The sequence below is a fragment of the Hirundo rustica genome, chromosome 19 (assembly GCF_015227805.2).
Source record: "Hirundo rustica isolate bHirRus1 chromosome 19, bHirRus1.pri.v3, whole genome shotgun sequence".
Taxonomy (NCBI): Eukaryota; Metazoa; Chordata; class Aves; order Passeriformes; family Hirundinidae; genus Hirundo; species Hirundo rustica.
The window spans coordinates 10,507,780-10,641,312 of record NC_053468.1 but is presented as its reverse complement, the minus strand read 5'-3'; the positions used below and the strand labels follow the sequence as shown (position 1 = coordinate 10,641,312).

Sequence of the window (133,533 nt, the reverse complement as noted above, 5' to 3'; positions counted from 1 at the left end):
GAGGCCGCCGGGAGCTCAGAGGCATATTTTAAACAAACAATCTGAAAACAAAACAAAAAAAAATCCTAAATTGCGAGTCTCTTCTCTGGCACGTAAATCCAGAAGGATCGGCGAAACAGGCTGCAAGCAACAGGTCGGTCTGGGTGCGCAGGGAGCGTTAGGAACTCCTCGGTCCCGTGGAGATGAGGCACAGGGAGGTCTCCCCGCGGATGTGGAGGCCTCCTGTCTCCCGGCCAAGAGTTAGGAAGATCCACAGGTTGAAAACATCCATCCCAAATACCCTCGAGAGACACCTCACCTTCTTGCTAGCATTTCCCGTACCGTAAGCACAATCTTGAATGTTATCTGCACCAATTGGTATCCTTCCCAGAAATTAGGCAGGCGGTATTCCTTGAATTTATGGTGACAAGAAGGCTTGCTCCAGTACCATTCCCTTCCAAATGGAGTTGATCCCTTCTATCTTCCTCATGCCAGAAGTGCTTCATTCAAGTTTGTAAATGAGCTTTACTTTTCCCTTAGAAATCCATGCTCACAGTCTGACTCCAGGTAGAGTTCTCAAAGATAATTAATAAAACACAGAGCTCCTCTTCATGGCTGGAAGTTCCCCGGAAATAAATAGGCCCTCAAACACTGCCAAAGTTTAGACACGAAGCCCAACAGGTATCAGGCAGAAAGTTACGGCGTATCTGGTTTCTCTCGCACTATTTCTGTGCGCGCCCGAGTTCCGGTATGACCGCTTCCAAGCACACGTTAAGAAGATCCCTACTCAAGGCCCCACAAAATAAAATATAAAGCTCCACGATCTGCCCAAAGGTCACATGAAATGCATCGAAGAGTCTTCATAACTGGGAGAATTAAGGCAGAAAGTGTTTTCGATTTAACTGAAGTTAGTGATCGCACGGCTCTGGAGAGAAAAGGGGATTTACAAGGAAAAAAAAAAAAAAAAAAAGCTTTGCAAACCTGTTAGGCAGTGAGCCTGCTGGAGTCCGCAGGGGCCGAACCGGGAGGGAATGCTGCTGTAAATCCCAGGCAAAAGTTATTTCAAGTAGCTTAACAAAACCATGTGCCTCTGATGATGTCTGGGTTCGGTCGTAAAAAAAAAAAAAAAAAAAAGAACTGGAATTTGTAACAACAACAACAACAAAAAGTATTAAAAGAAAGAGGAAAACTCTCTCGCACACACACGCAGCAGGCAGGTAGGTGCCAGCGGAGCTCCACAGCGCGAAAGAGGATCCAGGGAGATCAAAGGGAGAAAATTACAGCAGAGAGCTCCCGGGGCAGGCATGGCTGAAAGTGAAGTGTCCGCATGTAATCGCCTGACCTGCGCCAGCACCCCCGCGCTCTCCGGGAAGGCTTCCAAAGCGCGGCGTCCCCGCAGCGGAGGCGGGCACCGGCAGCGAGCGCGGAGGGCGAGCAGAGCTGGGACATGGGCAGGGGCGCGGGCGGCGGGGCGGGGGCCGGAGCGCGGCTCCGGTGGCGGCGGAAGGTCCCGGCGGGCGGGCGGCCGAGCCCCGGGCCGGCCGGGCGCTCGTACCTGCGGACACGGGCGGGTGGAGCAGCCGAGCCGCCGCCCCCGGCCGGGCCGCGGGCTCCCCCTCCCGCCGAGCCGCCCGCCTGCAGCGCCCGGGCCCGCGGGGGCGGGGGACACCCGGCCGGGCCCGGACCGCCGCGGCTCCGGGCCGGCCGCGCTGCCTGGCGGGGCGCTGCCCATCGCCCCCGCGCTCGGGCTCGGGGAGGTTCCAGGTCCGGCTGATGTCAGAGGTCTGGAATTCCGCCGCTCGGGCTCCGCGGGGAGGCCGAGGATGCTGCGGGCCGGAGCCGCGCTCTCGGGCCGGAGCGGGGATGCGGAAGGGCGCCGGGGCACACACCGGGGTACACACCGGGGTACACACCGAGATATACACCGGGATACACACCGGGGTACACACCGGGATACACACCGGGATACACACCGGGATATACACCGGGATACACACCGGGGTACACACCGGGGTACACACCGGGATACACACCGGGATACACACCGGGGTACACACCGAGATATACACCGGGATACACACCGGGGTACACACCGGGATACACACCGGGGTACACACCGGGATACACACCGGGGTACACACCGGGATACACACCGGGGTACACACCGGGGCACACACCGGGATACACACCGGGGCACACACCGAGATACACACCGGGGCACACACCGGGATACACACCGGGGCACAAACCGAGATATACACCGGGATACACACCGGGATACACACCAGGGCAGAAACCGAGATACACACCGGGGTACACACCGGGATACACACCGGGGTACACACCGAGATACACACCGGGATACACACCGGGATACACACCGGGGTACACACCGGGATACACACCGGGGTACACACCGGGGTACACACCGGGGTACACACCGGGGTACACACCGGGATACACACCGGGGTACACACCGGGGTACACACCGGGATACACACCGGGATACACACCGGGGTACACACCAGGGCAAAAACCAAGATACACACCGGGGCACACACCGAGATACACGCCGGGGTACACACCGGGATACACACCGGGATACACACCAGGGCACAAACCGAGATATACACCGGGATACACACCGGGATACACACCGGGATACACACCGGGATACACACCAGGGCAGAAACCGAGATACACACCGGGGTACACACCGGGGCACAAACCAAGATACACACCGGGGCACACACCGGGGTACACACCAGGGCACAAACCGAGACACACACCGAGGTACACACCGGGGTACGCACCGGGGCACACACTGAGATATACACCAGGGCACACACCGGGGTACACACCGGGGCACACACTGAGATACACACCAGGGTACACACAGAAGTACACACCAGGGTACACAATGGGGTACACACAGTGGTACACACCGGGGTACACAATGGGGTATGCACCGGGGTACACACCGGGGTACACACCGGGCCTGGACCTGCAGCGGACCGGATCACGCCAGCTGCTCCTGGATAGGGGGCTCCAGGAAAGCGAACTGTCAGCGAGCAGGGTTGTGACACCCCTGGAGTCACTCACGGAAATAAATAAATGATGCAAACAAGAAGTCGGTCCCCTCTTGTAAACTTCTTGTGCTGAGGGTTATTTGTCGTGACAGCCACAAATACTGAAATATAAAGCGTGTTTTCAATACAACACTCTATGGTCCGAAATTTAAAACACAGAGAATATGCAAACCAACACCAATTTCTGTTTTAAAAACATACTGCAGATTCAGTATGTATATAAAATGCCAAGTTATCTAGTTAAATATCCATATACTTATCTAAATATCAATACACCTAGGAAATATCAATATGCCTACAACTATATACATATATGTATATGTAAATCTAACTGTACACATATAACTTCATAATTATACACATATATCCATATAACTATATATAAAAATATAACTATCCTATAACTATAGCTATAAACACATATATAAATATAGCTGTGCACACATATAAATATAACTATATACATAGGGAGCCCAGCTGGCGGCTGCTGCACATTTTCACATGCTCTCTCTTGTTCCTTCCTTTCCAATTCACCCCAACTTGAAAGCCACATCTGCCCGCAGATGGAGATGTAGGAAGGAGCGGGAATGCTGAGTAAATCTGGGCCCTTGTGTGCATCCCCTGGCACACACATGGCGGGTGTGCTCCTATCAGGGACTAAAAAATATAGCTCCAGCTTGAGAATTTGAGGCCTGCAGTTGAAAGAACGGGAATCCTTCTGTTCTTCAAACTTTAAATAAAAAGCAACAACAAAACAAATTATCAGCAAAGTGCTCCCATGCTCCAAGATCTTTACCTTCCCTTCCATGGATACCAGCAGCCCACCGCTGATTACTCTAAAGCCTGGCAGGACCCGCAGGAATGTCCCACATGTGACACACACACCTTCCCCCATGCATGTCGGGCTTGACTGCCTCAGCATTGCCAAGGCTGGTGCCAAGATCCTATGGAAAACTTGAGGTGTGACAGAGAGCACAAACAAGAGGCCCCTTTTTTTTTGTAAATTACCCTAATTCAGGGCAATATGTGGATATTTCCAATGTCTGGTCGAGAAAGTGAACACACACCCCACAGCAGCCCTGGGAATGGCACCCAGGAGAGCTTTCATCTCTCAGCAGACATTCACATCTGAGGCAACTACAGCCCTTGTTCTTTTTCTGTACTGACAAAGACACTTCATTCCTTCCTTAAATGTTTCTAACTGATGGGTGTTATGAGCTGAATTATTAACTAGCACCATTATCTGGAATCTACAAACTCCCCTTTGAAGCAAGCAACAGCTTTTCCAAGTCTACAACCAGCTTCTGGATGAAGAGCTAGGAGGGAAAGAGCTTCCTGCAAGGCTGAAGGTGGCACCAACTTTGGCTCTAAAATGTGTCCAGAGGGCTCCTGGTGCCCTCTTATGTGTCACTAATCTGTGGACATTTAGGTTTCTCTTTTCATTACTAGACTAGAGGATTGTTTGGCCTCAGATGTTCTGCTGCTGGTTTTTCTCATGTGTTCCAGCATAGATATCAGCAGGCTGGTACAACATTTATTTTGTGATTTGAGATTAAATATTTGGACTTCTACATCAACTTCATCAGTTTGGTGGGGTTTTTCCCAGTTACTTCCAAAGTAATCTCATTACTCAGGGTTTCATTTAGAGCACTGTCACCCTCATCAAGCACATCTGTGGACATCAGCTCCGAATTGTGACATCCAGGTTTCTGACAACTCCCAGAACTTCATGTTTTAATTACTAATTTAATTAATATATTTTCCATAGAAGAGGAATAAGTGTAAGCATCTCTGCAGAATTGTTTTGGTAAGAACACTGAGAGGCCGTACAAGTGTAATATTTTAACTGTAACATTTGAAGACTCACACTGCCACCAGTAACTAAACTATTCCTATCTCCCCTTTCTTTACTAGTCTCAAAGTAGTTTTCTTGGCAGTAGTTTTCTTTTCTCTAAAAAAAATTCAAATCTCTTTTTTTACCAAGGGAGAGGAAATTGTTCCCACTAGGTTTTCCAGCTGAATTTGTCCCTTCTAGAGATTCAGTCAGATGCTGAGTTCCTGATTATTCCCAGATCACACTAATGTTCTCCTTTAAAAAGCAAAGAGGAAGGAAGGAAGGAAGGAAGGAAGGAAGGAAGGAAGGAAGGAAGGAAGGAAGGAAGGAAGGAAGGAAGGAAGGAAGGAAGGAAGGAAGGAAGGAAGGAAGGAAGGAAGGAAGGAAGGAAAGGACTAGGAAGGAAGGAAGGAAGGAAGGAAGCGAAGGAAGGAAGGAAGGAAGGAAGGAAGGAAGGAGAAGGAAGGAAGGAGGAAGGAAGGAAGGAAGGAAGGAAGGAAGGAAGGAAGGAAGGAAGGAAGGAAGGAAGGAAGGAAGGAAGGAAGGAAGGAAGGAAGGAAGGAAGGAAGGAAGGAAGGAAGGAAGGATAGGAAGGAAGGAAGGAAGGAAGGAAGGAAGGAAGGAAGGAAGGAAGGAAGGAAGGAAGGAAGGAAGGAAGGAAGGAAGGAAGGAAGGAAGGAAGGAAGGAAGGAAGGAAGGAAGGAAGGAAGGAAGGAAGGAAGGCCAAAGATTACTCAATATTTCCTTGTAATCACTTCAGCATAAAATAACAACTATTCTTCTCCACCCCAAAAGGGCATTTAAGCTGCCTAGATGTGTTACATAAAACATTTGTAACTCAGGATTGAGGGTGCCAGGTTGAAATTTGGGCCCCAAACTCCAAACACCGTCAGCAACACAAAAGAATGCCCAGTAACTGAAGGAGCCAACAGGAAAGATGGAGAGAGGATATTGTTGAGGGAAGGATGGACAGTATGAGGAGAAATGGCTTCCCACTGCCAGACAGCAGGGTTAAATGGGATATTAGGAACTAATCCTTGGCTGGGAGGGTGGGCAGGCCCTGGCACAGGGTGCCCAGAGCAGCTGTGGCTGCCCCTGGATCCCTGGAAGTGTCCAAGGCCAGGCTGGACATTGAGGTTTGGAGCAGCCTGGGACAGTGGAAGGTGTTCCTGCCTTGGCAGGGGTGGGATGAAAGGAGCTTTAAGGCCACTTCCAGCTCAAACCATTCCATGATCCTGTGATGTAGTTCTGGAGCTGCAGCTCAGGAGCTGTCAGAGCTGGCAGTGTTTGGGGCTGGCCAGCACTGCACATGGGCAAGGGGTACTGAGGGAGATCCCACCAGCTCCAGCACCAGCACAGGGATGAGTCCTCTCCTGGAGCCTGTGTTTGATGCCCTGTCAGGGACACCCAGCACGGCCCCACTGCACAGGTCAGTCCAAACCTTGTGTACGGGGACAGCAGGCACAGGTACACAGAGTGCAACTGCAACCTGTCAGGCACCACCAAGTATAGACCAGTGAGGATGCTTTATAGCAATCAAATGTTACTAAATTATATTCCACAGAAAACAGAAACTTAATATCTGTTTATCAGAAACAATCTGACCATTTTTCTAAATTTTCAATGAAAATCTTTGCCTTCATTATCAAATCTCAAAATACTCTTCTATGTCAGATTAAAAAGCTTCCACTTCATCACCATGAATTCACCTGCACTCAGCTACCTGCCAGTAACATTTTCTTCCTCTTCAAGGGTTTGTCCACCTCTACAGGGGGATGACTCCCAAGGATGCTTTTGCCATTACAGAATAGGTCTGAACACTGCTGAAATGTTCTCCTCTGATCACAAGCTGACAGGGCACAGTCACCTCCAATGGCCTTTTTTTTTAGTAGAATTCATATAGATCAAACAACCTTCAAAGCAGAAAGGAGACAAGGAGAAGTTTCAAAACCAGCAAGGTTACCCACTGGAAACCCTGAATCCCATTTTAACAACCAGTGTCTGTCCCGCTCCTTCTTCTGGAGATAAATCAGAGTTAAAGGACACTGGAAAGGTAATTTCTTTTGACAAAGATGAGTCATATAAATATGATGAAGAGAAACTCAGGTATACTTACAATACAGGTTTATTTTGGAGAAGATCTAGGTATGAAGGATTAGTCCTCAGTGCCTGATTATCCTCAGACTTTCTGGCTCAGATAATCATTATTAAAAAGCTAATTCCATAGATGCATTAATGACAACAGGAAGCCACAGGATCACCTACTAGGGGAGTCCTGCTGTGACCCATGCAGATGTGCAGCCTGCAGACGGCCATCGCCTGTGGATGGGGCAAAGGGAGAGGAAAAGCTGCAACTGGGTAAGTTTAGGGGTGAAGTTAAGCAAAGCCTTTCCATTAAAGGCAGGCCACCTTTATATTTTTGTGATCTGGGTTTAAATGTACTTCCTTTCATTTAGTTTTTTTTTCAGCTGTATTTTTTAAACCACAAACAGGTGTTTCACTCTTGCTCCATTGGTTGATTATTGTCTCATGCGAGCAGGAATTCAGGTAAGATCCCAGTTCCCAATTCAACTGTCCAGGGATGGATGAGCTCATCCTGCCAAAACCAAACCAATAATCCCATCCACACTGCAACTTCTTCTTCTCTTCACATGGACCTCAGCTTGCATCTGCTGTAACACAGGTCATCTTCTGGGCTGCAATACAGGATCTCACATGCATTTCAAACTGGAGAAAGTGCCCAAAGTGCAATGTAAACCATTTCAGTTTCTCTAGATAGGACAGACAAGAAAGGGACAGGGGCAGCCGTGAAACAATGAAAAGGGACAAAAGATGGAGAAGTCAGGACTGATGGTTTGCTGGTCACTTGAGCTCAAGGTAAAACGGTCAAATTTAGCCAAAGTGGTGAAAGCGAAGATGGGAATTTCATTGACAACCAGCCCTTTTCAGTGACTGCCATGACTAAACCAAAAGCTTTGGTGTAATTTTCTATCCCAAACATCCATTCTGAGATAAGTTTTGTGATTGTGACTCCCATCACTCTGATCCTTAAGTCCTGGATCAAAAAGAAGTTCATGATGAAAGTGAGAGGACAGAGTGGTGAAAAATAAATATTGGAATATCAGTGGCTGATGACTATTGCCATCCTTACACCAACGTTATCTTAGCCATAGCTAGGCCAAGTTGGATATGGTTGGATAAACTTGGATAAAGACAAAGGTTGATATTTGGAAGGCAGGAAACTGGATGATCAAGCTCGGGTAGGTCAAACCTTTTTCAACACACATAAGCATAACTTGCTTTGCTTGTCCTTTGTGAGGGGGAGAAAAAGAGGATAAGCATTATGCTGTAGTAGAAAAGGAAGCCCTTGCATATTTACTTCAGATCTTTTGATATCTGATAAGCCAAGCCCTCCAAGTAAGGAGCACTTTCCACTGGTATAAAGCATTTAGAGTAAGTCCTGTAGTTCTCTTTAACATGGCACCTTGGAGGTGGGGCCAGTCCCAAAAGTCACCATAGTTTTTTCTCATTCATCAGGTGAAACTCAGGGTTGCAAAAAGCTGTCTGGGAAAAAAAGTGGAGCTATTTCCCAGTTGTTTCATAATAATAAAGAATTTTTTTTTTTTTTTTTTTTTTTTTTTTTTTTTTTTTTTTTTTTGTTCAGGCAAGGACATTCTTCAAAGATAAACATACACTCGTTAACGAAGATAAATTCTGGTGAAGTCAAGCAAAAAACTTTTGAAGAGCAAATGGCTACACTGATGAGGACACCCACTACGCTGCTGCCCTGGAACCTCACTTGAATTACAGAACTGCTTGTTTCATGTTCAGGGCTTCTTTGAAATAGATATTTGTAACACATAATGCTTTCCCTTTCTCAAGTGGATCCATTTTCAAATCTAAGCCTTCATTCAAGAAGTCCAGAAGCCTCCAGTTCTCTCCTGCAGTCTCCCTTGTTCCCTTGGGCTCCCCGTGGAAGGTGCTGCTGCCATGGCAGGGGAGCTGCAGAACCAGCACAGCCACGGAGAGGGCTGGGGGCTGAACAACCCTGTGGTGGGGCTCGAGGATCCAAACACAGACTCCCAGAATCTGTGCTCAGTTTGCGGAGTGCTACGGCTTACTTTGATTAAACATTCCAACAGTCACAGAGTAAAGTAAATTCCAGAAATGTATTCTTATCCAAGGGATTTGAAGACTGATTTCTTTGTTTTCAAAAATGTTTATTCTAATGTATATTAAATATTATATTTATTGTATATATATATTATTTATTTTAGAAAAATTCTAATAAATATTAAAAGTATATATTGGAAAATTGATCTCCATGCATGTAGGAATTCCATAACCACAGCCTTTAGTGTTGTACTGTCAACCTTTTTATTTGGCTGCTTGACTTTATCATCACAGCAAGCCACAGCAAGTGGATTCACACAGGAATGTGGATTTCATAGTGAAATTAAACACTTATTTTATTCTAAAAATCAACTCTGTAGATGAGGCAGTTTTCTGCAGGTATTACTTGGTGATACACAGAGATAATTTAAAAGCAAAGGCATTATTTGCAGGACAGACACTTTATAAACTGCAATTATTCTGAGCAAGAGAGAAATCCTTGATGAAATCAAATTTAACCCAATGTTGATAATCAGTAAACGTAACAAGTATAACCTGAGATGGCAAACAACTCAGATAATTAACTTGCAATGCCTGGTACTTACATGGGATTTTACACGAGATTGCTGCTATGATAACAGAGAAGGTTTTTAATATCTCTGCCTATTGCCATTTTTAATGGGATGTTGCTGTATTTTTGTGCTGTTTGGAGCAACCAATCCGGGAGCTGAACAATACAGAAAGAACTGGTGGCCACCAATCCAAAGCAGCAGATGTAGGAATGACTAACATTACCCAAAAGCTAATTCTGAGCAGCTTTATGAGGAAACCTGGGCATCTTTGAGAACATTTTGCAACCTGTAAACAGAACTCAATCCTGGATACTGCCAAAACCCCTAAATTATATCTATGAATGTCTCACTGCAAGCTCCAAAGTGTGTCTGCAAATCTGAGAAACCAACGAAAGAAACCTTTGAAGAGTTCCAGTGAAGACAAAGTGAGGGAGCAATGGCAAAGGGGAAATTTCTTGTAGCTGGCTGGAACAATTCCAAGTGAAAACAAATGATACTACAGAAAACGAGGGGGAAGGGAAGGGAAGGGAAGGGAAGGGAAGGGAAGGGAAGGGAAGGGAAGGGAAGGGAAGGGAAGGGAAGGGAAGGGAAGGGAAGGGAAGGGAAGGGAAGGGAAGGGAAGGGAAGGGAAGGGAAGGGAAGGGAAGGGAAGGGAAGGGAAGGGAAGGGAAGGAAAGGAAAGGAAAGGAAAGGAAAGGAAAGGAAAGGAAAGGAAAGGAAAGGAAAGGAAAGGAAAGGAAAGGAAAGGAAAGGAAAGGAAAGGAAAGGAAAGGAAAGGTGAAGGGGAAAAGTGCTTGTGGAGTAGGAGATAAGTGTAAGACATCAAATCCAGATCATCTGCTATTAAAAGCTACAAGCAAAAAGTCAAAACCACTGAAGGAAGTGTTTGCTGAGGGCAGAGATATCAAAGGGGAAGGTAGTGATTAATGTCTAAGACTTCAAGATTGAATCAAGTGTCAACAAACCGACCCAGGAGACTTCACTCACATGTTCTCATCCTGCCCTGTTAATTGGAGAGAAGTTTCTAAGCTCTTTTGGCTAAGGTTTGGTTGATCCAGTCCTACCCAGGAGAAATTACCAGCTACAGCCCATTCTCTCACCAGCTGTTATGAAATAGCTGACAGGGAACAATGATCTCCTTTGAGTACTATGGAAACAGGGATGAAAGACATTTTATGGAATAAATCAGTATTTACTGATAAATTACAAAAAAACCAAAAAAAACAAAAACAAACCAAAAAAAAAAAAAAAAAAAAAAACAACAAAAAACCACAGCCCCTTCCTTCTTCCAAACAAGACAGATCAGCCTTAAAATAAATTTGGTTTGTGTCAGAAAGGAGATGTACTTGGGCATACAGAAGCTCTGGATGGACTCTGCATCTCAGCAAGAACATACCAGGGAAGGCACATGGATGGTGGACAGAACACTCTCCTGAAGAACAGTGAAATGGGGCAGGAACTGAGACAGAGGTGTTTAAAATCATGGGCAGTGAGAGGGACATGGATGGAGACCCAAACACGGCAAAGCCAAGTGGAGATTGAATGCAGGAGGCTCAAAAGAGACAGGGGAAGGTGGCTCTGGGCACAACAGCCCCATGGTAAAGTCCTTGGCACAGTCATGCATGTGCCACTGTCTGCATCAGTTGGGACAAATGAATTCATGGAAATGAAATCCACCAAGGGTTATTAAATGCCACTTATGGTTTATTAATTCCCTCAGCCCATATGGAATCACAGAATCATTTGGATTGGAAAAGCCCTCCCAGACCATGGAGTCCCAGCTGTGCCCAATCCCCACTTTGTCCCCAGCTCAGAGCTCTGAATGCCACCTCCAGCCCTTCCGTGGACACCTCCAGGGATGGAGGCTCCCTAGGCAGCCCCCACCAAGGCCTGAGCACCCAGTCACTGAGGAAATACACTCTGTTGGAAATATTTTGGGAATGCATCAGTCCCTACTTGCTGTGTTCCTGCCTCCTTGGGCACTGCTGTCAGAAGAGACAGTGAGCTTTGGAGTGGGACTTTGGTCTGACCAAGACCAGCGTTCCTATCTTCAAAGCAGAGATCTGTGCATTAGAGAATTATTCAGACATGCACTAAATCCTGCTTTCTCAAAACTGGAAAAAAACTGGATTAATTGGATAGAAATAAGCATGTGAAATCTAGCTGGAGGGGTAATAACACTAACACCACATTATTACAGACACCTTCCTCTTGAGACATTATTCTGTGGCTCACAGTGTTTCAGTGAAGAGCAAATCAACCATCACTTTAACTGAAGGCACAAAAGGCTGCAGCTTTACCAGCAACTGTATCCAGCTCCACTCTCTGGCACAGAAGCTGTTAATACTGGGAAAAGCTCCTACTCTTCCATTTCAGAACTGCCACATCCAAACAGCCTGGTGGGAATGGCCCCATGCCAAGCACTGAACTAAGCCCAGCACTTCTGGGGAGAGTTCTCACCAGTCCAATGATGGGGCTGAGCAAGAACCCTGGGCACTTTTCCTGAGGAGGTCTGCACTCAGGAGGGGCTCACATTGGTGCTGAGGGCTTTTCAGGGCTGCCTGCAAGCTCAGGAAACCGGAAAGCCCACAGGTCTAGCCCTGGGGTCCCAGGGACATGGACTTGTTCAAGCAAGTCCAGAGGAGGCACCAGGACGATCAGAGGGATGGAGCAGCTCTGCTGGGCAGAAAGGCTGGAAGAGTCGTGATTGTTCAGCCTGGAGAAGAGAAGGCTTTGGAGTGACCTCACTATAACCTTCCAGTGCCTGAAGGGGCCAACAAGAAAGATGGAGAGAGATTACTTAGAAAAGCCTGGAGTCACAGAACAGGGGATAATGGCTTCCACTGCCAGAGGGCAGGGATAGATGAGATTTTGGGAAGAAATTCTTCCCTGTGAGGGTGGGGAGGCCTTGGCACAGGGTGCCCAGAGAAGCTGTGGCTGCCCCTGGATCCCTGGAGGTGTCCAAGGCCAGGCTGGACAGGGCTTGGAGCCCCCTGGGGTAGTGGAAGGTGTCACTGCCCATGGCAGGGGTGGAATAGGATGAGCTTTAAGGTCCCTTCCAAATCAACCCATTCCATGCTTTTATGGTTCTATGAAATAAATGCAAATCCAACATGACCAGCATCAGGTGTGTTCCAAGCTCAAAGTAGCACGTGCTACATCATTTCTCCAAAGATCTGTTGGAAACTGAAGAAATGCCTGGATCATTTCCAGGCATTGTGGGTAGGAATAGGCATCAAAAGGGGTTATCACCAGCTCAGCTGGGGCAAAGGACACGAGACTGACACTCTCCAGCATCTCCCATCCCACTTGAGCAGACGTTACATGGGAAATACCAAGGAAGAAACATAAGACCATCCTTCCACTGGCAACTTATAAAGTCAGGCCCAAAAGTTATGCTTAAGGGGAGCTCGTTACTCATCTGGGATCAAAAGAACTCAAAGCTGTGCAGGAAATTAGGGAATGCAGCTGTGCCTGCTCCTGCCCAATCAATGAACACTTGGAATGGGTCTGGATACAAAATCTGCAAGCTCTGGTCCTGTATCAGCCAAAGGGCTAAAAAAAAAATCACTGAAATGAAGAAAGTCTCTTCAAGAAGGGAGAGACAGTGTTGTCTGCACTTCATCAGGCAGGAGGGATTAATGCCTTCCTGCCACAGTCCCAGAGGTCTGGCAGCTGTCAACTCTCTACACGCTTGATGAACTAATGGGCTCATCAGAAAGAAATTAATTGTCTTCCAAAGGCATCGGTCTAAGAAAGCTAGAGTGGTTCAAGCTCTGGGAGGTGCCTGTTTCTCTCCACTGACTCTCTGTGCAATCTCTGTGCAAGCCCAGGCGCATCCAACTGACTATTACACATTCAGATGAATCTTAGGCAAGATGAATCCTACAACAAGTTTTACAAGTGCATTACTAATGCAGCTACTCTGCTTTTCTCAAGGGAAAATGTGGTGCTCTTCACGCTGTGTTAAAACAGATGTTTTCAGCTGCTTCTTATTTTAAGAATCTCCTTTTGGCCATGTGAATGTTAAGCCCTGCATACAAAGACAATTATTTATCTTAACAGGAGTGTATCACTCAGAGCACCACAACTGCTCTGAGGTTTCCACTCACCATAAAGGTGATCATGGGCAAAAGAACCCTCGGCCACTGATGCATTTGAAGGCATGACTAGACTTGCGAGGTCAGGTGGCACCAATAACTCCCATTTCTCACACAGCCTCCTCGGCTGATTTTTCGTTATTCTCTGATAATAAAGCTTCACTGCATTTCTCTGATCCAGCCCTACCTCTAGCAAAGGTTCTGCCAATAGTAGAAAACAAACTGAACTAAATCCTTCAAATCATTATGGTCTAAAAGACTCAGGTGGGCATCTTTTCTTTTACTGCTCTCACTGTAACCCAGACAAAACTTCTTGTTGCTGAAGTCAACAAAGAAGTTTGAACACACACACACACACATAAAAAGAAACCTTTTGACAAAGTTCTGCTTTGAATTAATTTACTGGGACTTCATCAGTGACACGAAAAGAAGCAAGAATAAGATTGAAAAATATGTATTTTTAGTCTCCTCATTAGGAAATACATATTTGAAGTATCACTTTGCAAATAAGCTAATCTTGGTGCTATGCCCTTAAGACGCAGGAAAAATGCTTTTATGTGGACCCAAGAAGAAATAAGCTTCCAGCAATCTGTATGTTACAATGTAGAGGAGGAAGGAGAGCATGGAGATTAAGGGAAATACGAAATCAGGGAATTAAAGAATGGTTTGGGTTGGAAAGGATGTTGAAGCCCATCCAGTGCCACCCCTGCCATGGGCAGGGACACCTCCCACTGTCCCAGGCTGCTCCAAGCCCCAGTGTCCAACCTGGCCTTGGGCACTGCCAGGGATCCAGGGGCAGCCACAGCTGCTCTGGGCACCCTGTGCCAGGGCCTGCCCACCCTCACTGGGAAGAACTTTTTTTCTAGTAACTTGCTTCAGCTTCTCTTCTGAGGAATAATATTTCAGTGAGACTGAAAAATTTAACAGAACCATTTTGGACAAAAGTAAAAAACCAAGACTTTTCTGCTTTCTGCTCTTCAGTGCATAAAAAATACAACATAAAGAAGTTAGGCAAGAGAAAAAGTTATGAGCAGAACAAACTGTTCTACACAGTATTTTTGACTTATCTTTCGCTTTCAAAAATAGAACCCAGGAAAACATGAGACTGAGAACTTTTCAACATGTCATCAGTTCTTTATTGCCCTAATTTTGCTTAATTAAAAAAAATATGAATATTAGCCAACAGACTACTTGTGGACAACATTTTTCTCCTCACGCTTTAACTTCAACAAGGGACTGTCTGGAAATCACCAGGGAGTGCTCAAAGTCTGGAGGAAGGACAGGCACACCAAACAGAATCTTTTGGCTTTAATGGTTTCTCTTCCATTTAGACTTTCCACTTTCTATCCAATTCTCACTTGAGATATACACACAACAGAGCATTGCAGAAATCTATGTAAAAGTATCCCTTTAAACTCTCTTTTTGACAAGTAAGTGCAGAAATTCTCTCCGTACCCAACGTGTTGCGTTTGGCTGCAGTGTGGCGGAGGGTGATTCTCCCCTAGGGCCCTGAAATCCCTGGACAGTCGCTTGTTAGCCAGTGTGGCAATGGTAAAATGGTGAAATGAATGAGATGGGCCTCACCTGCCAGTCCGAGGATTGTCCTTATTGAGGTAACACAAACCACGGATCACACAAAGGAGAGGCAGAGGTGAGGACCCCGCAGCAGGGCAGGGCAGTGGGTTTTAAGGGACAGATTAGGGGTGTGGTTTAGGGTGTGGGGCCAATGGGAATGCAGGTGCAAGGCGGGCACTACAATGTAGGAACCAATAAGGGAACACAAGCAGAGGGAAATAACTTAAACCACCAATGGTGCCTCGAAGTAGAAGGGGTTGATAGAGAATGTTCTGGAACAGTGGGTAGGGTCAGTCTTAACTGACAAGCAGGGGGATGGAACAAATGAGGATTGACATACATTCTTCCAGAACAAAGGTGGGAACAAACTTAGGACTAAACCAATATTACAGCAAAAGGGGTTCAGGATAAACCATTGAAATTAAAAGGCAATTGATAATACACAAAGCTATCGAAAATACAATAATAACACACCACAACACTGATGGACCTGAGTCCTGCACTGAGGATATGCAGGGCTGGAGAACAGAAGTGGCGGCGGGCTGAGCCCATTGATGAAGCAGCCAGAGTGGAAACTCCTTTATCTGGAAAATTTTGGGAATCTTCCTGTCTCTGGGATGAGGTTATTATGTAAAAGCATGGAAAGTGCATGCCTTGGTGATAAAAGTGCCCTGAGTCTGCAGTGCTGCAGGAGGTACAGGAGAAAGTGAAACGAGTGTTAGGGAGAGGACTTTTCCCAGGCAGTGAAAGGCAGCATGAGGAGCTGAGGATCCACAAAGTTTTGGGGGAGCAGAACCACTTTTGCTGCAGCACAGCTGGCCCAGAACCAGGCTGCGTCCCCACCCTGAGCACAGGGTGCTTCTGCAGTGGCAGGAGGAAAGTGCCAGCCCGCCTCTGTGCAGTGCTCAGTCTCCTCCAACCTCAGTAACAAGTGCTCAGAAATGCACTTGAAATCCCAGTGTGCAGGAGGCACTAAACCAAAGCAGTCACACCCAAAGTGCTGTGTGTTAAACCTGATAATATGGTAAAAAACCCATGGAAATCACAAAGCCAGGCTTCACCAGAACCCCAGTGCTTCCAGCTCCTGGACAACTTGGGGAAGAGCAATGTCCAAATCCTCCAGGCGACCCTGGAGGAAAGCACTTTGTGTATGACAAGGCATTTTGTCAAGAAAAAAAAGTCAACTTTTTTTTCCCAGTCAGCTCAACTAGTTCAGTTTAGACAAAAATATCCCAAACTTTGCCATTTTGTAATTTCATAGATATTCTCTTTATTTTTCTCTTAGCTTCCTCTCTTGCTGATTATTTCATTAAATTAGCTCATAAGCTGTGACAGTTTGATTCCTACTAGAAGCTATAGTGAATTTGTTCAGACACTGACAGCGACCCAGGATCCCTGTGCTCACTGAATTCCTATAAACACACCTGTATTTATGCCTTTTCCACAGAGATGTCCCATGCCAAGTACAAATTTCAGGATAGTTTACACTAAAATGGTTCATCCAGCAGCCAGGCCTTCTCAGCCTGGAGTTCCCAATCCTCACTTTAAAGGAATTTTTAAAAATAGCCTCACATTTACCTCTTTCTGTCCTCTGACAGGCCAGGTTGGACAGGGCTTGGGGCAACCTGGTCTAGTGGAAGGTGTCCCTACCCATGGCAGAGGGGTGGAATTGGATGGGCTTTAAGGTTCCTTCCATCCCAAACCATTCCATGATTCTATGATGGGAACTAACTCAAGACGGACAGCTTACAGTCATCATTCTGCAAGTTCACATTAAATCATTAAAAATCACTAAATAAATACAACTTGGCCCTGAAAATCTATTAAGAGTTAACATTTAGGACTGATTATTTCCTGCTCAGAAAGAGCAGAAAGTAAGTATTTTTATTTCAATCAGTATTTTTACCATATTTTTAGAGAATGACCAGACATCTGAGAATTCCCTTGTTTAAATTTTGCTTTTGGATAGGGAAATTATGATTGTCTAAACATATCAACAAGACACCATCTAGCCATGCTAGGAAGCCCAGTTGCATGACAGGAGTTGTTCCTGGATGTTTAACAAAGAGTTCCATGTTGCAAGACATTTGGAACAGACTGACACTTAGCAAACAAAAATATCTTTTATCTCTCAAATCACCTCACATTTACAGCAAAGCCAATGCTAAATCATCAGGACAGGGAATTGTCAGCCTGTCAGAACTCGGCTGCACATAAAACCTGATGTTTGCCTTGTTCTGTCTTTCTAGAAACTGAGACTCTGAGGACGAAAGCTCCCTAAAACTGCATCCCATAGAAAGAGAGGCCAAAAAATCAAAAGGCCGTGTCTCAGTGTTTGCTCTACCACTGCCCTGCAGTGCATCAGTCGGAGCAGGCTGCACTGAAGAAGTCTCTAATGACTCATCTTCGTCTTAACAACATTAAATCTTAAATTCTTTCTAACTTGGTGTAGAGGTGAGTTTTTGGCCGTGTCGAATTCTTTGTTTTGTTTTCTTGGTATTACAGGTGAAATCCCACATATAACACAGAAAACACCTCAGGAATCAGATGGCAATTCCTGCTCTTAAACAGTAACCAAAACTAAGGATTGGGATACACTGACCTGTCCTAAAGGTGGATGGTACTGCAGGAAGCAGGGTGAGGGTGTCAGAGCAGCACACGGAACTGTAGGGTACAGGCAGACCGACAGCACATCCACCTTCATGGAAAACATCCCTTTCCCTGCGCCGGGGACCCGAGCAGCCACCAGGGCAGGACCCCCCTCCCTCAGCCCCCCAGCACATCCACCTCCATGGAAAACATCCCTTTCCCTGCCCCGGGGACCCGAGCAGCCACCAGGGCAGGAGCCCCCTCCCTCAGCCCCTCAGCCCTCACAGCGCCGCCATCCCCCTCACGCCACATCGCTCCCACGGCGTGTGTCCGACCGAGGCCCGGGGCTGGCGGCCTGAGGGAGGGCCTGAGGTAAAAAGGCAGGAATGGGAGCTCCAGTCCGATGAGGAGCAGCTGAGGGAGCTGGAAAGGGGCTCAGCCTGGAGAAAAGGAGCCTCAGGGGAAACCTTGTGTCTCTGCACAACTCCCTGCCAGGAGGGGACAGCCGGGGGGGTCGGGCTCTGCTCCCAGGAACAGGGACAGGAGGAGAGGGAACGGCCTCAGCCTGGGCCAGGGGAGGCTCAGGTTGGATATTGAGGAAAATTCCTTCACTGAAGGGATGGTCAACTCCTGGCAGAGCTGCCCAGGGCAGGGGTGGAGTCCCCATCTCTGGAGGGGTTTAACAGCCCTGTGGATGTGGCACTTGGGGAGACACAGGTTAATGATGTCCTTGGCTGTGCTGGAGAACGGTTGGACACAGTGACCTCAGAGAATTTTTCCAACCTTAATTATTCTGTGATTCTAAAGCTGCATGAGCAGCCTAAGCTCGGTGAGACTGAAGCTGTACACTGCTTTGGGCAACTTTTTTTTGTTTCAAATTATGATAATTTTAAATATACTGGAGGCTGTGTGCAGCATCTTTCATCTCCAGACAATTGTTTTATCTAAGGGCACACAGAGATACCCGAGGTCCCATAAACAAATGGCAGCACCCAAAGTTCACTTTCACAAAAGCCCAAGATCTTGGGAGAGAAATGTGTGAGCTAGCACTGAAAATGGATGGGACAGACACTCACACACCCGAGAAAGCCCAGAAATCCTTCCTGCCTGTGTCTCTCACTTTGAACAGTCTCCTGCGCAACACTCATAGGGTTGACAAGGCCACAAGTCACCTTCCTCTTCTTCTTCCTCCACATCGCTGGCGATTTCAGCGTTATCCATTAACGCACCTGAGTAACCCCAGCCAGACCTGGCTTCTCACTACACAGAAATGTGTTTATTTTGTTCAGTGGCTGCTGAGATAGCATGGCACATCACACGCAGGCCCAGTTGTTAATTCACCAAGGATTCCTGGCAGTTGGTGCATGGATAGGGAAGGCTTTGATGTCCCTGTTTGTGCTGGGTTCAGACCCATTTCGGCAGATATCAATTACCTCAGGTCAAACGTGTTAGCAACGATGGCTTTATGTTCCCGTAGTGATAACACTTTCCTCCATGCTTAATAACCAGGAGAGTTCAGTGTCCCTCACTAGGGTGGCCAGGCTGATGTGACACTAGCCATGAATGTCCCAGCAGCTTTTTGCTTAATAAATATTATTTATAAATAATGATTTATCTTTTAACTGTACATGGGGGAATTCTGCTGTGGTATTTTCCCTGCTGGGGACAAGAAACCAACAGGTCCCACCCACATCCCAGCAGTCAGCCTTCCTCTACCTCTCCAGATGACAATGGAACTGGTAGAAATGGAAGTTAATAATAAATGGCCTTTTCTTGTAAAAATGCCAGTCATTACTAATATTGATCAGTGTTGCTGTGGTAGAGCACCCACCTCAGCTAGGACTAGCCCCTCCAGCCAGTGTCCTGCCACAGGCAGTCCCAGTATGACCAACATACTGACCAGACCCCAGCCAGCCACGGGTAACGTGACCGTTTGACCATGGATCAGACTGGAGCGGGCTGGAGCCCTGCCGAGGGTCAGTGCAGTCTCATCCTCGGGTCAGCAGTCAGGCATTCTCTGAGGGTCAACAGCTGCCTGAGGGAATTCCTCAAAGCCAAGCCCTCATCTCACTGGGGCAGTGACTGCACATTCTACAGAGAGGCTATCCCTCTAAACTCTTCATAATTCTCATGTCAGTTGGGTAGTACCAATTCCATTTCACATTGCAAGTCTGTATTCAAGTGTTGGCAGGGCTGTAATTCCACTGATTTGTCTGGTTTCTAGAAAGAATCTCATGGAAATACCTTTGTTTCGGTTTTACAACCTCCAGCAAAAGCAGCCTCCTGAGCTGACCTGTGACTGTGAGGAACAATGATCCATGTTACAGTGTGACAAGCCGTCCTGTTCCCCACATTTCTGACGTGAGGCTTTAGGTATCACCTGTCTGACAGGAACACCTGAGCCGAACTGAGGGAGTAGTTTACCAGGGAGCTGCTGAATTTCAGTATCCCTGGATCTTTGATTTGAGAACAGGCTTTCCAGAAGATTCTCTCTGGCTCCATCACAAACTGACTGACCTGCAGCACCATCCAGCTGATAAAGCACAACTCTCCCACTCACCATCCTGCACACAGGAACTAGCCACACACCTACCTGGAACAGGTGCTAGGAAAATGTCAGTGAGGAGTGAGGGGATCATAGACTCAAGGAATGGTTTGGTTGGAAGGACCTTGAAGCCCATGCAGTGCCACCCCCTGCCATGAGCATGGACACCTTCCACTATCCCAGGCTGCTCCCAGCTCTGTCCAGCTTGGCCTTGGACGCTTCCAGGGATCCAGGGGCAGCCACAGCTCCTCTGGGCACCCTCTCCCAGGGCCTACCCACCCTCACAGGGAATAATTCCTTCCCAATATCCCATCCATCCCTGCCCTCTGGCAGTGGAAGCCATTCCCTGTGTCCTCTCCCTCCATTCCTTGTCCAAAGTCCCTCTCCAGCTCTCCTGCAGATCCTTCAGACACTGGGAGGGGCTCTAAGGTCTCCCTGGAGCCTGATCCAGGTGAACAATCCCAACTCTCTCAGCCTTTCCCCATAGCAGAGAATCCTGCCTAACAATGCTTCCTCAGAAAGAAAACAACTTCTCCTGGAGTCCTAACAGGAGAGGCTGGAAGGCCCTGGTTATCCTGGGAAGGACATGTTGCAGGTTTGTTCGGAAGAGGTCAGAGATGTTCTGTGCCCTAGCTGTGATTCTGATTGTGAGATGAGATATTAAATCCCTAGCACACCTTAATCAAGGGCAAAAGTGGTGAGTGACAGCAGCCTGAAACCCCCTGGGCAAGCAGAACTCCTCACAGAGGAAAGAAGGGGCCAAACCCAGCAGCACTAATATAGAGATTTTATTTTGACTGTATTGAGTTGTACAGCACATTTTGTTTGTCACAATGCCATCAAACTGATTGGAGAGTTTTTGGCCAGTACATTGTGACACTGAAACTCCAAGAGCTAAAAGCAGTTTGGACTAATGGCCTGAATGGGAGGGCCAGCAGTACCTGGTTTCTCATCACTTGCAGTCATTCCAACACGTGCTAAACAGGAGCAAATCCAGCTTCTTCTGACAGGCCAATGGTCACTCTTCCATGTCTGACAATGACTGCAAGGTACAAGGCAGGGGAGAATCTGAAGCAAGGTGCCTTCTCTTCCTAGAGCCATGCTGGTTGTTCCCAGTATGGAAAAGAAGCAGAGTCTAAGTAAGACAGGGTCTTCAGAGGATGAGCTTCACTCACACATCAGGATTTACAAAACCAGAGGCTGACAAGTCAAAGTGCAGGAAAGGGTCCTTATTTAATTCCTTCTGACGGAGATGACGCACCATTACCGAAAGATCTGGGAGATCACAACAGTGGCAAGTCCTTTGCATTGTTAGCAGACCGACGTCCTCACAGGTCCTCCCTGCCACATACCAGTCTCAGCTCCCAAAGTGCAGGATATACTGGAAAACCTACATTTCTGCACAGAAATGCCCCACTTTCAAACTCTTCTGAGTTTGAAACTCCTGACTAGTATCCACAGATGCCTTACAGAGGAGGCAGAATGGATGCTCCCTGAGGGACCTAGGGATTACAAGCCCACTGAAGCCCACTTTATAAACCTTTCTTCCTTTCTAAACCCAGTTTCTTGTCCTTAGGATGAGTTGGGATTCCTGCTCTCCAGTTTAAAGGAGAAGCAGAGAGGCAATTATGAGTTGGCAACTCTGAACTTTGACCGCTGTACAGGAGACAAAAAAAGAAGTCAAATTCAAGAGACATTTCAGGTAGCACTGGGGCAAGTCAGAGAGGTTGTTTCCACCACCAAACAGATGCCACATGTCATGGTTGCTACTGCAGCTTGGCTGTACATCCTAAAGTGAAAAGCACAGATCATAGTGTCTATGTCAGCCAGTGTCCTTCCCCACCCCCATTTTGGTATCGATGCTTCATTCTCCCTTCTTCGGGTTACAATTAAGTGCACAGAAATATATAGCAGCATTTGGACTGAAACCCTCACATACACCAGACAGCACATTCCAGGAGGTAAAACAACACATTATGGCCTATACCTTCAAGGTATCAAGTTTTCAGGATAAAGAGCAGTAGAAAGTGGAGAGCCAAGGGCAGAAAAGGGGAGGAGGAGCAACACAGGAACGAGTTCTGTTTCCATGCCAGGAGAGGATCAGGGTGCCATTCCTGTGTTAGCACCAGGCTGTGACACAACCGCAGACAAAGCAGACGGGCTGAAGAGCAGAAGTGAAAAGCCAGTCCACCATCTCCTCATGGTGCTGGGGGCAGGGACAAAGTCCAATGTGACACCGATCCCAGCGGAGCCTGAAAACGGGCACGATCTGCTTGGCCCTTTTCAGCTGGCATGAATTTCTCTTCAGAGACCAAGAGAAAATCAATTAGTGATGGCTAATGAGTCTTGTTCACCAAGCTGATCGCAAATCACACTCATGGAAAGAGAATCTACGGATCTGCTCCAGGCTGAGGCCCTTCCAATGCCCGTGGGAGCTTGTCCTCTTCCTTCTCACACAGCAGCCTGCCTTTGAAGGAGGAGGTGGTTCTAAACATGCCTTTCTATTGCTCTGGGGGGACTTTGCACAGGCAAGAGCTGTGGAAACATTGCTTTCCAGCCCACAAAAGGAAGAGGTTGTGATCCTCTCTCAGCCCTAGGCCATCAGGGCTACAACACATGGGCCCACCGGCTCCAGGGTGGGGACACAGCAAACTCTCTGATCTGAGCTCCTCTGCTCCAGCCCAGCAGTGAGGCTGCTGCAGACAGTGCATTCCAGCTTGGTGTTCAAGTGTTGCACCACAGGCCTTCACAGTTACCCTGGAGGCAGAGTCACCCTTCAAACCCATGAGAGAAAAGGCTGGGCTTAGACAGGTCCCTTGTCTGGCATTCAGCTGGAAGCTGTGGCAATGGGTTTCTTCATATGTTGGCTCATGATCTCCCTGGCACGAGACACTTGGATATGGTCATAACAGGAGTTACAAACGAGGACAGGGTCATACAACTGCTGATCAGGGATGGGCAGCTTCAGATGGCAGCAGGTAGCACAGAACACATTCCCACAGTTCCTGTCAAGGAGAAAGAAAACCAGTGAGAAGAGAGTTTGGACCACCACAGCAGAACCTGAGCAAGCACAAAGGGTCCAGGTCAGGGCAAAACAACAGCCTGGCTGAGGACTGTAAACATGTTTCTTATACTGTGGTCAGCAGTGCAAGCAAACTGCTGCTGCTGACAGGGTCTCACGGCTCTCCCAGAGAGGGATCAAAGGCCTTGGAAAAATAGAAGTAAGAACCATGTAGAATGGATCTCTGCAGGAAACTGATGAGGCCTGGCATGTAGTGGAAAGACCTAAAACCTTTTCCTGGGAGCTGGAGGGAACAGACCTTGCAAAGGGGCATTTTGTGACACCGGGCTGAGGAGAGAAGGGGCCCAGAACATTGACATTTTTACCTGCAGTGGTGCCTCCGTTTGGCCAGCCAGAACTCACAGTCGCAGTTGAAGCAGTGTGAGGCCATGTGATCTGGGACCCACCGCGTGACCTAGGGCAGACACCAGTCAGCTCCTGTCTGTAACCCCCCAGTGACAGCTCTGGGCAGGCTGGGGGTGGCTTTGGGACACACCTCAGTGAACCTACTCCACCCGAGGCAGCAGCAGCAGCAGAGGATGCGTCAATGACATGGGAGGCAGTTCACTGCCTCACTTGCAGACCACTCTGCTGCTGTACCCACCCAGGTCAGCTGTAAAAACACTCCCTCCCACTGCATCACAGCTCCAAGAAGGGACACACACCTCAGTCTCCTTCTTATCCACAGGCTCCCAGCTTGCTTCCGACAAACAGTCCTCGCTGTGGTCAGAACAGAAATCCTCTGTGTCGCTGCCGTCTGATTCCTTCAGACACGTCTGCAAAACGAGACCAGGTCAGCAATCCCCTCTGCTGCTGGGCACGCACTCAAGGCACGCTCTGCTCTGCACACTCTGTGCTGGTGAGGGGCACCTGGGTGGCTCCCAAGCCCCCAGACACAGGGCAAAGCATCCTGAGTTTGGTCCTCGAACAGCAGAGCTATCTCTGGGCAGCCAAGGACACGACTGACAGAGGAACAATCTTTCCCACCCCCTCCCAAAGGGATGGAGAGCTGTGGGCTGGAGAGGGAGGTGTGCAGGGGTACAGGGACCCAGCATAGGGTGTGAGCGGCCTGTACTCACAAAGTCATCCTCGTAGTCCATGGGGGGCTCGGCTGGAGGGGTGCAAAAGTGGCGAATGTCCAGGCGCAGCTGCAGCTCCCGCACCTGCCGGCGCAGCTGCTCCACCTCCTGCTTGTAGCTGGCCTCGATCTGCCGCAGCCGGTGCTGGATTACGTCCGTGGGGAAGGGCAGCCCGTCATCATCCAAGTAGAGAGGAGGCATGGGAGAAGGACATTTTGGCGGCAGGTGCTTGGGACCAGAGGCTTGTTTCAGGTGGCAGGGCAGCCACAAACGGCTGGGCTTCCCAAAATATGTGTTCGCATGGCCAGCGCAGGCCGAGGGCTTCCCACCTTCCCTGCCAGACCACGGGCCACTGAGGCAGAGGCCTGGGGCCCGCAGGGGTTTGCTGCTCAGCCTCTTGCTGCAGCAGCCAGAGGAGAGAAGGTGTCTGGGTGTGGGCTCCCCATTGGGAAGCGATGTCACCATGCCTTGAAAACTGTCCCAGTTGGACCCCAGGAAGGAGAACTCGCTGCTTTGGCTCTGGGAAATGGGCTTGCGCCACTGCTCCACCAGGAGCCTCCCTGGCCGGCCAGGCTCCTCAAAGGGTGTGCTCTGGCCAGCATCACCTCTGCCCTTGTCTGCATCTGGGCATGGGAATCCCAGGGCAGGGCCTGGGATGTCCTGAGAAGGGGTGCCTGGTGCCAGGGACTCCTGGCTGGGAATGTCTTGGGGAGTGGTGATTGTTTTGGGACAGTTTCCTCGGTTGGACACCATGCCAGCAGCCTTCAAAGGTTCCTGGGAACAGATTTCCAAATGCTTTCCAGAACTGGTAGAAATCTTGTCACCATTTTCCTGTCCGGAAGGATTTGGATCTGGACCTGTGCCATCCAGTTCCTCCATGAGTGTTCCATTTCCCTGTTCCACCTCCACAGGGACATTGCTGGCAGGCACAGCAGCCTGGTTGCCCAGCTGCCAGCTTGGCCCTTGGTGCTCAGCAGAGCTGCTGTCTTGCAGAGGAGGGTTGTCCTCCTTCTCCTCCCTGGGCCGTGCCTCTCCTGTGGCCACTCCAGCACCTTCAGCCCCCTCAGTACAGGCATGCCGTGCTTCCAAGCCCACCCGCACCTCCTGACAGTGGTTGTTCAGGTTGGGGTCACTGGATGTGCGGGTCAGAGGGCTGCTGGAGTCACAGGCTGAGAGCAGGTCATCCATTGATCTTGTCTTTGGCAATCTAGAACCCAAAAGCAAAGTAAATCTCACAATAAACCCCCTGAAACTTCCCTGGTTTCCATCAAGACAGAAGACAGCAGGAAAATATTCCCAATTACATCTCCAGGGGTGGATGGAGAGGGGCAGTGCAGCTGCAGGAGCTGAAATGCACAACACCACAGTGTGGCCTCCTGCCTTTGAGGTGCAGCAGGGACCTCAACTTCCCAGAGTGGCTGGGGCACTGCTATAGAGCTCTTGTTCCCAGGGAACAAGATGAGGAACATCAACAGGAAATAAGGAAGATGAGAACAACAACAGGGAAACTACAAGAAACTACAAGATGGCAGGAAGATCTGAAGCTCTAAGCTCTTACCTGTCCAAGCACCTGCCACTGAAGTCCTGGCTCTGAGATCCAGGGGGCATGTAGATGTCCATGTCCTCCTGTCCCAGAGGATGTGGTGAGGAGGCCGGGAGGTACACGGCTGTCCAGAGGTGCAGGGCGCGCACGTGGCACACAGGATGCAGCACCTGCGACACCACCCGTGTCAGAGCCCAACGCCATGGAAAGCCCTCCAGCCCCCACCCCGTGCCTGCCAGGGGAAAAGCCTGGAAAGCCGGGCCAGGAGCTCTACTGACCTGCTCGGATCCGGGCATATAGAGCAAGTTGTGGAAGTTCTTGTTGCCAGCTCGCAGCAGGGACCACACAGAGCACGTCCGCTTGTAGATGTTGTGCATCTCGCGCTCGCAGGGGCTGTTCCCCAGGAAGGTCCCATAGAGGCAGGAATACGTGTGCTGCACCAGCTTCACCTGTGGCACAGAGGGAGAGCCATGGGGAAAACGGGGCTCTTGTCTATGGGGGACACAGCTTCCCCTCTTCTGGGATGGCTCATGCACTGCCTACCCTGGGTGACCTCACTGCCGTCCTTGCTTCCACACTGGCAGGACAGGGATCACTTAAATTGAAGGGAAAGCAACACTCAACTGATACCAAACCCATCCCTCTAGAACCAAATTACTCTCTAGAGGCCTCTCCTGCAATTTTTGGTAAGACAGAGATTATTTTTTTTTCCCTATTTAATTTTTTTTCAAATGTTTCAGGACCGTATAGCTCTGAGATATGCAAATCAAACCAGTGCTGTTGCTGGCATCTGAATTCCCTGGGCTGGAAAAGGACTGGAGAAGGGATTCAGAAAAACCAGAGTACATAAACCCTCCACCACCCCTTCATGGGAGAACAGTTTTAAACTAAAAGAAACCAGATTTAGATGAAATGTTAGGGACAAACTGTTCCCTGTGAGAGTGGTCTGGCACTGGACCAGGCTGCCCAGAGAAGCTGTGGCTGTCCCATCCCTGAAAGTGACCAAGGCCAGGTTGGACAGAACAATCTGGGGTAGTGAAAGGTGTCCCTGCCCATGGCAGGGAATGGATGGAACGAGCTGGGCTTTAAATTCCCTTCCAACCCAAACCATTCTGGGATTCTGTGATCACATCACATCAGAATCTCCCACGTTCTGCAGACCGCTTCTCTTTCAACTCCAGTACTGTAAAACATCACAACCTTCCCTCTGTCTATGCTCACATGTATGCATAGGTATTTCTTACCAGAAAAGCTTCATTAAATTCAAAGAGGCAGGGAAATTGCTTCAGAAGCTGATGAACAGCGTCCAGCCACTGGAGAAAAACTGGACACTGCTCATTCTGATCTTCCACCTTTTCCTGGTGTCCACAGCGATCCCCAAACTTGTGACCAAAATCCAGCCAGTCCGATTCAACGAGCACCTGGAAGCCCTGTGAATAAAAGAAAAAACAATAGCAGAGACTTTGCAGAGGACACGTGGCAGCACAAAGCAAGCCCCATCCACCAGGTAAGGCTGGGAAGGAAGTTGCTGCAGTGCCTGGTTTGGCAGCAAAGCTCACCAGGGTTGGAGGTTTCCAGACACAAATGAACAGTTGTTATACCTATGCAGTAACTAGCTCAGAGAATTTAGAGTAGGGAAGCAGCTGAACTTTGAGCACAAGGTGGTATTTCCCACAGCACTTCCCCAGGCTGGGCAGAGGAGTGAGGAACAGTTCACCCAAAACAGGCAGGAAGAGAACAGGGAAAACTCAACACCCACCACAGCAGCTCAGAAACACCAGTAAGCTTATTCCCAAATGCAATCCTGCGCCTTTCCACAGGGATTCCAAGACAAAAGCTGCCTTTGAACAGACATGAACGGCAGCAGAGCACAATCCTACCTCCATGGTCCTGTAGTAAGGGTCCAGGAGAATCTTTGCCAGTGCCACAATCTGTGGAGTCCTGTCCCAGCCGTCGGAGCAGTGAACCAGCACCGGACGCCCTTCTCTGTCCACGGCACTGGAGACCAGCACCGCTGCCTTCAGCATGACAGACAGGTGCTGCAGCCACTTGGTGCTCTCCAGGGCTGAAAGCCAGCTGCAAAGGGGAAAAAGGCAAGAAAATGGTTGCTTAGGTCTCCCCTGAAGGAAAAAAAACCCCACATTTTAACTTCCATTTTCTTGGAGTCCTCAGTGAAAATCAGTCTTTCCTAAAACATGTCCCAGAAGAGCCAGGCAGACTGGAAAGAAGGGCAAGGAATCCAACCCCAAATTTAATTTTTCTCAAATACAGCCACGTTTTAGAAACCCCCAGAGGACACACACAACCAAGTGACACTGAGTGCCACAACCCCTTCTGGATTAATGGATCAAAATTAGCAGCATTCAAGCTAAGCACTTTCCCATCCCTTTATCTTCTCAAGTGGAAGCCTGGAACAAAAAAAGGAAAAAGGAGTGAAACCGCCCCCCCCCGCTACTGATGGATATGGCATCAAACTCAGCTAGAGAAAAGTCACTCACTTGCTGGGGTCTGGCACTTGACTGCAGACAGCACGCAGATATTGGAAGCTGTTGCGGATGGAGTGGATGTTGGCCATGCCCATGAACATGACTTCACAGTTGGGGTAATACTCTGATATGAGAGAGAGGAACATTTAGAGAAAGCTACAGCAGCTACAGAACATTTTGAACTGGAAGGGACCCACAAGGGTCATCAAATCCAACTCTGCTGCTTCTGCCTCCACATCCCAGTGCATCCACCCCTCACACGCCACTCCTGGTGTTCATGGAGTCACTATGGCTGGGAAAATCCTCCAAGGTCATTGAGTCCAACCATTTCCCAGCACTGCCAAGGCCACATCTACAGGGCTGTTAAACCCCTCCAGAGATGAGGACTCCCAACACCATCCTGGGCAGCTGTGTCAAGGCCTGACAACCCTTTAATGAAGAAATTTTCCCCTATATCCAACCTAAACCTCCCCTGGCACAGCTTGAGGCCATTTCCACTCATCTTGTGTCTTGTTCCCTGGGAGCAGAGCCCGAACCTCACCTGGCTGCCCCCTCCTGTCAGGGAGTTGTACAGAGCCAGAAGGACCCCCCTGAGCCTCCTTTTCTCCAGGCTGAGCTCCTCTAGCCACTCCTGGTGCTCCAGGCCCTTCCCTAGCTCCATTCCCTCCTCATAGTCTTTCTTGTCCTAAAGGGCACAAAACTGACCCCAGGAATGGAGGTGCCTCAGCAATGGCTAGATAAGGGGCATGGTCACTGCCCTGTGACCACGCTACTGCTGGTACAGCTCAGGAGTCATTGACCTCACCTGGGCACAACTAGGCCCATGTTCAGCTGCTGCCAACCAGCACTCCCAGGTCCTTTTCCACTAGGCAGCTTTCCAGCCACTCTACCCCAGCCTGGAGCATTCCAGTGGGGCTGTTGTGACCCAAATGCAGGACCCAGAACTTGGCCTTATTGAACCTCATCCAGCTGGCCTTGGCCTGTTGATCCAGCCCATCGAGATCCCTGTGTGGGAACATGCTCCCAGAGACCAAGCACCAAAATGCTGCCCCGATCCCCAGCTGTGCCCTAAGAGCCACTGCCAGGCCCAAGAGGAAGATGCTCTGGGATGATCTTGGCCCTCAGTACCTTCGCATTCGCAGCCACCTCCCTTGGCCCTGTTGGCCACGGCTGCCGTGTAGGACCTGGCATCGAGGATCAGCAGCTTTTGAGGCGTTCCCGCATTCTCCACGCCCGAACACGCCGTCAAGGACGAGTCTGCAGGGACACACAGGGACTGAGCTGCTGGCACCTCCCTCTCTCCCTCCACCCCAGTGCCACCGTGAGTACGCCCAGAGAGCCCACCCACACACCCTAGTCACGACACGATGGGGCCCAGGTTCCCCCCCCGGACACTAGGGTAAAGCCCTGCCCTGGGACAGCCCTGGAAGCCCCTCTGTGGTGTCCCCCCGTTCAGGAGGGCTGGTGGGAGCCGGCTCACCAAAGTCGGCGTCGCAGGGCTCGCTGCCGTCGCTGCTCCCAGCGTGCGGCGCGGCGCCCGATGTCCTCACTCCGGGGTTCAAGGCACAGGCTTTGGCAATGGATGTCACCAGGTACTCGTCGTCAGCGTTCCGCCAGCCCCACCAGCTGATCTCGGGCTGGCTACAGCGCACAATCACCGCCCCGTTGCGCACGTGTCTGCAGGGACACAGAGCCTGGCTGAGCCCCCGAGAGCCTGGGATAACGCGGGACACGCTCTCTGTGCGCAGCCACTCCTGAGCCACTCCTGGCTGCAGCTGCTCTATCTACAGCACTGACTCTCTCTTCAAGCAGTGAAAGAGGGTAGGGCATCTCAAATAACCATTTCTCACCACCGCAGCACTGACAGAGAGGCTAAACCAGCATTGTACTTTTATTTACAATAATATAGAATCATTTAGGTTGGAAAAGACCTCCAAGATCCCAAAGTCTAATCTTGGACTTCTATTTATATGTATTAATATATCCTGCAACCTATAAATATATAAAAGAGATATTATTGTATATAGATAGGACTGTATTTATATATTAAATCAGAGAGAAGAACTTTAAATCATTATGGTTGTATTTTGGGAAAGTAATAGTTATGTCACAGACTCGTGGAACGGTTTGGGTTGGAAGGAACGTGGAAGATCCACTCGTTTTGATCCCTCTGGCCATGGGCAGGGACACCTTCCACGTGATTTTAAGGCTGTTCTGGTCTCTTCTTATTTTCCTCCCTTAAATTACGGACCCATTGTTAAACCATTTCATTTATCACCTCTAAGTTGGGAAGATGATCTCCCTTGGCATCAGACCAGGGAGTTTCTGGGTGGAGGCCTGAGCTTGTGTTTATCAACAGCCCCTAAATGTGAATCCTACTCTGGCTGTGCTTACTGACAGCTGGCAGGAGGCTTGAAGTAGGAATCAGTGCATTTCTCACATCAACACACCAGTCAAGTCATTCCCAACTGGCCTGGAAAGGGAAGGGACTGCGAGGTGACAAAGCTGCTGGTGATAAAGAATGACTCAGCGAGTATGAAATTTAGTATTAATAAGTGAAGAGTATTTACAGATGATCAAAGCATAACACCAGCTGTGACATGGAGCAGTTTGGTGCAGATCAGCAGCCAAATCCCAAAGGCCTTGAAGTCACTGAGGAGCTCTCAAAAGCCTCAGCTCAATGCTCAAAAGAAGCATGAAGGTTAAGGATGTGCTAACAGTTATTGGGAAGACAGTAAGACATAAAATATTATGGCTTCACATCTTAACCATCCTAAAATGACACAAACTCCTCTCAAAAAGGATCATGTTGTAGACAAATGAAGCTCCAGAGATGGGTGGCACAGATACAAACAAGGACTGGAATGGTCATGCCATGCTTCAGAAACACAAGTATTTCTTGGACAACAAAGAAAACCAAGAGTGGATTCCCAGCCCTGCTGAACTACTAACGTGGCTCCAACACTTGGTGGCAGGTTCACCAAGGGACAATGAGACAGTCACCCATTCTCCCAAATGGGTGTAGGCAATCTAAGATAGCAGATGCTCCAAAGATGCACCAGGAAAGATCACCTGCGTCCCTATCCTATTTATGTTTCCCCAAGGTGCTGCTCCTGCTGCCTGGTCCTTCTTGGAGATGAGAAGATGAACTGAACAGCCCTGAACCAAACCCACACACCAATCATGCTCAACCATTCCACCACCCCTCCTGCAATATTTATCTGGAGACTCACAGAGTGAAAGAATGGTTTGTGTTTGGAGGGGCATTAAAGCCCATCCCATTCCACCCCCTCTATGGGCATGGAGGCCTTCCACTATCGCAGGCTGCTCCAAGCCCTGTCCAACCTGGCCTTGGACATTTCCAGGGACCCAAGGACAGCCACAGCACAGCCTGGCAGCCGGTGCCAGGGCCTCCCCACCCTCCTAGGGAACAATTCCTTCCTAATATCCCGTCTAAACCTGCCCCCTGTCAGTTTATGTAGCTTTCTTAATGACATCTCACAGATAATAAAGATTTTAAACTGAAGCCTTCCCAAGAAATAATGTTCATGTTTGACCAAGTCAAACCACTGCGGGGACCCTTTAAGTGCTGCTCTGTTTTGCAAGGTAACATGCAAAGCAGTCACTCTCAGGAGATCTATTCCTGCCTTTAGGATCACTCAAGGGTGGATAACAGAGAGCAGCAAAAGGTTTGTTTATAGTAGTAAATGAAACAGAGCTGAAGTGTGGACTTAAGCACCAGCCTGTGATCACCCAAGCCTGTTTGTGAGCCACCCACAGCTCCTGGCCTGTGCCAAGCAGCACTTTCCCAGACAGCGCCTGAGCAGGTTTTTGGGAAAGGCAGGAGCTGTGCCAGGGACTGCTTGCAGCAGGCAGCTTGCAGGGCAGAACAGGGCACGGGGCACCAGCAGCTGTCCCGGGCAAATCGGTCAGTGTCACCAGGGTCGCGCTGAACTCACAAAACTCTTGGTAACACAAACTTCTGAGCACTGAACAACTGCTGGGACCTTCAAGAGACACGGTGACCTGCTAGTAAACAAGGAAACGTGGCAGCACCAGTAAGTGTGAAGCCAGAAGGAACAGAAAGTACAGCAGGTGCCAGCAGAGGAACCAAAACCACAGCTGAGCTTGCAAGGAGCTTCCCAGGGCAGGGGAGCACCGGAGCCTGACTCTGCCTTCCCTGCACATCTCCCCAGAATGAACACAGGAACCATTTAAGGCCTTTTATTACCTGGGAGTTTTCAGGAGGTTTTCCTCAAAGGAGAAGGTTCCTTTCTTGAAACTGGAATGGCAGAAAGTGCCAGAGTGTTTTAACTTATGTGGAGCAAATTATTCTTTAAGGATCCTCGGTTTAGTATTAATGACTCAAGACCCTTTCATGATCCAAAGCTGCAATATGAAGTGCCTCCGTAGTTTATCAGCTGAGTTTTTCCTCACAGATTCTTTATGATTACAAGGCTAGAGCACATCTGATACTGTCAGCACAAGCCATTTAACCCCCAACAATCCTCCACAATGGATTAATACCTGGTTTAGTGGAAAGTAGCAGGGTGGTTGGAAGCAGACGATTCTCAAGGCCCCTTCTAACCCAAACCTTGCCATGATTCAGTGATCTCCTAAGTCCCCTCTCTATTATTTCCTGGACAAGTCAAGGAGCTTGGCTTAAACCACAAGAAAGAGGTTGGAGAGGGTTTACTGAGTCGAGCCTGAAGGTTCCCAACTGAGACGTGTGTGTGTATAAGTGCTTCCATTCCCCAGATCTTTGAGATAAACTCCCGTCTCACTGTGGCAGGATGTGAGAGCCTGAGAAGAAGGCTCAGCTGTGGGGGGAGCAGTGCTTGCTGTCCCCTGGCAGGGGGAGCAGGAGGAGCATTCCTCCTGCCACAGGCCCAAGGTCTCCTCAAGGTGGCTGAGCAGACAGAGCCAGAACTGCCACGCTGTGCCTGTCTGCCGCTCTACTCAGCTAAATAATTGATTGCATCCTTTGCCTTCTTTCAGAAGTAGATTGTGCCTGGAGGCTTCTGCATCTCTCCTGCGCATCTCCGCTGAGGACTGAGATGAAGACCTGAATTTATGCTTTGCTGAATAGCTAAGTTATACTTTTTTAAAGAAATCTGATAATGGGGTACCTTTGGTGTCATGTTTTACAGCTCTGACTGTGACCCAGTGAGATCCACTTTATCCAAAAGCTCTGAGGTCTATCAGAGTCCCTTAGGATGCAGGCACCCATCCATTCTCTCCTGAACTCCGAGTGAGGAGGAGGATCTGAGTGTCAGACTTTTCATTTCCACACAGCACAAGACACAGCAGAAGCAGCCATAACCCTCAAGGACCCTCCTGCTCCAAAGACTTCAATCTGGAGGGCAAAGACTGGAAGATGTACATGAAAATCAGAGACACATGGGCAAGCACTTTCCCCATCTTGTAATATCACTTGTCAGCATCTTCTAATCTGATCCCAGGCTGCAAAGGGTTGCACTCAACTCGTAAATTACTGGGTACCATTATAGAGATATAAAGCAAGGAACAAAATAATTGCTGGAGTAAGAAAAAGACATGGCTTTGCCCTCGGGTGGGGAGGCACAGTGGGACAGGCTCCAGCACCAGGCCATTTTTAGCAAAAAGAATCACAAATACAATTAACTTCTTAGCTGAGTTGGCTACAGGGAGGGAAAGGCTCCATCCGATAAGCTGTGCTCATTCCCACTCTGCTGCAGAACTGAGTTCTAGAAGGAACACACAGTGTTTTTCTACATCCAACAGCAAGCTATGAAGTGTGAAGATGCAGAGTTAAGGTACCTGTAAATTCACTGGTTTTGCTTCCCGACTTTTGTATTTTCCCACACAGCTCTGATATTTTATGGTTTTTTGTATTTGGACTTGGTAACCGCTAACACAGAGTCTACAGCTACAAACCGTAACGTAGATTTTACAACAACGCAACTGCCAGGGTGCCCCTTTCCATCAGCCTCCCGTTAGTTTCAAACACATCAGTCTCCTGGGAGACACATTTAATGAGGAACCAGCCCCTACCCTGCGCAGCCCCGCTCCATTGGCTGCCTGTCTCCTGCATCCCCCTCTAGATTATTTCTGGAAGGCTGGTCAGGGAATATTTAATGGAATTATAGATTATCCTAAACCGGAAGGGACCTACAAGGATCATCCAGTCCAGCCCCTGTCCCTGCACAGACACCCCAACAATCCCACCCTGGGCATCCCTGGGAGCTCCTGGAGCTGTGGCAGCCTCAGGCTGTGCCCTGGGGAGCCTGGGCAGTGCCAGCACCCTCTGGGGAACCTTTCCCAAAATCCAACATAAGCCTGCCTTGACACAGCTCCAGCCCTTCCCTTGGGTCCCTAGTCATCAAAGAGCAGAGATCAGAGCTGCCCCTCATGAGAAGCTACAGACTGGGGCATTCCCAGGTCTGTCCAGCCCTGCACACCCTGCTGAGCACATGGCAACCAGCTGGCTCCTTTTGGCTTGGATTTCTTTTCAAAGTAGCAGCCAGACAAGGACCAACGTGCGGGATGATTTTGAAACTCTGACAGAACTTTAATTTGACCTCATCTCCCGTGGGAGGAAAGTCACCTACACCTTCAAATATAACAAAGCAGCAAAGGACAGTTCTGGAACACCGCTTCTCTCTTCTGGAAAACACCCTGCTGCAGATGGTACTACTGGGAGAAGGAGCCCTGGGAGCACCATGTTTGCAGACAGGAGGCAAAAGGATAAACAGCTGTCCTGCCAACCCTGTCCCAAAGCCCCTGCAGGACTATGAGGACATGGCAGCCGTCACGGGCTTGGGAGAGGGAATTTGGGTTTGCATTTACCTGTACACCACCACAGGGATCCTCTTCCATGACCTGAACGAAGCCACATTCTCCAGCTCCTTGTCAGTGATCCAGACAGGGACCAGCAGCTTCTGGGGATAACTGGAACAAAGCCTGGAGAAGAGAAAGCATGAAAGGCAAGATGAAGACTGAGCAATCAAAAGTCTGCCCCAGAGCAGCTCATATTTCCCCAAACTCAACATGCAGGACTTTGGCTCTTTCTCCTCATTTCTGAGGAGCAGCCTCAAAAAGTGAACCAAAACCTGCTGTAATGAATGAGCTGAGAAAATACAACCTCCTTTTACCTCAGGCCTCACCTCTGGGCTCATACTAAGTACCACAGTACTTCCTGGGATGCCTTTGGAACAACCTCTGGATTTAAGAATTCATGGGGGTTTATGGGAACAGTCAATTATTTACATGGAGTTTTTGTTTTCTTGTAGCAGGTACACACAGAGCTTCTGGTAAAGAATGGCCTATCACTTTCTGCCCAGCAGAACACAACACTACTGCTCAATACATTGTTCAGTGAGGAAGACACACATCTGTGCAGAAATTTAGCAGTGGGGCCTGGGGGTATGCAAATAAAGTTGACAGGAGTGAGATCTAGATCATATCTTGTTTGGTGGGGTGCCAGAAATCAAATTCCTATAGATACCTGAACATGTACCAGCAGTGAGAGAACTCAGAGCAGAGAGCACTGCCAGAGGGCAGAGATAGATGGGGTATTGGGAAGGAATTGTTCCCCGTGTGGGCAGGCCCTGGCACAGGGTGCCCAGAGCAGCTGTGGCTGCCCCTGGATCCCTGGCAGTGCCCAAGGCCAGGTTGGACATTGAGGCTTGGAGCAGCCTGGGATAGTGGAAGGTGTCCCTGCCTGTGGCAGAGGTGGGATGGGCTTTAAGGTCCCTTCCATCCCAAACTACTTTGGGATTGTACCACACACAAAATTTCAGGAGCACGGGGGTACTTTCTGGTTCCTACAGCTCCTCCCAGCACAGGCTGACGGCAGGCTCATATTACATTACAGGTTATAGGTTGGAGAGAGATTCACAACTGGACACACCAACGATCATGAGACAAACAGCAGAGATTTATTATGGCCTGTTGTAGCAGCCCTCTTCTTAGAGGGTAAAAAAGACGTGAGACACAGACTTTTTGTTTATCACAGCATGAAAAGGGCCGTGGTTTATTCCTCTTTACAGCTCAGCCATCCTGACTCCAACCATTCACTGACTCTGGCTACAGCAACCTCCTACTGTAGGTTTCCTTCACAGCCTCTGACTGCTGGTTATTTCCTGCTAAACTGTGACTGCAGGGTTTCACCTAGCTAGATTATGACTGCAGGTTCCAACAACAAGCTCTAACTGCAGACCCAGACTGACCTCCCAGCTGTGATGCTCTCTCCTCAAGACCCTCCTCCTTCATGATGCCCTAACTCAAGACCCTCCTCTCACCAGTTAACTCACTCCCTTTTATCACACTTATCTTTATTGGCTATAGCTGTGACTCATCAAGGGTGAGGCTGTACTGGGTAATTAAAACAGCTGTTACTTATCAGGTCACCTGATAAGGTGCTCACCTGTATTCCCTTCTCCTACAATGGCCGCCTCCTTTTATTGGGGGTTCAAAATTCCTGGGCTTAGACAACTGATTGGTTGGGGTCTCAGCTCCACCCAGCCCCCTGGCCAGGGATACCTTTGCATTCAGGATTGAACAGGACTGGCTGGGGTCCCTGTTTGAGCTCAAATCCATCATTGCTCAGCCAGGGGTTTGTTTATCTCTAGGCTGGTCGAGTTTGGGGGTCTGTTATGGCCAAAATTATCTTTATGGCTACAGATCAGCTGCAGCTGTGACAATTCCCCCTTTCTCTTTTATAAAAAAAATGCAAAGTGTTCTTTGTCATCCTCTGTAGGTGCTTTGCAGACTGGATGACAAAGACAACATGACAGGTAAGTTTTCAAGATAGCATGCCACAGGCTTATTACTTAGCAGTTATGATTTTACAGCTTAACACTACGAACAGCAAACAATTCAACTCAAAACCATTTCAATTGAAAATACACACCCTTCTGCCACTGATGTCTCAAAAATATTTGAGTCTTGGGGTTCAAGTAGGGTGATAGGTAGATTGTCTTACTATCAACAATCATCTGCTTCCGAAAAGTTGTCAGCTTGCTACGTTATGCTGTGAATTGATTGAAAAACTCAAGACTTTTGAGGGGGACATATATCCAGCCCACACTCTCCCCCTTTGTTTAAACAATTTAATGGGAGCATAATTTAATCCTAACAAAACATGCACTTTTGAATTAAATTAACAAAGTGAAACTTACAGCTGCCTATATGCTTTGCTATCACCCAGGGTCTGCTAAGGAGCCTTCTCTTCACAATGAGGACTTGGAAGGCCTCTTCCAAGGAAGGCTTCCATGCTTATCTCAAAGGAAAGGGGTTCAGCTTCTGCAAAGCCAAATCAGCTAGTCAAAGAGATTTGCTTTCAATTTCAGCACAGAAACATCTGAGTTTGATGGTATACTTTTCCTGCCAGTCAAGGCCATAGCTTGGCCACAGCTGAGACTTAGACTGGGAGATTTCCTTATCACATCTTTAAAAGAAGTCTTTCAGTAATGACTCACAGAACAGCTGGCTTTGTCATCTATCCTTAGCTAAATAACCAATGATATTATAAATAACTTGTAAATAACGAGAACTATGTACATATATATATATATATATATATACACACACACACAACTCTTTTCAAAGTACTATTAACTCTTTTGTTAGAAGTGAACCAAGTCAAAATTACCAAAGGAAACATTTCTTTGCTTCTGTTAGGTTTTACAGGTCATAATAATCATATACAATCCTGGTATATGATTAAAACTGACACATCTTTTTGTTAGTTATGTCCTTAACATATTTGATTCTTGAGGTTGGAGGGAATTAAGTTACTTACTTATACAGCTATTGTATTATCATCAGTATACTTAACATCATCGCTTAATGGCAGCAGAGTAAATAATTAACCTTTCCTTTTTGTTAAGAGTTTTGAAATTGAGTCAGAATAAGTCAGTGAAAATACAAAGGGTGTTAATTTACTTTATACATGGGCTAATCAACAATTCTAATTAATTTAAATGTTTTTGGGATGACTATGCATCTTTTATTAATATGTTTCCTGCAGTATGAATTATTTTTGTTAATTAGAAGTTCTTGTTAATACTTTCTCATGTATAGTTTTAAACTTTTCGGTAATATCAAATTATCTAAGTTCCTTGATTATTGCATCTGTGTATTTAGTTGCAAAAATTGAATATTAAAATCCATGTTTAAATTTTGGTCCAAAAATAAGAAAACATGTAAATTAGTATTTCAGTGACAGCAGTGACCAACATGCTTTATTCAGAAACCTGCTACTGACTTCAACAGGAGTTGGCATGAGTAAAATATGAAAGGTAGTTGAAAATTATTTTCAGCTTGAAAATGATTTTATAGACATTGTAAATAGAACTGTCAGGTGGCAAATCCTCAGTCAGACAACTCTGCAACTGAAATTTGCTAATGAAACACTTCTCTTCTACATCAAATTAGTACTTCTATGTTTGCTTTCACGAACTTAGAATGTTCTGTTAAAACAAACAGTGTCTTTGAATTCTAAAATGTCACAAATATACTGTTATGTTGCTATTATCTAGAGTTATTATGAAGTGTGTTCAGTTAGAGATTGGGTTTTATCATCTGTATTTGCAGTTGTAAGCATCAACACCGTAAGGTAATGAAGTCTAGATAAATATTAATATGAATATTGTTTGAGTATAGTGTCTAAGTTCTTTTCGGAAACAGTTTACTATGAAGTTTTAGGGAAAAACATTCTAAACTTAGTATGCTTTGTAATAAGGCTTTCCCTTTATAAACATATTTAATAGGTTTCTTTTTGGTGTTGTCTCAATAATCATTTAAGCTTTAGAGCTTTACATTGTAAATCTGGCTGATTTGCTATAGATTTGTTAATTGTTATATAAACCAAAAATAGTCCACAGTTTTCATCCTTGAATAAAAGGTCTGCACAATTTTAAATGACTGAGAACAAAACTTAATTTAGATTTTGAAATCCCGTAACTGAAATAGTAAGATTTTTGAAAGAGGAAAATAAATACATTGATGCTTCTTTTTCTCTGCAGGGTAAAAACAGCCTAGAAAATTATTAACTAAAATCCTTAAATATTACACAGTATTATATTGAAACTTTGTGGCACATTTGAAAAGAAAAGAGCCCAGTATTGTCCATCATAGCATGAGGACTAAAGCTGTTGAAGGTACATAGAAACCAACATCAGGATGGGTGCTCGCCTTTAAGGTAATCATTTGTCGTGTTTGATTTTTGAAAAACTTACCAAAAAAGCTTTTTTAATTTTAATGTGTCTCAATTCTGTGGTGGTCCCTTTGGGCTTGCTCTGCATTTTGGGCATCTGCACGCTTGCATCGCCACGGGTGAGTGGCCTGCGGTGGCTGGGACAGCCCCGCCTCTGGATCTTGGCATCTCTAACACGGCTGTGCCCACTTGGCTGCACTGTCGTGCCCCCACCGCCCCCCCACATTGCAGGAAGCAGGAATGGGACCTGTAGCAGCCACTGGAGGACTCCCTGGTCCTGGGGGTTGGGGGGCAGCTGCTTGAGACCCCCCTGGATGGTGTTTTTTGGCACAGCTGTGGTTGGTTCAGAGGTTGTGTTAGGCTCCGGCGGCTTTGGTTGCTGGGCACACGCCCCGGGATGACTCTCAGCGCTGGGTGACCCCGCTCCGCTCTGCAGCTGCTCGCGGCTGGCAGGGCTTTCCAGCTCCTTGGGTGCTGGGTGCCACGGTGTCTTTCATGCATCTCGAGCCTTGGCTTTGTTATGATACAGTGTTCCACCGTTCCGATGCAACTTTTCGACGGTGCTTCCAGTTTTGGCGCACGCAGCTCCACGCTGGCATTCCTGGCGTCACGCCCTGCCTGACTTCCAGCTCCCGCCTGTGCGCCGAAGCTGTAAGTGGGCACGCTGGGCACGTCCATGGTGACGAGGGCCATGTAGCAAAGCGATGGTTCTTGCAGCTGGGGCACATCCCCATTCTGAGGATGCACCCAGAGGTGGTAGCTCAGGCGGTCGTGGCACGGGCAAACTTCCGTGCAATGCCAACGCTGCGGATCCCAGCGTCAGGGGGAGCTCTGGTGGATAACAGCTGCTTTCCCCTCGGTTTCTCGCTTGTTTTCTCTGCTCACACACGGGGATGGCATTCACTCCCCCCACGGCTTCATCCACTCTCTGTCCTTGGCAGGTGTTTTGGCAGGTGGTGCTCGTGGCATCTCCACTGCCATCCCTGTGTCCCACTCGGCTTCCAACTGCCCCAGCTAGACTAAAACAAGCCTCCTGTGTTTTATAACATCCAGAGCGGCTTTCAGAGCCTGTTGCTCGTACTTTACCCTCCACTGAAGCAAAAAGAGGGTCCATAGTTTAAAGACTGGGTTTTCTTCCAGCGAAAACCATCCTCCCATTTTCTTGGCACCATTCTTCTATTTTAGGGGTATTTACGAAACGAACCTGGATTTAAGAGGGTTTTTCTGAGACAGCTCTGCTCACTGTATTTTTGAAGCTTTTTTTGCTGTAAAAATGCTCTTCTTGCCTTTTTTGGCACCTTTTTTGGCACCTTTTTTGCTGCGGACAGGCTCTGCAGGCACTGTCCTCTGTCTCTCCCACTCTGCTCATGGAAAATGGCTGTGTCCTCTTGTCAGAGTCACCACTTATTACGTTACAGGTCGTAAGAGACAGATTCACAACTGGACTCACCGATGATCATGAGACAAACAGCAGAGATTTATTATGGCCACCTCCTCTTTTATGGGGTTCAAAATTCCCAGGCTTAGACAACTGATTGGTTGGGGTCTCAGCACCACCCAGCTCCCTGGCCAGGGATACCTTTGCATTCAGGATTGAATAGGACTGGCTGTTTGAGCTCAAATCCATCCTAACATTGCTCACCCAGGGACTTGTTCATCTCTAGGCTCGTCTAGTTTGGGGGTCTGTTATGGCCAAAATTATCTTTGTGGCTACAGACCAGCTGCAGCCCTGACAGGCTCAGACACAGCAGTGCCTGGGAGCTGAGCCCCTGCAGCCCAGGCAGGCACACATGAGTGGATGGCAGGGAACATCAGAGAGCAGCTCTGGCTCAAGGCTATCCTACATCATTTAGCAGGAATGTTTCAGGATAGATGGGGAGCGAAGTGAGGGGAGTGAATGGATCCAGCCAGTAAGCTCCAGAGGGTGTTCTGGTGTTCCTGAGCCCAGGCTATTCCAGCTGATGGCAACAGGCACAATCCAGTATTAGTTTATGATGCTAGTGAAGAACTGCCTGCCGTGTTGGAAAATGGCACTGCAGTGACTACAGAGCTCCTCTGAGAGCCCCAGGCAGAAAGCAAGGGTGGCTAAGGGATAAAAACAACTGGGTGAGGATGAGGAATTCAGGAAGCAAAATTAAAGCTGTCAGTTAAGAAGATAAAGACCTGTCTGTGGTAGGATGTCTGGACTTGGACATCTCTGAAATGCCTCAGATTCCATAAGTAAAGGTGGTCAGGAAATTAAAGAAGCAGTGAAGCGTGACTGAGGATGCAGGAATGTGGGAGAGGGTTAGCACCTGTTCAGGTCTGGAGGAATTTCTGGAATAGCTGAGTCTACACATGAATGGACTTCACGTAAGTGCAAACAGTTCCCTGGCACCTCAGATGAAACATGGGTGATATCTTGAAAGTACAGACTGGGGACAGGTAGTCCAGGAGAGGCTCAGGAGTGTATCTTCCAAGAGTTAAATCACTAAAACTCTGTAGCCTTAGGAAAATAGTAAGACAGAAATCAATTAAAAAGTCAGGTAGGAAACACGACATCTTTGAGAAGTGATGCCAAATTCAAGCAGGGTGCATAGAAACAGGCAATAAGGTGAAGACAAAGAGACATGTCTTTCTAGGCTAGAATTCCAGAGGAATGCAGTAGAGCAAGTGAAAATCCAGGATAAGTAACTCTGTTGGCTTAAATATCTTATAAGCTGAGACAAGGAAGTGTATCTGTGGCACCCTGAATTTCAGAGTACGAGCTTTGTAGGAAGGCTGAAATAGGCTGAGCTTGTGAACAAAGTGAGCAGCTTCAAAGGGAAGGGGAGGGTAAAAGTGTCATGCTCAGAATGACCAGCATCCACCAGAATGTGTATGGATCAAATCCCAAGCCTAAAGAGAAACAGCACATCATTGAGGCAACACTACCAACCCGTGGAGTGACAGGAATACATCCACAGAGGCTGGAAGAGAAGCAGAAAGGCTGAGAGGGCAGAAATTCTCATGGGAGACTTGTGCTGTTCCACACAGAACACACAAGTGCCTGAACCAAAGGAGACACTTTCACACATACCCAGGCGTTTCTTGGTACTACCAGCAAAATTATACAGAAGTCTCTGACTCTTCCTGTGGACCTAAGCTGCTCCAAAGTAGGATGACTGAAAAAATCCCTCTGTTAGAGCATTCATCACTCAGTAGATTCAATCATGTTTTTAGAGGGGATAAGGCTCCCATAACAGCAACAACAACAAAAAGGGTAAGTTCAGTGCACCTGGGTTTTGAGTCAACATGGCTGTTGGGAGGGAGGTCACCCCTCATGTGTGAGAGTTACCTGAAACATCAGTGAATGAGCAGAGAGGGCAGATTTGGATTTTCAGAAGGGGTTTTCTGAGATTTTTTGTGTGCCTGTGTTTTTTAACAGGTGTGTCCTCATAGAGCTGAAGGATGCTCCTCTTAGGAAACAGCTGCTCTTGAGAAGGTAAATAGTTCAGAACCTCAACGATCATTTTTCACCACAATGGGAGTCCTAAAGGGAACAACCTGCAGTGAGGTGGCCTGGAAAGCCCTGGGGACCAGGCTGAGCCAGACCACCAAGGGAAACAGCCTTGAACTGTGAGGTTTGATGGGAGGAGAGGGTGGCTGGAACAGCACAGACACAGGAATCAGCACCTGTGAACAAGGATCAATGGAGAACCTTCCTACCACAGAGATAACAATGAGGGAGAGGGATCATGAAATATCCTGATTAGGAAGGGATCCACAAGGATTGAGTCCAGCTCCTGGCCCTGCACAGGACACCCCAACAATCCCATCCCATCCTTGAGAGCCTTGTCCAAGCTCGTGCTTCACAGAAGGCAAACACATGTCCACTAACAGTCCTCACAGACTTATTGTCCACGTGTTCCTGTAGCAAATCCAAGCAGGGACAGTAATTATCACTTTCCAATAGTATGGATAGTATTAAAATTTATAAAGACGTGTAAAAAAACCAGAATTTGAATTAAGAGCATTCTCAGAAACCAGTAGGAAATACCATCTGACTAAAGCAGTAACAGAACTCCAAGCAACGTTTTCCTCACAAACTCAAAGTTAAATAAAACCACAACACTAAAAAAACTTGAAAATGAGCATCAACACTAGAGGAAAAGTGTTGGGGTTTTTGCCTTTTTTTGAAAAAACTACATGTGTACCAAATGCACCAGTACAAATACCGATATGAAACAACGACCTCGGAGAGCCGGTGTGGACCAAATGGGCAATGCTGGAGTGATCCCATTTCCATGGGTATAAGATCTGTGAAGATGTGAGAGCCAGGGAGAGACTGTGTAATAATTTTATTGTCACTGCATACTTTTATCAGACTGAAGGAGTGGTTATTATAAGCTTGTATTGCTCTCATTTTATGATGGCTGTCGCCAGGAAGGAGGTAATAGTTCGCAGATAAGGACATCTCGGAACAGACTTGAAAGACAAGGAACAAAGCCATTACCTTGGAGTATCCTGTCTTTAACAACACTGTTTTGCCAATCCAGGAAAATAAAAGATAAAAGGACTATAAACAGTTAAAAAGTAACCTGATCCCTGTGAACAGAGGCAAGTGGTTATGATCAAAAGCCAAGGCAGGATTTAAAGCTACACTCCCTGAGCAGCAAGAGAGAACTGGTTTGAGTTGCACAAGGCAATTACACCATCCCTGAGATCCCAGGATTTCTGCAGGAAGCTGGGACCTGCGAGGATCCCCAGGGAGGAACTCAGCAGGTGAGGAACTCAGCAAAGCCAGGCCTACACCCAGCTTTTCCTACCTGGTCTGGTTGGAAATCAAACACCTGTCTTCAAAGAAGGCGGCTAATGGCTGTGAATTACTGGCCAGGAAGCAAAGCACAGATGGTCAATGGAAGTTGAACTTCCTGAACTAGTCAGAGGGAATCACACCCCTAGATCCAGCAGGGAAGAAGGCTCGACATACAGAGACTCTACCTGGGGCAGGGACCCACAGGCTGTGCACTCCAAAACCGAGCAGTTCAGGACAACTTTTATTTGGCATCCTTGAATAAAGTGTGTAAATGCCAGCAAAGTCATGTGACCAGTTCCAAAGAAACAACGTGGTGAGTAGGGCAGAGGTGAAATGGAAATCCCCTCCCAAATTTAGTCCTTGTGGCCTGGATTCTTCAGGAAAAGAGAACAGGCAGCAAGCTCCAAAACTGGGATTTCCCCAGTCCAGTGTGTCTGAGGTTTCTTATGGTCTTCACAGGAAACAGTGACCTGGAACTGTCCAATCCATAGGTAATGGGGATGCCTGGACTGTCTGGGACAGAGGGATACTGGCTGGAGGCTGAGGGATACTGGTGGTTTCAAGAATAGGATTATAGGGAATGCACAAATGAGTATGTCCATCAAAGTTTGAAATCCCATTGCCTTAATGCCACCTGCTGCAAACAGTGCAGCTGCCCTTCTCCACGAGTCCTGTGTTCCTGCAGGAACAGAAGACAGGCTGGAAACACTGATTGGTGGCAAAAGGTCCCTTCCACCATGAGAGTGGAAAACCTTGTAGAGACCTCCACCTCAATGCCCACAGGGACCACCTCCAACACTGGCTCACCTGAAAAATGACACCACAATGATGGAGAACACCCCTGCTGGGGATGTGCCCAGCACCCCACCATGTTCCCAGGGAATGCTCTTTTCCCTTGCACACTGTGAACCTCCCAAGCTGCACTCTGGGGCCGTCACCTCTTGTTCTGTCCTGTGTCACTGCCAGGAGTTTTACTCCACGCCCTTTGTGAATGCCCTGCCAGCAGCAGGAGGCAGATCACCCTTCAGCTTCCCCTGCTCTGACTGAATGAGCCTCACTCATTCTCTGACTCCTGTGCCTCTCGACAGCTCTCCACTGGTTCACCCCAGCTCCTCACAGAGCTGAACAGCTGCCTGAGTGTGTAAAAACTGTGGTTGTTACGTCAAACAGAGCATTTTAGAGAGAAGGACTGACCACAAAGACAAATCCACAATGGACGGGACCTCCAGACTCCTAAATATCTTCCCTGAGGAATTAGAGCCACCACATTATAAACTACCTGAGTCAGCATTTACGGTTCCTGCTACCTCTGATGTTTGGGCTGTATTCCCTCTCCAATTCCATGATGTGAAAGGCATAAAGAAAGGGGATCTGGTTCATACTCTGATCTGCCTGGGGGCTGTCAAGGCCAGGAAGGAGGATTAGCTGGAGTCTGACTCACTCACTGTTCTGCACAGGAATTACCAAGGGAACAGTAAGGCAAGAGGAGAGTGGGGAGAGCCGGTGATGAAACACTCACTTGTAGTTGTTGTTGATGTCAGAGACTCGCCAGGCGTTCTGCAGGTCGAAGCCCATCCTCACCAGCTCCATCTCAAACCGGAACCTCACGTGGTCCCCTGAGGAACAGAGCACAGGGAGTTACTGAGAGCACGGAGGAAATATGAACTTGTTTGTGGAACTCCACAGCAACTGTCACAGGCTGCAGAGTCACAAAACCACAGAAAGGTTTAGGTCGGAAGGGACCTGGAGCTCATCCTGTTCCACCCCCTGCCATGGACAGGGACACTTTCCACTATCCCAGGTTGCTCCAAGCCCCATCCAGTCTGGCCTTTGACACTTCCAGGGATCCAGCTGCTCTGGGCACCCTTTGCCAGGGCCTCTCCATTCCCCGATTAAAGAATTCATCCTAACACTTCATCTAACCCTGCCCTCTGTCACTTTAACACTGTTCCCCTATGTCCTGTCCCTATCCACCCATATAGAAAGTCTCTCTCTCTTTTTTATAAGCTCCTTTATGCACTGGAAGGGGCTCTGAGGTCTCCCTTGAGACTTCTCCAGCTCTCTCAGCTTGGCTGTAGAGCACAGGGGCTCCAGCCCTGGGAGCATCTTTTTGGCAATGAAAAACTCCAGGGCAACTGGATGGCAGCAGGGACTGTGTGCTTCAGAAGCCAGAAAGAATTGTCCCTCACAGCATTTCCCTGCTTGTTTTGTCAAGTCAGATTTCATCTCAGGGCACAGAAACAGCCCCTCCATGTCAAAGGGGCGTGTGGGGGTTAATTTAATCCACTTCTGCCTGTCTGGCAAACAGCTTCCAAAGTGGATGTCAGGAACCCTATGGCAAGGAGCACTGAACACCCACCCCAGGCAGTTCCTTCCTTCAGACTGCTCTCAGATGCTGACTTAGGGTTTCCTCTCTCATATTTTAGCCTTGCCTCACAAATTCTGGATGCCTGACACTGTTGCTCCAGTGTCAAATCTTGTTAACAAATAAATACTGCAAAGCTCTTCGCCTCAGCCATATCCTGCAGCAATGACTTGCACAGCTGGGTTTATCTATACTAAACACTTTCCCTAAGGGAAACACAGCAAATATCTCTGATTGCTGGGGTTTGGAGCATGGTAAGGACACGGAGCTTATATTTCCCCTATCAGCTTCTCTTGGAATAGCAGTACTACTGAACCCCATCCCTCCATCTAGCTTGACTTTGGACATTCCATTCAGGCTACTGCTGCCCTCCTCTAGGATCAGCTCATTTTTCAGTACAAAGCCAGGTTCCTCACTCATTTTAATTGTTTCTAAACAGCTTCATCATTGATAAGACAAAGCAACTGCAAGCAAACTTTGTGTTCCCAGGGAACGGAAACTCCCAGTCCACATGAGGGCACCAGCACAACTCTGGTTTCCTCTTCATGGACTCAAAGACTTGATCTGTGTCTGTGTGAGGATGAGCCAGAGCTCTCCAAAGACCTGATCCGGGGAATGTCACAGCATTTTCGGGTGTTGGAGAAGAGATGCAAATGGGCTTATATTAATTATGATGCTGTTTGCCACTCCAGGACAGGACTGCCTGAGGTCTCTATCACTGTAATGAGAGAACTTAAGTATGGCATGTTTTCTCACAAGCAGAAAAGGAAAAGCTGCTTCTGGGTTGCTGGGTCAGAAAGTTTTTTGTTGTGGTTGTAACTAACTCCTTTCACTGTGTTTCTTATCCAGCAACATATGGCCATCAGCTGGACCTCTAGGCCAGGCACAGGACGACCCAGAGAGGCAAATCTGAAACCAGAAAGAGTTTATGAGCTCAACTGCAGTGCAGTGCTGCTGGCCAGAGCAGCAGGAAGGGCCAGGCCAGGAGCTCACCTGGACGACAGAGATGTGCGTGTTGATCCTCCTCATCCACACACACCCCCAAGCACCAGGCGTGGTAGGCAAACGCAAAGAGATCCTCAGGCTTGGCAGGGCGGGCGATGGCTCGAGTCAGCCTCTTCAGCCACTCCTGGCACTGCTTGAAGGTGGAGAAATGGCACCTGCAAACCCAAAGGCAAATCACCCTCAGCAGGGACATTCACCCAGCCAGCACTGAGCCAGGAAAAGGAACACGGCCCCAAGCCTTAGAACCCTGACCATGGATAGCTCAATTCCAACGGCAGCACAGACGGAGCCACCAGAGCTGGTCCCAGCCTTCAGCAGCAGCAGCTGTAGCACAGCAGTAAACCAGATACCTGATCACTTTGGAGTCCTTGCAGACGATGTGAAGCTGGAACATATCCCGACACTCCACACTTTCCATCATCCTCAAAGGCACCTGCGAGGGAGGGACAGATGTAGGGCATGACAAGGCACACCACAGGCCAGAGCAGCCCCAGCAGCCATGCCTGCAGGCTCCTCATGCTCCAGCACGGCTCTAGCAGTCACGAGCTGCTTCTGTGAACTACAATCCCACTCTCAGGGTCATGGAGCTCCATGAGTCAGCACAGAGCTCTTCCATTATTATTATTCTGATTCCTGTTCTCTCCCTTGGCAGTCTCCCTCTTGGGGCCAGTTCCTGACTCAGTCACATCCAGCCAAGCACAGGTAACTCAGCCAAACAACAGCTGCAGTAAGAGACAGCAAGTCAAGGCAGTGAAAGAAAATCTCAAGCTCCCACAGCCTGACTTTGTGTTGGTGAGAAGTCTCAATTAAACGGGCCTACAAGAGACCTCAACAGCCTTAAAACCACTAAAGTTATTGCTTGGATTTAAAGAAAACAGAAAGGAAAGACCTAATTACTATCCAGAGGAAAACCCCATCTTCACACTTAAATACAGCAGCAAAACAGCAACCGCACACGCAGGCCTGGCATCTTCCAAGACGCATCCTCCTGTGCCACAACCCCCAGGGGTATTCTCACCCCCCCTGCTCTGAAACCCTGCGAGAGGTGATGGTGCAGGCAGAGCCAGACTCACATTGATCACAGAGTCCTTGAATTTGATATGCAGGCGGTAGTTGGAGATGGCGATCACAGCGTCATTGGCATGGCCCAGGTACTCCACCCCCTCACCCTGCAACACAGTGAATGGCACCTGGAAGGGAGACAGCACCAGGTCAGCTCACACGGGTACTTTGTGCATTGGAATTTCCAGAGCCGCTCTTCCCAGTGCCTCCACAGCGCCTCTCCCAAGGAGCCACACCTAGCAAGGTGCTCCCCTGAGAGCAGCACGGACAGCACCGGTTCCACTGCCCAGCCTCACACACGGAGATCTCCCCAGGGATGCCTCCGGAGCCAGTGAGCACCTCCTGAGGGATCACCTGTGTGCCATGCACACCTCGCAGTGTGGGGTGGCCTGGGGATAGAGGGACCGATGGTCCCTGCTCTTCAGAGATGGGAAACCAGCCCTGGGACAAGAGGCATGGAGAAGGACACTACCATAGAACAGCTCAGAGAGAAGAGGGGAGTGCTCTGCACAGCCTCTGATAGAGCCCAGCACCATGGGGAAGCACTGCAAGGGGCTGCCCAGGGAGGTGGTGGTGTCACCATCCCTGGAGGCATCCAAGGAACAACTGGATGTGGCACTCACTGCTCTGGGCTGGGTGAAAACATGGGGATCAGCCACAGGTTGGACTTGATGGTCTTGGGGGGTCTTTTCCAACCTCAATGATTCTGGAATTCTGTGACTGATCAGAAGCCTCTGTCCCAGGGCAGTGTCACTTCTGTGATCCTGCTGTGCCATTTAAACCTGGGGGGCCCTCAGCAGCCCTGTGAGACTCAGCAGTACCATCCAGGTAAGCAAACAAACTGAAGTTGTACCCAGTTTCTGCTAACAAGGCTCTCAGTGATTCTCTGTGTATAGTTATTTATATGACCGAGGAAGCTTATCCCGATTAAGCAAGAAAGCTTCATTAAAGTTACCTGCATTTCATTTTTTAAAATATCTTAGTAACATTCACAATCATGTCTGTTTTTCCCCATCAGTCTGGACATGCCACAGTTATTTTTAAAACACGAGATTCTGGCAGACAGTCAAGTTTGACTTTTCTTATATTAGAAAATAAGAAGGCAGAACAGCCTAAAATTCACCAAGCCCCTTTGTCCTTAGCTAATCAGGCTCCTCCTGCTGCCTGAATGCCACCTACACCAGGTGATGTCGGTAACCAATTATGCAAAAATGTCACGACGATTTATTATTTCAGACAGAGCTGAACATGCCAGACAGGGCAGCCAATGACACAATTCATTACCCTGTAATTAGTACAAGTCAGACCACCTTCTCTTTATTTTGAAGTTGTTTCTATGTCTTGGGTATAAAAACCTGAATTTCCTGGATGTCAGACTTCAAGTGACAACTGTACTAAGAACTTCTCCTTTCTTTGTACAAAAATAACCACCTTAGCCTGGCATCTGTCCAAACACTCTTGAAAAATATTAATTATTAATAATTAATATTTTATAATAAAGAGAATATCCTCTCTTTATTTCTGCAGTTGATTTCTGCACACTTGCCAGAGCTGTTTTTATCTGGCATATGTCTCTCCTGCTTACGTGGCTCTTTCACACAGCAACAGAAAGGAGACAGAACAGAAAGGAGATGGTAAGGCTGCAAGAACCGATGGAGGGAAATCCTGGGATAAACCAGCAGGTGCCCCAATACAGCCTGTTATCAACTAATGGCATCCTTCTAGAGTCACAGGATCCTGGAATGGTTTGTGCTGGGAGTGACATCCCAACCCAAGCTCATCCAGTTCCATGCCCTGCCATGGGCACAGACATCTTCCACTAGGCCAGGTTACAGGCCTCATCCAAGCTGGCCTTGAACACTCAGCTTTACAATAAGGCAACTGAAGGCAAATTACCCTTGGGAGTGTTGAACTTTACTTCTCCACACAGCAAACTAAGGCAGAGTCTGCTCTTCTCAAGAAGTTTCAATTCAGAGCCGCCCCAGCCGCTTCACCTCTCAAAGTCACAGCCCTGCAGCCCAGACCCTGCACAACTGCCCAGCCTGTGGCTGCTCCTTCAAGCCATTAGCTGTCAGCTCTTGCTTTCCCCAGCACTGTTTGCCAAGGCAGTGACAATCTCAGAACAAACTCAAACACTGCAGCAAGAACAAGTTGAGCCTGGCTAGAGCCCCAGGAGGAGCACGATGAGCACTGCATGATGTTAAAGGAAGCAGGAGGGAATGCTGCACAGTAGCGACAGCATCCGGGGCTCTTCCCAGGGCTTTCTGCAGCAGGAGGCTGGAGTCATATGGAGGTTCCTTCTGCCAGCCACCACGCAGCAGTAAAAACACCAGGAGCAGGGTGTTTGAGGGGAGAGCAGGCAGTGCAGTTGCACGCTGTGGCTGCACAGAGCACAGCCCCCACGCTTCCCCTGTCCCGGGAATCTCCCTGGATGCAGGCTGCAGGGCTGGGCAGGCAGTGGCACATTCCCATAGGGAATGCCCAGGCTGGCCATGCACTGCAGCAGCTCCGGCGGTGCCCCCAGCAGCCGGTGATGCCAGACACATCCTGCCAGGGATGGGCAGGCAGGGACAGGGCCTTGGGAACAGCCAGCCTGGTCCTCATGCACAGAGACCTGCTGCTCCAAATGTGGCCCCAGCATCGGCCCACCCATGGCCTCCAGAATGTGCTGTGCTGGAGAGCTGCTCTGCAGAGCCCAGCCTGCCACTTGCCAGAGCTGTTTGGGTGTTTTTACTTCCTTACCTGCAGTGACTCCTCCTCCTTTATGAGCTCCTTCGGGGGGAACAAGTCCTTGGCCTGGATGTACTCCAAACTGGGAGGGCCTTCCTCACCCTGCATTGCAAACAGAGCACACAGTCAGACAGCCTCACAGCACGTGCTGTGAAAGCAAAAAATTGAAGCTGCTGGATACTCTTGGCACCCCAGGAGCTTGGGGATACCGGTGCATGGAAATGCCCGTTCTGCCTCCACACCCCAGCAGTTCATCTGGCTGTTGCAGAGTGTCCACAGCACAGTGAAACGCTAAAGCCTCCAAGTCCCACCTCTTCAGCTGAATGGCGTTTGGAAAACCAAGCAGACACACCTTGACCACAGGGGATTGACATGACAGTAACTTGTCATGTCAGCTGTTCATGTTACCCGCTCCATGGCACCAGAGCAGACACCATGACACAGAGGGTTTCCATCTAGTCACAGCCTAGTGTCAGCCTACTCTTCCTCCTCTTAAGGACTGCTTTGTTGTGGGAGTTTTTGTTTTCACTCTCACAAAGAAATCTGGGAAGAGCCTGAATCTTCTGGAGGAGAAACTGTGAACAACCTACAACCCTACAACTGCACTCCAGTGCACATAATTCACAACAGGCACTACTGACTGGTGCCAGCACCAAGCCCAGGGCAGCTGGGCATGTCCAGCCTGCTCAGATGGACACCCCAGAAAACTCACAGAGGCCTCAGGATCGTCTGACAGATCACATGGAACCTGCATATGCCATCCTTGACAAGTGGAGTGTATGTCTCAGTTTGGAACACGAGAATCTTCATAAAATCAGAGTATCTTGAGCTGGAAGGGATAAGGATCATCAAGTCCCACTCCTGGCCCTGCATAGGATACCATCACAAAATGTCTCAGAGCATTGTTCCAATGCTCCTCGTGCTCTGATGTGAACTCTTGGTGACAATTTTCACCAGCCCTCACCCAGGCCCTGTCACATCACTGAATTGCTGCCCAAAGGAGCGGCACCTGGGAATTCAGCTGCAGATGCTCACTGCTGGGAATCCAGGATGGTGTTAATTCCACATGTCTTTGGTGTGGGAATGTTTACTTCATAAGGCTGCTTGTCCTCTAGTTCTAGGCTCTAGCATTTTCCAGGAAACACTGCTTTCTGTAAGCACTGAGTAATATTTTAAAACTACATATCTTTCTGGATATGTCACCCAAGACAGAATCCCAATTTCAACCCGAAGAAAGGAGACTGAAATATTGAAAATTATTCACGAATATTGAAAATTATGCTGAATTCTCTTGTGTTACTGACAGGGACTGAAGCCTCAGCACCTGCAGGAACAGCCTTGCCTGAGGTGCTCCCTGGACCTCAGACAGGAGCAGCGAGACCCCTCCCACCCCACATCCAAAGAACCTGCATGCATATAACGTTGTTAGAACCTTCATAAAACTTCGCATCAGCCCCAGCTGGAGGCAAAGGCACTGCCCCTGTCACCACACTGTGAGGGACACAAGCCACAGCTCCAGCAGCAGCAGATGCTCACTGGGGACCACGGGAGGCTCGGCACCCCTCCTGCCAGCGGCTCACTCCGAGGCTGAGACACCAGCGCAGGAGAGCACAAAGGGAAGGTGTGTGCCCGTGTGCTGGTGCAGCAGCCAGGAAGCAGAGATCCTCTCCCATTGTCACTTTGCAGTTCACAGAGAAATCCCAGGGAGCAGCAGGAACTGGAACAGGGCAGCCTGAGCTCTCCACCCGCCTGGGTGTCCTTGAGTCCCTCCTCGCCTGCAGCACAGGGCGGGCAGAGGCTGAGCATCCCCTCCTGCCACAGCCCCATCCCGGGTACCAGCAGGGTAGGGGTCAGAACCCTGCTCTCTTCACAAGCCTCCTGAAGCCCTCAGAGCCCATCTGGCCAGGAGCGTCCTGGGGGGTTCAGGGTGGGTCTGCAGGAAGGGTTAGAGCAGGAATCCCCTTCTCGCTGAAGGTACAAAAGGCGCCGAGCGCAGGCCCCTGTCTCCGCACAGCGTAGCACCAGAGGGGTCCTGCACAGCCGCAGCCGGGGAGGGGGTGCGGGGCTCCCCGGGGGTCAGCTGCTCTAGCACGGTAATTTTCCAGCTCCAGGCAGGGTGCAGAGCCTGCAGGGCCCAACACAGTGACCGGGGCCTGCCGGGGCTCAGCCCACGGTGCCGGGTACTGCTGTGCCCTTGGGCCCAGCCAGGGCAGCAGGTACGGGCCACGCTGTCCTCCGGCGGCGTGCGGGAAGGGGATCCCTTCTCCTCGGGCAGATCCAGAGGATGCCTCCACCGGTATGTAAGCTGGAGAACGCAGCTGGCTTACAGCCCCGCTTCCACGGAGGAGAGAAGGGGAATAAAAAGCAGCACTTACAAAGCAGTTGAGCATGGAGCAGGAGACGCGGCCTGGCAGACTCATGTTCATTTCCAGAGGCGGCAGCAGGGCCGGGCAGGCACAAGCAGCATCTCCTCCCTCCGGCTGCGAGCTGCGGCCCCGGCACTGCGGCAGCGTCCCCGCTCCGCCGGGAAGGGCAGGAGCATCCCGGCCGCCGGCGGCCCGAACAGGTGCCACCGCCGCCGCCGCCGCCGCTGACAATGGAGGGAGGGCGGGCGGAGGACGGGCAGACTCCACCTCCCTCCCAGGGCGGCCGAGCGCGCCTCTGCCATCTGAGCGTCTCCGTGACGGGAGAGACAGAAAATGGAGCGGGCGGCGGGATCGCGGGCACGGCGCGTTCCTCCACCGGGAGCGGCATTCCCCGGCCATGGCGCTGCTCACCTGCCTCGTGCCGCATTGATGGCGGCAGCGGGGAGCGCCGAGAACAATAGCGGGAAGGCGGCTTCGTGCCCCGGCACCGCACCCTCTGCCCCGAGCCCTCCAGCCTGGCACCGAGCCCTTCACCAATCCCTCCACCCCGGCACGGAGCCTTCTGCCCCGAGCACACTGACCCTACACCAACACCTCCATGCCAGCACTGAGCCTTCTGCTCCAAGAGCTCTGGCCCAGCTCCATGCCCTCTGCTCCCAGCCCTCCACACTGGCACAGAGCCCTCTGCCCTGAGCCCTTCAACCCTGTGCCGACCCCTCAACCACAGCATCAAGCCCTTTGCCCCGAGGCCTCTGCACCAGCACTGACCCCCCAGCCCTTCACACTCCAATTCTGAGCCCCCTTCCCTGGTTCCGAGTCCCCAGCCTCAGCCCCGCTCCCAGAAGCTCAGGCAGGACCTGCCACTGCACCCCTGAGTCCGCTCTGCTCCCGCAGCCCTCTGTGCCTGGACAGGGAGATGAGGATAAAGGGGCTGCCCTGCTGCATCTCATCACTCAGCACTCCCAAAATTTTAAGTCCTCCTTTCCAGGAGCTTCATGTGCGCAGGGAGTAGCTGGATGTCCCTGGCTTCCACCAACACCTGTGTGGTGGAGCCTGGGCCCTGGAGTGGACAGGCTCCTCTCGCTGACCACTTGGACACTTAGCTCCCATGTGAAGTTTCCTTAGCTCCTGTTGGCAATGCTCACAGACACAGGGTAAGGCTGTGGGTGCAGGAAATGCTGTTGTTGAGCACCCACTTCCCCACCCCAGCCCCCTAAAAGCTCATCTTTACTACCCGCTGTTCATCAAGCCTAGAAGCAAACAGCTCCCAGGTCACAGCCTATCCCAGGAACCACAGGAGCAACTTCCTGGGCAAACTCATCTCCACTTCTACCATCAGCTGCTGCTTTGCCCACACCAGTGAGCCAGAGGGAGATCTCTTTGTTAAAATGCAAAATTAAAACCTGACCCATCATCAATCCTCAAAGGCCGCACTCTCTGGTTCAAATCACACCAACTTGTTGCTCCCAAAACACAAATCCAAACAGCACAGCCTGTAGCCATTGAGCTCTTCTTAAATGTGTTTGCCCCAAAGACACCACAGACAGCTCTCCCCAGCAATACCAATGGGATCTCAAAGGGTTTTTCTCAAGTCAGATAAAAGACTTCAGCATTTCTCTGCAAAATTGTTCAGGGTTAGATTATTCAGAGCTCCCTCGGCTAAGAGGACAGCTTTGTGACACCCAGATATGCTGCCCACTGTCACCTGCAGGACAAAATTCACTTCCATGAGCTCCCTTGCTGACAAAACAATCCCACAGACTCACATGGTTACACCAGCTTTACTACTTAGGATAAAAGACTTAGGAGAACACATAGCCACACCTGGAGATAAGCCATGAAATCTCATTTCACCCCTGCTCTGCCCCACTCCACCATTTACACGGAGTACAGGGGGTGGATGTCAGGCATTGCCTATCCTTGGGGCACCTGAACCAGCTGGCAACCACAACCAAAGCACAAGAACAGAGGGTTATGGACACAAACAAAGGGTTACACATAAGGACAGAGGGTTATGGATGAGGTTACGGATTTGTCTTGGCCAAAAAAAGTTGCTGGAGAGGTGCCCTGCTCCCTGCAGGTGACCTTTGCCTGGGTCACTGAAGGAAATGCTAAGAAACCAAAGAAGCTAAAGCTGAAGGAACCTTTTATACTGGAGAGAAAATGTGGCTATAAACACTGTAAAGCCAATATTTATTATTTTTCTGACATGTAGCAGAGGAAAAGCAACACAGCAGCGCGTCCAGAGGACAGCCGAAGTCTGGGAGTCTCTTGGGCAGCGTGAGCACACATTGCTGTTAAATGCACACGGCACAAGACCAGAGTTTATAAAACACACAAAACCACAGACAAGGTAGGTAAGAGGTCTGCTCCAACCCACAGTGAGATTTTTAGGGCCAAGGCTCAGTTCAGCGCCTGGCACAGGGATTGTTTGCAGAAGGACTTTTGTAACCCCTCTAAGCTGCAGCTGTGCAGAGTTAAAGGGCTGCTCGTCAGATCACTACTCTGAATTTCCAACCTAAGCTGACCTGAACATCCACAAATAGAACTTCTGCTTTCACTGAAATATTTCTGCACTTTTAGTATCAGAAAAAGACTCACGCACAACTTAGAAACTTCTGCCCAAGCACTGAGCCTGGTGCAGAGCAAAAACCTTGCTCTGAAGTTCAGTGGCTTCACAGACTTTCAAGAGGAACTTGACTCAGACTCTGCTTTCACTTCCTTCAAGAGTTCCCAAAATACCTGCCCTCTTTCCCTCCAGTGACCCAGGCAAAGGCGGGAGTGGTGCTGGGCTGCCCAGCGCAGGACTGCAGAATGCTCCAGAGTCCTTAGCTGGTTTAAATCAGAGGGATTTCCTAAATGCCACCTTGGATGCCTCCCCATCTGGGCTCTGCTCCACATTCCCAAACCACTGAGGAAGATCAGGTTATTTCACAGAACTGGGCTCCTCTGAGTGTTCTCAGTGTGTTTGTGTGTTCATGTAGGCAGAGAGTATCTTCCAACTGCCATTCCAAGTGATTCTCAACTCTGAGGATGAGGAGCTGAATGTAATGTGGGCAGCATGTTCTTAAGGGCAGCTGGCAGTGATTTGCTCCTTTTCCCTCCCACTAGCAGTGCCCCTTGTTCCTGTGCTGCTCCTCCCACCCCTCCAGCTATCCCTGAATCCACACTGCAGGTAAACAGCTTGCAGCCTTCTCCTGAAGGTCCCAAAAGGGATTTGGAGGCTTGGAGATGAGCCAGTGCTTGGCAAAGATAGGACTGGCGCTCAAGGGGCCATCCTGCAGCTTCCAAAGGAGATGATATTCCCTATGGAGACAAGCCTGCATGCACCAGGAGCTCAGCCTGCAGCACGGGGTTCACAGAGAACATCTGGCCCTCCAGTGTCCATGGAATCTGCATTGGCAGCATGGGACAGGCATCAGGATGCTGAAATCTCTCTCGTGGTCTGGAGCCAGTCAGCATCCTGAAATGAATAATTTTGTCACTGGCAAATTTGGGAAAGTGTGGGCCAGGGTGCAGCTAATTCCCACCTGGCCAGGTCCCTTTTAACCCAAACCATTCCATGATTCTAAGAGAAAAACTGGTCCCATTCACTGCAGGGAGTTGCCAGCACACCGGACTCAGCCTTCCATAGACACGTACGCCCTTCCCAACCCTGGCATAGCTTTATCATCTATTACTTTTTAGCATCAAAAATAAAATAGCTCTCTCCTTAGGCAGGAGGCACCATACCCATGCCTTCTATAGATTAAGGGTGGGCTTTTCCTCTCTCCAGCACAGGGCATCACCCCAGAGATGGAGGGGAGGGAAGGCAAGGGCTGGCAGAAATCTGCATGCGCAGCCCTGTTCCTGGTAGCACATCCACTGCACAGAGTGCCCTGATCCGCCTCCAGCTGGAGAAAACAGACAGAAAAATTGGCAGGAGGTGACTGCCCTGGGAAGGGGATTCCAGGACATGAGAAGTAAGTCAGCAGGAGCCAGGGAGGCTCTGTCTGACAGCCAGGGGCTCCAGCAGCAGAGGGGCCATCAGGATACTCTAGATCATTCCAGGTCTGAGTGTTTATTTTCAGTGAAGATCAAGCTAGGAGCTGATTATCTAGACCTTTTTTTCTAGGTGAGATGGGGAAGGGAGAGACTTGCATCATTTATCTCATTCTAACAGTTAAAATTTTTATTCTCTTTCTGCCTGGCAGATGCCTACATTGGGTGAGATGAGCTGCACTCAGACACATATTTCTCTCTCTCTCTCCCCATAAGCTGATTCTGGGACTGATGAGCTGTGGCCAAAGGCACTTCTTGTTCTGCCTCCACTACTGTCTGCATAAAGGGCATCTTTGTTCCAGGTTCCTCTACATAAATAGTTCATTTCCTCAAAGCCTAGGGCAGTTTCTGGGTGAACTGAAAGCTGCTGAACCTGAGGTGGAAACAAACCATTAAACCTGTGCCAAGAGAAGTTACTGTTTTATACCCCGTAAATCAGGACTGGGATGGTGGGTGTCATCTTTTCATCTGGATAGGATGACAGAAGAGCTTATAGATCTGTAGTACTGCATTTGGTACTTGTTCAGAAAGGTGTCCAGAGGAGAGCAAGGAACTGAATATGCAGCAAGAAGCTTTTGAGGAGAGGGACAAAAGGGCACGAGTCATGGGCTGTCACCTCCATGCACCAGCACAAGGGGATGAGCGGTGGCTGCAAATGCCCACTTCAGGTAAGTCACAGGCCCCTCCATAGGGTAGGTACCAGATGCCTACAGTGCCAGCAGCCCAGCAGTCAGGAGAGGGAATGCTGCTGTGGGACTGAGCACTGAGCTGCCAGCACAGCACCTGCACCAACTCACCTGCCAGATTAGTTTTAAGTAATGTATTAAGGTACCAAGTGCTTGTTAGGGCTCCATTAGCCAGAGTTAAGGATTAAACCAGCACCAGTGCTGTCTTCAAGGTCATTCCCATCAGCAGCTAGTTTTGGGGAAAAGTGGGAAGAGTTGTGCAACAAGCTGATAACACTAGACCAAGCACCTGGAGCAGCAGAAAGGGGAGAGCAGCTGGTGAGGCACATCTGAGGTGCTGCTGACTAAGGGCAAAGCTTTTAGGCTTGTCCTTGTTAACCACAGGGCACTGATGCCATGGGAATTAGGGAAGCACTCAGCATGCCTGCAGGGAACAGGGATCCAGCCAGCCCCGAAGTACCCGATAACCCACAGCCTACCTCCAGCCCTCCCTGTGTTTGACTCAGGAGCCACGGCCCTCCGGCCTCCAAGGAGGAGGAAGGACTCCAAGGAGGCTGTCAGGAGTTTCCCTCAGTTCTCTGCCTTCAGCTGCTGACAGAAGCTCATGGAGGTAAGTGCTTTTTTTCTACAGCTTGCAATTACAACTTGCTTTCCCTTGCCATGGGAGACAAAAAGCCCACAGTCTCTTCCCAAAACAGTGGGTGAAATGGAAGGGGCTTTTGGGTGTTGGTTTATTTTTTTCAAAGTGAAAGAATAATTTTCATAAAATCACAGGAGAATTTTAATAAAATATAAAAAAAAAAAACCCAAAACTTTTCAGAAGGTCATTTGAAACAGTAAAGGTATCTTTGGGTACTAGTAAGGAGCAGGAAACCCTCTTGTGTAGAAGAAACCAAACAATGATTACACCTAAGGGTGGGCAGGGCCAGGTCAGGGTAAGGCCTGTCCAGACACAGGAAAGGAGTTCAGGGAAAAGACAAGCTTCCATGTTTTAGTAAATCCAAAATTCCAGTCTCTGCACTCAAGAAAAAAACACATCCTCCCCCCCAAAACAAAAACTACCCAAAAAACCCCAAGAAAACAAAACAACCAAAACAGGTCCAGAGAGGGATGATGAGAACTGAAGGTGGAGCTGTCTAAGGGGAATGTGTGGAGGTCTACAAAATCCTGAAGGGCTCACAGGCAGCACCACATTTTATTGTTATTCCCAATACAAGAGAACCAACCAAAACAACATGGGGTTGCTTCCAAAACAAAGCAAGAGGTGCTCAGCACCTCTCACCTGTGCATCAGAGCACAGCCCTGACACAAATGCAAATCTTCACCTGGTTTTTAAAAGCCTGATGAATTAATGGAAGGAAAACCTACCAAGGGCTCATAAAACATCAATAAATTGTTTCTGGATTACCAAGTCCCTGAGCTGCAGGTCTGCCAGGTGAGGGCACACACCTGAGTCACACTCCCCTGCAGCATTCACTTGGCCCTGTTACTCTGGTGTCTGACCAGCCTTGCCCTCAGGGGGCCCAACCTGGCCTTCTCCATGTTTCCTGGGGGGATTTTTGATACATTTTCCATGTGTTTATTCCCCTTTTTTTTTTTAATTCATATCTGGATATATCTGCATCCCTCTAACCTCAATCCCACCCAGAGAAGCTGTTGGGTTTTACACCTCCAATGTGATACCAGGGCAGCTCCAAGCTTAAGTGTGAGGTCCTTTATCAGGTTTTGACAGGTGAGGATTTTCACCTCCCCACCCCAGACCAAGTTCCTCACCCTGCAGCACAGGGATCAGCTCTTCCAGCAGGAAGAACAGGAGATCTTGAGGCAGCACCAGGAGCATGAGGACAGGGGCTACAGCAAAAATGCTGTGTGTAACTACTCAAGCTGAGAGCTAAACTAATGCAGAGAGTTTCCTTTCCTATTCCAGTTGTTAACAAAACACATCGGGAACAATCCCTCATCACCATTTCCTTGAGCACTCTGCCAGATGTTTATCATTTATTTTTTCTAACATGTTTAACCTAAATTTTCATGTCCTCAATCTGAATTTCCAGCCCTTTGTCTGTCTCCGCAGTTCTCCTCAGCACCCCTTCCCCCACAACAACACAAAGCTGGTGCTGATCCATGTCACTGCAGCGAGTTCAGGCTCTGCCCACCCCCAGCCCACATGCAATCACCCCTCTTCAAACTACCCCCCTCAGGACACTCTCAGCCTATCTTTCAACATTTCCAGTCTCCAGCTTTTTTCCTCCCAGCAGATCCCTTGTATTTTGGGTTATTTCTTGCTGGAGGCATTAGAGGTCCTCTATCTGAGTTTATCAGCAATCTGGCTGCTTTGGCTCTGGTTCAGATTCTTCGCTACCACATTTTTCTGTGACTAATTTTTGTGAAATTTTTGCTCCTTTGGTGGCACCAGAGCTGTTATTAACATGGTGTGAAATCCTTCACTGAGAGGTGACAGAGGAACACAATGAGAAACCCCAGCAGTAAGTTTTAAAGAAAAAAATAAATCAGTAAGCTACAAAAACTGAATAACTATGTCAGTAGTCCAGGGAGGCAGAAGGGGGGGGGTCCAGTCTTATTTACTTTTTTTCCCAATATATTCCAATAAGAGGCTTAGGGGTAAATGTATCCTATTAACAGCATCTTGATGACAGTGATAAATCCTCTCTATTATATTATTGTATATAATACGCAATACTGTTCCACTCTTCTTGCTCATTCTTGTATTTGTTCTCCTACATTTGGCAGCAGTACAAGATTTGGACACACAGAGAACAAGACCACCCATAGAAGACAGAGGCAGACGAGAATCATGGAATGATTAGGGTTGGAAAAGTTCTCTAAGATCATTGAATCCAACCATGCCCAAAGCACCCCAAGGCCACCACTAACCCCAGGTGCCACATCCACAGGGCTGTTAAACCCCTGCAGGGATGGGGACTCCACCCCTGCCCTGGGCAGCTGTGCCAGGGCTGAACAACCCTTTCCATGAAGGAATTGTTCCCAATACCCCCCTGAGCCTCCCCTGGCCCAGGCTGAGGCCGTTCCCTCTCCTCCTGTCCCTGTTCCCTGGGAGCAGAGCCCGACCCCCCCGGCTGTCCCCTCCTGGCAGGGAGTTGTGCAGAGACACAAGGTTCCCCCTGAGCCTCCTTTTCTCCAGGCTGAGCCCCTTTCCAGCTCCCTCAGCTGCTCCTGGGGCTCCAGACCCTTCCCAGCTCTGTTCCCTGCCCTGGACACGCTCCAGCCCCTCAGTGTCCATCCTGTAGAGGGGAAATAGGACATGGACTCACCATCCTCAGACACCGTCCAAACCCTTCTGGTTCAATCACAGCTCAGCCTCTCCTTGTTCCTCCACAAGTCTCACCTGCAGCAAAGAAGAGATAACCCAGAGCAGAAGTTTAGCTTATACGATTTTAGTTAAGAATTTTAATTTACAGGAATGGTACTCCAGTGTGAACATAGAGGAGAATAAAATCAAGACCCCCGAGGCCAGTGCCCAGTCTGTACCTATCCCTGCCAACCTCTGTTTTGTGCCTTTTGTAGGAGCTGCTGGAAACCAGATTCAGCATCACACGGACACACCAAATCCTTCTGGTCACTTACTAACACAGCACCCAGGACTTGTCACATAAGCACAGAGCAGCCTGTGCCCCACATGTACAAAACACACACTTTGGGGCAACACAGGAGGGAGCTGAAGGAAGATGGACTTAGTTATTGTGATTCAAGGACCTGGGGAAGATCCTTCACAGGGAACTTGAGTGTTTGCAGAAGATCACTGTGGTTCTGGGAATAAAACACCTCTAAATCCAGTTGGGTCCTGCCTGGGAGGTGGGGCAGGATGCAAACACTCCAAGTACCAGGAAAAACCAGCAGGTCCTTCTGGGACATCACAGGAAGCATCTGTAGGAAGGGAAAAGCAAAGCAGCATGACTTGAACAAGGTCCTGCTCCAAGATCTTTTCCAATAGGACCAGATGCTCCCACAGGTGATCCTGGGAGCTCCATGAAGGAAGAGGCCCTTCCTCAAAGTTTTCAGGTGTCACCAATACAAGATCAGTTGGTCACCAACATCTCTCTCGTCTGCCCACATTTTGCCTCTGCTTTGCTCTTCCAGCCCCACAGAGGGGATGGAATTATCTACAATTAAACACTGGGACCAGGGATGGGTTGAGCCCTGGGCAGTCCTGTCCTGGTACCCCTCACCTGCCTGAGCAGCCTCCCACTGCCCCATCCCAGGCAGTGTCCAAGGCCAGATGGGACAAGGCTTGGAGCAACCTGAGAGAGTGGAATGTGTCCCTGACCATGGCAGGGCGTGGGATGGGCTTTAAGGTCCCTTCCCACCCAAACCAATCTGGGTTCTGTGAAGCAGCACAGAAATCTGCATGTGTGTGTCCCAATGTTTTTTAAATACAATGATATTTTAAACAGGGATCTTCAGTATTTCAGTGTAGCTGGAGGATGACTCAGAGCTCACCAACCAAACCTGATTTCTGCCAGTCCCCTGTAGCATGTCAGAAGTCTGGGAACGCTCAAGGTCTTCTATAAATTTTGCCACCATTAATTTTAACCTTTCACCTTCTCAGGTGAAATACAAAGGCCAACAAATATGCAACTGGACATTATCTAAACATCTCACACAACACACCCCAGCTGGGAATCCCCCTTCTTCCTCTACTCAGGAATTGTGTTGGCTACAGAACAGCTTTGAATACCTGCCCAAGGCTTTCTTTTGCTCAGGGATTTCCTTCCCAGCCCAGAACTAAGTCAGGTTTGACATCCACATGTCAGAAGGCCAAGCTGAATGCCGGCACCGAGGAGTCATTGCTGAGATGTGATTTCCACAGTGAGGCAGCTGCTCCCACCCTGCTCCTGCCATGCCCAGGTTGGAATTGTTATCTTTGGCCTGTCAGGTCATCTCTCACATCCCACCATGCACTTGACAGGAAAGGACAGGAGAAAGGAATGGGAGGTCAGAAAGGACTCCAGACTTGTGCAATGTATCTCTACATTTAATTCTTATCTTTATGGGGCCATGGAGCTGCTCCCAGGGCTGGAGCCCCTCTGCTCTGGAGCCATGCTGGGAGAGCTGAGGGTGTTCACCTGGAGAAGGCTCCAGGGAAAGCTCAGAGCCACTGCCAGGGCCAGAAGGGGCTCCAGGAGAGCTGGAGAGGGACTGGGGACAAGGGTTAGAGGGTCAGGACAAGAAGGAATGACTTCCCACTGCCAAAGGGCAGGGCTGGATGGGAGATTGGGAAGGAATTATTCCCTATGAGGGTGGGCAGGCCCTGGCACAGGGTGCCCAGAGAAGCTGCGGCTGCCCCTGGATCCCTGGCAGTGTCCAAGGCCAGGTTGGACACTGGGGCTTGGAGCAGCCTGGGACAGTGGGAGGTGTCCCTGCCCATGGCAGGGGGTAGAATGAGATGGTCTGTAAGGTCCCTTCCAACCCAAACCATTCTGTCACATTACCTTACCTCTAAAAGCAGATCACCAGGTTCCAGGAAACTATGAAAAAAACCACCCACACTGAGAATCAAATTTCCTATGAAAACAGAAAAAGCTAAATACTGCACTATCACCCTTCAAACCAAATCAGTCTGGCTCTTTTGAACTATAAAAGCCTTTTTCCCACTCATTAGCAAATGATCTCACATATCAGACTTCACAGAGGAAAGAGTCTCCAGCAGGAGGCACCAGGAGTCACTGCCAACTGGCGACATACAAGTGACATGAGAAGCATAATTAGATTGTTGGTAAGAAAGGGATGAAAAATGTTAAATATGCTTTTTTCACTAAATCTGAAGATACATGAATTATTGACAACATTGAACAACAGGAGTACTGTTCCTGCAGCGTGCTTTGTACCAGTGTATCCAACCACTGTTAATGGCCAGTGCAGTTTCTGAGTTCCTTCCTTGTACAAGTCAGTAATGACCAGAAACTGAAACTCTGTGTCTGCGTCATGAGTGAGGAGGTTCCTCCTCGCTCCCATCCCCCAGCTCTCTGGACAGCCAGTTGCCCAAGAGGAAAGCAATCCATGGCAGCAGGACTCCTGGCCCCACGAGCTCAGTCTACTAGAATGCTGCTGCTCCTGCGTCCCCAGGGCCTTCCTCCTCTTGTGGGAGCAGGGGCAAAGCTGAAGGGGTTCCTGAGGATTTATGGGGTGAGAAAAAGCCAGGAGATACCACAAAAACCCAGGTGCTGCTTGTACCTCTGGGGACCTCCAGCCTTACCCGAATGACAGCCGTCCCAGGCCACCAGGCAGTCTCGCTCAAGCACTTGTCCCGTTCCACACGCTCCTGTGCTGGCATCTCAAATGCATCCCCCTGTTTCAGAGCTGACCACGGCCATCCTCTTTTCAAAGGCTGTTGTGTCCCACTGGCTCCTGGCTCTGCCCCTGTGGCTTCCAGCCCAGGGTCTCCAGCCCTTGAAAAAGAGGGGGTAGCTACCCACTGCACCCAGCAGTGCTGCCCAGCACCTCTCAGGACTGGACCCACCAACTTCTCCAGTGGAAGTCAGGTTTGGCACCTGCTCACGGAGCTGCTTCCCATGCAAGAGGCTGGATTACCCCAAAATCCAGGTCAGAAGCTCCCCTTAAAATCTGGCTGGGGTTGGCCACCTGCTATGCCAAGGTAGAGGCTGAAGCTCCAGAATTAAATGAAGGTGGGGCCAGGGACAGAGAAAGCCAAGACAAAAAGGATGGCACTGGAAAGAAGATAAAAGAAAACAATGGCCTTTCATACACAGATGGAATCACTGAATCACAAAATGCTTTGGGTTGAAAGGGACCTTAAAGCTCATCTTGTTCCAGCCCCTGCCATGGGCAAGACCGGGTTGCTCCAAGCCCCGATGTCCAACCTGGCCTTGGACACTTCCAAGGATCCAGGGGCAGCCACAGCTTCTCTGGGCAGCCTGTGCCAGGGTCTGGCCATCCTCACAGAGAAGAATTCCTTCCCAATATATCTAACCTAAATTTCCTCTCTCAGTTTGAACCCATTCCTCCTCGTCCTGTCACTGGTTTCTGGGTGCCAGTGCACGCTGATAGCTCACATTGAATGTTTTCACCCACAAGTCATCCCAAAGCCCAGAGCTTTGGTTGTTGTGCTGCTGTGCAGTCACAGGCAGAGCATGGGGCCAGCAGCTTGCCTGCCCTCCCTTATTGCTCGCTGGAGGGAGGCACAGGACAGTACTGGTGCTGCTGGTGAAGCGATACCTGACACACCTAGGCTGGGGCAAGTAGAGAAAATAACTCACTTCTCCTGAGCATTTTTATAGCTTGTAACCTCCTCTGAAACACTCAGTCTGGGAGACAAACAGATGATAAAGCCGTTGTCAGAGTTGAGAACACTCGTAAAACTCTTCATTTGCTCTCCTGTAGCCTCCTGCTTTCATGACTCACACAGCACTTCCTTATGCAACCACACTGATGCCTCTAGGGATCTTTGCCCCTCCAGGTGAGAAACAGAGGGGCAGGGACTGGAGCAGTGTCTGGAAACCTCTGTCCCCATTCCCTGCAGATGGTGGAAGAGGCTGCTGGAAGAACCTGGCCAGGACCAAGCTTTGCCTGCATCCTCCAGGATGCTCATCCTCAGCCCGGCCAGACTGTCACACACACCAGGAAAGGACTGCTCCTTTTCCAAACTGCAGCTCTGGACTGCGACTCCCAGGTCCCCTCTCAGCTGCAACCCAAGCTAGGATGCGACAGAACTGGGAATCGCAGCAATCCCCACAAACAACTGGGCTGTGAAAACCCAGGAGAATCACTTCCTCTCCCTCTGCCTCCCCAAGTCTCATGGAGGTGCCACGAAAGCACAGTGCTGTGAATTTACAGGAACCTCTGAAAATAGCTGAAAGTCCTACCTCCAGCACAGTGGGATTAACAATGGTGAGCTGGGCATAGGGAAGACAGAATCATGAGGAACAGATTCACCTGCCAGCACAGCATGGAGCAGGGATCCTGTGGGAAGGAGGGAGGGTGCCCACTGGGGCACATACACACATGGAGCTTTGGAAAGCTGGGAAAGGGAGCAAGAGCTGGCTAAGGCTTCCTGGCTGCAGGGGCCTCGTAGGTGCCCCAGGCGAGGTGGGTGGCCCTTGGAAGCTCCCCGCTCCCTGCTAGGAGACTCGATTTTAATTGCTCGTAAAACTCCAGCCATTGTTTGCAGTTGGAGCAGAGCTCTCTGCGCTCAGCATCTGCCCCAGGCAGAGATTTTTGCTTTAATTTCAGCTAAAATTGTAGAGTTGGTCCTGGTACACTTAAAGGGGAAGAACAAATCCAGTATTAAACAGGGGATGTTAGAAGGAAAAAAAGAGGAAACCTATTAGCCTTACTGTGATCCCAAATAAAACAGAAACAGCCATCTCAAGCCTCTGGAGTAATTAGAGGCTAAAAATATAATTGTCAGACCCCACAGTTACATGCAAAGTAGATTGTATGGGCCGGTCTTTGTTATCTTAAACAAAATTATGGCTCAGAGGGTTGCTTCTAATGAAGGCCACAACCAGCTGGTCTTCAACAACAAAACTCTTTTACTGCTGAATAACTGTTAAAAAGAAAAGACTGGGCTACCAGAGCTCAGGAATGTCACAGCAATACCAGATTATGGTGACAAGCTGCCAAAATATTCAGATTGCTTTGCAGCATGAAGGGATCCTAATTTATAGTCTAACCAGGGGGAAGGGCTGAATTCCAAGATGCAGAATTACCTATGGATGAAGGGCTGCTGGAAGTGCAGCTCAGAGGATCTCACAGGCACCCCCACATGAGCTACTCAACATGGACTGGCAAAATGTCCACTGCAAAAATTCATAATAGCAGTGATGGCAGAGGGGACAGATTGGTGGCACTTCTGTCCCCAGCACTGCTGGGACCATGGCTACAACTGCCAGACCTCAGGCAGCACACTTGGAGCAAGGAAGACCAATCCCATGTACTGACCCAAAGCAAAATCAGTTCACCTATGCAGCTTAAAAAGCCAAAGATAATAAAATAGAAGAATTCTTCCATATACTGCAATATTTATGCAAAGTATTGGTCCTGCTGACAAGGACAGATCTCAATACAATTACTGGTAGATGAAGTTTCAGAATGGAATAAATTCCATCAAGCTTATGGGAACAGTCGTCTTTTTTGTTGCTTGGAGTATTTAAAACTCCATTAAATAGTTGTTTTTATTCCAGGTCTGAATGCATGAATCTTCACAGGCTCTGGAGAGGCAGAGCTGCCCTCGGCACACCCCAACCTCCAGTTACTCTTCCCAGTATCAGTGGCTTGGGATCACAGACTGAGTCTCACGTTCAAAGTCATCCTACCTGGGAGATGTGGGAAGGGCAAGAGGAATTACTCCACGGGAGGGGGCCACCTGCCATTACACTGCATGGCCCATCCCGAGTTCCAGGGGGTGGTCTCAGAGCAAGACACGGCCACTGCCTCATTCAGCCCATGGCACAGAACCACTTCCCACCCCGGCTCACCCACAGCCACCAGGAGAAGGTCACAACTTGCCAACTCCTCCTGCTTGTCCAACCCAGGAGTCAGGCCATGATTAAAATATCCTGAAAGCATTTTTCTTCATATTTAAAAGTAATCATGAACTCTTTGAAGGTTGCTGAGGCTCCAGTTGCATTCCAAGTGGGAACATCTAGGTTTCAAACATGGGATTACTCCCAAGAGCTCAGGCCAGGACACATAAATCAACTCTCTGCAGGACTGCAGGGTTTAGGGAAAGCTGCCATAGCCAGGAATGCTCCTGACTGCACAGCACCATCCTGCAGGAGAAAAGCCCTCAAAAACACACCCACATGTGGCCAGTGCTGGGCTGGTCCTAATGCTCATTCCTAAGGCAAGCACATACAGCTGTACAGAGGATGCTGGAGGCTGGGATCAGCCAGAGTGACACGGGGACAGATTATCCAGGCCTGTAACTGACAGCCAGACACAGAAGGAGAGGGACAGAGCATGCCTGTGCCAGCTGCAAAGGAGGGCAGGAGATGTGTGTGAGGATAAGGTTACACAGAGCAACAGGACAGAAACCAGAGTCCTGCTGGGACAGCAAATCCCCAAGGAAGAGTGGGAGGAGCAGCAGAGCAAAGGAGAGAACTGGCAGAGTGAGTTCAGGATTTCAGGAGCACAACTGTCACAGAGTCAAATCTCCCAAATGGCAAAGGCTGGGAGAATAACACGGAGATTTTGCCAAGCTCAGGGTTTTTGCAGCAGCAGTTCCAGGCTGAGGAGATGAGGGATTTCACTTTGACTGGGCTGTGTCCGAGGGACGGAAGTGGGGAAAAATATTAGGCACAGGAGGTGAGTAGGAGCAGAGGTGAGCTTTGCTTTTAACAGGGGAGAAACTACACAGCATGGAGTTATTCAGAGCCAGGTGAGAAACTGGGCAAGGGGGGAAGAGGAATAGTGCAAGAGGGAGGAGCAGACAGCACAAGGGCAGAGATGAGAGGACAAACCAGAGGAGAACTTGTGCCTGGTGCAGGGAAAGGAGCAGGGTGCCAGAAGGAATGCAGAGAGGTTGGAGGGCATGCTGATGCTGTATTTTGTCCTTTCCCCTCTAAAGAAACAAGGTCCTCTGCAGTGAAAAAAAAAAGGGGAAAGAAGGTTAGAGAAATCAGAGGGCTGCCTGGAGCAGCCACAGGCTTAATGCCCAACAAAAGCAAAGCTCAGGTTTAACAAAGCCCAGAATTGCTCTGCCATGAGCCCTGAGCCCGCATGGCTGTGGGAAGGCCTGGACCCAAGAGCTGCCGTGGATGCACACTGCCAAAAGGGAGAATGAACAGGAGAAATTTTGGAAAAGGAAATACATCAGGTGAGCTGGAGAGCATAGAGCTTGGGAAGAGCAATGCAGACCTTGGGGTAGAGTTGCTGGCGGGAACAGGGGTCACTGAGCTGAGCAGAGGTCACCGGAGTAGGAGCAGCACTGGGGTACAGGCAGTTTTGGGGTTCATGCTGCTGGACAGTGAGGAACTGAGGACTGCTGAGTGTGGAAGAACAATGGAAGCCAGCTGTGGAAGGAAGGATGCAGGAATGTAGAAGAGGGTGTGGAAAGAGCTGGAGGGGGAAACAGGCAAACAAGACTAGAGCTTGGGGGAGAAAAAAAACATCAGAATTCAAAAAATGCTGAACTGGATAGGCTGGGCCAGGGATACACCTGGAGCCAGGACCTGCCAGCAACCTCTGTGTCAGGCTCAGGGGACAGCTTAGCCTGGGGACACTGTCAAAGCAGTCTAATGACAACTTGTTTTGCAGAAGAGTGAAGAAACCATCTTTATGGTGCATCCAAGCTGCAGGACCATGTCCCCAGCAGCATTTTGTCTGTCCCACCCTTTCCTCTGCCACATCTTGCTCAGCCAGGAGTCAGGAGCAATGGATTCACAGAGGAGCCAGGAAAGAGTTTATATCATGTGCAAGATGGAACAAAATGATCTTTAAGGTCCTTTTCAAACCTTGCATTCTGTGATTCTATGGGGTGGGGGTGCACAGGAAGATTCTGACAGACCCCAGCTGGAGAGTCCAGCAGTGTCACCTAGATGCCATCAAGGTGTATGCAATAATGAGGGAAGAGAGCAGAGCCCAGCACGTTGCCAGACCCCTAACAAGCACTGCTATCCATCTCTGCAATGATTTTAAGCATAATTAATTTCAGCTGCCTGCATGCCAGCTGACTCTGCTCTTTACATTAATGACAGTGAAATTGGAGTTTCAAGGGGAACGCAGTGACGGTGAAGGAAGCAGAGCCAGGAGCAGGAGTTTCCCAGCTCATCTCCCCTCTCCTCCCGAGGCTGTGGCTCTGCCAGCTCTGCAGCCCCGGGGCTGGGGCAGCCGGTGGCACCAGGTGGCAGCAGCACACCGGGGATGGTCCCCTGCCAGGTCAGCGTCTGCCTCCTCCGTGTTCCAAAGGAGCCGGCGGGGGCAGGGACGGGAGCACGGCCTGGCACAGGCACTGCCATCACCGCACTGATTCATCGGCCGCACAGAGGGACAGATCCCTCAGTCATTTCCATGAGGGCACGTGGAGGAAGCACAGACTGAGAGAGCCCTGCTGCCCCCGTGCCATGCCCACCCCACAGGCCTTTCATCCCAAGCTGGCAGAGAAGGAATTCAAGGCCGAGGCTCCAAGCTGAACTCCGTAACTGTGGGACTGACAGAGACAGGAAGCACGGCTCTGGCAAACATTTCCAAAGTTCCCTTGTAACTCCAGCCTGTTGTTCTCCAGCTTTGTTTGCTTTTCTTTAAAAAAGCAGTTGGGACATTTCAAGTCACAATTAAGCCTTTATTCAAGTACAAACAATTGCCTGGTCCCTACCCAAAGCAATGCAGATGGACCCATTCTAGCTGCAACCCTGGCTCCTGCCTGCTCCTGGCATCCTGCAGGTCCGCTGGGAGGGATGTTTGGGCACTGGGCTCCCTCTCATGCTGCCCTCTACACCGTGCACTGACACCAACTCAATCTCAGGAAGGAAGCAGCAACAGCTTCAAGGAAATGGTGCCTGCACTACTGAGGTCGATCCCAAGTCTCCAGGCCAGAGAAGTGCGGTCCAAATTGTCTCTGTGCAAACATTCAGTTCTCATTATGCACCAGGAGAATTCACCTTTAAACCCCATCAACTTGGGGAGTCTCTGACAGCCACAGTTTTTTCTGAAAGGCAATCTTTGTGACTGCAGAAAAAAACCTGAGATGTGACCCAAAAGCACCAGAAGGCTCTGAAATCCAAAGATAAAGTCCTGAATTGTGCCACTTGCCCTCCCTTACCCCACTACAGGTTTTCCCAGCCAAGCTCAGGGCTTTCCCAAGCACCCACATCTAACATCCTGGCATTCAACATGTGGGTATTTTAAAATAATTTCAACCAAACAGCAGTAACACAACTTCAGCCCTGTTATTATTATAAATGTAACTATTATTCTTTTATACAGGTGCATAAACAATCACCCATGTGATATTACTTAAGGAGTCCTAAGGTTTCTGAGGCATGTTCCTGCAGCCAGATAACAGGATGGATGGGGGAACTATAGACCTCGGTAAAGGGCAGGCAAGATACCTTTAGCATCTAAAGTGGTGCCTGCCTGCAAGGATCTGGAATCTCCCCTGGGACAGTCATAGAAACCGTGTCTGAAAGCAGAAAATACTGCTTTTATTCCAGGTGATCACATGTCCTGTAACACTACTAGGATTCACAGCCCTGCTTCAGCCTTGCTTCTAGCTCCAGCTGTGGCTCTTCAGCTCTGGAACCACGTGCTGCTGGCTGGAGGCAGACCCTAGGACAGACCTCATGTGCCACCATTCACCACAGGAAAAATTTCTAGGAGGCCCTGTTTGCTCCAAGGGTAGTTCTCTTCCATGTGACTATAATGAAGCATCTTTTAGTAACCCACATAAACACAGATGCAAAAAAGCTACGACTGAAACCATCAACAGGTCTGAGAGGACAAGGAAGCATCTGGATTTATTCTGTTGACTCTCCCAGACCAAGCCCAGTTTTCCCAGCAGCCTCCTCACAAGCGATGAGGAGGATCCTGTGCCAGGCCCTGCAGCACTGACCCTTGAAACACGGCTGTGGACACACAGTTCTACTGAACGCTCCTCCCCGCTCCTGGGGCAAAGCCAGTTCCTCTCCAAAACTTGCAGTAACTGTGCCATCATCACATTAAGTTCTCAGCTCCCCCTTTCACAGGAAGAACCTCTAAAACAGAGCAACAAACATCTGCTCAGTGTTTTTACTATCAAGCTACAGAAGACCACAAGAGGAGATGAAAACTCTTGAGAGCTGTTATTAATAAGTTAAGAGCTCACTTTCAATTGCATGTCTAATCTGAGCACAGTTAGAGCTGTTGGCTCCCATGGAAACCCTGGGTTTGTAGGCACTGTCTCCTGATGGTTTGTTATGTTGACAGTCTGGACATCCTTCTTCCCAAGGAACCCTCTCAGGGCTTTGTGTTGCCACAGCTGTTCTGCACAACTAGGCAACAAACTTGGGAACTTGGCCTTCATGAGGCTTTTCTGGAGGTGGTATCCCTCCCAAAACAAAGCAATACCTCACCAGGCGTTTAACAATTCCTCTTTCCCACCCCAAGCCCCCAAAGTTTAACCTCAAAGAATGTTAAACCAGAGCCTTTGGTCTTTAATTTCCAGGTATCTGGAGCCTTCAAAACTGGTTTGCACTTCAGCAATGGAAAATCCCGTGAAGCCTTGCACACTGACCTGCTTTCATTAATAACCTCACCTCAAAGGATGTGGGTAGGTCAGCAAGTTCAGCTGAGCTTAAGTGCTCCCATCTCATACCTCTCTCTAAGCATGAGCTTAACTGCTTCTATAAACAGCACTAGCCATGCCAGCCACTCCAAAGGCACTCTTAGAAAGGGAAATCCCCAGCCAATCGATACAAGGGAAGAGAAGGCAATTTGGTATATATAGCAAGTCCCCAGCTTATCCAGCAGCAAGAGCTACTCAAATTCACACATGCTGTCCCTTCCCTGCTGGCAGCTTCCAGCAGGACGAGGGATGAAGGTGGCCACATGCTGAGCTCAGTACCAAGAGGAGCCAGAGGCTCATCTGCTGCAATTCACACAGGGAACAGAGCCTGGGATTTCTTCCCCTTAATAACTAACTATAATAAAACTCATTAAGGATCAAATTCCTACCCCTACAAGGTTTAGGACAAGAATGCAATCTATCATACTTACTCTATCTAAGACAAAGACATATCTCAGGAAGCACTGGGATTGTTATCATCTTTGCCCAAACACGAGGCAGTTCCCCTCCTCCTGACAGTGCATCACTCACACGCACTGATGGAACCCCATGGTCACTGAAACCAGTGGCAGCTCTATCAGCAATTCCAGCTGAATCCAGGTTTTCCCCAGCACTGTGTTTTCACTCCAGCCCACACTGCCACACAGGCCAGCATCCTGGGCTCCAGCTCCACAGCTCCAGAAAACAGGCAGAATGGCAAGCTGGCGTTGCAGCACTCAGTGAAACATCCCACTTCCCAGCTTCTATCGCTCCAGTATCAATCCTTTGCTGTGGGATTTTGGGGGGTGGGAGGAAGCAGGAGCGGCAGCACAAGGGCAGTGGGATCCCACCCACTGGGCTGCTGCTCCCCAGGGAATTCCAACAGAGGAACTGGCTGCTCATTCCTGCTTCAGTTTTAAGTACTTCGTCATTAGTAAAACACGCTGAAAATGTGACTTCCTCTGCCACGAGACCTATTGAACCTTTTCACAGAATTCTAAGAAACTTCCTCTTGTATGTCAATAAAAGACAAGCTCACAGGAAGAACAGTTCCTCTCAAACTTCTGTGAATTCCTTTAGTAAAAACACCTATTGAAGAAGGAATGATGCAGTGGAACAAAGAGAAAGGTGGGGGATTCACTTGTCCATAAGTCTGTGGTTTATTATAAAACAAAACTATGAATCCACTTCTCAGCACAGAACCACTTTTACTTCCTCTTTTCCCTCATTTAGCAGTGGCAACAAAAGCTCTCTGCAGAGTTTCTTAATGAGCCAAATCTGCACAGAACCTCTGCATTCAAGAGTTTCACATTAAAAAATAATCTCAATTTGCTCTCCTTGCTGAACAAAACATGCTCTGTCTAGGATAATCTTATCCAGCATCCAAAGGTGCTTAGCTACCCACTTTCATTTGGAAATGTAGACATGAGACAGCAGAGAGGAATCCATCTGCTCACTGGCATACTGGGAAGGGTGGCACTCCCTGGAGAGTCCCAATAGATTAACTTTCCAACTCCAGAAAGGAGAAAGAGCAAAGAACAGGGTAAGGAAGACATAACCTTTTGTCAGCCCAAGGAAGTGCAAAGGACAGCAGGGAGGGCTATGAGTCGCTCGCTGGCACATCGCAACCCTGGCATCCACTCCCCATGGATCTGCATCCAGCCTGTGCTGGCTGCCTGCCGGTAACGTGGCATTCCCTCAGGCAGCTGCCTGCAATATGTCTCCAGGCTGCCCTATAACGAGCACAGTACCTTGGATGCTGGGAGCTACCAGCTCCCTGAGGAACACTCAGTGGTATGAGTCAGCCACAGGCAACAGAAAGGATGTGACCAATTCTTCGGGCCATAGCAAGCCCATTCATTCAGTCCTTCTAATCGTGTATTGTCTCAAAGTCCTGCAGAGGTTTCCCTGCAGCCCCTGCTCCTCCCTACATCCATCAAATCTCAGCCTGAGGCAGCTCCACTAATTGCCCCTTCCTGCACCAAGACTGATCCCTCACCTTCAGCAAGCAGCAAAGCTCCTCTCCAAACACAGTTCTTTGTGCTCCCAATTAGCTGTGGGACACAAAGGATCTGCTCTTCCAGGGCAATAATCCCCAGTATCACCATATCACACAGAAACAGCAAGCATCCCCGTGGAATGTTTATGGCAAAGATGAACTGTGCCCAGGTCTCCCCTCCAAAAGACAATGCCCCCAAACACCCCCCCCGGTGTTCTCACCAGGCACAGCGAACACCCGCTCCAAGGATCCCAAGTGTCAGGAGGAGCAGAAGTGGAGGTGTCACAAAGCAAAGCTGCTGCAGCTACAGCTTTGCTGGAGGGACCAATTCCCCACAGGCGGGAGCTGTTGACACGGCCCTGAGAGATGGTGCAATCCAGCAAAGCTGCAGGGAACATCTGGGACTTTCTCTTGGGTCCCCTACAGGAATTTCTGCACCCACCTCCAGTGCCTGGGAGTCCCCCACCACAGCCCCTTCCCTCACCACAGCCATTCTGAAGAAAAGATCCTCTATTCTTGCCATTATGTGCCCTTTACCACAGGTTCAACACCCCCAAAGAATAGGGACTTCACAGCACAAACAAGCAGTTCTCCTTGGAAATCAAGGGACTTTCTCTTCCCATAGGCAGCTCTATCCAAACACGAAAGCTCAGGGCACAGCGATAACAAACATTCAGGGGCCAATGCAATTTCATCTGTTTCACCTGAGTTAAGAGGCAGCAAGGCCTTGAGCAGGGCAGCAGTGCAGGAGCTGGAGTGGGAACAGGAAGGACAAAACACTCTCAATGTAGTAACAAAATTACTTTATAAAGGCACTGTACCCTGTGAGCTTGTAGCATCAGCCAAGGCTGGCAGTGTCAGAGCTAGCATCAGTACCAAAATTCCCACTCAGCTGCTTACCAATCAGCTCTTCTTTGGGAAGGGCCACTGCTGACCTCAGCTCTTGTCCCTCTCCCTGGACATGGTGTTATTCCCTCTTTCTGCAGAAGGGAAAGGGGCAGCAGGCCGAGTCCCTGGCACTTCATGGAAACCAGGTCTAGATGTTTCCTTTATTGCAAGCAAGATGAGAATTCTCATTGCCCAGACTCCCTTTCAATGTATCCACTTTTCCCTGGCTGGATATGCACGCACATCCATAGCCTTGAGATACCTATCACCTGGTTGTCAGAGGGGGTATGTAGACATGGGAAACCTTCTTGTCCTAGAGAAGTTACCTCTTGTGAAGGGATGGATATGAAAAACACAAGCCAGGACCTCCTGACAAGCAAATTATTAAGCACTGGCACGTTCCAGAAGCAGCAGATCTCCCCTGCCCAGCAGGCAGGTGATGAAGAGCCCAGTGTAGGTGAGACAGACCATTTGCAGAGGATGAGAAGAACCAGGCACATTGTTTAAGAGCACAAAGGATCCAAACACACAGAAGGAGAAGCTGATACCCCAGAAGGAGGAGCCAGAGTTAATCCCTCTGCAGGGTTCCCAGCCATCCCAGTCCATTGGGATTGGAGGGAAATGGCTGCCCTGGAGCACACAGACAGACACTCGTCACACCAGAAGTCAGCAGCAGTTCCCCAAGTCACAAGGGCCACAGCTTTTAAAAAATAAAGCAACACTGAACTATAGCATCAAAGCAAATAAATCCCGCATACAGAGGACATAAAAGTTCTCAGGCTGTAAGGAACCCTGAAGCAGCACTGGAGAGGGAATGTATGGCTGACAAGGGTCCAGACCTACCCAAGGGCACAGGAAAGCTGGCAAGAGGACACAGATCATGAACTGTACTTCAGCACAACCAGAGGAAATTTTAACACCCCAAGTCACTGGGAATGTACTGAAGACAAGCATCCTCAGTGGTACATAAAGCAGCTTGAAAAACATCTCTGGCATTTCCAGAGGAGCTCAGCAACTCCCACTTTGGTGTGTTTCTTCCCACCAAATCCCCAAATACAACTCTGCTGTTCTTCCACCATCCAAACACAGATTCTGTCCTGGCACATACAGGGTGCTCCATCCCAAATCCAGCTTCAGCGTCCCCAGGCCTCATGCCTGAAGAGACTCATTTCCACTGCCCCAAGCCTGAACTCCAGGGTAGCACAGGCTTTTTGGCCTATGTCCAGATGCCATGGGCTTGCTCCAGAATTTCCAGGAAGAACAGAACATTTTAGCCTTTGGGAAGTTCAGCCTGCCTTTTGGGAAGGAAGGCAGAAGTGCCTCTGGCACTGGGGCAGCTGCAGCCCTGACCTGGGAGGGCAAGAAGGGGGTTCTGTCTGGCTGGAAAGCAGAAGTGAGTATAAGCCCAAACGATGCTGACCGGGGTGAGAAGCAACTTCAGGGCTCCTCACATCCTCCTAAAGCTCCTCCTGGACACCCTGGGTCACGAGGCACCCACGGGGTGATGAAGCTGCCAGGTGGTGCTGGCAGCCAAGCCGAGCTGCAGGAAGCACAGGCACAACCCAGGCTCCAGGCTGGCATCCAGCCATGCTCTCCCAGGGTACCCTCGTTGAGATGTTCTCCAAACTGGGTCTAAGTGCCTCATAAATGAGATACTGAACAGGACAATGGCTGCTCTCATTCCCTTTAAAAGAGTGAAACAGATCCCACCTGGCTCTGTCACACTGGTGGCCCTGAGTGCTACGTGCCAGTCATGCTCCTGCAATAAGACTTCTGCCGAGTTCTTTGAAAGATTTAAAAAAAAAAAAATTGATTGTGAATCCAGGCACCACAATTGAAACAACAGAGACAACTGAATAGATTCATGCTGGATTGCCACAAGGCATTCATCCACTCGGGGGAAGCTGTCTACTTCAACAAATTTCTAGAATGAAACAAACCAACAAAACCCTCTGAAGCTTCCAGAAGGAACAATGCAAACCATATCCCTCGCTCGCTTGGAGCGGTCCTCAGTTTCAGCAGGGACCATCGGGGAAAGGCCGGCAGAACCTAAGCAACTGAACTGACTGTAGAGTAGAAATGCTTTAAGGGTCCTTACCATAAAGTTGTTCCTCACAGGCAGTGCCATGTCCAAGCATGTTCTGAGAACAATTCCACAATTTCATTTTGCAGTGAAGAACTGGTCAGGTTGGAAAAGGAACAAGGACTCCACTTCCCAGCCAGTGCTGTTCTGACAGCATGAAACGGCAGAAAGCTGAGCTCCAGAGAATACCTCACTGCAATTCTGGGCTTAAGTTCAGCTACAAGACTTTGCCCCCAAGCAGATAAGTTGTGAGCCATGTCTACCTCTGTCCCTACTGCCAGCACAGGCTCCTGTGAAGTGGGGAGGAGCTCACAGTTGTCAGCAACCTCAGCAAGAATCACCAGATTTGGCTCCTGCCCCATTTCAGACAGAGGTACCCAAAATGTTGCCTGTATTTTGCTATCAGAACACTCCCACCTATCTTATTTCTAGCAAACCCCATTCCCAAGGCTTAGGAAAACCTCAACCCTAACTGCCATCCTTCCTGTGAATGCTGTGCCTATCTCTGTGGTAGGATCAGACCCGCACCCTTGCAAGGGACAGCGCAGTGTTTCTGTCCCCCAGGAAAATGTAGGCAAAAGCAGAACTCCATCGTGTGTGGCCGGGCCAGCTGACCTTCCTGGGTGTGCAGAGCCTGAGATCAGCTGTAGTACACACACTGCTGAGCAAACACTCCACCTAGAAGTGAAGCAATAGGATCCACGAGGGAAGGCAGATCAGGAATGCTCTCCATCAGAGACTAAAAGGAATAAAGCGCCTACAAATACTCACAACATAAAAGGAAACCTCTGAGGCCAGAAACTTGATACAAACTTGAAACAGAATATACTGACACGTAACTCTCCTCTCTTGGGATAAGCCATGGGCAGGCTTCTCCCTCTTGAACAAGAAATTTGGGGGAATCTCTCAACTGAGAAAGAGCAACGGAGACAAAGTAATAAGTAACAACAAAGGCCTTACTGCTATTAAGAGTGGGAACTGTCAGTTTAGTTCTGCTGATGCTCTGTCCTGCTAAAGTTGCCTCTGTCTGGAAAGGCCAAGGCTGCTCTCAGACCCACCACACACAGATCACTGCACAACAACATTGCAAAACACCCCCCATGAAAATTATCCCCACAATCCAATTCCCACCCTAATGGGAAGGGGCTCCTCCAGCTCCAAGGCAAACCCAGGTACGTCTGAACAACCAGAGGCTGCACATCAAACCTCAGCACGTGTGTCAGAATCTCTCAGCAGCCCAGGACTGACCAAACTAGAGAGAAAAGTAGGAAAGTTGGAAGGAAATAGGGAATGTGTGCAACTCAAAGAGGACTCCAAGAGCTCAGCCTTTGAGACAAGGGTGCCCCACTACCAGCACAGGCTCCCTGGCAGGAACACAGGCTCATTTCAAACATGATTCAGCCACTGAACGTGTTTCAGATTCATTTCAGCTCATGCTCTCAGAAAAGAGCCGGTTTTGCGGTGTGGCACTGGCACATCCAGCAGCACAGCGCACTGCTGCTGCCGGAGCCTCCCAGTCAATCCTCGCTCTGAGGCTCTGGCTGCAAAGTCAAAACACCTCACAGCATGGCAGATTCCTTCCAGGCAGAAATTCAACATCTCAAGGGAAAGCATCTCTCTTTCTCTGGATTCGGCTCTGAGCCGCAAGGTGCGGATGCAGTTGTACTCATTGCTTTGAACAGGACAGGGACCAAATCACCCTGGACGTTAGGTCTGAGCAGGCATTTGCTATTTATAAGCTAATCATCTGATCCTTCCGGAGGGAAATCCTATCCTTTGGGGCTGTTGGAAGTTCGTGGAACTGTGGGAGCATCAGGGAGCAACAGAAGGGAAGCGATTATATCGGCCAGGAGTGTGCGCCAAGTGACCAGACAAAATTCCCTGTTCCATCACAGCCCCAGCACCCTCCTGAAGAACAAGCCAGGGATTACAAGCAGGGATTAATCTGCTATGCTAATTTGCTAAGAGCAAAGTAATTTTTTTAATAGCTCTCATCTCCATTCATCATTATCTAAAAAGGGACCTGAACTAGTTCTGCAAAGAGTGACAAGTCTCACAGTAAGAGCCCACCTGAAATCCAAAAATAGACAGGAAACTGGCTGGCTGGAGCTGCCTTGGAAGGGGAAAGGTATGAGCTTTCATAAATCCTTGATAATTATTAATTCCTTGGGGAAGCATGTCTGTCCTGAGAAGTTGAGTGTGATGAGCAAGTATGCAACACTGTTTTTTTCCTTCTATTTACATTTCTTGCTGATAAAAATAACCTGGGTTAGATGACAGTAATGACAGTACTGGATTTTCCCGTGAAACAATGCTCAGTCATTTCCAACACCACTGCACGCACTCAGCGCAACCACACACACCCCCAAACAATCCCAGTTCTCTCTACCCTCCTTTTTCCTCACCTACCAAAGTATTAGTGAGAAAAACCCTCTCCCTCCGTTGACAGCAGCCTCTGAAACAAACTGGACAGTGAAGAGGAATGGAACTAGCTCTGTCTCAAACAGCACAGACTAAAACCACATCTCTTGGAGGAGAAGGCCCAATTCCCAGAGTAATCCTCACAAACAGGGCAGACTAGAGTCATCCAGGCTGGCATCTGCCTCCAGGTGAGCAAAGCTCAGTGAGACGCAGGCACCAGGCTGAGGAAAGGCTGCTCCCATCAGCCCAGTGCTCCCCCAGCGCTGGCATAAGGGAGACTCTGAGAAGCCCCACATAAACAAAAAACAAAAGCAGGCCAGTGCATATTTGGCAGATTGAGATCACAATAAAGGCTGGCACAGCAGCATTCTCCAAAGTCTCTGTGGCAAGATCTGCCCCTAAAGCTTCTCTTCATTTGGTGGGGGTTTTTTTGTTTGGCTTTTTTTTTTTGTTTTTCTTTTAGCTTGTTACAACCAAATCTGACAGGTAAGTTACACTGTTATTGAGATAGATGGGCTGGAAGAACCCTGCCACAAAACCCACAGCAGTGATACCTCTGAGGAAATGTCCCAGCCAAGGCTCTCTCAGAAAAATTAAATAACTGTCACAGCCAGATAAACAGATTCCTGAGAATGCACCAAAAAAAAGGGACCCCAGATGTTCCTAGAAATTTATAAGTGAAACTTTTACATTTAATTTTCTGTTTACTTAGATGCCCTTCTTCCAACAAACTCCCTGAAAAACACCACAGCCACCTCAGAGACCCCCAAGCAGAGCAGACCCCAAACTCCTGAGGCTGTGAGCCCAGCTGCTTTTATTAAAAAAAGAAAAATATGGAGCCTCCCTGTAAAAGTTGAGAGCCGATACAAAGTCATCACTGACTTAGTTAGAGAAGTTTGTTCTCATGCTTGCATCTCTATCGCCTAAAGATAAGCATTTTGGATTCCACGTACACACACCCTGACCAGCCAGGCTGATTCCCAGTGTCCAGCCCCTGTTCCCCAAAAGCAGATGCAGACTGGCCAGATCTTCTCTCAAGCTCTTGCTAGAGGAAGCAGATGGAGTTCTCTCAGCACCACATGGCAGCTTTTTTCACCTTTAATCACACATCATGCATCTCCAAACTCTGCTCAGCTTTCCACCAGCTTTGAACCACACACAAGCACCAAACCTAGGCACAGCAGCGTTTGCACCAGTGTGCGACCTGAGTTTACGCTCCCTCTCCTTCTCCTCCTCAGTGAAGTACCATAGACCACCTCCAGCCCAGCTCCCTGTGTTCAATATATTCATGAACCTTGGTAAAAATTCCTGCTTCCCAGGACAGATCCCACTTCTCCCTCCCTTGTTTCTCTGTTCCCATTTCAAGCTCCTCCTGAAGTTTGCCTTCTCTGGTAAAATATGTGTGGTCTCCCCAAAGTCCAGTCCAAACTAACCAGGCCACAATGTCGGATTCTCATTTCCCATTTTCTGCTCAGCACTTTGAGTTGCTCATGAAGTTCATTAGCTTTTAGCTGTCAGCTTCCTTCAAGTCACTACCAAAATCACCATCAGGATCCTCAAGAGACAGTTAACATAACGTGCCCAACAGCATTCTAGGAATTCCTAATTAACATGGATTATTTTGAGTTCATCCCACTTCAGTAAATTCAGCAGGAAACACCAAAGGCATCGCATCAGCTGCTTTAGGGAAGCCAATATTTACAGCACAGTTAGCTGAGGGGGTTCTAAATAAATGTCAAAACTGCATCACCATCTCCACACCAAACTTCAGCTACCCGCAGTCCAAACCAGTGGAGAACCAGCTCCTACCCAACACGGAGAGGAGGCACTTGCTCCAAACAGCCGTGTGCGGCCTCCAGGGGTGCACTGGGCAAACCCCACCGCATGCGAAAAAGAACCAGCTCCGTACCGCTACTCCGTATCTCTGTGGCACAAGAACCTCCCACCCGCCCGGCACTTCCAGGCGGAATCTGCACAGCCCCAGTGCGGGTGGGCAGGAGAGGGAGGAGAGCCGCGCCCGCAGCCTCGGCCTGGGGAAGGGCTCAGGCCCCGCGGCAGGGCCGGAGCGAGCAGGGGCAGGGCCGGCCCCAGCGGGAGCCTCGCGCCCGGTTCCTCGGTCTGACTGCGACCCCGCCTCCGCCCGCCGGCGACACCGCGGAACCTCCGGTGAGCCCGGCAGGGCCGCCGCCGCCTCTGCGCTGCTGCCACCGGGCGGTGCCGCCCCTCACGGACAGGCCCCGGGGAGGCCGCGCTCACCGGGCGGCGGGGAGAAAGAGCGGGGCCGCGATGGGCGGCGGCCTGAGGAGCGGCGCTGGGTGCCGGGAGGGGAGCGGGGGCGGACGGTCCCGGGCAGCCCTGGCCTCACCTGTCCCGGCGGGTCCCGCCCGGCTCCGGCCGCGCCGATCCCGCCTCTGCCGCGTGCAGCTCCCGCCCGACCCCCCCCCCGCCGGCCCGCGCGCCCCGGCCAATCAGCGCCCGGCACCGCCGGTGCCACTGACCAATCAGTGAAGAGAACGCGTCCCCGCCCAACGCCACTAGCCTCCAGGCCGCGCCCACCCACCCTGCCGCCAGGCCTATCCCGTGACACAAGAGGGGGCGGTGCCCGGAGCCTGACGGCCAATGAGAAATCACAGCGCGTCCCGCCGCAGCCAATCGGCGGCAAGACAGCGCTGTCCCTCAGACAGGGCGGGAGGAAGGGCGGGAAATGGGGAGTGACCGCCCGGTGACAAGGATCCCCCTCAGCCCGGCTAGGCCTGGGGGCGGCCCGAGGGGTCCCGGAGCTTGATGGGCCTCCGTCCCAGGGAGCGCCCAGGGGAACAACACTTGGGCATCGGTGGGGCGGGGCCGCCTCCGGTGTCTTGGCCGGGGCAGGATGGCGCGGGGTCACTGCCTCCGGGCCAGGCCCCGCGGTCTGCAGAAGCCGCCTGAATGATCAAGAGGTCGTGAGGCCTCCCGGTTCTATCGCCCTGCTAAGGCTCGGGCAGCTGCTGCTTCTCTCTGCCTGGATGCGCCTCCCCCGGGGCTGGATGGCCACTGCCCTTCGCATGGTCCCTGCGTTTCTGGGTCCTTGGCGTTACTTCTGACCTCCTCATGCTCAGCCTGCCTTGCGGAATGGCCCCACTAGTGTAGTTAGGGGGCAGTCTCAGGCTTTCTCACAGGCCAGGTCTTTACATTCTGTGATCCTGTGGGCTGCATCACAGAACAGTTGAAACAGGAAGGGACCTATGGAGATCACCCAGTCCAACCCCCCCACCCTCGGCAAGGCAGGGACACCCAGAGCAAGTGATGGGAATGTGCCCGGGTGGGTTTGGAGTGTCTCCAGAGGGAGACTCCACGCCCTCCCTGGGCAGCTATTCAGTGCTCCCAGCTGCTAGCATGAGGTGCAGCTGCTCGAGGCAGTGTCTCTCTGCAGCCCCTGGACAGGATGAGCTGAGCCCAGCCCCAGACAGGTCTGGAGCGTTTGAGGGTGTGGACAAAGGGATGTTGGTCCTCAACAGGGGACAACCATCCCTGCCTGGTGCCAGCTGTGAGTGGAGCCTGGCTCTGAGATGTGCAGGAGGGAGCTTCCTCCTTGTCCCGAGGATGCTGAATCTTTGCAAATGCATTGTTTCGGACGATTTCCCTGGGGAAAATATGTGGGAAAAGGGGGAGGTGGGTGATGGCCGGAAAAGCCTCTGGGCTGGAAAACTGAGGAGGGAGCAGCACCTTGGGTTGGCATTTGGGCAGGGGGCGTAGGTAGAGCGGTGATGGGGAGGAGGCAGCACCTGGAGGGAGCGGTGGGGTAGCTGGAGCTATGGTGTGGGGTAGATGGTGCTATCCTGAAGAGGAGCTGCTCCAGAATGTGCAGAAAGAGTTTATGGAGCATGTGAGCATGTGAGCAACCGACTGATCTCTGGGACGCTGGATTACCTGCTGACCCAAAGGGTTCTGAGGCTCAGTGGGGTGGAAGAGGTACAGGATCAATGCAGGATGCACTTGCGTAAGGCTTGGCTCCTCAAACACTGTGCTCTAGAAAGGGCACCAAGATCTTCACTGACAGCCTCAGAATGGTGGAGCAACTCGGTCTGAGCTGACTCAGGTGAGAGATGAAGGGCCATGGTATGCTCCTGGCCAGAGCCTCCAGTGGGATGCTGGAGCAGGGTCCAGCCCTAGAGCGTGTTCTAGGTTCAAAGGCAAGGGGCAGTTGGGTATCACTGCCCTGAGATCCCCCCTGCCACCCTATGATGACAGAGTTCTCAGGGGTGGCTGTCCCCTGTGGGCCTGAACAGGGGGCCCCAAAGGGCCCTGCCCTGTAACAGCCTCTCTTGCTGCAGGTGCTTCCCAGTGTAACTGAGGGATTTTCTGCTTGCAGGGCCCTCTGCTGCCACATTGGTCTTTCCTGACACTGAGGTGCCCCCTTAGCCCCCGTTGGCATCCAGGGCCAGCAGTGCTCCCTGATTAAGAACTGTTACACCGGGGCAGAGAAGGAGCCCACGTGCTGTGGGCAGAGTGGAGGAGAGGAGGGCTCGAGCATAGCCCAGCCAACCCTGATGGAGCAGGCAGGGGCTGAGGGGAGCCAGGGTCCTGCCAACCAAGGAGCAGGGCAGGAGATCACAGATTCAGTTAGGATGGAAAACACCTTTGAGGTCATTGAGTCCAGCCTGTACTGCAGGGAAGCCATCTGTGAGGCTACACAGCGGCTCAGGACACCCGCAAATCCCTCTTAGCACCACCAGGGCCAGAGCTCTGTAACTACCTTCCCTGGCGCCTCCCTGGAGGCGGGGCTCCCGCCCTCCCCTCGGCTCTGCCTGCAATGCTTCTCCTGTCAATTTTACCTCCTCGCCAACCACTGCGGTGGAGATTGGCTTCCCCTCGAGCCTCAGATGGCTCCAGGCCATGCCAGCATGGCAGCTGGGAGAACAGGAGAGCAGCGACTCGAAGAAAATATTCACGTCACTTGTGAATCACATCTTTCCTAGGATGCCCTGTCCCTCTTCCATGCTCTTGGTCAGATGGGCCAAATAGAATGATCTTGCAGAAGGGGCCCCAGTCTCTTGGTCTGGCACTCAGCATTAATCACTTGCAGTGAGGGACACCAGTGAAGTCACACTTGACATCTTCTGTCACCTCAGATACAACATCCTGCAAGTCATCAACAGGCTCTATTTCTACACAATGCCTGATAGAGCAGTTTTGAAACCATGCCTACAACAGCCACATAGTGGTCTTCCTATAAGTGGGGCTTGTGGTTAACTGCACCTGTGCCAAGGACCAGATGTCCTGCTTGGAACAGAGTTCAGGCTAGAACAGGTCATTTTTTGGTAGGCCCCTTGGGAGCAGGCTGTCAAAAAGGGTCTGGTTTTGCCTGGGGAGTCAGCTGAATCTCTGGAGGCATCAGCACCCTGGCTCTTGACAGGCATAGAGCCCAGAGAGTTGGTGCAGCCCATGGCATCCCTTGTGTCACCAGACACATACCTGGATGTGCCCCTGGGATGTCTCTTGATTCCCTGTACCCTCCCCACGAAGGAAACAGAGTTGTTCTCATTTCTTCCTGCTGTCTCTCTCACCCCAGGTCCGACAATGCTTCCCTATGCTCCCTCAGCAGATGCCATCACAAGAATGGACTACAATGCTCTGGAAGCTCTACCTCTTCCCAAGACACTGATCTCCTGCTATGGTGAGGCTCTTGACCTTGCACCTTGTAGCTGCCTTTTTTCTGTGCCCCAAACCTGGTACCTGGCCAGCAGGAAGGAGTGGGGAGAAATCCCCCACCAATCCTGGCCTCCAGAGCTCAAGGATCGGTCCAAAGGTTTTGTGTGCTGATAGCTGGGGCCAGACCCCACCCCCAGCTGGCTGGTGGCACCCAAGGAGCTAATTTCAGTAGCTTGTGACTCTGGAGCTTATTGGTCTGATGTCCTTCACAGGAAAAAAATAATACACAGAGAGCAAAAGTGTTTAAATTTGAGGGTGATATAGCAGAAAACTCAAGGCCAATGCCTGAGCTCCTGAGGGAAGGGGAAGGGACAAGAACAGCTCTGCAGAAACACAACAAATCTCCAAAGCAGTCCCTGGTACCCACTCTGCTAGGTAACTACAGCCAGACCTGAAATAAACCATCCTCAGTCTTCTGCCCTCCCTCCCTTTTGGGTTCTCCAAACAACCCCAAACTAAGCAATCTCATCCCAGGGAGCAGCGGACACCTGCCTCTGGAGCAGTAAAAGCAGAGATGGTTAGTGTCTCTCTCTGTTGCCCACACATGGAGCATGTCCCCAGTTGTGGCAGAGATGATCTGTCACCCCCATAGTCACTTCTGCCCTGTCCCTGGCTTTACTGGTTGTCCAATAAAGGGATTTTTGCAGCAGACACCCTGCTCCTCTGCCTCCAGCCCACGATGGGTGGGCATTATGCTGCCTCGGAAGGATGCAGCACAGGTGGGAGGGGAGAAATTGTCAGGAGCTCAGAAACGAAGGGACATCTGCCTTTGGGACAGCCTGGGCAGAGACGTTCCTTGTTTAGGAGGCAGATTCCCCCACTCTCCAGTCCTTACACTGCCCCAGGCATAGAGCAAGGATGCAATTTCCCCTGGGAGCCAAGAAACATCCTCAAACCTGCATCTCACGTGCACTGCTCCCACAGATTGTCACAGTCCAGCTGTCGCCTCCCACCAGCATCCCTGCTGCCAATGGAGAACCCCCTCCTATGCCCCCCACACATGCCCTGCCCTCCATGGTCACATCCAACCCCTGTTCTGCCTTGGCATGGATTCAGCTTTATTGCACATTCTGCAAAGTCACAGCCAGATCCATGGAAGAGTCTGTCAGCAGGAAAACAAGAGGGCTCTTCTGCCCCCTCTGTGTGCCTGACACCCCCGTGTAGGCAGGACAGTGTCCTGAGCCAGTGCCACCCCATGTCCCTGCAAGGTGGCAGGAGATCTCAGCAGGATGCAGGTGCCTCTCTGCTCTGGCTGCAGGAGAACTGGATGGGAGAAGGTCTTGCAGGCAGGATGAGACTGCAGTGAGGGCAGCCAGGCACAGCTGAGCTGAGCTCATCCTCAGAGCCCGAGCCCTGTATCACTGCCCAGAGCTCCTCAGGACCCACATGGTCCTTGCAGAAACCCTGGTCCCCAGTGCTACAGCTGTGGCAGGAAATTGAGGACAGCAGTGACGAATTCTTCAAATTTATCCTGATGGACTATGTGGCCTGCACCTTTAATGTACTGGATTTCTGCTTTGGGGAAGAGGCGTTGGATCTCTGGGTAGTCTCTGGAGCTGCAGAACAAGGGAACAATCCCATGATCAGAGGTCCCTCTTGGTGTCTTCCCTCACCCTCCCCAAGCAGAGGGTGATCCCAGGTATAACGCCTTCCCTGCTGGGAAAGCCCAGGGGGCCCCCAGATTGCCCCTCACTCCAGTATGTCGGTGTCACCGGCTGCTGGAGGAAAAGCCCTTGCTCAGGACCTTCCCCATCCGAGGGGCTCCACCCAGCTTCAGCAGCTGCAAAGAGCACAAAAGGTCAAATCACAGACCTGGAACCACTTCTCTCCAGTCTCACCTGATATAGGGCGATTCGGACCCTCCCAAGAAGAGTGCAGGACCAGGATACGGCTTGTGGAAGACAGGGAAGTTCATGATATCTGCCAAGTGCCGCGAAATAGCCTCCAGGTTCACTCGCCACACGTAGTGGCCCTCCACCTCCACCAGGTTGGTGAGGAGGAATTGTCTCAGCTGTGGGAGCTGCCATGGAAGGGGATCATGTGCTCTTCCGTAAGAGCAACAAAGCAGGATGTCCTGGCACCCTCCATCCTCCCCCATCTCCCACAGGATCTCCTACCTTGACCACAGGCCGCAGCTGGTCATCTGCCAGCTGGCGTGCTGCTGAGCGGGACAGCCCCACTGGGACCTTCACCTCCTTCATGGCCGAGATGTAGGCAGAGAATTCGGACACTGGGGCAGTTGAGCCAGGACCAATGTCTACAGAGATGAGACGCTCCACCAGGTCTGGCTGGAGACACAAGCAGGGCAGATCAGATGCCAGGTTCTCCCAAGATCTCCCCAGTGGGAGTACACATAGGGCTCCACTCCCAGTCAGATTCCCTGGAGGCTCCTGTCTCAGCAGATACCTCCATGTGCCCTTCCCAAAGTCCTTGTGCTCCGCACAGATCTCCAAGCTTCCTCACAATTGGTGCTGGAGGGACAGGGCAGCATGGGCTGGTGGACACAGATTTTCTCCTACTCCCATAGCCTGGCTTACAGCTCTGTGTGGGACAGCACCCACCCTGATACAGACATGGTAGAGGTGGGGGCTCCCTGCTGTGGAGCTAGGGGCAAGGCTGGCACTGGTGAACAGTCTCAGAAGGTGCCATCCCCTTCCTACAGACCCCCCTGGAACTTCCTGAGCCTGGATCCCCACTCCCACCCCCGTGCCTGCTGACCCGCTGCAAGGCCAGTGTCATGGCCGTCTTGCCCCCCATGCTGTGTCCCACAAGGATGCACTTGGTGATGCCCAGGCGGCTCAGGAGGTGCTGCACATCCAGGCTCATCGCTTCATACGTCATCACGGGGCTGTGGGGGCTGCTGCCATGGTTCCGGGCATCCACTGTCAGCACCTGCCTGGGCAGGAGCAGCGTGTCACCCCAGGCACTGCCCACCATGACCCCAGACCCCTCCCTTTGTGCTGCACCTCTCCCCATCCCCTGGGTCTCACCTTGCCGCTACCACGGCGCACCAGTGTCTTGGCCACTGTCTGGAAGTTGCCACGGCTGCCAAAGAGCCCGTGGAGCAGGACGAGGGGTGACCGATCCCTGCGACCCTCCACCTCTACATGGGCCAGGGGCACTGCACTATATGGAGACAGGCATGGGGCATGGCCAGAGCTGCAGGGAGAAAGTGAGTCCTGCCTCTCTGCCCAGCCCTGGTGAGGCACATTTGGAGTGTTGTGTTCACTCCTGGGCTCCTCAGGAAAAGGGAGACACGGAGCCCCTGGAGTGGAGCCAGTGCATGCTGTGAGGATGAGGAGGGACTGGAGCATCTCCATGCCCAGGAAAGGCTGAGGGAGTTGGGGCTGTTCAGCCTGGAGAGGAGCCCCAGCTGAGAGGGGCCCTCAGCCCTGGGTGTCCCTGTGTGCAGGGAGGGGCAGAGCAGGGCCCAGGCTCTGCTCCGGGGGCCAGCAGCGGCACCAGAGCCACGGGCAGGGCCTGAGCCCAGCAATTCCCCCTGCACAGGAGGCACAACTTCTGCCCTGGGCAGTGCCCAGCCCTCAACAGGCTGCCCAGGGAGGGGCTGGAGTCTCCTCAGCGGGGATATTGCAGAGCCCTGTGGGCACAATCGTGTGCCCTGTGCTCTGGGATGGCCCTGCCTGAGCAGGGAGGTGGCACCAGGGACCCGCTGTGCTCCCTTCAGGCCTGGCCCAGCCTGGGGTTCCGTGAGAGCGTGGCCAGCGCTCGGCCAAGGACAGGCGGGGGAAGGGTACGCGACTACAGGGGGCGTGCTCACACCCGCCCACCGCCCGTGTGGGGCACCACGGTGCAAGGGGGCACGGCTTGCGGGAGGCGTGTCCAGCCCCTTTGTGACGGCCACGCCCCTGCTGCCGGGATCTTCCCCCCCCCGGGACCCTTCCCAGGACCGCTCCCGCCGCCCCCGCCCCGGGCGCGGCCGGGTCCTTACGTGGCCACGGAGCGGGCGGCGGCGGCGGCGGCGGGCTGCGGGAGGGGCGGCGGGGCGGGGACGCGGGGCAGCCGGCGGAGCATCATGGCGGCGGCGCCCGGGGGCCGTGAGGCGACGTCAGCGAGCGGCCCCGCCCGGCCCCGCCCCGCCGGCGGCGGGCGCCCCCCCGCGGCAGGACGGCGGCAGCGCGCACACGGGGAGGGTCACGGCGGGGCCGGTGTCGCTGCTGCCCCTGCGGGCACCGGGGCGGGCACGGGGGCGGGGGGGTTGGGGTCCGGGAGAAGTGAGCCGGGTGAGGCGGCTCCCTGCGGGCCGAGGGGTTTCCGCAGCGCTCTTCTGCCCGCTGCCGCCCGCGGGCACAGCGGGACCGGCCCGCTCAGCCCCGCAATCGCCGCCTTCGGCCGCGCTTCCCTCAGGACCGGCCCCGCGCTCCTGCGGCGGCTCTCGCCCCTTTGTCCCTGGCCGCTGGAGCGTGGCCGCGGCCGGGAGGGAGCGGCCGAACGGGGCGGCCTCGCCCCAGCGCGGCTCCCGGGCGGGGGAAGCGCCTTGCGGCCCCCCCGGCGGCCCCAGACTTTGGACTGCGGGCAGGGAGTGTCCCTGCGGCATCCAGCGGCTCCTCCGCCGCTTACCGCCCCGACCGTTCCCGGAGAGCTGCGCCTGGAATGCAGGGGGACAACGGGTCCCCACCCCGAACAGGGACGGCAGGTGCGGGAGCGAGAGGGGCTGTGGCTGAGCCCTCTGTCCCCAGCCCGGTACCACTCGGGTGCTGCCTCAGCAGGGTGTGCCTTGGGGGCCTGGACTGTATGTTCCCCCACCCTGTGCCCACCTTGACTGTGCCGCACATCCCAAGGATACTCGGGTACCAAAACAGGACACGTTTATTGACAAATGTAACCGGTACAGACCACGCGTAACAGGGACAGACGGTGCCGGGCCAGCAGCGATGGGGGAACACAGCAGGGGGGCACCGTCCCCATCCCGTCCTCATCCTGCCCCATCGGCGTGGCAGGACCTCGCCGGGCGCCGCTTCTCCCGCCGACCCGAAACTGCCTCGTGTTTAACCGAAACTGTCTCTATTTACACAGCCCGGCCCTGACCCCGCGGCCGTCCCCGTCCCCTCCTTCGCGCCCCTCCCCGCCCCGGCGCTGCCGCCCCCGGGCCCCACGGAAGGCAATGAGGGTCCCAGGGTGGGGGGGGGGGGGGGGGGGGGGGGATATCGAGGGGTGCCGGGGGACCCTGGGAGGGCTCAGACATAGTTCCTCTTGTCGTAGCTGGTGACGGCAGAGCGTGGGGCAGAGTAGGCCACCTTGCCTGTGGGGTACCTGTCATCTTTGGGGGGGCAGGAACAGCAGAGCAGGCCCCCCCCCCAGCAGTAGGAGTGCGGAGGCTGCCCAGCCCACGTAGAGTGAAGTGCCCAGCTCCCGCTTCTGCGCTTCGATCACCAGCGGGTTGTAGAAATCCCGGATGATGGTGTTGGCTGACCAGCAGACAGGGATGAGAGTCATGATAGCAGAGAGAAGGAAGATGACACCGGAGACAATGGTGATCTTGGCTTTGGTGCTCTCGTCCTCCACGCAGCGGGTGCACTGGGCGCCCACGATGGCCACCATTAAGCCCAGGACGGCCAAGATGATGGCCACCACCAGGAGGGCACGGGCGGCTTGCAGGTCCTGCGGCAGTGCCAACATGGAGTCGTAGACCTTGCACTGCATCTGCCCCGTGCTCTGGACCACGCAGCTCATCCACAGTCCTTCCCAGAGGATCTGGGCCGTCACGATGTTGTTGCCGATGAAGGCCGACACCTTCCACATGGGCAACGCGCAGCAGATGATGCTGCACAACCAACCCAGCACGGACAAGGCCACACCGCCGATCTCCAGCCCCATCGACATGGTGGATGGTTCAGTGATATGCTCCAAGCGATGGCGGAGAAGAACCCACGGACCAAGACCGTCGCAGCCACCTGTGCTCGCAGCCGGGGGATCAGCTTACACCTGTGCGCAGCGCTATTTATACGGGCTGGCCCCGGGGTGGGGTTTCAGTGCTCACTGCTGGCTGCTGGACGCTCCTCTCTGCTCCTCCGTCACCGTCACCTGCGTCCCACACCCTCCCCTTTGTTTGCAGAGATGGCGCCCGGTAACCAGAGAAGGGCGGGAGGAGGAGAAACACCACCTGCCGCAACCATCCCCTGGTTTCGGCTGATGGGTATTGGGAAGCACTACTACCATGCTCATTCCCACTAAATCCCTTCTGTGGACCTGGAAATCCCGAGGGTTCACCTTTCCCCCACGGAGGTGCTGGAGATCAGGGTTTGTTGATTTCTGTAGTGTTGTCAGTGCTCACGTTTAACTAGGGTTCGGTGAGCGTTTGGGCACCTTTGCATCATCGTGCAAAGTGCAACCCCTTCGCCATGCCATGAGGTTTATTCCTATTCCAGGGGACCTGTGGGTGTTCCCGGCACAGCAGGAACCCCTCCAGCCTGGCTCCTCCTGTTCCCACCCTGCTGGGCTGGCAGCACTGTCAGAGATCCTCTGACTGACTGATAAATATCTTTACTCATCCTGCACAAGTCTTGTGACCTTGAAGGAAGCAGATAATGCACGTAACCACCCCAGCGGCATCACCCTGACAACCTGAGCTGACACCCAGCAAAGGAAAAAATATCCCAAGGCATGATTAATCCCTTCAGACTTGGCAGGAACCACAGCCCCATGGCTGTGGGATCCATGTTTCCCCCCCCCCCAGCCTTGCATGCTGGGGGTAGTGCCAGTGTTTCCAGTCCCCCTCCCCCAGGAATGTGGTTGCTGGACACAGGCTTGCTCCTACCTGTTCCCTGCCTGCTCCAAAAATCTCCTCTACAACTTATTAACTACTCAAGAGCGTGGTGGGATGCTGGCAGCTGGCGCTGTGCAGCTAGGATGGGGGGGGCAGTGGGAGCCCTACAACTGCCTGGCTCTACCACACAGTACCCTGACACCCCACAGCCAGAGGGGTTGGAGTTGGGTGCCCCCACAGTATCTGGGCAACCAACAGCCAGGGGGGTTGTATTTGGGTGCCCCACAGCGCCCTGATACCTGGTACCTGGTGGGTCACCTTCGATTGCCCTGCAGCACTCTGCACCCCCATAGCCAGTGGGGTCACCCCACGGAACCCTGATACCCCATGTATGGCTGGGTCAGCTCTTGTCACCCCAGCGCCCCGTATCCACCCAGCTTGACCTCCAGCCCCCTGCAGCACCCCATGTCTGACCCCCACTATGCTGTGACACCCCGATACCCCCATATCCAGCCTCTACCAACCCATGGCATCCTCAAAATACCCTTTGCTTGGCTGGGTGAACTTCTGCCACCCCACTGTACCGTGCTCACCCCCCCTGAGGGCACCCAAAATCCCCACAGCAAGCTGGGGAGCACCCAGGGGTGACTGTGTTTGTGCTGCTGGGGGGAGCCCATGCAAGCAGCCCCCAGGGTTCTGTGCCCTTGTTGCTGGGGGCATTGGGGACCCCGGCCCTCGGGGATGCCTCGGGGTGGGTGTCCACATGCTGTCACAGTGACAGTGGGCACGGGGCCAAGCCCGCTGGGCTGCCAGCAGAGAGCAGAGGTAGGGCCGGGCTGCCGAGGGCCCCCACGTGTGCAGGCAGGGGAGTGCCCGCGGCCCCGGGGTGTTGGGAGTGCACAGGCGCACAGGTGAGCACACACACACACACACACACACACAGGTACACACGCACACACAAACACTGCAGGTACACACACACACAAACAGGTACACACACACACAAACACACACTGCAGGTACAACACACACAAACACACAGGTACACACACACACAAACACACACTGCAGGTACACACACACACAAACACACTACAGGTACACACACACACAAACACACAGGTACACACACACACAAACACACTACAGGTACACTACACACACACACTACAGGTACACACACAAACACACAGGTACACACACACAAACACACTACAGGTACACACACACACAAACACAGGTACACACACACACTACAGGTACACACACACACACTACACATACACACACACACAAACACAGGTACACACACACACTACAGGTACACACACACACAAACACACAGGTACACACACACAAACACACTACAGGTACACACACACACAAACACAGGTACACACACACACTACAGGTACACACACACACTACACATACACACACACACAAACACAGGTACACACACACACTACAGGTACACACACACACTACAGGTACACACACACACACTACAGGTACACACACACACACACTACAGGTACACATACACACAAACACACACAGAGGCACACATACACAAACACACACAGAGGCGCACACACAAACACACACATGTACACACACACAAATACACACACGTACACACACACAAACACACACAGAGGTACACACACAGAGGTACACACACTAGAGGCACACACACACACAAACACACACACGTACACACACACAGACACACACAGAGGTACACACACACACACTAGAGGCACACACACACAAACACACACAGAGGTACACAAACACACATGTACACACACACAAACACACACAGAGGTACACACACAAACACACACACGTACACACACACAAACGCACACACAGAGGTACACAAACACATGCACACACTAGAGGCACACACACACAAATACATACACGTACACACACACAAACACACACAGAGGTACACACACACAAACACACACACATACACACACACAAACACACACAGAGGTACACACACACAAACACACACACGTACACACACACCAAGACTCACCCCCTCTGCCGGCAGCAATGCCTCAGCATGCAGCCGCACACACAAACACATGGACACATAGACACATGGACAGACACACAGACACACAGCAACAGACCCGGACACAAAGACACATGGACACAGACAGACACATGGACAGATATGCAGCCACACACACGGACAGACTGACAGACACACACAGAGATTCACAGACACACAGACACGCATGAACTCACAGGCACATAGATTCGGACAGACACGCACACACAGGCTCACAGACAGACTCACAGATATGCACAGAGACGCAGACTCACGCACACAGAGACTAGCACAGAGGCAGAGGTGAACAGGCATCTTCTAGTGGTACAGGTGCACACCTCCACACCCTCCCCCGTGCACACATGGCTGAGGGGCTGTGGGCAGGGGTTCCCCTGGCAGGGCTCTGGGGCAGGGTTATACCCCAGACAGGGCTTTGGGAAAGGGGGGTGGCACCCCAGACAGGACTGTGGGGCAGAGGAACAGGGGCAGGGTTATACGCCCAGGTCTGTGGAATAATGGGAATACTCAATACCAAGGCATGGGGCAGGGGAGATAATCCACACAGCAGTGGGAGGTAGGAGGGAGGGATGCCTCTCGCTAGGGATATGGGACAGGGAGGATACTCCAAGTAGGGCTGTGGGGCAGGGGAAGAGTGGGATACTCAAGGGAATTGTATGGAGTAGGAGCTACTGGGGCAGAGCTGGGGTGGGATGGGGCAGTGAAACACCGCAGCCCCCAACCCTGCAATCAGAGCCCCACACGTGGCGTCCCCACTTTGTCATCCCAAATTGCCCAAAGTACAGGCTGTGTCCAGTGTCGTGCCGGCCTGGGGCAGCTGCCACTCACTGACTCACGATGGACGAAGGGGCAAATCACTGGGGTTTCGGGGTGCTGGCCACCCCCGCCAGGACGCATTCTTGTGGTGAGCAAACTAGCTCACTGATGTTTACTGAGGAGCTGAGCAGGGCCAGCGTTCCTGGGGGATTCCTGGGAGTACCCCCATTCCACTGCTGCATATCCCTCCCCGGTGCAGTCCCTCTGCACTCCTGCACAGCTGGGGAGGGATGAGGAGTATCGAAGTCCCTCGGGATGGGAACAAAGTGTGGTGGCCGCAAGAACACCACAGTGGTGACACGGGGATGGGTTTACCCTACCGTGATGCAGAGACCCCAAACAAGTGTCAGACCCAAAGGTCACAGGAGCATCACCGCTTTGGTGGTCCCACATGAAGGACGCCTGCACTTACGGGGGGTACACCCACTGCAGCATCCCCCATCCATGCGCCTGGCACCGGCAGCACCCCGGGGGTGCGCAGGAGGTGACGGCAGAAACCGCCCGGGGCGCCGCGGGGCCGCGTCCCGCTCACGTGCGCTGCGGGATTGGGGTGTTCCCCGCCGCTGCGGTCGGGAGTGCCGGCGCGTTCCCCCCCCCGGGGAAGCGGGGCCGGGGCGGTAAATGCCGCCTCGGCTGCTTATATTTCAGGCGCGGGGCTGCTGGCTCTGCCCCGGCCAGGGCACACAGGCAGCCCATTGTTGGAGCCCCTTCGGCGCGGCGGGAGCAGGTGAGGCGGCTCCGAGCATCAATGGCAGCTCTGTCTGCCGGCGAGGCGGGGAGGGGGCTGCGGCGCACGGGGGCTGGGGACGACGTGGGACGTGGACCAGCGGGATGTGGCAGGGGGCTGGTGGCTCTTTGGGGGATGCTGAGCCGTGACTGGGGCATCCCCACGCCGACAGCTCTGATCGACTTCCCCGGGGTTTTGCTTCCTCCGAGCATCGTGGGTGGGGATACCCCCATTGCACCGCCCGTGACCCCCTTCCTGATTAATCATCTCCCCCGTCCCTTCGCCAACCGCTTTGGCAGCGCTTAGGGCTGTTTTCTCTGTTGAGACCCACTTGTTGCTCAGAAACTGGACAGAATTCTGACTTTCAGAGCGACTTCAGGCCGAAGGTCCCTTCTCTCCCCGCAGGGATTCTGCAGGTCCCGGCGCGCGGCTCCCTTCCCGATAAGACTTTGCTTTCCCATAGCGAGAAACAACCTGACTGTGCATATTTGAGTCGGTCGGAGAGGTTTATGTTGGGCAAGGATGTTTTTTGGGAACATTCAGTCTCTGGGCTGTCAGTAACTAATCCTCGGCCTCCAGCGGGGAGAGGCTGCCCCACTCCTCCCAGGCTGAGCGGGAGGGTTGTTGGCCGTGCCTCACTTGGCAGATGTGAAGCCAGAGATCCCGGTGGATCATCATTTGCTGGCAAGTCTCACCTGCGTTTTTGGGACCTTGAAGCAGCCAGGTTGGTGGGTTCATGTGTGGGTCCTAGGGGATGAGGAGTGCTCGGCTCAGTGGTGTGGGGTATGTGAGGTGGGACTCTCACCTGTGTCCTGGGTGGGGATGTCCCCAAGCCCTTTGTGGCGCGAGATTCATGCCCCAAGCCCTCTCTGCGGGGTGTCCTCTGCCCTGACAAGGTCAGGGAGACACAGCCTCTGCTGTGCACCCAGCAGTGCCTGGCATTGTGGTGACACTGTGTTTGATGTCACCTCCCTGCCTGGGAATGGCCTCACTGCTCAGCCGAGGGGCTGCAGTGTGTCCCCATACTGGTGAACCAAGGACAAGTGTCAGAAGGTGCTTCCTGATGGGTGTGCCAGGGCAGGAGCTCTGCCCTCACCAACCCTCTTAGTGCAGTGTAACAGGGATGGGAACCCAGGCTCCTGAATGTCCTTCAAATCTCACTGCATTTGGGGCAGGGCATCCACACCCGTCTGGGTGCTGGGTGCTGAAGGCTTGGGATGGGTTGAGTGTGTTGAGCAGCTTGTTTGGGGCTGGAGGAGCTTCCTGCTGGGCAAGTCGGCTTTGGTCCCACTGAGACATGCGTTTGTGCCATGGCTCCTTGCAGGTGACGCTATGAAAAGTCTGTGACTGGGGTCCTGCAGGATGCACTGGGAATGAGTGCTGGGACAGGGCTGTGGGGCTGGTGTCCATGCAGTGGTTGTCCTGGATGGCAGGTCCTGAGGCGCTTAGTTCCCACCTGTGCTGCACCACCATCCTCGGGCTCCAAGGGCTCTGGGGTTGGCTGCTGCTCCTCTGCACCGAGCCAGTGTCTGTCGGTCCTGCTGTCTGGCAGTGCTGGGGACAGGGGGCTGGCAGTGATGTCCAAGTGGGTGTGTCACAGGGGAATGTGGGGAAGGGCACAGGGCTGCCCCTGCCTGGCAGCTGCTAGGTGGAATATATGTCACGTTCCAGCATTAATTACAGTAATTGGCTGTCAAAGGCTGTGCTGGCGCCTGCTCTGCCTCTGAGGGGGAGTATGAGCAGCTAAGGCTTTGATGCTCCACACGTGGGGGAGTTCCTATCCCCACCTTGCCATTTGTCCCCAGCCCAGAGACATGTCCCCACGTGCCTGCGGGGACACAGCCCCTGCGAGCCACCCACACGCGTGGGCACGTGCCTCTCTCCAGCCCCAAATAATGTGGTGGTTACAGCAGCCAGCTGGGACGTGAAAGCCTCAGGCAGAGTCTGGCCCCGGCGGCGATGCTCTGGAGCCTTGTAGATTAAAGGGAGCCCTTGACCACAAGACTCTGGCCGCAGGGTGGACACACTGGTATGTGAGCAATGCGGGCGTTCCAGCAGGACAGAGGGACGGAGCCTGGGCAGCTCCTTTGGCACAAGTCTGGCAGGCAGGGCCCTGACCATCCCCTTAGGCTGGGGTCTGCTGTGAGACATGGGTGTCCCCAGGCATCCTCCTGGCACCCACTACACTTGGACATGATGCCCAGGGACATCCTGGCAAGGTCAGTAGCAGCTCCAGAGTCCATCACACCAGGCAGTAAGCACAAATGGTTGGCTTGTGGTGGTAACCCCAGTGCTTGGGAAAAGGAAGATTATCTCAGCACCTCTTATCTTTTCCAGAGGCCCAGGATTAAGCAGGGGTGATGAAACAGTGCAATGTCCATCTGTCTGTGCTGTCTGTCTGGTGTCGTGCTGCACCTGTGCAGGGGCTTGGAGGGAGCGGGGAGGGGGCCTGTGTAGAAGTCATGGATTACAGGAGGACAGGTGAGCATCAGTATGGCATCCGTGTTGGCACTGGTGTTGGCATCAGCACTAGGATCAGTGGGTATGGCACTGGGGCAGCTCGAGGCCACATCTTCCCCTCACAGCCCCACCCCAGCCAACCCTAACACGCAGGCAATGGGACACGGACAGAGCTGGGGCTGGGGGTGGCTGTGTGAACCCTGGCTTGGCACTGGAGCACAGGTGAGCTGGGTTTGGGGTCTGGCCCCCTGTTGCCCCAGGCAGTCTCCTTAGTGGAGAACTGGCAGCTGCTCCGACCGGTTTGTGGGTCTGGGCAGTGACACCTCCTGCCCGAGGCCTAACAGAGGGCTGGGAAGTTCTGGTACAGATGCCAAGGAGCAAACAAGAGCTGCTTGTATCCTGCCGGGCATGGAGCCCAGCAACCAGAGCGGACAATGCACTGCTCCCCTGGCATGGGGCCATGGGGGGCCAGAGGCTGGGGTGATGTTGGAGCAGTCACTATGAGCTGGAGGGAAACTGAGGCATGAAGGCATGAAGGCATGAAGGGACCCCATCCAAGTGATGGAGCAGAAGGTTCTGGCAGCGATGGCAGAGATATCCCGGTGCCTGGACACCGGCTTTTCCCCTTTAGCATCCTGGGCTGAGTCCCAGTGCTGCCATGGGCATGTGCTGCCATGGGCATGTCCTGCCTGCCCGCAGCAATGGGATGCACTCCTGCACCTGGGTGGCCTGATCTCAGTCCCCTGCGCTCTCCTCCGTGGGAGCAACTGGGATATTAAGTGTCATCGCTGCAGGAAGAAATGCAAGTGGAAGAATCCCGGGAAACTGGTTCTACCCCTCCGTCTGGTGCCGGCGGCAGGCCGGCGGCTGCGGCAGCGCTCCTCCCTCGGCAAAGGCATATAATGCCTGCCATGGTCCCGGCAGCCCACACTGCGCAGCGGGAGGCGGACAGGGGAGCAGGCAGCGAGCGATGGCCTCCATGGGTATGCAGGTGCTGGGCATCGCCCTTTCGGTCATCGGCTGGTTGGCCTCCATCCTCTGCTGCGCGCTGCCCATGTGGCGGGAGACGGCCTTCGTCGGGAACAACATCGTGGTGGCACAGATCGTCTGGGAAGGGCTGTGGATGAGTTGCGTGGTCCAGAGCACGGGGCAGATGCAGTGCAAGGTCTACGACTCCATGTTGGCACTGCCGCAGGACCTGCAAGCCGCCCGCGCCATGGTGGTGGTGGCCATTATCCTGGCCATCCTGGGCACCCTGCTGGCCGTCACTGGCGGCAAGTGCACCAATTGTGTGGAGGATGACACCGCCAAAGCCAAGGTCATGATCCTCTCTGGCATCATCTTCATCGTCGCCAGCATCCTCATCCTCATCCCCGTCTCTTGGTCAGCCAACGGTATTGTCCAGGACTTCTACAACCCGCTGGTCTCTGACTCGCAGAAGCGGGACCTGGGCTCATCCCTCTATGTGGGCTGGGCGGCTTCGGCGCTCCTGCTGCTGGGAGGGGGGATCCTGTGCTGCACCTGCCCCCCCCGGGGAGAGAAGCCCTACTCCGCCAAGTTCACGGCTGCTCGCTCGCTGCCAGCCAGCAACTACGTGTAGGAATCGCCGCGCCTGCCTGGACCCCCCGGCCGCTGCAGGGCGCGGGGAACCTCCCGGGACACGCAACCTCCCCGACTGGGTTGGGACTGGCCGGGCGCAGGGGCAGTGAGAGGGAGGGCAGACAGAGCCGCCTTTGTTCCACCGGGACTGAAGCCGGTTCTTTAATCTCGATTCAAATAGGGGACAAGGAGATCCTGTCCTGGCTGCCCGCGGTGGGGGTCCTGCTCCCCCCGGAGCGTCCAGCTGAGGCATCTTCTCTGAGACATCGCCTCCTCGGGCATTTCCTGGCTCTCAGTATCGGGGTGTGCCATGTGGTGACACAGCTCCCAAGAGCCCGTCCCACGGGTGGCACAGGGCTCTCTTTGCTGCGTGAAGCTCCCCGGGACGTGTCTGTCCCTCGGGGTGGGTGGCGGTGTCGGTGCTGGTAGGGGCAGCCAACCTGTCGCACGTGGTCACAGGGACATGGTGGCTCTGCAAACCCCGGCAGGGTCTTGAGGGGTGACAGGGGCTCTCACCTGCCTGTTCCCTAAATTTTGACTTTGACCTACTTTAAGGGCTCGGAGCGACCGTACAGAGTGTGATTTCTCGCGGCAGCTCCCCAGGGGCGGCGGCATCATTATCCTGGGAGTGGGAAGGCAGCGGCCGGGCTGGGAAAACCGGTCGGAGAGGCGGGACCGGAGTGGGGCTGTGCCCCCGCACGGTGGGGGGGCGACTCCCGGCCCCGACCCCATCCATCGCCCCAGAGCAGGGTGCCCGGGGGCCGGGAGTGGGTTCTCACGGTACCCCTGGCTGTGCTGCCGTCCCTCTTCATGTCCAGCCTTTCCACATTAAACGGCAGCTGCTCAGACTCTGCTGTGCCTCGTGTTCTTTACCCTCTCCAACACCGGCCTCGGTGGCGGGACAGCCCGGTGCTCCTGTGCCCTTGGGCTGCCGTCACCCTGAGAGATCACCCTGAGAAATCTGTTCTTCGGAGCCTCTTGCGATCCCCGCAGCCTGTTCCAGCCCTGGCATCACTCTCCGCTCCCCTCCCAGGCCGCCCCGGGAGTGACAGCGGCTGCTTCCACGACAAAAAGGGCTTGGCGGCGCCGGACGCGGCATCGGGGCTGTCCCACGCCTGACCCGCCGCGATCTTCCCACTCGAGCAGGAAGCAGGTGGCGGGCGCCGGCCGGGGCGGGTCGGGGCGCGCTGGCCCCGGGGCCACCGCATCGGCCCGGCTGGGAGCGCCCCGGGGCCGGCGTGGGCAGCTCCGGTGTTTTGCCTATCTCGCTTCCGGCACGGCAAGTGCTCCTCTAGCTTGGGAACGTCCTTCCTTCTCACCTCGGGGTATATGAGGACGAGGGGTGACTGCCTGGTTCTGGGTGTCTCATCTGGATCTGAGGGCTGGAGGGCTCCCAGCTCCCCAGTCCCTTGGCTGGGCACGTTAATGGTGAAAAATACCCCTGTAACCCTGTGGTGTCGGTGGCCAGGTGGGAATGTGAGCACAATGCTCTGTCGAGCATCCCTGGGGATCCATGGATCACCCACTTGTCCCCCTGCAGGTGGTCATACACCCTGTTTTGGGTGTCTCGTGTGGCCCAGGTCCCGCTGGCTGGGGAAGGGTCCCACCATCCCGGCCCCTACCTGCCTGAAGCATGGGGAGAGGGGCTGTGATTTTGGCCGAAAGGATCCCGCTTTCATGGCCCAGGGGATGCAAAGTCCCAGTGCTGGGTGTCCATCAGGCTCCTGAGGGATAAAAGGTGCTGGGTAAGGCGTGGGGATACAACAGGAGAGGAGAGACTGGAGAAGCTGAAACTGGGACAGGGGAAGTGATGGTGAAACCTCCGGCAAGAGCCGCAGGGTGTGCCAGGCACAATCGATACCCGCTGAGTTTGGGGCCATAAAACCCCGCTGGTTCCAGCCGCCAAGCTCATGGGTGAACTCTGCTCCGTGAGGGGCTGAGCTGGATTTGGGCTGAGCCAGGGCCACAGTAGTCACACGTGACCATGGTGGAGCTGCCAGGGTGCCCAGCATGTGTCCCTGTATCAACCATCCCTCTTGCAGGGACATCACCTGTGGTGATCCTGTAGCCTCTCACCAGGGTTTGCCCTCTTGGGGCTGCTCCCGAGGCTGCTCCAGGATGGCATCGCAGAAGGTCCTGAGCCCCAGACCTGGGACTGCAGCAGGGCTAAGCTCTCACCCATTTCCATGTTTTCCTGGAGAGGAGATCCCGGGTGCAAAGGGCACTGCAGCATGGCTGTGAGGGTGAAGCAAAACCAGGAGCAGGCAGTGCTGAGCGGTGTGGGGGGCTGCCTTCCCTGCCTGTGCCCCTGCCATGAGGCTTGTGCCCAGGGAGGCTGGGCACTCGTGGTGGAGTGGGCACTGGGGGATGGCCACCAGGGCAGGACATGAGGTGAGTGTGGGGTGGGGGCTTTGCACTCTGGAGCACTGGGGGATGGGCACAGCAATCTCCCCATCCTGCTCCTCAAAAACCACCCCTTCCCTGACACTTGCCATGCCCTGGGAAGGGGTGGTGGCAGAGACTGAGCTGTGCTGTGGGGACAGTGTAGGGGCCAGTGTGACACATGCGGGCTCCTGCACTTTGGTCTGCTTGGGGCTTGGTCCTCAGTGCCACATGTGTCCCCATTCTGTCCTGCAGCATCGGCCCATGCCACTCATGTCCCCGTGCCCTTCAAGTCCCCAGGTCACTCGTGTCCCCACGCTGTCCTGCAGCCATTCCCACCCTGGTGGGGAGCAGGACATACCAGATGCGGCCCATGCTGTCCCTGGCTGAGGGCTGTGCCTGTGACACCCATGCCTGTCCCCACAGGAGCTGTCGATGGCGATGATGACAATGCAGATGGGAGGACTGGTGATGGCCACACTGGGCTGGCTGGGCTCCATTCTCACCTGTGCCCTGCCCATGTGGAAGGTGACGGCCTTCATCGGCTCCAACATCGTGGTGGCCCAGGTGTTCTGGGAAGGGCTGTGGATGAACTGCGTCTACGAGAGCACGGGGCAGATGCAGTGTAAGGCCTACGACTCCCTGCTGGAGCTCACCTCTGACCTGCAAGCTGCTCGTGCCCTGGTGGTCACCTCCATCTTTGTGGCCTTCCTTGCCTTCTTCATCGCCCTCTCGGGAGCTGACTGCACCCGCTGCGTGGATGACAATGGCACCAAGACCAGGATCTCTGCAGTGGCAGGTGTCATCTTCATCATGGCCAGCATCATGCTCCTCATCCCTGTCTCCTGGTCTGCCAACAGCATTGTCAGCAACTTCTACAACCCTATGGTGCCTGAGGCCCTCAAGAGAGAGCTGGGGGCTGCCCTCTACATCGGCTGGGCCTCCAGTGCCCTGCAGCTCTTTGGTGGGGGTGTCCTGTGCTGCTCGGGCTCCCAGTCCCAACAAGACCCCTACCCCAAGAAGTACAGGGCAGTGAAAACCTGTGGCCCAATGGGCTATCCCATGAAGGACTACGTATGAGGCACCGTACCCAGGTGCCAGCCCAAGGCAGAGCACCACTGTCCCTGTCCTGCATCCCTGTGCCATCCCCTGCCCCTGCACTGCCTTGCCCTGCCCATCCCCATGCTGGCTGACCCTCAGCACCGTCCCCATGTGTGTCCTTCCCCAAGGCAGGGACTATAAACATCCTGGTGCCACCAAGGCTGCCGAGGCTCATTTTGAACAGCGCGGTGCGGGGAGGATGGTGGTGCATCCTGGGGGGTGCTGTGCCCTGCCAGCAGCTGTATTCCAGCCCCTGGAACATCCCAATCTTCCCCTGGTGATCAGCAGTAGCCAGCCAGGATGCTCCTGGCAGTTCCCTGCAGCAGGAAACCGAGGCAGGGAGAGGATGCTGAGAGCTAAGGGAGGCACAGGGGGACACCAGGTGCTCTGAGCCCCCATGGACTGGGAGGGGACCCCAGAGAAAGGCTGAATCCTCCCTCCCAGACTCTTGGCCACCCACCCTGGACGGCACGCATTCCTATTGCTCTGGGAAAAACACACAACAGACAGCAGGGACAGGGGTTTATTGAACAGGCAAGAGCAGAGCTGGGGACTGCCACAACCCCCAGCTGCCCAGGGGACAGTGTTGGAGACAAATGGGGAGGTAGCAGTAGGACAGCTACTGATGGGCATAGGGATCCCAGAACATGGGGGACAGCTACTGATGGGCACAGGGAGAGCGAGTGTGGAAGATGTGGGATGCCATGGGTGAGGGACAGGGACAGACAGCCATTGCCTCACACTGAGGAACAGCTCCTGAGGGGAAGGATGCAACCTGTTCTCCAGGAACATGGGAACAGGATGAGCAGGAACAGGTCTGAAGGAAGGGGAAAATGAACAAACAAAACAAAACAATCAAACCAAACCAAACAAAAAACCCCAACAAACAAACCAACAAACAACAAAACCCAAATGTTCCAGCAAGAGATTTGGGTAAAAAACTTCCCAAGGGAGCAGTGGAGGAGGAATTGTGGAAGCAACCCAGCCAGGGGCTGGGGGAACAGGCTGGGCAAGCAGTGCTGCATGGCTCCTGGGTGGGGAGCATCCACCAGCTCCCCAAATCCCTTCCAAACTCATTTCCCCACCCAGACCATTAACTAGAAAGCTGTGGGAAAATGAGAGATTCAAGCAGCTATTGTGGGATGAAAGGCAGATGTGGCACTTTGAAAGCCTCTTCAGCAGGGAGCCACCTTGGCATTGCTGCTTTGACTCTGGATGTGGAGGCTCTTGCACCTCAGGGCTGGGTCAGTCCATAGGAAGTATGAGGATGGAAGGCCACAGGACACAGTGATGGGAACCCACCTCCAACAGGCTCCAGGTAAAGACTCTGGGAGTAGGAGATGATGAAGGATCCAGATTTGGACCATCAGTGCTGAGGTGGGTGAGGTGGGGAGAAGACATCCCAGACTGGACACACCTCAGAACAGCCATGTGGGTCTGTGAGATGTCATGGTGAGCGTTGAGGTGTTGGGGTCAATACCTGAATGTCAGAGCTAAATGTGGTGCCCAGGAGACCCTGGTGAATCCAGGAGACCTTCCCATGCTGAGAAACAGGCAACGGCACCAAACCCAGACCTTGGTGAGAAGGAACCAAGGAAGGGAATGGGGAAAATTCCCCCCAAATACTGTCACCCCCAGTAGCTGCCATGCTGCAGGAGGGGGTCACCGGGCTCAGTCTTATAAGGGATCAAGTGCTCACCGCCCCCCGAGCCATACTAGCTCTCAGCCCTCCTTGAGGTCGGGGACAGGGCATTTCTGGTAGATGTAGACCACCCCGGAGATGTAGCCGGTGCCCTGGGGGCTCTCCTCCTCAGTGGTGGCTCTCTCCCAGTACTCCACCTCCTGGGCCAGCAGCTTCTGCCAGGCTCCGCTCCGCTCCAGCTGCCCCAGCGCCGCCTCCAGTTCAGCCTTGTACCGTAGGTTCGAGGGGTTGCTCCTCGTCGTCAGGCACAGGAAGCCGCCTGCGGGACAGGAGACAGGTAACACTGACACGGGGCGTCCCTCTCTGGGAACGGCATCCCCCGGAAAGCGTGGGGACACGGGGAGGCACTGAGAGTCTGCCAGGAGTCAGCGGGCAGGGGACAGGCAGGCCAGGAGACGGGCACAGACGGGGCAGTGGGTATAGACAGGACAGCAGGCAGAGATGGGCAGGACAAGGGGCCAGCGGGCAGGGAATGGGCGGAATGTCGCGCCTGAACACAGGCTGTCACACACCAGCACTGTTACTGCCACTACCTTGTCCCGCTGCCCAGACCTGGCAGTGGGCAGGGTCAGGGACCCCGTGCCATCGCCCGTCCCTGGCAGCAGGGACAAGGCCAGGTCCCAGCTGTGCCACGGGTCCAGCGTTCATCAGGAGATCCACATCCACCGGGGCTCGGTGTCCCATCCTACCACCCCGGGGGTCCCGGCGGGGAGGAGAAACGACCCCTCTTACCCGGCTTAGTGACCCGCAGCAGCTCCGGCAGCACCGTGCTCGGCACCTGCCCCTCGCCCAGGGCCCCCACAACCGTCACGGCGTCGTAGTGCTCTGCGAGGACACGGGGCGTCACCGGGGGGACCCTTCGGGGCTGCTCCCGCCCCGTGCCGGCCCGTCAGCTGCGGGACACGTGGCTGTCACCGAGGGCTCCCCGGGGTCCGTCCCCTCCCGTTACCTGCGGGCGCGGGCAGCGGCTCCTTGCCCAAAACACAGAGCCGCAGTTCCTGGTAGAGCCCGGTGCTCCGTGCCCGCTCCAGCATCCCCGCGCTGCCGTCCACGCCGTGCAGGCAGCGGAACCCGCGCCGGTGCAGCTGCGGGGACAGAGGCAGCGTCATCCCCGCCCCGTCCCGTTACCTCCTCCTCCCCTCCCCGCCCGTCCCGCTGGTACCTCCCACGCTACGAGCCCGGTGCCACAGGCCACGTCGAGCAGCCGCGCCCCCGCGCGCGGGGCGGGGAAGGCGAAGGCGAGCGAGGCGGCGGCGAGATGCGGCGCCCGGTACTCCAGAGCCGCCACATCCTGCGGGGACACGGCGGTCAGCGGGGACACGGCGGTCAGCGGGGACACGGCGGTCAGCGGGGACACGGCCGCGGTGCCCCGGCGGTGCCCCGGCGCTCCCATCCCCGCTGCGTCCCCGGTACCTGCTCGTAGCGGGCGGCCCAGCCGTCGTAGAGCCGCAGCCTTTCGGGCAGCGTCGAGCCCCGATGAACCGCGGCCACCCGGTCCCGGACCGCCGCCGGCAGCCCCATCCCGCTACCGCTCGCTACCGTCCGGGCCAATGAGTCCGCACCGGGCCCCGCCCCCGCACCCATTGATCCCGGGGCTCCGCCCCTGCCGAGCCCCGAAAGCCCATTGGCTCCGCTTTCCGCTCGCGACGCGCCCTCAGCGTCTCATTGGCTCCTCTGCCCGACAGGACACGCCCCCAAGGCGCGTTTGCCCAATGACTCCGCCCCGTGGGACCCCGACACGGCCCCGGCCGCGCCCCCGCGCTCCATTGGCCGCCGGCGCTGCCCGTCCCTCGGCGCCCTGGGAGCCACCGAGTGCGCCGGGAAGGGAGCGGGTAGGGCCGGCTGTCCTGACCTGACCGGGTGGGGACCAAGTGCCCCAGGGAGGTGTCAAGTGCCCTGGGGGGATGACCAAGTCCAGGGATGGTGACATCAAATGCCCTGGGGGAGTGACACCGAATCCCCACAGGGAGCGGCGCCAGGAGCCCCAGGGCTACTACCACTGTCTCCCAACAGTGCCCACTGTTTCTGCTGCTCTGTCGCCTGCAGGGGTCAGTTCCCATGGCGTCACTCATGCCCCAGGCGCGGGGACAGTGCCCTGGACAGGTCACCTACTGCCCGGCCCCGATGCCGCGCTGTCACCTCCATCCTGCATCCGCATCTCCTTCCCGCACTCCGACCGTCACCCAGTGCGGCCACCACCCGAGCCCGCCGTGTCGCACTGTGTGCGGCACTGACAGCCCGGGACTGCCCCCGGGGTGGAGGCCACCCGCCACCGGGGCAGCTCTTCCTTGTCCTGACCTGCCCATCCCACCCCTCGGGACGGGGGTCGTTCTGCGCTGCCCCGTAGGGACAGGGGACAGGAGCGGGCAGCGGCTGGGAAGGAGCAGGCACACCTTGGCTCCTGCGAGGAGCAGGGACTTGGAACTGATGATCTCTACCTGCTCCCTTCCAGCTCGAGGTGTGTGTGCCACGAGGGTATAGCCTACGTGAAGTTCGGGTTTTGCTCAAGGCAAGAAACACCCCTGAGAACCAGCACGATGCACAGGGAGGGGCAGGTTGTCACCTCCAGATCACAGTTCTCTGGAATTCCTGATGCAGGTGCCCAACATTTGTCACTTTCCATATCCAGCCTCGTTATCTCTCGAAGGTCTCTCCCTGGAAGGTCACTGCGGGAGTTCCCCGTCAAACCAACCTTTGGTGGCGCGGCGAGGACCAGGGACAAGCTCGGCGACAAGCCACAGCTGTCTCCATCGCCTCCGGCTGTTTCCAGCAGCGAAACAAACGGATCCAGCCGCTAATTAGTGACGGATTCAGCTGCTAATTAATGACGGGAAGAAAATCGGTGCCCTGACGGAGGCGGTGGCCGCCCCGAGGCGGCGTTGGTGGCCTCGTCACCTCCTCCGTGGTCCCCGCGTCCTCCTGCTTCTCTGCCCTTCCCTCCCTGGGGACGTGCCCGCGGTCACAGGCGGGGACAGTCAGCCCCGAGGCCGGGCAGTGCTGGCCGGGGCCCTGGAGAGGGAGCCCTCCACCCGCGGGACGGACCCGCGCCCGCCGGGCTCCGGCCTCACGCCCGGGGACGCGCTCGGAGAATCCCTGGTGGAGCGGCAGAGGACAGTGCGGGGCTGGGGAGCGGCGAGAGCTGGCCCCGTGACGGCAGGACCCCACCCGAGGACACGGCGATGGCTCCCCGGTGGCGTCCGCGGGGGCCGCAGCCCTGCGACAGCTCCTGACGCTGTTCGTGCGCATTTTGTCCCCTCTGCTGCCGCCAGCGTGGGCCCAATCCTGTTCCTCGTGCTTGGCATCCCGGGAGGGCTGCAGCCTCCAGCAAGGGCTCTCACAGCCTCGTCAGGGCTTCCCACCACTAATTGAACCTTCCTCTACAAACCAGTGCCAGGACGCACCACCAGCACCCCCTGTCCCTGCTCTGCTGTCCCCAGGGGCCACTGGGCCTTGCCTTCTGCACCCCCTTCCCACACGGATCCGGTCCTGAATTTGCCGGCGCTTTTCCAAGCACCCCCTTCCCGCGGCTGGCTGGCTCTATCACAGCACAGCTGTCCAAACATCTGCACCCCGTGCCACCACCGCGGCTCTGGGCTGGCTGGGACCCAGCACGGCCCAGGTGGGGTCAGCACCAGCCCTGCTGCCAGCATTGGGTGCCCTGGGCTGTCCCTGCTGAGGGCAGGGCACTGAGGTAGCAGCAGGTTGTGGCAGGTTGGAGCGTCCCATGGCTGGTGCTGGTGTGAGGCTGGACTTTGTCCTGACATGTGGCCTGGCGCTGGCAGGCTCCCACTGGGTCAGAGGACATTCCTCTCCAGTGCTGCAGCTCCTTGGGAGCTACCTGGAGACAGGGGTCTGTCTGTGCCCTGATGGGGTGCTGGGACCCTGAAGCTCAGATCGGTTGCCCTGTGGTTTTCCCACCACCCCTCAAAGGGACATGGGGGACATGTGCCCTAAGGCAGGGGCTGAGCCCCCTGAGCCCAGAGATCTCTGCTGGGACCTCGCCTGCCCTCCCTCCCCAAGGAGCTGCTGCAGGGGTGGAAGGGTACCTTAGGTAGGTCCCTCATCCTCAAATCTGCCACTGAGCTGGGAGAGGAGTTGGGAAGTTGGGAGTTGGGAAGCCCAGGTCTATGCTGGGTTTGGGCCAGGCATCTCCACAGTGGGCAATGTCACCTGACACCAAACCCTCTACAGGTCCCCCCTCTGAGCCTTCCTGGTTCCCCAGGTGAAGCGTGTGGTGGCCTTGGTACCCTGAGCAGGTGGCCTTGCATGGCCCAGGACCTGTGCAGGGCAGCCCTGGCACATCCTTGGCACCTGGGCTGGGACTAATGCTGTCCCTCTGCACATCCCAATGATGTTGGAATGTCGCTAAGGTTCTTCACCGGAGTGAGGGACAGAATGGAATGACAGAATGATCAGTCCCACGGCCTTGTGTGCCTCAGGGACTCTCTGGGTGGCCCATACAGCCCCTGGGTCCAGCTGTGGTGTGGATGTCTCTGGGCCAAGGGGCAAAGGCTTGAAGGGGAACAACCATGGACTTGGCAGCTTCTGGCTCAGACTTTGGGGACAGTCATGATAACTGTCACTGGAGGCTGTCAGGGTCATGGGCTGGCATCTCTGTGCATCTGTCCTGACTGCAGTTTCTTGGTGGTGCAGGAGCCTACCAGCACCAGAGAATGTCCTCAGGGCATCCCAAGACATTCCCAGCTCTGGGAAAGAGCCCTTCATGGTCCTCTGAGCTCTCTGCTGCTTTTCCTGAGCTGGGAAACCATGGACAACCATCCCGGGGGGCACTGGAGCCACATAAGGTAGAGGTGGAATGCTCTGCTGGGTGCAGAATTGGGCAGAGCAGGGAAGGAAAACCCTGTGGGGCGACAGCCAAGTGGTATCTGGAGAGCCCTTGTGGGGTGACAGAGGCAGGAGGGAGGTTCACGTTGGATATTAGGAAACATTTCTTCACAGAAAGTGTGGTCAGGCCCTGGCAGAGGCTGCTCAGGGCAGTGGTGCAGTCCCCTTCCCTGGAGAGATTTAACAGCCCTGTGGATGTGGCACTTGGGGACATGGTTTAGTGGTGGCCTTGGCAGTGCTGGGGGATTGGTTGGACTCGATGATCTTGAAGGGTTTTCCAACCTTAATGATTCTGTAGTCTTTCAATGGCCAAGGAGGTGACAGCAGGACAGGACCAGGGTGGCTGGTGGGGTTTCACACACCCTGGGTGGGGTTGCTCTGCACTCACATCCTTAGAGGACATCCTTTCCCAGCATCCAAACATGACTGGAATCTGTCCACTTCTCCCCTAATCCCTCTGGTGTTCAAGGACTGTGGATTTTGCCCCCTGAACCCCACTCAGCCACGTGAGGTCACCTGGCTCGCTGGGCTCCTGCCCGACTACCGAATGTGTAAATCTCGGCGTTGCAGTGACTGCTGGTGCCCGGGGCTGCTGTCGCCAGCCCTCCTGCCCTGGTCCCATCGCCCGCACGGCTCCGGGCCAGGTAACAAGGAGGGGCTGAGATGTAAATCAGCGCTGCCGGCGCGGAGATCAGAGCGGGTGGAGCGGTGGGAGCAGCTCCCGGAGCTGATTCAGGAGCCTTACAGGGCTGGGAAGGGCTGTGCTGTCTCCAGCGGGCCACGCCGCCCATGTCCCACGAGCCCCCAGGACCTGGGGTATTCCCTGACTGTGGCTGGCACCCCCCGGGGCCAGCAGCAGCAAGACGTCCCTGCCACGCTGAGAACGTTCCCTGGCCGCTGTTCTCCTACATCCGTCCCGGCCTCTGCAGTCAGAGTCTCTGCCTCTGTGTGTCACCTGCATCCCATCCTCCCTGCAGCCCCAATGTGCGGTGCTCCCCTCCCTCCCGCACCCCCAGGGCGTGGTGCTTCCATCCCTCTTGCATCCCGAATCCTTGGTGCTCCTTTTCCCTGAACTCCCAGTATATGGGCTCCACCCTCCCTTTGTGCTCCTGGTGCACAGAGTTCCACACTCTCTCTGCCCCCCGGGACACGGCAGCCCCACGCCAGCACATCGCAGGGGCAAGGTGCTCCCACACTGGTGACATTTCCATTTCTCCTTATCTCCATCCCAAATGCCAGTTGCTCTATTCACAGGGTGTGCTCTGGCTGCGATTCTCATCTGAGCTCAGCCTCTTCCTCACCTCTGAGGAGCCCCACAAACCACACCCCCAGCTCATGGACCTCACTCCTCATCCACCTTCCCCCTTGTTCCCTCTTGTCCCCATTCTCACCTGCTCCTTTCCCCTGACTGGGGACTTCCCACCCTGACCATATCCAACACACCCAGCGACCTCAGGTCCCACCCACTACACGTCCCTCGTTACTCTGTCACACCCCATCACTTCCCCGACCCACCTCCTGTCCCTCACAGCGCTTCCCGCAGCCAGGTGAGTTCCCCGGTGCTGCCTCCACGTTCCCGTTCCCACAGGCAGTGCCATGACATCACCGACCTTGGCGCACCTCGGGCCGGTGACTCAGCGTCCCTCCTGGGACAGCACCTCTGGAACTCATCATCCTTCGTGGAACAGCACCCTCATGACTCAGAGTCCTTTGTGGAACAGCACCCTAGTGACAGGAGCTCGCTGTTCCCACCCTGGGACACAACGTGGCTCTCCGGTCACGTCCCTGCCACTCCTGGGATTCCAGGCTGGCTGCGCCACAGCCCCCTGGGTCGGTGCAAGCCCACCTGACCATGTCCCCAAACCCCCCTGACCACCTGCCCAGCCACCAGCCGGGCTAGCCAGAGCACTCTTGTGAGACTCAGCCCCACCCCCGATCTCCACGCCGGGACTCCCCGCTTCGTCCCCGCATCCTGGGAAGTGACTGCCACCTCCTGGGAAGAACAAGGGACAGGCTTGGGTGAGATCCAGGAGGTGGAGGTTGAAGTCAATAAAGCCCAGCTCAGTTATAAGGTGCAAACTTTCACTGGAGCAGGAATTAAAGAGTGGAAAAGTGGCTATAAATAAACAAAGGATTTCTTGTGGCTTGTAAAAGATGAGTCAGTGGTTTCAGGAAGGCTGTCTGTTCTCCAAGCAATCTCGGTAATCCCAGGACACTCTGGACCTTACCTGTTGAGGTTCATCCTGATGATCCTAAAGCACTTCTGGACCTTGTTGAGGTCAAGCCACCTCAACTCTGTCTGCGCAAGGGCTGAGGTGGTGTTTGGGTATCTGAATCCTAAAAAGCAGTTTGTAACTCCCTCTACCAACTCGCAACTCTATGGATATTCAGGAAGGAGGTTGGGCTGCTGTGTCCAATTGCTGTTATTTATTTTATCCCCAGGGTCTTGCAGTATTTCCTGGAGTCCAGTCCTTTCTTTCTCGGAGACATCCCTGAATCCCAACTCTGTTGTGAGCCCAACAGATTGCCATTGGCAAGAGGGATGGAGAATCCCTATGCTGCTTCACCCCCTGCCCAAATGAGGATTTGAGGGGGGAGGGGGTGTCCCTTTGGGAGTGGAGCCAAAGAGGTCAAACCATTATCACTTTCTTGAGCTGAGCTGAACCTGAGCTTAGCTTTGCCAACTCCAGCTGGAGCAAAATCACTGGACTTGGACCATAGAGCATCCAGGGAAAGCAAGCCGAGAAGTTACACAAGTCATTTGGAGTGAGAGCAATGGAGTAGGAAGGTGTCAGCGGGTTGGGTGACGATGACCACGGACTGAGAGTTCCTAGAATCCTAGAAAGGTTTGGGTTGGAATGGACCTTAAAGTCCAGCTCGTTCCTCACCCCTGAGTTCATCCATCCTAGAGCTCAATGACATCTGTGCTTGTTTTTGAGATGATGTCAACCAGTCACTCCTGGCTGTTGATTCTTGCCCTCCCCGTGCCGAGCATTTCAGCTCTGAAGGACTTCGCCGGAAGATTGCATCTTTGGATTTCCTAGCTGGAGCTTCTCCTCTGAATGCTCTCCAGCCCGGGTTGATCCAAATGACCTGGTTAGGCAGGCTAGTGGTGGGTCTCTCTGAACGGACAGTTGCAGCTGGAGGAGGGTGTGCCATGAGTCCTGGAAAAGGAGGGAGGCAGAGCAGCGAGGCGAGGGCTTCGGGCTGGAGCTGCGGCGTCACAGCTCCTGGGAAGCACGAGCGAGGGAGGGTCCCGCGGGAGCGCCCGCTCCTGCAGACACACAGCGAAGGGAGTGAGTTAAGGGAGCGGCCAGGAATCTGGCAAAATGGAAATCTTGGGAATTATCTCGAGAACAAGGAGGAGGAGCCCAGACGGTGGAAACAACTTTAAATAATTCGAGAGAGTAACAGGAGTGCGTGGGCAGAGGCAGCACAGCCTGCTGGGGGTGACTGATGGATTTCCCGGGGTCCAAAGGGAAGGGGAAGGTGACCTCTGTGGTCCTGCTGACTCATGGTGGTCCCTGTGCTTTGGGGGCAGGTGTGACCATGGCTGGGTTCGGGGTGGCTGCTTGGTCACCTTCCTTTTCTACACGGAGTGGGGAGTGCAGGTAAAATGCTCCCACACGGCCGAGCTCAGCCTAGGCTGGGCTGGAGGCACAGGGAGCTTGGATAAATCCTGTATTTCCAAAAGCCTCTTGATGGGCTTTTGTCTTATGGTACTTTGAACACTGGCTGAAGAAATCTCATCTGTGGATTATCTCAAGTAACAGTTTAACTGTGAGCTCACGTGGGTTCAAAGGGTGGGTTCAGATGAAGTTCATGGAAAAAAATCCCCCAGGGATTATCCCAGCCAAAGGTTCAGCTCTGGCTCAGGAGGTCCATGAGAACTGTAAGCTGGGAAAGTATTTGAGGCTGTGTTACCCTCTGTGGGTGCTGTGTTTCTGCTGTTGGGGGTGAAGCTTTGGGCACTGCCCCCCCACCCCCTTCAGAAGAGGGCAAGGCAGGGAACCTCCTCCTCCAGCACTTGGAAAGGCAGCTGGGAAGAACACCTGTCCAACCCTTGACTGCAGGAAGGGGTTTGGTGCTGTTTCACAGGTTCTAATGTCTGTGCAGGTATGGTTCCCACAATCCTCAACACCCTTAATCCACAGCCATGTGAGAGGCCTTGAAGGACCAGCTCAAAGTGAACCTGACTTGTTGAAGAAATGATCTTTTTTAAAAAGACACCCCACAGCCCACCTCATCGAGGGAGATGCCATAAGAGGAAACTCTCCACCCTGGTAGAGAGCAGGGGCTGGAGGAGTCCCATGGAGGTTGGAGAGCAAGACCAGGACCAGAATAAGGATCAGGGTCAGGAGGAAACTGGTCTGATCAGCCTCAGTAAGGGAAGGACAATTGCTCTGCTGGTGGGACAAGGATCTGGGGGTCAAGATAGCACAAAGTACCAGTGTCAGAGAAGATTTCTATGCCAGGACACAGGGAATGGCTTCCCACAGCCAGAGGGCAGGGGTAGATGGGATATTGGGAAGGAATTGTTCCCTGTGAGGGTGGGCAGGCCCTGGCACAGGGTGCCCAGAGAATCTGTGCCTTCCCCTGGATCCCTGGCAGTGCCCAAGGCCAAGGCTGGACATGGCTTGGAGAAGCCTGGGACAGTGGACGGTGTCCCTGGATGGGCTCTGAGGTCTTTTCCTACCCAAACTCTTCCATAATTCTGAGCTTCTAAACCACCCAGATCATGCTGGTCACTCTTTACCAGCTCCTGAAGCCTTGGCTGGTGTGGGGGTCCTTACTGTGACCTCCAGTCCCTGGTCAGGAGTGCAGACCCCCCAGCCCCAGGTGCCTGCAGGCTCTGTGTGCAGCACAGATGCTCCAGGCCATGCCAGATCCTCTGTGTTTCTTGGCCCCCGGCTCCTCGGCCGAATTGCCAGGTATGTAGCTATCCCAGCTATTTCCTGCTGTACTGCAAGGAAAAATGAAAAAATTAAATCATCCAACCTTTGGCCCCGTTTGATATAAATCCAGGCTGCAGCATTGCAGACAGATTGCGTGTGGTGGCAGCACCACCAGCACCCAGTGCCCTGCCTGTTCCCTTTGGCAAGGGAATCACGAGGGGCTGCCATGGACGTGGCCCGGAGCCAGCTCCCATCACAGCCCGAGTGATTTATGGCCCGCATTCCTGCCCCTGACAGGCACATCCTGGGATGCTGTGCTCCTGCACTGCCTGGAGAGAGGGACTGGGGCTGTCTGGGGCTGCCAGTGTCCCCTGGAGCTGCCCTGACCTTGGCAGAGAGGGGCAGCTCTCCCAATGCTGCCGGCGGAGCCCAGGGTGAGGAGGGACCGCCTCATTTTCCAGGGGTTCTTTATGTTTTCTGCCTCATGGGGAGATTGCCGGGGGTCCAACATCCCAGGATTACACTCCATAATCCCAAACTGGAAACCTCTGCTCCCCTGTTCCCAGGCTGGTGTGATGCCCTGCCCTGTGGGGGGGGGTGCCAGACGGTGCCAGGCTGGCCACTGCTCAGCACCTTTGCTGCCTGGGGCTGAGCTGGGGCTGCTGGGCTTGGCTGAGGGCCCCAGAGCACGTCCCGAGAGCCTGAATCCCCTGGGATGTGCAGCTCAGGGCAGCACAGCCCAGCAGCAGCTCTGCTCCCCTCTGGGCCCATGGTCACGGAGGGCATTTGCCATCCCTGGGCTTGTTCCAGCTGCCCTCAGCAGCTCTGGCTGGTACTGGTGGGGAGTGGACACGGCAGCTGGGCAAGGCGAGCGCTGGAGACGTGATGGCCACTGGCTTTGCTGGTATTTTGAGCTGGTGGGAGCAGTGGTCTCCTCATGCCCAGACATCCCGTGGGAAGGCCAAGCCAGGCTGGAAGCAGGGCTGTGTCTGGGTGCTTCAAGGCTGAGGGCGGGATGTGGGACAGAGTGTTTCTCCATGTGCCTCCAGATCCCATCTTGCCAGTCCCTGTTTCCCTCCTGGCTGGGCCCTCAGCCTCGTGCTCATGCAGGGATCTCTGCCCTTCTGGGACTCAGCCCAAGAGAGGGAATTTCCTCAGGTCCCCTCCTGTGGCCAGAACTGGGAAACACCAGGGACGCATCTCGCCGTGGCTCCATGGCTGCAATAAAATCTCATCCCATCCCAAGCTGTTCTGGGACATGCTGGGATGTGTGGGATCCCAGGCCCCTGTCTCCCCAGTCCGTGGGATCCACAGCAGGCTGGCAGTGATCTGCAGAGGCTGGGTGCCATAAGGACCCCACAAAAGCACCCTGAGTGCCACCAGCCCCATCCAGTTGTAGGCATGACCCCGTGCCCCTGGCTGCTGCCATGGAACAGCTTTCCAGGTCTGTGTGCAGCAGGCAGGAGCTGGTGCCTGTGGTAGGTATTTTGTTATTTTTTTCATCTTTTTTTCCCCAGCAGAGCAGGCAAGCCATGGTCTGGATTCCGGTTTGGCTCTAATTGTGCTGTTATCTCTCTCTCAGGGTCTGGTTTCACTCACGCTTGGGGTCTCAGTGAGTGGATGGATGTCTTATGGCTGTTCCAAAGCTTTCCCTGCCTCTACCCTCTCCCAGTTCCCATGCTGCCCTCGCTGACCTCTGCACTTCCCTTGGTCCCGAGCCCCACGCCCTGCAAGGCAAAGGTTCCTGGGAGGCACCTGCAGTCCTGAAGCTGAGTGTCCCAGCAGCCAGTGTCCCCTAGCAGGGCACGGGACACTGGCTGGGATGATGAGCAGGACCAGGGGGAAGGAGGAGCTGGGGTCTGGCAGGGAAGAGCCCTTGGAGGCTTCTCTGTTTCACCTCGGCTTGCTGGGGGGCAGCAGGACCAGAGGTGACAGCTGTGGCTTGCAGCACAGGGAACGCCTGAGTTTGTCCTGATGGAATATTTTTCCCTTATGATGATCACAAAACGTAGGAATGGAGAAGAGGGTGAGGCTTTGCTCGTGGACATGTTCAGAACCTGACTGGCCCCAAGCAACATCATCGCCTTGGACCTGCTGTGCTGGGGTGAGTGGGGCTGGGCCACACACCTCCACAGTGCCTCCACCTCGGACACTCTGGAATTTTCTGATTGTGCACAGCAGTGCTTGTGACAGTCCCTGAGGGCTGAAGGCTCTGAGAGATGGCACCAAGCAGGGCTGTAGAAGAAGGTCCAAACCGTGAAGGAGGTTTGCAGAAGAGGAGAGGACAAGATGCAGAAAGGGTCTGCCCTGGGACCTTGACCTCCCTGCTGAGCTCTGAGCTGCTCACTGCAGGCTCTGGTCAAAGCTGGGACATTTCCCTGGGATGTGACCCTCATCTGGCTCTGGCACCTGACCCAGCACCAGGATGGTCCTGACCCATGGAGCTGATGGAGCTGCACATCCTCTCACAGGTGCCAGAGCAGGTTGTGACAGGCTGACCCCAGACACGGTGCCTGGTGCGCCTGGGATGTTCCCACTGCCCCATCATGATGAAGACTCTTCTTCCTCATCTCCCCATCTCAGGCTCAATCCCTGCAGTTTGATCAGACCCTTCAGAGGATGTTCCCTATGGACCAGCCTTGGGAACCCAGGATTCAAGGGCTCCACTTTGCTGCTCTCACATCTCCCTGTTCAACAGCAGCCCAGCCTCTCTGGTCCCAGTGTCCCCAGGATCTGGGATTGGACCCTGACCCCCTCCTAGGATGGCTGGTGGTCACACAAACCAGGACATACCCCTGTGTCCCTGGCAGTTCCCAGGCATTGCTCCACATGCTGGTGTGACACTGCTCAGGACACTGAGATGCGTGTGGGTGCTAATCTTTGGGGCCATCAGGCCAGGCACTGAACCAAAATCCAGCTCTAATTGGTCTTTTCCAGTAATTCTTCCTGACAAAACAATTAAGTTTCTCAGGCAAGAGATGTTCTTTGCAAATGTTCTGTGCCAGATGCTTTTGCTTTTTTTATCTGTGGTATTTAGAGATCTTTCCCTAATACTCACTCATTATTTTATGAGGCACAGACTGGTTCTTCCTGCCCTTTTGAAGCTCAGTATCACACTCATGTTTGTTTGTTGTCTCAGGGCTTCCCTAACTGTATGTGAGGGGATTTTTGTTTCATTAAAAAACACAAAAAAACAAACAAAACAAAACAAAACAAAAAAGAAAAAAAAAAGAAAAATAAAAAGAAAAAAAAAAAAAAAGAAAAAAAAAAGGAAAAAAAACAAATTGTAGAGGGCTGGGCCCTGTGAGACAGGGCAGGGAACGGGATGGGCTCCAGCCCTCCCAAGCTTGCAGTGGCTGCATGTTCTGCAGTGGGACTGAGGTCAAAGCTGGAAAAACTTGCAAGGCAGCATCAAAGAGCAGGGCCCCTGCCAGACATGTGGAAAACATGAGCTGGGGGTGGCTGCAGTGGGCACATGGGCCGGCACTGCCCACCCTGCCCACCCCTGGAAATCCTAAGACTGTTGGGGGGCTCACAGTCCTTTGTCCCCTCCCCTGGGAGCTTTGTGACCCCACCTTCCTGCCATCCACTTTTAGTGGCTCCAATTCCTCCTTCGGGGGAGCCCATCCCTTGCTTTCCCAGCCTGGGCCTGCTGAGGCTGCACGAGATGTGTTGGAATTCTGGGGAGCTGCTCATCTGAGAAATGTTGGAATTCTGGGGAGCTGCTCACCTGAGATGTGTTGGAATTCTGGGGAGTTGCTCACCTGAGAAGTGTTGGAATTCTGGGGAGCTGCTCATCTGAGAAGTGTTGGAATTCTGGGGAGCTGCTCACCTGAGATGTGTTGGAATTCTGGGGAGCTGCTCACCTGAGATGTGTTGGAATTCTGGGGAGCTGCTCATCTGAGATGTGTTGGAATTCTGGGGAGCTGCTCGCCATGTGCTGCCCACCCCTGCCCTTCCCGTGGCCCTGCTCCTGGCGGGTGCAGGGTGTTTGCCCCATCCCCACACCCCTCCCACCTGCCCCAGTCTCAGGGCTGCTGTTCTTGCTCCCAGGAAAGGGAGCAGCCCTGGAGAAACGTTCAGCACTGGTTCTGTGGGGAGCAGCACCCCAGGGAGGACGGCAGCTCTTGGAAGTGGGGCGTTGGAGGAACAAGAGAACATCTGGATGGGGTGTGGTGTAGGGTGACACCAGCTGGGTTTTGGAGTGCCTCTGTGCCCTCTCTGGGGTGACTGGGCACAGTGCTGGGTATGTCCTATTCCTCATGGTCTCTGGCATCTCACCCAGCGACTCCTGCACTGCTGGCTGCTCTGACAGACGACCTGGCCTGCACTGGGTGTTTTTTGATCAACGAGATCCCAAGTGTTACCTTGCCTGGCCTCTCTGGAGGCAGGAGGGTGTTTGGGGACGCTGGTGAGGGCAGGGTGGGGTTCTGAGGGAGGACGTTAAGGGAGAGCACAGCTGGTGAGCGAGGTGGGGACCCAACATGAGTGGCCCCCCAGCAGGTCCTAGCGCACCTCCGCCACCAATGCATCCCCACGGGGAGGGGACAGACAGCTCTGGGGAGGGGGTGGCGACTCCCGCCGGGTGTGTCCGCAGCCCGGGGGCCGTGCTGGACGGAAGGAAAACCTAGGTGTCCGCGGCCGTGGCAGGTGCTCCGGCGGCTCGGTGTGACCTCTCCCAGTGGGCTCCGGCCCAGGGATTCAGTCACTCCATAAATTCCCTTCCTCTGCCGCGCACAGCACGACGAGGCAGCCCTGAGTCAGGGCTGGGAGCGTCCAGCTGCGGCCGCTATCTCCGCGGAGGAGCCGTGCGTGGGGGTGCCAGCGTTTCCAGGCGAGAGACAATCGGGCTTTATTTCCCTGCCACAGAGGAAAAAGAATAAACATTCCTCGGGTTTGTTTTCAGGCTGCTTTGTGGAATAAATCTCAGACTGTTGTTGTCTCCCTGGGCTCCCCGGTGCCGCGGAACTGCCTGTTCTCATCCCGTGAGTCACAGGCGTCTGGCAGCACCTCCGAAATCCCGTGCGGTGCCCGCAGGCTGCTCCGTGCCGGATGTGCCGTGGGCACCTGGAGCAGAGCTGCTCCACATCTCTGGGGAGCTCAGCTTGGCAGCGGTGTCTGTCGGGATCCACGAGCCCCCCCGGACACCCCTGCAGCCTGGATGGCCCTGGTCACCTTGTCCTCTGGACCTGTGTCTTCCTCCAAGGGCACGAGTCTGACAGCATCTTCAAGGGGAAGGGGCTGGGGCTGTACCACGGGAGGAGACCAGCTGGAGCCAGTGGCTATTCCCTGCCTCGGGGGGAAGGAGATCCAAGGGATGTTACGGCCTCTGTCCTTCCACCTGTGGAACATGTTTCAGCAACACCCATTTGGAGTGGTGGGATCTGGTCCCCTTCCACATGGTGCAGGAAGATTGGTATAATGTTGACTCTCATTCTGGAGATGTGGCTCCATGGGGAAGATGTGCCCACACCCCTGCCCTGGCTGATCCCCATGGAGACACCCCACTGCTCTGGGAGGTGTGTGTAAGAGTGTAAGAGCTGGTCTGAAGTTCCCCTCATTTGCCTCACGATTGTCATAAGGACCCCGAGGACCCCGCTGCAGTTCTGGCCTGCTCGAGGTGGATGTTTGCCAATCGTCTGTGGGTGCATTTTCCTGTGTCACCACACCACAGTACACTGGCTTTGAGCAGTGTAATGGCAGTTTCTGTGCCTGAAGATTACACCTGCTTCACGGTCCTGGCTTCACGACAATAGCCTATGAATTTCCCCACCTCTTGGCCAAGGGAACTTTCTGGGGTAACTTTGGTGGTCCCCCACAGAAAATCCTTCATCTGCTTTGCAACCACCGTGACAGACAGAGATCAAAACCCCCCTTCCAAGGACTGAGATTGAGACCCCTATATGAAGCCCCTCTCAAGGACTGAGACATGAGACCCCTATAACCCTAATTCAGGGGATGGGGCTGCCTTAACCGAAGCGAGATGTTTGCCTGCAGGCATGGTCGTTGGACCAAGAAGAAAATGGCTCTCACTCACTGCTGAGAACATGGACTACCTGTTTCCCCTCACTGGCTTCAATAGACATGCCTGTTCCCTCCACGATGGAGGACTGTAATAAAAACCCCTGAGTCAACCAACGAGAGAGAGACTCTCCCAAACGTGACAGGCAGACCCATCGACCGGACCACGAGGACTTCATCTCCATGTTTGGTAGCTATATCCCCCCTTTCCTCTATCTCTTTCTCTATCTCTTTCTCTCACTCTTAATCCCTCTATTGCATTTGCAATGGTCAATCAATAAAAGGTGCATGTTTTAATGCTGAAATCCCCTCTGTGTTTTGTTTTGCACTCTGAGATCAGGAAACGAACCATCACGACCCCCGCTTGTAGGAGCGGATCGTGACAGTGTGTTGGGAGGGAATGATCTGTGGAATGTGCTTGGAGCCAGGTTCACACCACTGCTGATGCACCACTTGGGTCACCTGGGGGTGGGACACAGCCGGTGTCAGACTAACACCTCCTGCAGCAGCAGATCTTGGGATGACCAACAAGCAGGGGTGACCCACATCACCTCCAAAATGTGCCTAGTGCCAGTGTGGCACCCAAACCTTGTCAGTGGTCCTCCCACATGGAAGACCACAGAGGCCCTGGAGCATGGTGTGGGCAAAGGGCTGACCCCAGGCTGGGTGGTGCCTGCTGCGAGTGAGCTGTGCTGATGAGCTGAGCCCCTTGGCACAGGTTTGGGACACCCGAGTGTTGGAGCAGGGCACAAGGCGGGATGGAACAGGGGAGTGTCCAGTGTGTGCACAAGGTGGGATGGTGACCTCAGCCACAGCAGTGCCATGCACGAGTTCCAAAAATAGCTGGGTTTAGAAACACGAAGTCTGCCTGTGCTGTTGCCCAGCACTTGTTGCAAGTGTAGTGGCAGCTCAGTCCAGTGAAACTATGGCCAGAAACAGCACGGGTTTCAGCAAACAACCCGGCTCCAGGAATGAAAGTGGCTGGAAGGGACTGGGGGCCCAAGGCTGCCAAAAATGTGGCGAAGGATTCCGAGGTGAATAATGAATAAACCCCCCAGCCTCAAAGGTAAAGTTTTAAGTGCCTCACAAGGAGGGAAAATGGGATGAGGAATGAATGAAATGCTGTTGCCAGGAGGGGCTGTTCAAGCCCTGGAACAGCTGAAAGAGAGGCTGGATAAGCACTTTGGGCCCCAGGCAGCAGCAGCTCAGGGAGATTCCTGGCTCAGCCCAGGGGCAGGACAGGAGCTGTCACATCGCTGATGGCCCTGGATTCCAAAGGCAGCCCCGAAGGCAGCCCTTTTCTCATTAGACAGGGTCGTTTAGGTGATCACAGCTTTCAGGAAAGGCTCTAGGAGGGAAAGTCATTCCCCGGAGATGCCAATTAGAGGCTCCAGGGCTGCATTGTCCAGTCAGCAGCACATCTTCTCCAGAGTTTCTACAATCAGACAAGAATTGGTCTCTGCACAGAGCTCTGGGCACTGCCAGGTTAAGGAGTGAGGGGGCTCTGTTGGTGACAGGTGAATTCCTGGGCTCAGTATGGGGGATCCATAGGCCCTGGAGAGCAGCACGGCTGTGCTTGCCTTGGCCATCAGTGAAGAGAGTGTTTATTTGGACATCTGAAAGGTCAATTTGCTAAAATTCAAAACAATTGCTGGCATGACTGACTGGGACTGTAAATTTAGAGTGGGAGGTGTTAGCAAAAACTGGGACTCATTCAAGGACATCTCAACAGTGCCCTAAAAGCCATGATTTCATAGCCCAAAATAATTCTCCCAGGGAAGAAGCTGTCAGAGGCGGTTTGGACATGTAAGTGTGGTAGCCTGCAGCTGCAGGGGGAGGAGGAGGAGGACCACGCTGCCCGAGTGCTGCAGCAGGTGGGAACCAGGCGGGGGCCTGGCCAGCATCTGGGGCACAGGCAAGGAACGGAACAAAGGCCAAAGTGTTGACTTTGTTTTGCTGCCTTGGAGAGGGCAGCATGCCTTCCCCTCTTCCTCATCCTGCCTCTGGCATGATTTCTGGAGGGGTGACTCATGCTGACAGGCAGTGTCACATGGTGGGGACAACGGTGATGTAGAGCTGAGTGGCCATCGGATGGGAAAAGAGACGGTGGTGGCATGTCCTGGGACAGCAGGATGATGGCAGCTGGTGAAGACCTCGACAGGGATCTACCTTAGAGCCAGCAGAGCACCCAGTGTCCTGGAGAGACTGCTCCATCTACCTGGGAGCAGCTCCAGTAGATTGATAGTGGACAGAAGCAGAAAAAGGCTGCAGGAGTGGTGATGGAATACCCAGGGCTGGCAGCTCAAGCAGAGTCCATCGGGCCCATGGGACACTCCCATTAGTCCTGGAGGAGACATCTCCAACACAGAGGTTTCTGCTGAGAGCCTGGTGTGTGTCAAAACCCAAGGGTCCAGTGCATGGGCTGGAGAGGGAGGAGCATCCCAAGGAGGAGGAAGAACAGGGAGGCCTCCAGTAATGTACAGAACTGCTGCTGGTAGAAGGGGAAGCCAAAGAAATCAGTGAGCTGACACTGGCTGATGGCAGCGAGAAGCCTTTGAGAACATACATTTAAGACAACCAAGTGAAACCAACCCCAAATCCCAGCCCTACGTAAAACAAATGGGGCCTAAGCCTAACAAGCAAACCCGCCAGTGTTCAACAAACGACTCCACCCTGTGCTGGGTCAAAGCGGAGACACATTCGATCCTGGCAGGGTAAAATAATTAAATCTGTAATGAGGTAGACCGTAGTAAGCAATTACGTCTGTTCAAGGGAGGCTGTGCAGCCACAGACCAACAGGCCCGGTTCACTGATACCGTGGACCTGGGAATGAGCTGCTGGAAGAGTCCCTGAAATGCTGACACTGACATTGAACAAGTCCTGGAAAGACTGGACAATGCCAAGGGCTTGGATACCTGCCACGAGTCAGGACTTGATGGCGCAGGGAGGGAGCCCTGCAGCCCGATGTGGCTGTCCACTTGTCACGGACTCTGGTCCCAGGGGCTGGGAATGAACTGCAGGATGCAGGGCGTGGTTTGTCCCGCTTGCTCGAAGGAGCCTGGGAGGTGATGTCACCATTTTTATAGGTACTTGCACATAAAGATATTTCCTGGTGGGGGACGCTTTGGGGAGTGTTGACAAATGCACACCACAGCCCACTGGCTGCAAATCTAATTTAGACAAACTCAGCCTTGAAACAAGCTGCAGTTTTCCCACTCTTTGAGGGTCACCAGGCACTGGAGGAGATTCTAGATCCTGGGAGGATTCACCACTGCCTGGAACTCTGCTGCTCAAGGTTTTTCTGTGAGTAAGGCTCTGGGCCAGATTGTAGAGAAATTCTCCAGGTAAGATTTGCTGTGAAGGACCAAATCAAGGTGTTCATCCCATTCCTCTGCGGCCCTTGTGGAGAACCAGCTGGAGTGTTTACCACTGCTTAGAATCTCAGAATCACTGAATCATTGAGGTTGGAAAAGTCCTCTGAGATAATGGAGTTCAACCATTCCCCAAGCACTGCCAAGGCCACCACTGACTCATCTCCCCAAGTGCCACACTGAAACATCGGTAAAACCCCTTCAGGGGTGGTGACTCTACCATTGCCCTGGGCAGTTCCAGTGCCTGATCACCGTTGCTGTGAAGAAGTCTTCCCCAGTATCCAGCCTGACCCTCCCCTGGCACAGCCTGAGGCCATTTCCTCCTGTCCTGTCCCTGTTCCCTGGGAGCAGAACCCGACCCTCACCCTCCAACTACCCCTCCTGTCAGGGCTTCACCCTTTGGTAGGGGGCACCAAGCTGAGAAAGGAGCAGGTGCTCTCAGGAAAGTGGGTGCAGTTCCATGTCCAGCAGCAAAGAGCTGCCTAGATCACAGGCCACCTGCAGAGGACCAGGAAACCAGGATGGGGGTGGACATTGGATATAATACAGGAGATAGACAAGGCAGTGCAGAGGAATGGAGGTTGTTATGGGATAGAGATCTCAGCCACCAAGGGTGACCCTACAGACAGGTGGCAGATGATGCTGGAGACAAGGGTACAGCTGGTGGCATTGACACCACCTTGCATGTTTGCAGAAGGAGCTCACTTTGTGTGTGGGAAATGTTCTCCCACCTGCCCAGAATCAGCCAGAGGATGGCAGGGACAGGATCAGGATCTTTCCCCAGGACGCCCAGGATAAAGGTGGATGCTTGCTGCCCTTCTGCCTTGGGGGCACTCTTGCAGTCCCACCGCTGCCCACTCCCTCCTACCTCTGCTCCATCCTCCCCAAACCCAAGGGAGAATGTGCTGATTCTGTACACCCCTTGGCACGTTCCACCTCCACCTTGTGGGTGCCCCTTCCTGCAGGAGCTCCGGGGAAGGGGGGGGGCTCTGAAGAGGCCATTTTCATGATGGAACAATGCCAGGTTGTTGCCTGGTGCAATTTTCACAGATGATGCTTTGGCCGGTCCCCAGAGCCATCCACAGCTTTGTTTCTGTGGCACTTGTTCAATGGGCAGGACGGAAATAAACCCTGAGAGGAGAGCAGATGAGAAACCACATCCTGGAGGGGAGAGGATGTGTCAGAGCAGTGCACCTGAGCCCCAGGACACACTTTATGGGAAGCACTGGATCGTGGGCATTGGATCCACAGCACTGGATCTCAGGCTGCCACTGAGTCACCCCAGCAGTGGGGTCATGGACCCGTTCCCCATTCCCTATTCCCCATTCCCCATTCCCTAGTCTCCGTTCCCCATTCCCCATTCCCCATTCCCCATTCCCCATTCCCCATTCCCCATTCCCTATTCCCCATTCCCCATTCCCCATTCCCCATTCCCCATTCCCCTTTCCCCATTCCCCTTTCCCTATTCCCCATTCCCCATTCCCCATTCCCCATTCCCCATTCCCCATTCCCCATTCCCTAGTCTCCATTCCCTATTCCCTATATCCCTTGGGGATGGGACCAGATAGGCCTCAGCTGCCAGGAGATGGTACCAGCTGCACTGAAGCTCTGCCCAGCTCATGGGAAGATGTCCTGGCAGCTTGGGAAGGGACTGTGTCTCTGAAGAGTACCAAACTAGGGGTGGCTCAGGGGACAAGTGTTGGGGAAGATTCCTTTTCTCCTAGCACTTCCCAGGTTTTTGAAGGGTTCCTGGGGTGCTGGGCTGGTGGTGACACCCACGCTGGCTCACCCGTGTGGGGGCAGCTTCCCACCTGCTCTTGTCCCTGGATGAGGGAGCTGTGCTTGGGATGGGACCCGGGGTGGTCTCAGTGACACTCACAGAGGCTGAGCTCCCCAGGGTGCAGGCTGCAGCCCTGGACCTTTGCCCAGATGGGGCTTTCAGCTCCATACCCTGCACCTCCCCGGGGAGCTGCTCCACAGCTCCCATCCACCCCCTTCCAGCCTCTGGAAAGGTGTCTACTGCCCACTCTATCTCACTGTCTGGGAATTTCTCCTGAGACTTTGTCTGCATTTTGCTGTCCTTATTTGCACCTCTTGGGCTCATTTATACCCTTACATCTCCTCTTTCCCCTGGTGCATTCCCTTCCCTCTGCCAGCTGTGCTCAAGGTGCCTCCTGGACCTCTCTTGGTGGCCCTGGGGCGGTTGTCCAGTACAGGTGACAAGGGCCATCCACCACATGAACCCCTCTCTGCTGACCCCCATCCCCAGAGCTTATCTTTGACCCCCTCTCCACCCCCAGCCAGTTGCTCCCTGCCCTGCTCCATGCTGGCCACCAGGTCCCCCACCCTGTGGCCTTGTCCCTGATTTGTCCCCAGCTGCAGCCCTTGGCTTTGAGCCTGTTTTTGGCTTTTCATCTGTTCCTGGGCTAAGGCTGGGACCAGCCAGGTACCTGCACTCCCAAAGTAGGTGCAGCCTCTCTGTGTTTGCCTGTTTCTCACCCCACCCTGCAGCCCTGGGGTAATGCAGCACATCTGGATTCCTTGCATCCAGCCCCCATCTGATGTGCCACATCTGGATTCCTTGCATACGATCGCTGTCTAACAGGCTGTGTCTGGCTTCCCAGCATGTGATTCCTAGATAACAAGTCACTCCTGGATTTCCTACATGTGATTCTTGGATAACATGGCATATCTGGATTCCTTGCATTCAATTCCTGGACAATATGGCACATACACTTTGTGGCCAAGGCTGGGACTGGAACAAGACTTTCTCTTTACAGTTTAAAGGATTTGATTTTTTTTTTTTTCTTTTTTTTTTTTTTTTCTGGAGAAAATGAAGCTTTGACCTGAATTCCTGGCTGCCTCACAAAATCTCTCTTCTACCTCAGCTTTGGCTGCTCTTGGCTGGGAGCCTGGCTGGAAAACAAAGATCCTATCTCCCCCCACCCCCTGGGCTTTGGGACTGCTGGCGGTGGACGCACTGGCCCTCGCCAATCAGTGCTTACAATAATATTTTTCTCTAGGATTGAGCTTGGAATAACTTTGTTTTGACATAATCTGAACTAATGTCTCCCCGGCAATGACAGTAAACACTCGGCAATATGTGTCAGTGCAGCCCTGGAGCTCTGCACAAGGGGCTCCAGCAGCTGGACATGAGGGAGAGGGGACAGGGCACAGCCTCAGGGAAGGGCCTGGTGGTGGCAGGGTGGACCAAAGCCCCAGAGATCCATTCCTCACCCTTCATCCTCCCCAAGCCAATCCCTTGCTCGCTGTGCAGAGAGTGATGGAAAATGCAGCCCGAGGCTGTTGTTAATCGGTTCCTTGGGCACCAGGAGTTATTGTGTCTGCACTGGTGGCAGCTCCAATTTAAACAGTCACTGCACTATTAATGGTTGTGGCACTCGCTGACTCCAGAGCTCAGCCAGGGACTCAGCAGCAAGAATGTTTGTGGAGCCCAGCAAGAGCCACTGAGCTTCAGTCCCTGTCCTGTGCCAGCTGTGCCCTGATTCCAGCCAGGGTCGGTGTGCTCGGGGTGCCCTGTGCTGGCACATCCAGGCAGGATTCCTCCCCGTGCCCTCACTTTGAGGAGAGGGCCCTGGGTGGTCTCATCTTCATGAGGTCAAAGTAGCTGGACATGAGCACAGACCTGGACATGGGGAACTGGGCATGGACCTGGGCATGGACCTGGGCATGGATCTGGGCATGGATCTGGACCTAGGCATGGATCTGGACTTGGGCAGAGACCTGGACACAGGGAACTGGGAGTGGGGAATTTTGCATGGACATGAGCGTGGATGTGGACCAGGACCTGGCATTAGCCCTGGGGTGGTACATGGGCATCTGAGATCTCCACATGTCCCAGAGCCTCTGGTGCTGCTCCTTTCCTGTTTTAATTCCTGAACTGTGCTGGTCCTGTAATCCCATCTGCCATAGGATCCCTGATCCCAGACAGACACTTCTCAGGCCCGTTGTGATTTTTCTGTGCAAAGGCTGAAGCCATGGAAAGGTCTGTCTCTCTCCCTTCCCAGGAGAGCTCAATTTTCCTGCTAGTTTCCATCCCAATTGCACCTACTTGTCTCATCACATCCAGAGTGAAACCTGTCCTGAGAGCTTCCTGCTGTTTCAGTCTTGGGGACCAAGGAGATCATCCACCCTCATCTCTCTCTCCTGTGACCCAGAGATCCCTCTCTGTCTCCTCACAGCAGCAAACAGCAGTGACTTCCAAGCCCAGGGATAAGGACACCTGAGGGCAGGTGACACCACTCAACCCATCTCTCCCTCTGCAGGGTTTGTGCTCCCTGGAAAGGCAGAGCTGCAGTGCGAGATCCCCCAGGGCAAGCAGGACTTCAGGCTCCCAAACACAGCTTTCCTGGGGACTAGCAGGCCCATCCCTGCTCCTTCCTGGGGACCACGGGTGTTTCCACAGCTCAGGAATTGGGTGTTATCCCTGCCTGGCCACTCAGCACTACAGCATGGAGTATGTACACCAATTCTGAACATCTCCCGAGGGATCTGAGCTGCTCTCAGCATCCTTTCCCTGGGCAGTATGAAAGCTGTAGCTCCTCTGGTTATTCTGGAAGATCACAGGTTGTCCACATTGGGGTTTTTTGGGTGCTTTTTAGTGGATGAAACCATATGCTTGATATTAGGGCAAGGAAAAGGAGCTGAGGAACAATATGTAGAAGACTTCTCAATGTCAGTGGAGGGAGCCCTGGAGGACTGGAAGATGGATGGATGTGCCTGATATGATTGGTGCCAAGGACAGCAGGAAAAGCCTGCCCTGGGCTGTGTTTCATGCAAAGAAAGCAAAGAGGAATTGCTCAGAGTGGGTGCTAGAGGGGCACATTTTAGAACTGCAGATCCATGAGCTGCTCCAAGTGGTCAGGGCAGAGGTTGAGAGTTAAGGAGCCATGTCCATGTTTTGCAGAAAGGAGCTTTTCACTGGTGATGTCCCATTCCTGGCAGTGTCCAAGGCCAGGCTGGATGGGGCTTGGAGCAACCTGGGACAGTGGAAGGTGTCCCTGCCCATGGCAGGGGGTAATATGGGATGACCTTGTGGTCCTTCTAACCAAAACCATTCCATGATTCTGTGAAGTTGCACCCTGTGTCCTGTCTGAGTGCATGTTCCCAGCAGGAGGAACAAGGGGGACAGGCAGGCTGGGACAGTTTCAGCTGAGGTCCCTCTCATCAAGGAAGTGGTGGGCTCCCAGAAAAGCCTGGGACCTGTCTGGGTGGCCTTATTCATCCCTGTCTCCTTTTCTTTCCTCTTTGTCATGTTCTAGGAATCCTTTTATCCGTGTGTTTGTTTTTCTTTCCCTCTCCTTGCAGATGCTCAGTAATTCTTTGAACATATCAGATGGGTTTGTGTATCCCTGTTCTGTGGATTCCCCACAGAGGAAAACAGGCACCTCTGGAGAAAGTTGCACATTGGCCTGAGGTCATGTCTATGGCAGCCTGGCAAAGTCCATCTGGAATTCTTGCTCTGAGCGTGGGGCAGGCAAGGGAGGGTGATGCTGCACATGGGAGCAGTTTCCAAAGCCAGGAGGGATGGTGGGTGCTGACAGGAATAAACACTGCAGCACAGAAAGGATAAGACAGCAGCGGCTTGGGAGTGCAAAAGCCTGGGGCCATGGTGGAGCCATGGACAAGTCTGGCAGCTCCTTTGGAAAAGGATTTTGGAGACCTTCCTCCCCTGGATGCCTCGTGGAGCATCAGATGGTGACTGTGGCGTGTGGATGTTCCTGCTGGCCCATCTTCCTTCTGAGGCCAGCCTAGCCCAGGAGTGTCCAAGCATCCTCTGCTCAGGCTGAGTGTCAGACACCAAGTCCTGAGGGTGCCTCTCATTTGGTGTCCTGCTCATTTCAATTTCCCTTTAAATGTCTGAATGAAGATGTCCCCCAAAGCCAGACTGATCTCTCAGAAAGCCACAGGCACACAGGCTCTGCAGCGTCCTTCCCGTGCCCAAAACCAGCCAGTCCACACTTTGTGGGTGCCCTGTCTTGTCCCAAACCTGAGGGACAAGTTTGTGATGGATCATCCAAGGATTCTTTCCAAGTGCCCAGTCCTGGCCTGCTGGGGGGAAAAGGGAACCTGCTTTGAGATGTGGGCAGCCTCACTGTACAGCTCTGCAATCCCATCCATCCCTCACACCCCGACCCTTCCTCCCTCCTTCCCAACACCCAGTTTCTCTTCTGGGAGGGAGATAAATTTATCTCCATTTTCTCCCCCCTGGAAGGGACTTCCCTTCTAGGCTGGTCCTGCATTGCCGCCCATCCCCTGCTCAGGTGTGGATGGGGGACGTGGTGGTCAACCCTGAGGTCCCTCCCAGGAGTTTTTGTGGAGCAGGGAGGACTTGGGGCTGTGCTGGGGGCTGGGGGGGGGGAAGTCAGAAGAGTGGGACCATCAGTGTGCTTGGAGAGCCAGAAAGGTGAGTGTGGTCCCAGGGGACAACAGCAGCTGTGGTCACAGGATCCCTGAGGTGACTTCAGGAGGGACCCACGGATGGACCTGGGGAGACAAGTCTAGAGCTACAGTGGGGAAGCAGAGAACCTCATTGCAATCTTGGCAAATGCTGGTGCAAGAGGGGTTTTTTTTTTATATATTTACTCTGAAGACTTCCATTTTCATGGACTTTCATATTTTTAGTGGCAAAATATAGAGGTTCTCCTGCCTGCCATGCTGAGCAGGCTTCACTGTCCCAGACAGGCAACCAAGAGGAGGAAAAGGACAGAGCTGCCATCCCTACCACCATCATCATCAGTCAGGGTGGGACACGCTTGGGGCTGGCCAGAGGCTTCCAGGAGCAGCTCTGTGCCCCCCTCCTTCCCACAGCCAGGTGCCTGTGCAGGCAGAGCAGAACCCCTGCAGCAGCTGGGGTCCCCCAGCACCCTGGTGGCCTTTCTGCAGGGCTCTTCCTCTCCTGCCTCCCCGAGGGAACAACATCCAGCAGCTGCCTCTGCCTGAGTGCAAAGGAGGCCTGAGGACATGGATGGAGAGGGGGGAGCAGAGGGAGGCAGCACAGAGGAACAATTGAAAAGAGGAAAAAGGAAATCCTCCTGGAGCTGTGAAAGTGTTTTCCCAGACTGTCTGGCCGCTCCAATGACCTCATTCTCCGAGGTGCTGTTAACTGGGCTGGAGAACAGGACGTCCAGCCCTGCCAGCCCCTCTGCCCGGTCACCTGCACAGCCCCTGCGCCCAGCAGCCCTCCCCAACCCACCCTGTCCCTGGGGGGGTCCCAGTGCCCGGGCACGTGCCAGGGGCCGCTAACCAGGGTTAACAAGCCCCAGATTTCCATGAGTTCATCTCAACTGTTTATCCTGGAAACCCCCTCTGCAAAAGCAGTGATGCATGAACAGATCTAGAGCGGGGACTGGCAGCAGCGTCTTGGGAAGGGAGAGAGCCTGGCCCTGAGTTCTGTGACCGTCCCTTGGGCACAAGTGGCTCCCGTGATGGAAAAGGCATGAGTCACCACGCACAGAGGAGCAGGAGGAGGCAGCTGGACCTCGGGTGCCTGGGCAGGGTGGGAGAAGCAGGATGGTGCATCAGATGTGATAAAGAACTCACAGGGCTGTCCTGTTCCAAGCACAAAGTTCCAAGGGGGTGTCTCCTGCTGGGTCAATATTTTAACTGAGATAATGGAGGTCTGAGTGATGGATCCCCTCCAGGATCGTCTCTTGTACAAAGCTGTGGGCACCAATGAAAGCTTTTTTCACATCCTTCCCTGAAGAAATTTTATGGGTAGGAAGAGAAACGAGTAGAGCTTCTTTCCTGACAAATATTTGCCCAATCAAAAAAAAAAAAAAAAAAAAAAAAAACCAAAAAACCAAAAAACCAAAAAACTTAAGAATTACAGACCTGTAGAATGGTTTGAGTTGGAAGGAACCTTCAAGATGTGTTGCATACAGGTAAAACCTTACAAAGGGAAGGCCTTGTAAAATCATGACTCAGGCTTGTTACTTTAGCTAAGTAGAAAAGGACTATGGGAAAGCGACTTAGCTGATTTAGGGGTAGAAAAACATGTTATGTAACCATCGTAACAAAAGCATGTGTACTCACATCGTGGCGTATGGCGGTTGGTTGAATTATATTTGTTATGATTTAAAAATGAGTAACTGGTAAGTGGCTACCTGCTTATTAAGGCCTGGTTTTTACAACACAGCAGCTCTCCTTTGCACCTGCCTGGGGGCCGTGCGTCGTTTCGGGCCCTCACCTCACAGCTGGTGCCCGAACAAAGATGAACTTGTTCCATTTCCTGCCATGGGCAGTGACACCTTCCACTAGCACAGGTTGCTTCAAGCCCTTTCTCGCCTGGCCCAAATCCTTAAAAGCTCCTTCATGAAACCACTAGCTGTTGTTCAAATTCTGCTTCACACGTCAGGAGGGGGTGAGGGACACACACAAGATTGCATCAGCCTCACAAAATCCAAAATCCAAGTTAAGTACTTGGGAGCTCTTTTATTTAGCAGAGGAATTAAAATAACGAGACCCAAAGGCTGGGAGTTAAAGCAAGGCCTGCTCAAGTGTGGATTAGCACATATTTCAACACCAACCATGACTGGAACTAATTGCAGAGAGCAGAGGTTGGATTCTGCTCCGTAGGAAGCCTGGCTGCCTTTCCAGCAGGGGGGCTTAAGCCAAGAGATCATTCCTGCCTCAATGGTCATAGGACAACACTCTCAGGTCC

General features: G+C 52.9%; 6 protein-coding genes and 1 long non-coding RNA gene across 13 annotated transcripts; 3 read left to right on the top strand and 4 right to left on the bottom strand.

The window, feature by feature from the left end:
• Positions 1-21,155: 21,155 nt before the first annotated feature.
• On the bottom strand, positions 21,156-82,855 carry MTMR4 (myotubularin related protein 4). 4 transcript variants are annotated; one of them, XM_040082235.2, is made up of 19 exons: positions 82,793-82,855; positions 62,091-62,164; positions 51,717-51,806; positions 48,986-49,102; positions 48,263-48,345; positions 47,901-48,067; positions 46,062-46,158; positions 35,394-35,507; positions 30,046-30,242; positions 29,694-29,822; positions 28,578-28,689; positions 27,960-28,155; positions 27,324-27,509; positions 26,358-26,528; positions 26,095-26,249; positions 24,537-25,743; positions 24,123-24,233; positions 23,784-23,872; positions 21,156-23,401 (listed from the first exon to the last, which is right to left on the bottom strand). In XM_040082235.2, the coding sequence occupies exons 2-19, from the start codon at positions 62,091-62,093 to the stop codon at positions 23,224-23,226; spliced, it is 3,402 nt and encodes a 1,133-aa protein (XP_039938169.1). In that variant the 5' UTR covers positions 62,094-62,164; positions 82,793-82,855; the 3' UTR covers positions 21,156-23,223. The 4 variants fall into 4 exon arrangements, with proteins under 4 accessions (XP_039938169.1, XP_039938171.1, XP_039938170.1 ...); XM_040082237.2 differs by lacking the exon at positions 82,793-82,855 and adding an exon at positions 65,033-65,054; XM_040082236.2 differs by lacking the exon at positions 82,793-82,855 and adding an exon at positions 62,533-62,666.
• Positions 37,053-46,970, top strand: LOC120761222 (uncharacterized). Its single transcript, XR_005703583.2, has 3 exons — positions 37,053-37,342; positions 39,575-39,750; positions 43,172-46,970. It is a non-coding gene; the product is annotated as an uncharacterized LOC120761222 (long non-coding RNA).
• A 4,297-nt stretch (positions 82,856-87,152) lies between the features above and the next one.
• On the bottom strand, positions 87,153-102,757 carry ABHD11 (abhydrolase domain containing 11). 4 transcript variants are annotated; one of them, XM_058423017.1, is made up of 6 exons: positions 102,752-102,757; positions 89,109-89,233; positions 88,837-89,010; positions 88,236-88,406; positions 87,957-88,138; positions 87,153-87,674 (listed from the first exon to the last, which is right to left on the bottom strand). In XM_058423017.1, exons 3-6 carry the CDS (start codon positions 88,957-88,959, stop codon positions 87,536-87,538), a joined length of 615 nt encoding a protein of 204 aa, XP_058279000.1. In that variant the 5' UTR covers positions 88,960-89,010; positions 89,109-89,233; positions 102,752-102,757; the 3' UTR covers positions 87,153-87,535. The 4 variants fall into 4 exon arrangements, with proteins under 4 accessions (XP_058279000.1, XP_039938394.2, XP_058278999.1 ...); XM_040082460.2 differs by lacking the exon at positions 102,752-102,757 and adding an exon at positions 90,068-90,117 and having other exon boundaries at positions 89,109-89,244; XM_058423016.1 differs by lacking the exons at positions 89,109-89,233; positions 102,752-102,757 and adding an exon at positions 90,068-90,094.
• Positions 91,314-91,990, bottom strand: CLDN3 (claudin 3). The gene is given in 2 exon segments (XM_040082467.2): positions 91,314-91,436; positions 91,438-91,990. Coding segments are annotated over 2 exon segments (645 nt in total). The 5' UTR covers positions 91,960-91,990.
• Positions 96,366-104,175, top strand: LOC120761287 (claudin-4-like). The gene is made up of 2 exons (XM_040082388.1): positions 96,366-96,474; positions 103,342-104,175. Exon 2 carries the CDS (start codon positions 103,351-103,353, stop codon positions 103,993-103,995), a length of 645 nt encoding a protein of 214 aa, XP_039938322.1. The 5' UTR covers positions 96,366-96,474; positions 103,342-103,350; the 3' UTR covers positions 103,996-104,175.
• LOC120761289 (claudin-4-like) lies at positions 99,905-100,534 on the top strand. The gene has a single exon (XM_040082389.1). It carries the CDS (start codon positions 99,905-99,907, stop codon positions 100,532-100,534), a length of 630 nt encoding a protein of 209 aa, XP_039938323.1.
• Positions 104,176-104,523: 348 nt separating the features above from the next.
• METTL27 (methyltransferase like 27) lies at positions 104,524-107,263 on the bottom strand. The gene is made up of 5 exons (XM_040082513.1): positions 107,132-107,263; positions 106,881-107,009; positions 106,668-106,803; positions 106,451-106,543; positions 104,524-105,977 (listed from the first exon to the last, which is right to left on the bottom strand). The coding sequence occupies exons 1-5, from the start codon at positions 107,237-107,239 to the stop codon at positions 105,739-105,741; spliced, it is 705 nt and encodes a 234-aa protein (XP_039938447.1). The 5' UTR covers positions 107,240-107,263; the 3' UTR covers positions 104,524-105,738.
• Between the last annotated feature and the right edge of the window lie 26,270 nt (positions 107,264-133,533).

Bases quoted from the DNA above. Each gene is read 5' to 3' on its own strand.
- ABHD11 (XM_058423017.1), bottom strand. From the start codon at position 88,959: ATGACGTATGAAGCGATGAGCCTGGATGTGCAGCACCTCCTGAGCCGC. The intron at 88,139-88,235 runs GTAGGAGATCCT...CTTCCATGGCAG, and splicing joins AGCTGCGGCCTGTGGTCAAG to CTCCCACAGCTGAGACAATT. The intron at 87,675-87,956 runs GTGAGACTGGAG...CTTGTTCTGCAG, and splicing joins TCCGAATCGCCCTATATCAG to CTCCAGAGACTACCCAGAGA.
- MTMR4 (XM_040082234.2), bottom strand. From the start codon at position 54,130: ATGAACATGAGTCTGCCAGGCCGCGTCTCCTGCTCCATGCTCAACTGC. The intron at 26,250-26,357 runs GTCAGTAGAGCT...GTGGTGTCGCAG, and splicing joins ATATGCCCGGATCCGAGCAG to GTGCTGCATCCTGTGTGCCA. The intron at 25,744-26,094 runs GTAAGAGCTTAG...TTTGGGTTCTAG, and splicing joins AGTGGCAGGTGCTTGGACAG to ATTGCCAAAGACAAGATCAA.
- METTL27 (XM_040082513.1), bottom strand. From the start codon at position 107,239: ATGGGGCTGCCGGCGGCGGTCCGGGACCGGGTGGCCGCGGTTCATCGG. The intron at 107,010-107,131 runs GTACCGGGGACG...GTGTCCCCGCAG, and splicing joins GGGCCGCCCGCTACGAGCAG to GATGTGGCGGCTCTGGAGTA. The intron at 106,544-106,667 runs GTAACGGGAGGG...GTGTCCTCGCAG, and splicing joins GCCGCTGCCCGCGCCCGCAG to AGCACTACGACGCCGTGACG.
- LOC120761287 (XM_040082388.1), top strand. From the start codon at position 103,351: ATGGCGATGATGACAATGCAGATGGGAGGACTGGTGATGGCCACACTG.
- LOC120761289 (XM_040082389.1), top strand. From the start codon at position 99,905: ATGGCCTCCATGGGTATGCAGGTGCTGGGCATCGCCCTTTCGGTCATC.